The sequence below is a fragment of the Poeciliopsis prolifica genome, unplaced genomic scaffold, assembly GCF_027474105.1.
Source record: "Poeciliopsis prolifica strain line A6 unplaced genomic scaffold, Auburn_PproV2 SCAFFOLD096, whole genome shotgun sequence".
NCBI classification, from domain to species: Eukaryota; Metazoa; Chordata; class Actinopteri; order Cyprinodontiformes; family Poeciliidae; genus Poeciliopsis; species Poeciliopsis prolifica.
The window spans coordinates 950-129912 of NW_026562471.1; the positions used below are offsets into that span (position 1 = coordinate 950).

The 128963-nt window shown below is 39.0% G+C and overlaps 7 protein-coding genes across 20 annotated transcripts; 3 read left to right on the forward strand and 4 right to left on the reverse strand.

Moving 5' to 3' along the window:
* Positions 1-7389: 7389 nt before the first annotated feature.
* On the reverse strand, positions 7390-53717 carry adcy3a (adenylate cyclase 3a). 4 transcript variants are annotated; one of them, XM_055023127.1, is made up of 21 exons: positions 53424-53717; positions 51817-52892; positions 49401-49550; positions 45868-45998; positions 39463-39523; positions 36957-37084; positions 33580-33738; positions 32215-32380; positions 31860-31979; positions 30165-30307; positions 28454-28615; positions 28239-28326; positions 26726-26842; positions 26232-26512; positions 25573-25654; positions 22857-23015; positions 20215-20361; positions 18347-18460; positions 15409-15535; positions 13648-13772; positions 7390-11409 (listed from the first exon to the last, which is right to left on the reverse strand). In XM_055023127.1, the coding sequence occupies exons 2-21, from the start codon at positions 52489-52491 to the stop codon at positions 11230-11232; spliced, it is 3315 nt and encodes a 1104-aa protein (XP_054879102.1). In that variant the 5' UTR covers positions 52492-52892; positions 53424-53717; the 3' UTR covers positions 7390-11229. The 4 variants fall into 4 exon arrangements, with proteins under 4 accessions (XP_054879102.1, XP_054879101.1, XP_054879100.1 ...); XM_055023126.1 differs by having other exon boundaries at positions 31860-31976; positions 39463-39574; XM_055023125.1 differs by having other exon boundaries at positions 39463-39574.
* A 1250-nt stretch (positions 53718-54967) lies between these two features.
* On the reverse strand, positions 54968-76493 carry preb (prolactin regulatory element binding). 3 transcript variants are annotated; one of them, XM_055023187.1, is made up of 10 exons: positions 76334-76493; positions 74528-74694; positions 62677-62872; positions 58629-58879; positions 57999-58079; positions 57783-57910; positions 57534-57707; positions 56482-56554; positions 56247-56403; positions 54968-56159 (listed from the first exon to the last, which is right to left on the reverse strand). In XM_055023187.1, the coding sequence occupies exons 2-10, from the start codon at positions 74660-74662 to the stop codon at positions 56071-56073; spliced, it is 1284 nt and encodes a 427-aa protein (XP_054879162.1). In that variant the 5' UTR covers positions 74663-74694; positions 76334-76493; the 3' UTR covers positions 54968-56070. The 3 variants fall into 3 exon arrangements, with proteins under 3 accessions (XP_054879162.1, XP_054879161.1, XP_054879163.1); XM_055023186.1 differs by having other exon boundaries at positions 56247-56406; XM_055023188.1 differs by lacking the exon at positions 54968-56159 and having other exon boundaries at positions 56268-56363.
* A 1185-nt stretch (positions 76494-77678) lies between these two features.
* Positions 77679-81432, reverse strand: cnih4 (cornichon family AMPA receptor auxiliary protein 4). Of its 2 annotated transcripts, none has more exons than XM_055023191.1 (5): positions 81316-81432; positions 80147-80215; positions 79878-79990; positions 78735-78875; positions 77679-78623 (listed from the first exon to the last, which is right to left on the reverse strand). In XM_055023191.1, the coding sequence occupies exons 1-5, from the start codon at positions 81382-81384 to the stop codon at positions 78596-78598; spliced, it is 420 nt and encodes a 139-aa protein (XP_054879166.1). In that variant the 5' UTR covers positions 81385-81432; the 3' UTR covers positions 77679-78595. The 2 variants fall into 2 exon arrangements, with proteins under 2 accessions (XP_054879166.1, XP_054879164.1); XM_055023189.1 differs by having other exon boundaries at positions 77679-78652.
* Positions 81433-85177: 3745 nt separating this feature from the next.
* Positions 85178-104236, forward strand: zufsp (zinc finger containing ubiquitin peptidase 1). Of its 7 annotated transcripts, none has more exons than XM_055023192.1 (13): positions 85178-85361; positions 86519-86699; positions 86846-86992; positions 88347-88824; positions 88902-88997; positions 90314-90424; positions 93498-93607; positions 96026-96194; positions 98659-98847; positions 99907-100072; positions 100766-100926; positions 103722-103942; positions 104091-104236. In XM_055023192.1, exons 2-13 carry the CDS (start codon positions 86676-86678, stop codon positions 104136-104138), a joined length of 1920 nt encoding a protein of 639 aa, XP_054879167.1. In that variant the 5' UTR covers positions 85178-85361; positions 86519-86675; the 3' UTR covers positions 104139-104236. The 7 variants fall into 7 exon arrangements, with proteins under 7 accessions (XP_054879167.1, XP_054879169.1, XP_054879168.1 ...); XM_055023194.1 differs by having other exon boundaries at positions 86846-86968; XM_055023193.1 differs by having other exon boundaries at positions 85178-85327.
* Positions 104237-106861: 2625 nt separating this feature from the next.
* On the reverse strand, positions 106862-110144 carry rwdd1 (RWD domain containing 1). Its single transcript, XM_055023203.1, has 7 exons — positions 109946-110144; positions 109493-109558; positions 109200-109330; positions 108057-108200; positions 107766-107898; positions 107628-107690; positions 106862-107143 (listed from the first exon to the last, which is right to left on the reverse strand). Exons 1-7 carry the CDS (start codon positions 110016-110018, stop codon positions 107031-107033), a joined length of 723 nt encoding a protein of 240 aa, XP_054879178.1. The 5' UTR covers positions 110019-110144; the 3' UTR covers positions 106862-107030.
* Positions 110145-115270: 5126 nt separating this feature from the next.
* calhm6 (calcium homeostasis modulator family member 6) lies at positions 115271-119468 on the forward strand. Of its 2 annotated transcripts, XM_055023201.1 has the most exons (3): positions 115271-115978; positions 118517-118643; positions 119237-119468. In XM_055023201.1, exons 1-3 carry the CDS (start codon positions 115454-115456, stop codon positions 119449-119451), a joined length of 867 nt encoding a protein of 288 aa, XP_054879176.1. In that variant the 5' UTR covers positions 115271-115453; the 3' UTR covers positions 119452-119468. The 2 variants fall into 2 exon arrangements, with proteins under 2 accessions (XP_054879176.1, XP_054879174.1); XM_055023199.1 differs by having other exon boundaries at positions 118517-119343.
* Positions 119469-119554: 86 nt separating this feature from the next.
* calhm5.1 (calcium homeostasis modulator family member 5, tandem duplicate 1) lies at positions 119555-122988 on the forward strand. Its single transcript, XM_055023202.1, has 2 exons — positions 119555-121747; positions 122373-122988. Exons 1-2 carry the CDS (start codon positions 121205-121207, stop codon positions 122760-122762), a joined length of 933 nt encoding a protein of 310 aa, XP_054879177.1. The 5' UTR covers positions 119555-121204; the 3' UTR covers positions 122763-122988.
* The last annotated feature ends 5975 nt before the right edge of the window (positions 122989-128963 follow it).

The window sequence follows — 128963 nt, forward strand, 5'->3', positions numbered from 1 at the left end:
TCCAAACCCTAAAGTCCAAACCCTAAAGTCCAAACCCTAAAGTCCAAACCCTAAAGTCCAAACCCTAAAGTCCAAACCCTAAAGTCCAAACCCTAAAGTCCAAACCCTAAAGTCCAAACCCTAAAGTCCAAACCCTAAAGTCCAAAACCCTAAAGTCCAAACCCTAAAGTCCAAACCCTAAAGTCCAAACCCTAAAGTCCAAACCCTAAAGTCCAAACCCTAAAGTCCAAACCCTAAGTCCAAACCCTAAAGTCCAAACCCTAAAGTCCAAACCCTAAAGTCCAAACCCTAAAGTCCAAACCCTAAAGTCCAAACCCTAAAGTCCAAACCCTAAAGTCCAAACCCTAAAGTCCAAACCCTAAAGTCCAAACCCTAAAGTCCAAACCCTAAAGTCCAAACCCTAAAGTCCAAACCCTAAAGTCCAAACCCTAAAGTCCAAACCCTAAGTCCAAACCCTAAAGTCCAAACCCTAAAGTCCAAACCCTAAAGTCCAAACCCTAAAGTCCAAACCCTAAAGTCCAAACCCTAAAGTCCAAACCCTAAAGTCCAAACCCTAAAGTCCAAACCCTAAAGTCCAAACCCTAAAGTCCAAACCCTAAAGTCCAAACCCTAAAGTCCAAACCCTAAAGTCCAAACCCTAAAGTCCAAACCCTAAAGTCCAAACCCTAAAGTCCAAACCCTAAAGTCCAAACCCTAAAGTCCAAACCCTAAAGTCCAAACCCTAAAGTCCAAACCCTAAAGTCCAAACCCTAAAGTCCAAACCCTAAAGTCCAAACCCTAAAGTCCAAACCCTAAAGTCCAAACCCTAAAGTCCAAACCCTAAAGTCCAAACCCTAAAGTCCAAACCCTAAAGTCCAAACCCTAAAGTCCAAACCCTAAAGTCCAAACCCTAAAGTCCAAACCCTAAAGTCCAAACCCTAAAGTCCAAACCCTAAAGTCCAAACCCTAAAGTCCAAACCCTAAAGTCCAAACCCTAAAGTCCAAACCCTAAAGTCCAAACCCTAAAGTCCAAACCCTAAAGTCCAAACCCTAAAGTCCAAACCCTAAAGTCCAAACCCTAAAGTCCAAACCCTAAAGTCCAAACCCTAAAGTCCAAACCCTAAAGTCCAAACCCTAAAGTCCAAACCCTAAAGTCCAAACCCTAAAGTCCAAACCCTAAAGTCCAAACCCTAAAGTCCAAACCCTAAAGTCCAAACCCTAAAGTCCAAACCCTAAAGTCCAAACCCTAAAGTCCAAACCCTAAAGTCCAAACCCTAAAGTCCAAACCCTAAAGTCCAAACCCTAAAGTCCAAACCCTAAAGTCCAAACCCTAAAGTCCAAACCCTAAAGTCCAAACCCTAAAGTCCAAACCCTAAAGTCCAAACCCTAAAGTCCAAACCCTAAAGTCCAAACCCTAAAGTCCAAACCCTAAAGTCCAAACCCTAAAGTCCAAACCCTAAAGTCCAAACCCTAAAGTCCAAACCCTAAAGAAAGGTTTTCCCAGGCCCACCTATTCCTTAAAAATGATTAAGTTGAATGTATAAATTCATACATTCCACATTTTACATATACAAGCAATAATTTACATTTCTGTACAGTTGAATATTAACATATTATAAATCTCTATACTCACTTGTCTTAAAACCTTTAAATTTTTAGCCATTTAAATTAGAATTGCATAGAAATTGAACTTAACTTCATATGAACAGGGATCCACATTTGGTATGTACTCCACAATGCAAAATTCTACATGTAATTTTATTGTCCTGCAAGGTTACAGCTAAAATTGCTAGAGGCAATTTTAGCTAAGGTAAGAGAAGCACTTGATCCTAAATACTTTCTGGTGGGGGAAAAAACATTCAGTAAGTCATATTTTTTTCAGATTGGTGCATAAGTTACATATTTTTAAAGTTTAACCATTTATTTACAATGCTCCTTAAAATAATTTACCAATTTGTGGAAATAAAGACTAAGATTTACAGTTAACACTGGGAATTCTTTTTGTAATAAATGTTACAATATTATAAATTGCTGCTGTTGTAAATGGGTACTTTCTGTCACTGACCTTTCAAACTGACCTCAATTTAAAATTGAGGTTAATTGACCTCTCAATTTAAAACTGAACTTTAATTAAATATTGGGACTAATATATAGTAAATGGAAATTTTTATTTAAAAATCTACAAATATTTTTACTAGGTTTTTCCTCTTTAAAGAGATGGATTTACTGGGGTTAAATAGTGACCAAAAAATGAACATTGAAGGTGCCAGTTAGAGATTTAGTATTATCCAATAGTTGGCAAAATGTTCCACAAAGATCTCTGTGGCACATGAAGAGCATCATGCTCTTTTTACATGGAAGCAGCTAAAAATGGGTTGGCTGAGCTTGATAACTGACTTTTCAGAGTGAAAATTGGACCCTGACATTTTACTCCAACAGAAAAAGTGTTCATTGAAGGCCAGATGCCAATATGTAAAAGGTGGAAAACTTCAACAATCCAATGCACAGTTAAAGGGCATCCCCAAAAATTAGGGTGCAGATTAACTGGCAGATTAAAATTGTTACAAGGCTGTTTGCACATAAATATAAGCATGATCCCATAAGTGGAAAGTTATGGTAAACCAAGCCATCCAAAACATTTTAGATGGTTTGGATGGAAATGATATATGGACGATATATAAACCTATCGTCCATGAACAGAGCCATACAACTACGGCCCACCTCCTGAAGCAGAGATCCAGCATGCCCAGGACTTTAGGTTTGGAGTGAATAAAATTAAATGTCATAATATATTCAGGTTGTTGTTTAGAACAGCAACAATGAAATTGGCTTAGAGAAATGTTACCCTTTAGGGAGATAGATCTTAGCCTACCTGTTAGCAGTACTTTGAATAGGCCACATTGCTGAAAGAGTTACAGCTATACTGTGTATCATTTTGTTTTGGAGCTCAGAAATAGTCCTAATTTGAACAGAAACTAAAGAGTTTTGGATTTCATTAATGAATTGTGAATCTGTTTTCTGACATTTAAAATGAATCTCCTGATATATAAATGTTTCTCACCCACTACATCATGTCTAAAGAATTTTATTTGGGCTGATTGGGACCTAACTCTGCAATAATATTACATGCAATGTTAGAGCTCAGATCATAGGAAGTTAACACTATTGACTTTAAGCTGAAGATGTTCTGAAATTAAAATTCTTTCCTTCTGCATTTCTAAGCTGTAGGACTGAATAGAGAATACCAGCTGGAGTGCATGTTGCTGTGTGTGTGAGGCTATTCCTCTAGAAGACTGGACTGCATTTAAGACTCCCGAGTCCTGGAGTCACCTTTCCCACGTGCTGTTCCTATAGGCGGAACCTGGGAAGGCTGATACGTACCGCACCCCTGGTTTCAAAAACACACTGTCCGTTAACACCGCAAGGTGGAACCAGCATGCCCAGGAAGCAGAAGAGTTCTCCGTTGATTCTCTACTGGTCTGGTCTGTGTTGAATCCTGGCAGCCTGCAAGTTCTTTGACCCACCTTAACTTCTCAGTGTAGAGTGAATTGCTCACCAGTAGATCTCCAACAGGTTGTTACAGAGACCAAGAAGGATGAGCAAAAGCAGCAATAGCAAGCTGTTGCCACCCAAGGAAGAAGAACCTGGACCAGAAACAGCAAGCTGCTGCCTTCCAGATTTCCAGACACCTGCTGGGATTCAAACCGTCAGCCCTGCAATGAAAGTAAAGAGCAATTCTAGTGCCATCATACACCGCAAGACCTCTAGAATGCTCTATATATGTAGTCCAAGATGAATACTTGACCACATTTAGCAAGAGAAGGAGACTTACCTAAACCTGCCAGCAGGGGAGTCTATTGTGACCAAGCTTGCGGCAGGCAACACTTCAGCGATGCACACCCCATTATGAGTCATGGTCCCAATTTCATTATAAGCCATTTAGTTTGAGATAAAAGCTCATTATGATCATAATTTATAGGGTTTGTTAGATAGTGCAGTAAAAACAGAGAAAATAGAAGCTAAAATATGAAGCACCACCAAACAATGCATTCTGGGAAATCCAGACAGACATTTTCAAGTAAATTTATGATGTTCAGAACGTTATTAAAACACATTTCTGGCACATAGCAGAAGCTCAGAGGTGACATTTGAATCTGAGCTGTGATCTATGTTTCAAAAACACAGTTTGAAGAGAAATTAAATAAAATAAAACATGATTAAGAGTAGATGCTTAAAACCAAAGTTCATCTTCAGAGCAGCGACTCCTTCATCCAACAAAGGCTCAGAGATGGCATTTTAAAAGTGTGATTTATTAACAAAACAAAGCTCAAAATAAATCAAATCTGGTGAAGTTAAAGTAAAAGGAAGTTAAAGTAAAAGGCCACTGTGGTTTGGGCCACATCACAGTTTGATAGGACGTTCCCAGCTATACTGACAGGTAGAAAAATGAATAGGAGTCTTTGGAGTAGGCTCGGACCACCAAACGTGGTAGGCACCCGCAGAGGGTTGGAGGGAGCAGACAAGCCAAGTTTTGTAAAAACGACTTATAATATTGGAGTTGTTCATTCTTGAAATAAATGGAGGTCAATGGCAGCTATGTCAAGGGAATGAGCAAAACTTGGAGGGTATGTGAGGGACTTTCTACATATTCTCCTTACCAAGATTGTCTCTCTACCCTCTTTTAGTTTATTTTATTTGCTGAAATGTGAAAGTGGCTTTCGTCCTATGTCCCCAACCCTCCACTAGATGGCAGTATAGGACTGTCATTTTAAATTGGGCTCTCCAAACAAGCCAAGTTTCAACCCAGATCAAAATCTAATCAAATGAAACAGACCAACAAATATTTAGAATAAAAAAAAACATTTATTTTATAATAAATTACAAATTTTATTATATTAGAACACTATGCATGACATTCAGTAAAAAAGATATCAGTGTCCAATCATGTTGAACAATATGCAAGGGGAGTACAATAAGGATCTATTTTTTAGACATTTCCCTTTAAATAATAAATTTAAAAGGAATGAGCTAAAACAATTTGTTTTCAGTCAAACTTTATATCAATCTGTAAAGATTTGAGTTTTTCTGTGTTTATTTCGGATTCTGTCAGTTGAGTTTTTGTGTTTCCTTGATTGATCCCGACTTTCCAGTTCCCTTCATTTCCTCCTGTGTATTTATACCCAACCTGTGTTTCTAGTTCTCTGTTCAGTCTAAACTCTCTCATTTTCTTGTGTCGCTATCAGCCGATTACTGTTCACCACTTGCTACCAGAAATGAGCTCATAGCTTTTTCTCCTCTGTGCTGCCTGGATTTTTATCCTCTTTTCATCGTTAATCCTTCATCACCACTGAACCACCTCTTTATCATCACCATCTTCGCCCCGCTTCCTGACACAAACTGTGTTTTTCTAAATTAGCAGGCCCTAATTTCCATTAGTGACATTGTTCTGATAGCACTGCTAGAGTAAGAACCAAAACCAGGTGAACATAAATATGAAATTATGTTCAGTGGTGTCAAAAACATTACAAAAGTCCAGAAAAAGGATAAAAATGTCATCAGAGCATAAATCTGAATAATCAATTAAATCAAATACAGTTTGATTGTGAGGATTTAAGTTCTGTTGTCTTGTGTAGTAGGGCCCCCCACCGAGGCGAGGCATTGAATCCCCCTGCCCTCTCCGGGAGAGAGGGGAGAGTTGGGTACCGGGGCCGCACCGCCGCTCCACGCCTGAGTCGGAGGTTCTAATATTTCAACATGCGCTACAGTTAAATATCATTAAAACTATCATAATTAATATTTCCAACACCTGACAAAACTATATACTGTTGAAATCTGCATGAGTTCCTCTTTCAAACTAGATGGGTTAGAACGAGCTTTGAAATGAGAACGGCAAAGACCCTGAATGAAAAATCAGACTTGGATCATATGGCCGCTGGACTTGTCCAGAGTGCATTACGGTTCCTTCTTTACTGCATATTACAGCTGCATGCTGCCATTTTGATCACAGAGAACGCATGAAGTCACAGCTAATGGTGGTGGTAAGTCTTCTCTGGGGTGAGATCAGAAATGGATCTTCTTTTGGAATCATTAAAAACCAAAATAGTAAAGAATAGAAGACTAAAGCTGGACTTAACTCAGTTTAAAACCAGATTCTGCTGTTCTTTTACAAATAAAGGTTTAATGAACTTTATATAAATTTAATTTCAATTCCTTATTCATCTTTTGAGAATAAAAGGTTGATCCTCAATAATTCTGTTTGAGACTTCACACATGATCCTGCACAAATAAACACACTGAAGTATGAATTTCACTCTGATTTTTATCCCAGACACAGCAACACCTTCCTGTGTGTGAAGGAAGCCAGAAGTGACAAAATGGCCAAAACTCCCCGAGACCCCAAGGTGCACTACTGATGATGTGTCCTTGAGCCCTATAGTGATAGTCATAGAGCTGACAAACCCTAAAGGTGTAGGACAATCTGTTGGTCTTTCTCTTCTTATTGCTAGGTCAGACCTGAAAGCACTTTTTTTAATGACAACCACAGCTACAACGTGGGGTTGTAGCTGTGGTCATGTTGAGGCCGGACCGGCTGAGGAGGACGATAATGCATCAGCATCAGGTCATCTTGTTACCACCTCCGGGGGCCTTGCCACGGAGAAGCTCTTTAATGAGATCGGAAACCTCATGTGCAGAAATTGGAGAACCTGAAGGGAGTTGGTTGGGTGAACAAAATCCTGCCTCATCAGTAGCTGTTAGCGATCAGTAGCACACTGCTGGCAGATTCTTAGTGCACTGTGGAGCAGAAAGCTAACGTCGCTGTTTCTCCCTACGTCCAGCCGGTGACAAAGGTTGCTACAACCGATAGCCACACAGGCACACCCCCTAACAAAGGCGCCCAGAAAAAACTATATTCTATTGGTTGAGAGGTTGCCAGGCAACTGTGCCAAAACGCACTTCTACATTTTGTAAACAAGCAGAGACCAAATGTGAGCGTGAGGAAAAGTTTTGAGTAAGCATTACAAGTTTTGAGAAATATGACATGAAGTTCTGCTTTAAAAATAGAAATGTAAGCAAAAGTATTAAAAGTTTTGAGAATAAAAGCCATGAAATCCTGTTTTCAGAACGAAAACAGGATTTCATTCAAGAGTGCTCTTGGATTACAGCAGGAAAATTCCACCAAGTGACCGGAGAGTTTTGCAGAGACTAAGTGTGAGTACAATCAAGTTTTGAGAATAAATATATGAAGTCCTCCTTTCAAAATAAAAATATAAGCAAAAGTATTACAAATTTTGACAACAAAAGATATAAAATCCTGCTTTCAGACTGACAATATGTGTTCTTGGATCATGGCAGAACATTTCCCCCATAAATAACCCGTAGGAAAATGTTTGCAAAAAACAGAAGCATGACTGGCAAAACATGAGTAGTTTATTGGATAAATAATAAAATTGTTAAAAATGACCACTAGCAAAAATAGACTTAATTTAGAACAGTAAGATATTGTAACTTTGCTGTCGCTGGGAAAAGGAATGAAACAAACCCAAAATAAACAATCTTCAGAAAAGTAGTTCATTACCAGGACTCCTATAGGGAAAGCTAAGGGCGAATAAAATATCACCAAACAAAATGAAACACCAAGGTGTTTCAATAGCAAATATCAAAAGAAGAAAAATCAGAATATCTGAACAACAGGAATCTTAAAATAGCTAATTAAACCCCACATACAACACATAGTAAAATACCTTTTTAGAGAACAATTTGTTTGCTCTAGACGTGTTCCCAGGTAAACATTGGTAGTCAAGTATTGACTCATCAAACAGTAGCAGGTCAACCTTTACACTGAAACACAGACCCTGGATATAAGGAGGATCTTCCTACAGATTGGTGAAGAGCTGTTAAGGGTTGCAGTTCAATTCAAATCAACATTTGTACACAGCCTCCTTCTCGACAATAGGCAACTAAAACAGGGTTACAGGGCAGCAGTCACCGCTCTTCACTGAGCCTTACCAATGTTTTCCATGAGGAAAGACAATTATCTGCAGGAGGCAAAGAGTTTGCCCCTTTCATGATTTCTCATTTCTTACATGTTTGTCAAACTTCAGTGTTTCAGAACAAACACATTTTAAATATTAGTCAGACAACATAAGTAAACACAAAGTGCAATTTTTAAATGAAGATGTTTTTCATTAAAGTTTTATGTAAAATCAATGACTCCTCCAATCAGCTCTTTCACACTAATAAGCAGCAATTAGCAAGTAACTGTTGAAACGGTGCATCTGCTGAGCTCATAAGAGTCAGTGTCAGATTTTAAAGAGTTAATAAAGGAATGCTGTTGAGACAGCTTCCTGAATCCAGAGTTTCAGAAAGAGCGCAAGTTTTTAAGGTGACAGACACCCAATTTCAAGGCATTTATTACAAAGTCAAATTTCTTTTAAGTCATTTTTGAGATAGCATTTTTAAGGTAACACAGTTATTTGATTGTGCTCTAAAGTGGTACTAGTGGTAGCCACATTGGAAGGTTTTCCAGCAGAAACTGCCTTTTGAAGTTCATGCCATGTTCTCCTATGGAGATTCCTGACCCGAATCTCCATAGCATTCGGGTTAGGACTGTGGGATTATGGACTGTCCATGTCAGCTGTGACTTTACAATAATGTCACATGAACATCTCTCCAACTGAACGCTCTACTAAATGACATTGGATCATTTCACCACACAACACCTCCGATAATCTCTTCTAGTTAAGATAACCCTTTCATTACAAGAATATTTTTGGAAGGCATTTTTGGTTTCATTCCTTAAGAAGTTCAATAATCCTAATCATTTCTACACTGTGCCTCACTCAGTATGTTGTCATATACACCTTAAATCTGAACAACTTTGATTGTTTTGAAGGTTTGTAGTTTTTTTTTTCAGAACATTTACAATGTCTTAAACGTGGATTTACATAATCCACATTTTTATTGGAAAGGTTCCAGCTCAGAGTGAAGGAAATGAAATTACCCAAATATGTAATATTTAATCCAATAGTGAAGAAGTGCCAAATACAAAGACACAGATAAACAGGTGTTAACTTTCATCACATGGAAAAAACACACTTTGTTTTTCATTCATCTAGAAATTCGGCATTAGAAGGTCTTGATCTCTGTCATTTTCTCAGAGCATAAAAACAAATTCTGCAATTCCAGATATTTTGGAACAAACTCTTATTTAAGAAAACTAGTTTTCTGAAGGGGTAAATACAATATTTGATGGACTTTTAAAACAACATAAAGAAATACAAAAACAGTCCCAGCCTGCTGTGATAAATTCTTCTTCTTGGCTACAGCAGGTTTCAGACTCCTTTGACTTTGAATTTATTTTTTTTTTTGTCTTGCAAGGTTTTAATGAATTTGTTAATTCTAATCCAGTCTTGTTAAAAAATTGTTTTTAATTAGAAGATTGAAAAAGAAGTAATAAATGTTCATACAGTAGTTAAGCTCGAGGAAACACAGCACAGGTTTGGATTCCTACACCATAAAGATGTAGTTAAAGGTGCACTAGATGTTGTGGATTTGATGAGAAAATACAATATTTATTGCAGAGCTTGGAGACATGAGACTGTACTAAAGGATCTAAGCTTTCTCTAGTACACTTCACTCTTATATACAGATTCTGTCCAGTATGTTGTCTTGGTGTACAACAACGTATTTATTCTTTTTATCCACTCCAAAGATGAAAATAGTATTTTAGGGACTCATATTTTTCTGAAAGTCTAAAATCAACTGCAGTTTTTTTCACATTTGTGATGTGTTGTTTTTGCACTTTGTACGAAGCAGTCCACCAGCTAGCTAGCTCTCTCTCTCTCTCTCTCTCTCTCTAGTTGCCCATTTCTGATACATCCAAAAACGGAATATTTCCACAGACAGCGTCTGAGGTGACATCACTGTCCTCTGTGGTTTCTTTGGGATTCAAATCGGGAGTTTGTGATGGGGGTTAGGGTTAGATAACCCATACAGCAAATACCACAGACTCCATCTGTGTTAATATTTCTCTAATCCTAACTGACCTAAAAAATCTAAAGCTTAGTCCATTTAAACTCCGACAAGAGTAACAAATGTGTCGTTTTAAACAATCTGTCTAAATATGCTACGCATGGCACTACTAAATGGCATTTCTAAGTAATACTGTTATGAATTATTTATTTTGATTTAAAAGTAGCATAATAATTCAATATATCACACTACAGTGAGGAAAAAAGTATTTAGTCAGGCACCAATTGTGCAAGTTCTCCCACCTAACAAGATGAGAGGCCTGTAATTGACATCATATAGACAGACAGACCTCCATTATACAGAGAACACTTCTAGAAAATCACATTGTTTGACTTTGTAAAGAATTTTTTAGAAAATTATGATGGAAAATAAGAATTTTGTCAATAACAAAAGTTCATCTCAATACTTTATTGTATATTTTTTGTTGGCAATGAAAGAAGTCAAACATTTTCTGTAAGTCTTCACAAAGTTGGCAGACACTGTTGCTGGTATGTTGGAACATTCCTCCATGCAGATCTCCTCTGGAGCCGGGATGTTCTGGGGCTGTCGCTGGGCAACATGAACTTTCACCTCCCTCCAAAGGTTTTCTATGGGCTTGAGGTCTGGAAACTGGCGGGAAGCATTTCAGGACCTTGAAATGCTTATTGTGAGCCACTCCTGGAAGTGTGCTTGGAATCACTGTCATGCTGAAAGAAACATCCACTTCCATCTTGCTGATGGAATTAGGTTTGCACTGAAAATCTCATGAAACATGCCCCCGCCCCCTCCCACCCATTCATTCTTCTTACAGAAGTTACAGGGCAGAAATCTTGCTTGTTTGTTTTTTGACCAAATACTTATTTTCCACCATAATTTGCAAATAAATTCTTCAAAAAAAATCAGAGAATGTGATTTTCTAGATGTTTTCTCATTTTGTCTCACATTGGTGAGATCTACCTGTGATGTCAATTACTGGCCTCTCTCATCTTTAAATTGGGAAAACTTGCACAATTGGTGGCTGACTAAATACTTTTCCACTCACTGTATCTGCTCATCTATCTTTTCATCTTTCAAAAGTGTTGCAGACTGATACACATTTCTGAAATTGTGATACATAATCGTACTTTTAAACCTTTAAAATACATTTTGGCTGTCAAATAGTTTCTCCTTTGCCTGTTCAAAAACAGTGCAGAAGTGATTGATGGAAAAAGGAAGTGTTTGACTAAAGATCTGACAACTTTAACTATCTACTACTTGATGAGGTAAAGTGACAGATGAACCATTAATAAATGAGCCCTGTTTGTCTCTTCCTTTAAGAAAATAAGTGAGCAGTTCTCCTTTTCCCTTTACGAAAATGGGTCCTCTTCTCACAAAGCGGAAGCCATACTCCTTCAAAATATTGTAGCAGTCCTCCACTACCTGGGGAAAAAAACATACTGTCAGACAGATCATGAATGACAAAAAAATGTATTGAAAACAAAATCATTTCATGGATATCCAACATCTTTGCTAAGTGATGCTGGACATCAGAGACATTTTAAACTACAAGATTGTAAACAACAATTTACAAACCTTATTACAAATATGGCTACGGTTATTTTGAGGACATTCCTCAAAACCCAAAAAGTAATTCACAACTGATTAGTTTAACTTTCATTTAAAGACAGACAATATGACCCAGGGCTGGCCCAAGGCATAAGCAAACAAAGCAGTTGCTTGGGGCCACCAGGGGCCTCTTAAGTGGAGTAGGGTTAAATGATTAAAACAAACATTATTTTTACATCAACTTTTAAGTTAATATAAAGCCATTGAAGACTCAGAATCAACCAAGTACCAGTCCACGTTCTGATATGACAAAGGCTCACTTGGTACAAATAAAAAAATTAGCTCTTCTAATTACACTTAAGAGAAATTCATTTGATAAGAGTTTGTTGTGAATATGTGTGTATTTAGTCCATCTTGATCAGAGGTGTGCCGATTGCAGTTCTCTGGCTGATCCCAGTTATCGATCTTTAGAAAGATCTTAAACCAATCTTGCCGATTCTGATTTTGGCCAAAAACATTTTTTTTTTTTGTCTGAAATGTTTGTAAATATAGCAAGTCACTGACTTGGCAATGATGGGATGAATATTGTTAACTGCAAATATGCAGAGATGACCTGCTTGGTCTGTGAGTTAGTAAAACTTCTCACTGTAGATCAGAAGAGGATAGAGGCTGATTTCCAAACCTTTGCTGACCAAGATAAAATCAGGGGGTAAGACGGGCTTCACATGTAACTATCTGCCGTTCACTGATCTCCCAAATTCAGGAAACCATCGCAGATAAATCGGCTGGATAAATGTATCCTATGTGATACATACAAATAGGATGTAGCTAAAACAGCACTGCCAGAGATGAAATAAGTTTCTAATTGTGTGAATGACCTAATTATCTGAAAGTTGATTACAGGAATCCACAATTTCAGGAAAACTCAAGGGCCCCGAAACCAAATTTCACTTCGGGCCCCGTGGAGGTTTGGGTCGGCTCTCAAATGACCCAGAAATATTGTTGTTTTTGAATGTAAATTTGATGAAATTAGAAATATAAATATGTCATCACTAGGGTCTAAAATATTTCAGGTCTTATTTTTCCCATAACTTGAATGTCAAATTCCTGTAAAAAATAACTTAGGATATAAAGTAATCTTAGTATAATTAATGTTTATGTTTTGGGATGGCAATTTCCACCTTTTTGCAAAAAGGATGACAAAGCCTTCTCTTGGAAACTTCATTTTATGATTTTTTTTCTTTTATCAGACTGTTTGTGGATTTGTGTGTTATATATTGCTTCAGATTGATTGATTGATTGATTGATTGATTTATTACACAGACTGAATAAAAAGAGCATTAAAAAATGGCAACTAACCCATCAGGAGGCAATCATACCAATGTCTCCAGAGTGCAGATGAATATTTTACGGCACTATATTTAAAACTTTTCTACTGACTGCTGCTGAACACGTCACCGTCAAGCTCCAAGCAGGAACGAACCATTTCATGCAAATTCAGGGAGGTTAGGGTAAATACGTGCTTTTTGGTCTCTAAGGGATAACATTTCATTTTTACTGGAAAAAGCAATTTTACAAAACACAACAAGATTAATTTTGTAATTTTCTTATTTCTATGAACAAAAAAATACAGAAGGTTAAGAGTCATAGTTTATGACCCAAAGACACAGAATCTTGGGAACTGGCTCAAGGCCACAGCTGCATAGAGATAGGAGAACTGCAATGTTTAAATTCGACTTGTGATTGACTGTATGCTGGCAGCTGGGTTTTCTGTTTGCCCCTCCTAGACAGCAGCTGTCAATCCTGTAAAATTAGGGACCGCCTTAAATGAAATAAAAGATACTGCAAAAGAACCGGCTTTAGAGTGTGGATTCAACGACTAGGACGGAGACGTCTATGGCCTCACTCTCCGCTCTTCTGAGAGTAAAAATCTAATCTCAATTGTCTTTGTCTTGAGAGAATGTTTAGGTGAACGAACCTGACAATGAAGTAATTACTTACCTCAGTCATCCACTTTGCACAAACATATTATGGGTATGATTTGTACCAAGTGCCTTTCCAACACTTAAGAAAGTTAGTAATGAGTTGTTTTTGAAGCGCTGGGAGTTGTACCTGGATGTTTCCCATCACTCCTGTGGACTCCATGCGACTGGCCACATTCACAGTGTTTCCCCAGATGTCATAGTGGGGTTTCCGGGCACCAATCACTCCAGCTAGCACTCCTCCTTTGTTCAGGCCTGTATGAGAGGGTGTTTGTGTTCAATGAAACATCATAGAATATGTCAGATTTAACACCAATTGATTTCTCAGGAGTGGTGTGAAAGTAAATTGAATGTTTAGCTGTATTAGAAACAAATTAATTGGTCATATTTGTCTTGCAATGAAAGGAAGGCTACACTTCCTTTAACTTTATACTGGATAAAAATGACGAATCTTCAATGTTGTCTGATGAAAAGATGTAATAACATATTTACAAAACTGTGAGGGGTATTCACAAAATTTTACTTTACCTACATTTTTTTACATTTTTATGAGCAGAATGAAGTTCCACTTGTGAATTTCACAAAGAAAAACAGAAAATATTGATCTGAGAATTTTCAATTAAAGGAGTACCCCGACAAATTGAACATTTATTTCCTTGGGCCTGAAAAAAACCTTTTTATTTCAGCAGAGGTCTGTTTCTGTTGTGTCACAGTGTTAGTCAGTGAATGGATCTGCTGACTGCTCCTGGTGCAGTGTGAATAATTATAAAACAATACAATTGGAACTACTTACTATGTATTTTGTTCAAATTTAATTGTGTTATTTATTCTTAGCATTCTTTTTTGCATTAGTTTCTGTCTGAGAGCTTATGTGTTCTGTATGATTAATGTTAAATGCTTTCCTACTACAATGTGTGGATTTGTTCTTTCAAACATTTTATTAGTATTTTAAATTGTTTTCACTTGCATTCCATGTTACTTCATTTTCTCTGCTCCTAACCAGTGAACCAGAATGTCTAACTGCTGATTTATATTGACTGCTTTTGTTTTATTGAATTTAATTTTTTGTTACATTTGATTTACTTGCTTCAACTTTTGATTCTGTCAAACTTTAACGTTCTGTTGTGTTAATCTCATTAAAAAAAGTAGAAAATTACATATGAAATCTTTTACTTTGACATTTCAAGTTTAAGGTGTGAAAACTTTGTGCTTTGAGAGCCATGGACTCATGTAGAAATTAATGTTATTCTGATTGTCAGGATTTGAGTTTTTCTCTGTTATTTAGAGTTTCTGTGTTTTCTGCGTTATCCATGTTGTCCTGTCTCCCCTTGATTGCTCCCAGGTGTGTCTTGTTCCCCGATTATCTCCTGTGTATTTAATGTGCGTCTGTGACTCTGCATGTCTGTCGGGTCCTTGTCATTTCTTAACGCCTATTCTGTCTAGCTGTCCATCATTTCTCCAGTTGCTACCATCGTTGAGCCCTGGCTTCCATTCAGTCGTGCTGCCTGGCTGCTGGACTGTTGTTGGATTATACTTTGGACTGTGTTTCTGATTTTTTCATCATTAAAATCTCTTCTCATTTCAACCTGGTTCTACCATGTTTGCCTCACCACTTCCACACCCGCACTTCATGACAGAGATCCCTATCTTGAAAAATGTTAAGGATTTACAGGACACACAAAACACAAGAGCCTATTAAATAATGCGTCCCACCAGTTCTTTGAGACCTTATACACACTAATGTTAAGTATTTATTTATTTTCAACATCCCCGTTCTGTGTTTATACTATATTTGTTATGTTTATAATAATTACTTTTACTTCTGCAAACCTTTAGCTTATACTCTACAACACATGTTCCAATGATGCCAAGGTAAAGGAAAAGGTCGTACCAATGCGTAGCATGAAGTTGTTGAATGACTGGTAGTTGATGTTCATTAGTGTCACCTTCATGGCCAGAGCAAAGTCTGCCAAGTCTGCCAGGTGCTGCCACCGCTCTCTGTCTGACTGCTCTTCCTTCTGTAAGATAGAAATACAATCCTGTAGCATAAAAATGATTAACATTTGCGAAAAGGAGATAACCATAAATTATGATTGTCTTGGCTCTCTGAGGGGATTTTTAATGTCCCTGTGAAGCCCAAGTCCTGGGTTCTCTGGATTTCTCCCCTCATGACACCGTGGATTGTTACCCACTGGTTGCTCAAGTGTCTCATAACAGTTTATGGTTAATCAGCAGATTAACCATAAACCGTTCATAGATTCTCAGCTAGCAGTTGTTTCTCCACACCTGAACTGTCCTCCACCGCAGCCTCTGCATCACCAACAAAGAACTCACTCTGTCAAGACCTCACACTGGAACCCGGATCACTTCAAGGACACTCACAAAGAGACCATACCTTGGAAACCACTGTATTACGCCCCTGGCAGAAGTTCCTCTTCATCTCAGGTAAGATCAGTTTAGTTCTTCCTGAAGTTTTATATATATAGTTTGCATATATATATAAAAAAATTCCCTTCTCACCCACCGCAGGTGGTTCTTATCCTCTGAGCTCGGGTCCTCTACCAGAGGCCTGGGAGCTTGAGGGTTCTGCAGTATCTTGGCTGTGCCAAGGACTGCACATTTCTGGACTGAGATGTCTGATGTTGTTCCTGGGATCTGGGATCTTAGCTGACTGGATAGCTCAATACATAAGGCATCAGTATATCACCCGAGAGGGCAGGGTTCGAATCCAGTCTGGGTCCTTAGGCAAGACCCTTCAAGCTACTGCCTACCTCATACCATGAGAGATACTAAGTTGCATAACATGCCGGCTCAGACGTCGCCCGGCCAAACAAGGTCTGCGTCAGGTGTTGGGGAACCAGAGCACCTTGATGACAAATGGGCTACTGGAACAAGACGGAAATGGGCGAGAGATGAAAATGTGGATCTGTTGGAATGCTACTACTCAAGTAACCCTAGTCAGAGGGGTTACATGCAAAGACTGGGGAAGGAATGGTTACTTCGACATCCCCAGTCAACACTAAGCGCTAAACAACTAGTAGCTCAGTGTTCCAACATCCGCAAACGGCAACTGCTATCACAACTTGAGATTGACGAGATACAACACAAATGCTACGGCAAAAGGGAGGAACCCGGATGTCAGAACTGTGGGGACTTAACTACAAGTCCCCACCCAATGAGCGAAACAGAGCTGAACGAGACAGCTGCTGACATGAGAGAGAGAATCATGACCCGAATGACAACCAGGCCTCCTCGGCGCCAATTACAACGGCTGAGTGAAGTACCATCAGAAAGTCTCATTGAGAATGTGAATGCAGCATTGAGAACGATCCCTACCAACACCATAACAGAAACCAATGAGCTGATCTACAACTCAGCATCAGTGATCCTTGAGATACTTGGCTATAAGAGCAACCATGAGACCCAATACCCACCATGGAAAAGACGGTTAGAGGCTAAAATCAAGGTAACAAGGAGGGAAGTGAGCCAACTGTCAGAGCTCCACAAGGGTACAATGAAAAGACCAGTACCCAGAAAGTACAGGCAGATGCCCATACCTGAAGCACTCGAGACTGCCAAACAGAGGCTCCAAGCCTTGGCCAGCCGCCTAAAGAGATACACAAGGGAGAATGAATCCAGAAGGATTAACCGGCTCTTCTCCACTCAACCAGCTAAGGTGTACTCTCAATGGCAGGGTAATAACAACAGAGCAGACCCACCAAGGCTGGAGACTGAACAATACTGGAAAGGCATATGGGAAAGGGAGGCATCCCACAACAGCAATGCACAGTGGCTGATCTCTCTACGAGAGGACCACAGCAACCTCCCTGAGCAAGCCCCGGTAACCATCACTGTGACAGATGTTCAAGAAAGAGTCTCAGGTATGAAAAACTGGACAGCACCAGGGCCTGACATGATCCATGCCTACTGGCTAAAGAAACTCACTGCTCTCCACGAGCGACTGGCAGCCCAAATGAACCAGCTGCTACAAAGTGGGACTCACCCTGAATGGTTAACTGAAGGGCGGACAATCCTAATCCAGAAGGATCCATCAAAGGGTCCAGTCCCACCCAACTACCGACCAATAACCTGCCTCTCCACAACCTGGAAGCTCATGTCAGGCATCATAGCGGCCAAGATAAGCAAACACATGGATAAACACATGAGCACGGCACAGAAGGGTATCGGTGTAAATACCAGAGGAGCCAAACACCAACTCCTCATAGACCGCACAGTTGCCCGAGACTGCAAAACCCGACACACCAACCTGTGCATGGCTTGGATCGATTACAAGAAAGCCTATGACTCAATGCCGCATACTTGGATCATTGAATGCCTAGAGATGTATAACATCAACAGGATTCTGAGAGCCTTCATTGCAAACTCGATGAGGCTGTGGAAAACCACCCTTGAAGCCAACTGCAAACCACTTGGACAAGTGTCCATCAAATGTGGCATATACCAAGGAGATGCTCTGTCCCCGCTACTGTTCTGCATATATATATATAAAACTTCAGGAAGACTAGACTGATTATATATATATATATATATATATATATATATATATATATATATATATATATATATATATATATATATGTATGAGAGGTGTTGCAAACACTGTGTTGCAAATTGTGATGCTGACTTCTAGGGACAGTGATTGGCTCCTCTTATCTGACTTCTCTCTAATGACATTTGGCAAACAACCAAATGAAGCATTACTGCTAAAAAACAAATTTAAGCTACAAGGCTTAGATGCTAACAAAGTCACCATGGCCACTCACCAGTGACCCAAACATTACTCAAGTGAAATTAGGTAATCTGCTTACCTTCATGTACTTGTAACCATCATTGACATCAGAGGTGACACCTGATGCTGCCATGTATGTGCTCCCAATGGTCTTGATCTTTGTGATGTAGCGAAATTTGGGCTCATCCAGTAGCTGACATTGATGCATATAAAGAAAGGTAAGAACTTTATTAATTCCACAGGCTAACAAGAACATTTTCAGGACCTGGGTTGTCTTGATTTGTTTTGGGATTTGAGTCTAGCTTTATTATTCTGTGTTCCTTAGTCGGTTTCTTTGATTAGATCACCTTTCTCTGTTTTACCTTTGTTCAGTCCTTTAGTTTTATTATGTTCCTTATATGAAGCCCAGTGTAAATTCAATCAGGAAGACTCTTTATCGCACCTGCTCAGCAAATCACCTTATCAGGCTCCTCCTACCCAGCCATCTCCTCCAATCATTAGGCTTCGCTTCCTTCATAAAGTAATGCGTCCTCTACACCTGCTCCTCAGTCGAGTGTCAAGCAAGCTGCTGCAGAACGTCCATACGCCCTTATGATCTGCCGGGTCTCACTGCTTTTTATGGAGATCACTATTTTTTTCTTTGTTCTTTTTTATCTGTGCTCAAAAGCTACACTCACGCTGTTGGCACGGCTCCACTTCAATCCCAATCTCCCACTGTTCCCTCTTCAGTCCATTTTTGCTGCTCTCCTTCCGAATGACAATGTGTGCTTCCAATCCACATTCTGATGTTAAATTATTGTGTTGTTGGGAATGTAGTTAATTAGCACTTTAAAGGCTGAAAAAATACATTTTTTATTACCGAATATTAGCTGGGCTGCACAGTGGCACACTTAGTAGCACTGTCCTGGGTTCAATTTCTGGCCTGGGGTCTTTCTGTGTGGAGTTTGCATGTTCTCCCTATGCGTGGTGAGTTCTCTCTGGGTACTACAGCTTCCTCCCAAAGACATGACTGTCAGGTTGATGTGAGTGTGTGTGCATTGTTGTTTGTCCTGTGTCTCTGTGTTGCCCTGCGGTGGGCTGGCGACCTGTCCAGGTCGGTGCCTTTCTTCTAGCTGGAGAAAGGCATCGTCACCCCTCCCTAACCCTCGAGAGATAAGTGTGTTAGAAAATGTGTGGATAGATGGATGGACATATAATTTATTTTTATTGATATGAAACTGTGATTACTTGATTAATATTGTTGTACAACATGGAAAAACTTGAGAGATTACTAAACATCCCTTTAAATTGGAGCTCTAAACTAATGGATATTAATGTACTGGATTTTAAGCGGCTTTATTCTGGACTTTTCCTGGTCAGTTTTTTTGTTGTAGTGAACTATTTGGCCTGCAATCTTGCAGAGAAAACAGCATCACTATTCCAGACCTGGATGGTAAGCCACAGCTCACAGGTCCAAAGAAACTGATAGATAGTGACCAGACTGGTCACTAAAAATGAAACTTTGAATGAACATTGGCAGATACATTGAGAAGGAATAAATGAAACATTGAACTAACATTTGACACATTGAAAAGACTATGAAGATTTGTTTTTTGTTTTGTTTTCAAAAGGGCTTGATTTTATTTGTTTGAAAACTTGGGAGCAAATATTTCAATGAGTTAGTTCTCTTCTCTCACAAACTGTGTGTGTTTTCCTCTGCTGTTGCTCAGACCTAGGTTCCCACAAGTTCAGACATTTTCTGATCAGGCCGAACATCCCCTACGATTCTGTAGTGCAGGTATTAGTCGTTGAAGTAACTTACCTTGTTTAATAACTATCAAGGATATTAGAAATGACCTTCCCTAGGGGTTATGCACAATACATAGCCCTTTAAATTGCCTTTTTAAAATTGTGGATAAATGTTCCTTACAAACTAATTATGCTACATCTTAGGGGCACAATACTTACACTATCAAAGTCTGAGATGATCTCGTTGAGGAACCGTAGACATTCAATGCCACCATTATTGATGCTCTCCTCTGTGTAAAAGTCAGAGAAGTTGGGAATTGAGGCAAACATGACACCAATCTCATCGTATGACTGGCTGTACAACTCCTGAAAAAAAGAAATGCAAAAATCAATTCGATATATATATAATTGGATATATTGTGAAATTTCAATCTGTTATTTCTTGAATATTTTAAGGTTTAATTGTAAAATCAATAGTTCCATTTTCTCTAACTTTTGCAAATGGCAATCCTCTTTATATTAGCCCTTTCTGGTGTTTAATATGAACTTTAAACTATAAAGGGCATGAGAAATAAAATGTATAATTATTATTATAAAAGCATGTTAATCTACACAAAAAAACTCTCATTACTTGTTATCCTGGTCCCTCTTGCAAATAAGATCTGGATCTCAATTATGTTTGACCTTGTTAAGCAAATGAAATAAAAACAAGTTGAATTACAATGTGAGTGATAATTTTTCTTATTGTGGATATTTTAGTTTTTTAGTTTAGAACAGTTTGAGTTGAAATTTTCTGTAGAATAAAGTTTGAGATTTGAATTATTTCTTAGAAAAAAATTATTTGAGTAAATGACTTAAATTTGTCATGTTAAACACACTAGGACTCAGTTTTTTCAAAAACTCAGTAATTTGAGTTGTACAAATGTAATTCATTGAGATGGATGATTGTTGTAATATATTCGGCTTCTTGTCTCATGCTTTACATCAGGGGTGTCAACATCCAGTCCTGGAGGGCCGGTGTCCTGCAACTTTTAGATGTGCCTCTGCTGCACCTGAATAGAATAATTAGGTCTTTAGCAAGACTCTGGAGAACTGATCTACACCAGGAGGAGGGAATTCAGCCATTTCATTCCTGTGTTTTGTACCTGTGGCACATGGAAAAACTGCATGACAGCGGCCCTCCAGGACTGGAGTTTGACACCCTTGCCTTACATGAAGGAGCAATCCTGTTGGGGAGCTGGGGTTTTGGGTTCTTTGCGTTTTTTCTTTGATTTCCTCTACTCATCCACCACATGGAGACAGGAGGCCGCATTGGCCGGAGGATGGTCTCTGTTGTTCATTCCACACACCTGATACCAAACTGCATCATCAGCCAGTGTATAAGAGAAGCCAGTCGCTAGTGAGCGCAAGCCATTCACAGTATTCTGTGCCCCTCAGTGTTTGCACTTCCTGCGTCTCTGTGAGTGTTTTACTAAACTCTCCTTTGTGATCTCCTAGCAGATTGTTCAGTGGAGCTCTTGGTCCTTCCCTTTCGACAGCAAGAAACTCCATAAAGAAACCTCAAGTTCATTATTCCAGGACTAGCGATAATCCTCTTCCTGTGCTGCTACCCGTCTGCCCTCCTACGAAAACAGCCACCTAGCAATCATCACCGCTCTGTCTCTCTGGATTCCCTAGAAACAGTTTCACCCCCACCTGGACCAAACACCTCCTCAAGAAACCAAGCCCCAGCACCAGCTTTACTTCCTCCCTGGAGGATTTAACTCTACTTCACAAGCAAGATCATCCTCTGATCTCTCATTCACCTTTTGTCAAGCTCAGATCACTTCTCATATACTCTGTCTTCAGTGGTCCAGATCCCCCCTGCTGTTCTGGTCCCAGGACAAAGAAAGCTCATGAATGTCTTTGTGTACAATAAACTTTATTTTACTGATTCGTCTGTCTCCTGAGTGTGTCCTGTATGTGGGTCAAATGATTAGCAACAAACATGATAAATCCAGACACCGATCTGGCGCTTCAGTTAGTTTTATTGGTAACCAAGACAACAGAACGTAATGTTGCAACCTTCCATGTGAGCATCTAAGTTATTGGGGTTATTACAATAAACCCAATAACTAGAACCAGCATCAACACAAAATAAATATCAGTATACTACATTTTTAATTTTGAACTCCTGCTACTTTTTAGTTCTTTTAATTAGAAAAGTATAACCCAAAGAGCAACCAGAATATAACTTTGCATAACAATGTTAAACATCTATTGCTTTGCTATATACTTTTAACTGCCTTGTTGCTGAAATGTAGTATATAAATATACCTGAAAAGGACCACAGTTTAGTATGTTTTGGAGTGACTCCTCTTTACAAAATGTCTTCTCATAAAGCCTTTATCTTTTCTGATCATCACTCTCAAATTTATTTCCCATTTTTTCGAAGTTTCTTTTGTCATAGAGGGTTACCCTAAAGTCTTCACTTAACCCAATTGAGCTGTAAATGGCTCCGAGCTCACTTGGGTGCCATGAGTCACTTAAGGAATTGTGATTAATTCACAACTAAAGAACAAGTCCAACATTTTAATGAAAAGGTAAAAAAGGTTTTACTATTTCGGTATATATGCTATATTGTAAAGCATATAAACAAATGTTTTATATGCTGTACAAGATTTAAAAAACAAAATTGTTTTCAACAAATTAGGTCAATCAATGTCAAATGTAACAAATTTGCTTAAAATAATTTTCTGCACATCAAGTTTTGCTTTACCTTTAGACCATTTAGAAGTTTTCACAAATGGAAATGATGACCTGGATTTAGAGAGGGTTAGGGTTAGAGCGGTAAAAACTAATTGTAACAACAAAGATCTTACCTCATCCCTTTTCTTGGAGCCCAGGAAGTGTCGAGCCACATGTTCAGGTAACATGTTTGTTACAAGAGCTTCATTCCAGCGCCTCATTTCATATACTTTCTCCTTCTGCTCATGGACTTCTATCTTCCATAAGAAAAGCGTGCGAGCAAGCTTCTCCACCTTCAACCAAGACAGTTTATATCAGGATTATTAACTAATAATATTATTATTATTAGCATCAGACATGCATAGCATTAAAGGCTCATAAGAGCTTGTTTTAACACACTTTATGCATTTCACATTTTAATTCATCCATTGACATATGCATTCATATCATGCTGATGGTGCTACTGGATTGTAGCCACATCTGCCCTGGGAAAGTCTGACAGAAACAAGGCCGCCATTCACCGGCACCACCAGGCCCTCTATCGTCGTGTCCTTCACCAAGACACTTGAGAGGCTGATGGAGCAGGAACTGAACTGTCAACACACCGATTGCTGGATGAACTCTTACTAACCTATTATGTTTACTTATCTTGGAGATATACACACTATATTCTCAAAATATTTGCTCACCCATTCAAATGATCAAAATCAGGTGCTCCAATCACTTCCATGGCAACAGGTGTATAAAATGAATCAACTAGTCATGCAAACAGCTTTTACAAACATTTGTGAAAGAACGGATCGTTCTCAGGAGCTCAGTGAATTTCAGAGTGGAACTGTGATAGCATGCCACCTGTGCAACAAATCCAGTCGTGAAGTTTCCTTGCTCCTAAATATTTCAGTCAATTGTCAGCTGCATGACAATTGGAAGTGTCAGGCATGTTCAATTGACACAATTGAACCTATGTCACTGAAATGTCAATAAATTATGTGGGTCTGTCACAATTTGTCCCAAAGTAAACACCTCATACGTAGAGGACAAAGTTGTCGAACGAGTCTACCATGCGATACAGTATGGCTACTGGTTTTCTATTTGCCTGCTATTAAATGTGATTTGGTGGAAAGTAATCAGAAAAATGATTAAAAGTCATCAGTGGAACATGAACAAGACACGTTTTACCCAGAGTATTTAGAGGATGGAACAGAATTTATTCCATTTTCAAAACTGAAGTCTGGAAAAATGTAAAAGTGGGACAAGTGCCTGGAGCAGACCTAACAGCTGAATACAGTGATTGACGGTATTAAACATGCCTGCATGAAGGTTTTGACATTATTACATCATCTGTTTAATGGTACAAATCGATGCATCGAGCTTGGTCCAAAAAATAAATAAATATGTGCTGTTTCTACAGTCTCTTTGTAAAGCAGTAACTTCTCAGGCATGTGGTACAAATATTCACACACAGCTTGACATAAGTGATCAAAACATAGTTCAGATACACACTGTTAAGTAATTGCTCACTTGCTTGTAGCAAGTGCAAAACATGCACAATACAACTACGCCAAAGGTGCATAAATATGACAAAAATAACGACTGGTCAAATATTTGGAAGATATAAAAATACATAATTAAATAGATGAAAAATATCCCCCAGCAATCCCAGTTTTGAGTATCAGGACAATAACTCCAGCGCACCATCACGTTACATCCGGATGCTCTGGGTCTATAGACAAAAGGCTCAGATTATATTTGCTGCATATTCCACAAACTGTGTCGGCAAAAACTTGTCAGCGGGACTGCTGACAATATTTTTGCAATAAAAACAAGATTAAAAAGCACCATGATTAAACATTAATGTATTTTTTTATCTAGCAAACAAAAACAAATTTCAACAGCCAACACAAGTGAAAACCATAAGTAGCCATCAATATTGAAAATAAAATAAGTAAAAAGAAACAATTTTTACAAAAAATCTGTTTCTCTGTGGTTTCTGAAAATTCATGAGCCTGATGTATGAGCCATTCAAAATATTTAACTTATTTTGCTTTCTTTACATGGCTGACTTTTGGACAAGCAAAGAGGAAAGAAAACTATTGGGGAAATTATTTTTCGACCTGACAACAAAAAAATAGTCTGCTCTGGGCAAAGTGTGGGTGAGCATCTGGTCCGGATCCATATACGGACATGGGCTTGATGTCATTTTTTATCCCAACGGATGGAAAGAAAAACATTGCCACAGTTCTATAAATACTGCATTTGAGCCAGATGTGGAGCAAATACACATCTGGCTAACATTAAACAAAAAGGACACAAAGAAAAATCAACTGTTAAAAAAAATAATAACATTTTGTCTTGTTTGTGTTTTCAGTATCTTGAGAATACTTTATTATTAATTCATTATTTCATTAAATAATGAGTCATTTCAATCTTAGGCAGATTTGGTCCAAACACGGACTGGATCAGAGCCAAAGCTTTTGTGAGGTGTCAGAACGGTTCATGATCCCAACCTGACCTGGACCTGGTGCATACAGAAACCCAGGTGACTGTTATGTGAGCTGGAGTCTTAATAGATTTGACCAGATCTTCATACTGTAGGTTTGTCTGTATATAAATACAGAGATGTCAGTCACAATTGTCAGAGTTGGATCCGTCTTACGTAAATGTCTGGTGAGACCAGCAGACGGGCACGGCCGTCACACGGGGGGCAAAATTGTTTTCATTTCTATTTTCTAAAAGAAGGGTTATATTTCTTTTAGTTAAAATGTAAACGCATTTCTAACAAAAGCCCTGGGTGGTAACATGTGGTTTGATTCTTGCACAACAGTGCCGCTTGCATGCATGTAAACTTACATGTCTGGAGAAGTAATAGAAGCTGACCATCATAATGAAGATCATAACTGTCATGGTGAACTTGGAGGGAGCCATCTCTGAGCTGGAAAAAGAAAAGTGTCATTCTAAAATATCAAGGTGAAAAACAATGTTAAAGGAAGAATTGGTATTCATATTTCCTATTTCCTGCAAAGCGGGGCTTTTGTATAATGCGCCTATTTTGGTTTGCTAACATAGAACTGGGGAACGTAAGATTTGTGTAACCCAGAAATTTTTCTTTCATCATGCACATCACGTGAAAGTCTGTGTTGAAGCTCCTACATGTGCAACAGCCGAGTTCACAGTGCCATAAAATGTTCATGCTTTCTTAAGGTCTGCACTCCTCAGGTTCAGAGAAGTTTCTTCTCTTTCCCAGTGATGGAAGAACAAAATAATGTAATTCAGTTTTGCAGCCTGTCTGGGAGCTCTGCAGGTTATTTCTGGTCAACTATCCACACAAAACGCATTTTTCTTATGTGGAGTCTGATAACTTTATGTACACATGAGACCTATGACTATTTCCTAAGAACTCGACACTTTGCAGACACTTTGTGCTTATTTCTACTACTTCAAATAAAAAATAGTTGACTACTCTTGCCATTGACTCTCACAGAACGTTTTCTGTTTTCAGAAAGTTTTACCTGTATTCTTGGAAGCGAACCATGTCGTAGTGGTCAAAGATGTCTTTCCAACTGTAGATGTTAACGATGCCAGTTGTTGCTGTTATAAGTAGCATCAGCGTAAGCTTGACCATGTGGCTGACCTGAACTAGCATGGTAGTGGCTATTAGTGCAAGCACTGCTATAAAGCTGTAATATTTAGGATTATTCAGGCATTCTCCAAAGCTGGACTGTGAAGATGAGGAAGAAAACGGAGCCGCTGTGGTGCTACCTGAATCTGGGACTCCAGGTGTACAACTGAGCTGAATATTAAAGAGACATAAAGGGAAATCAATTGTTATTTCTAAATATTTTCTCTTTCAGAAATGATCCATTCAGATTAGGATTTTATCATGGTTTTCTAATAAACGGCTGCAATAGATACACAGGAGTTTTCTCTGTAAACATGAATTTACAAAAATTACAAAACCCTCACAAAACTCTTGTTTCTGTAGAAATAAGTCAAAGCCACTTACCATATCTAAAAGATCTGCCATGATTAAGATGAAAATAGCTGCAATGGCCCACGTATTTCGAGCCCAACGGGTGTGGTCAATCCAGATTGAGAAAGACACCAACTTTTTGGGAAAGATCTTAAATGAAAGAATATATTTAGAAAAGTAAGCCAATCATTTGCAACTTATCTTTCTCTTACCACAACAAACGGTACTCAACCGGATTCTTTTATTAGCTTTACACAATCTAGCTTTAATGATTAGTTTTGCTTCCCAAAGCCTAGAGAGACAAGAAGTTGAGGAGCAAAATATTGCATTACAGATTTATTTTTTGTTTAGTTCTTTTTATTTAGATCTGAAAATTAGAGATTGTATTTAGTTTGTCGTCTTCACACACCCATTTACCTTACAGCCAAATGGTTATGCTGCAGATGTCCAGCAGCATTGGGCTGACCAAAGAGATTGGTCAGCTCAATCTCTTTCATGTTAGAAAGTCAACAGATTGTGACTCTTCCATGTAAGACTATGTGGAATCACCACAGCGTTTGTGATTTGTACTTTACACAAATCAAACAATTCTGCTTTTTTGGAATGAGACTATCTGCCACTTCTGTAATTCCTGTAAAAAAATAAATGAGAAATTTTGCAGACACTATTGTGAATTTTTTTCCTTCTGTAGATTAGCACTGTAGTTTTGGGACCAGAGTTTACAATCAGACAATTACCTTGGAGCTAAAACTGACAAGATGCCAAGGCAAGATCACTGCAAATGCTCTGGGTGAAGCATGTCGAGTTCATGTTCCCCACTGACAATGTTTAACCATTTTTTGGGATTACTTTTCATTAAATTTATGACTGGTGCGCATTCTTAATAATAAGCCTGATGAAAGCCCACATTTTATCAGAAGTTAATTTCCTCCAGGTAAAGGTCATGTGACCCGGGATAAATTGTGTCCACTGATTGGTCAGTTGCCGACAAACCCACTGCACTTTTTGACAGGTGGCATGACATCAATTTTTGATATTTTTTTTTGTTTTATATATATCTTTGAGTAGAATTTCTTTTAATATTTTAAAATTAGAATTTTAAAATACTTAAAATATTTTAGAAAATTTGTAGAGGTTTGTAAAAAATCCTTTAGCTAAAGTAAACTAAGGGTAGACTGACATTCACAATCAGTTACTAGTACCTCTTAACTCTTGTGGCACTGCAGGCATGTAAAATTACATTATTTAATGCAGTATCGACAGTACTAAAAAGCCTCAAGCACTATTTAAACTAAGTCTATATTTTCTGTTCCCATGCGATTGACTGGCTTACTTTGTGGAAGCATCTGTCAATATCTCCATATTGACCTGCCTGGTAAATGTCAGGAAATAACATTACATGACTGGACACAATCAAAAGTATTACATAAAACCCAAACACCCCAACAGTTACGTGGTATCCAAAGATACTCTTTTATAGATAGATAACAATAGTTTAATAAGTTATGTTAGTGTATGATGGTGTAGAAATAGCTTTGTAACTCACTCCTGGAAAGATGGCCGCAAGAGAGCAGATTGTCAGGATGAACAGCAAAATCTCTCCCACTACAAAGGTGATGTAGTTTATAATGAGCCTGTTCAAAAACAAACATACCAAGATAACATTTGGCACCAAGAGTAGCTTGTCAAAAACATTTATGAAACTTTTTCACAATTATTTTGTATCTGTGTTATGGGAAATGACTTTGGTATAAAACTGACCTGGGATCTATAAGTGCCTCCATTACTGTAGTAAAGAGAAGAACAACACAGGAGCAACAGAAGGCAGCACCACTCTGCTTCTCCTTCTCAATAGAATAACGAACCTCTAAGTCTGGATCCACAAACCTCAAAGAAAGCTTGTTGGTGTGTTTTCCCTTCAGCCTGTCAAGACATTAAAGTTGAACCGTTTTAATAAGAACCTTTACATTTTTGGGATTCTCCGATATTTTTGAACTATTCTAAAGAATTGCACATATGTTCTCTAATATGCTTCCATGCTTTTTTATTAGTGTCTATTGTCTCAATCCCAAAACTGAATCAGGTTTATGTCTTGCGTGTTAGTCAGGGAGTTGTCCATATATGTTTCATGAATTAGATCTGTTTTGGTGTAGAATGTTGAGATTACATTTGTTCTGAATTGGCACTAAGCAAAAATGACCTATTTTAAATTAAGCATAATTCAACTAAATGTAATTTGGCTGCATTCTGAGTAGGTTTATCTCAGAAAACATAATATGACTGGCATGCCTTTTTACAAACCAATCAATTACCTGGCAAGCATAAATGCCTATAAATGAATACCAAGAAATATTTGGACTGTGCCAGAATTATTTCTAAATCTAGATTTTTTTTCTTACGGGGCAAATAACTGACTAATTAACTTGTTTGTCATGGATTGCATTCACTGAAAAAAGAAAATATTTCAACCAACTTCATTGAATTGCTTCAGTTAGTAACAAGTAACTCAATTATGTTTATCCAACTTAATTCATGAAGTTAAATGAACAAATTTAATTCAGTCTTACTTAAATCATGTAGATTACTTCAAATAAAAAGTAAACTAATAAAAGACCTTTTGGCTCAGGCTGTCTTTATTTGAGAGTAGTTAGACAGGAAAGTGGGTAATGAAAGAGGGGGAAGACATGTGGCAAAGGTCACAGGCCGGGAATTGAACCTGTGACGGCCGCATTGAGGACTAAGGTCTCCTTGTGTGAGTTGTGCTCTGCCTCCACAGCTCAATGGTTGATACAGGATCTGTTCCTGGTCAAGCTTGTGTCATGATGTCAGAACGTGGCTTTGCATTTAACTGTTTCAAGTAAAGTGAAAGCAAAAAGTTCCTTTAAGTAAAAGAAAATGTAACTTTTAAGCTGATTCAACTCAAAAAAGTAAGTTGACATCACTAAACTGTAGCCCAAACACACTTTTTAGAGTGTATGCTTATATATAATGTTGACTTTTTTCAATCTTTTGTAATGTTCCCGAAGATTAATTGTGTTGTGCAGTGGCTTTATGTTGATATTAAAAATTAAAGTTCTCAATCATGGCTAAGTTGCTTAAGTTTTAACTGGTTGTTGTATTTAAAAGGTTCTTATCTTCCTTCTTTTAGCACCACATGAAGAGAGAAACATTGGACACTTTGTGTTGTATAAGATAAAAAGCACATTATGGTTTAGCTCATCTCTCAACTTCTCACCAGTCTTCCAAACACATACAGGACTCAAGTACAAATTAGGAATTACACTTTTACAAAGTGTAATAACTTATATTGTTTCAGAAAAACCACTATTGTCTCGGTACAACAGAGGAAGAATAAAGAAGATGCGCTTAATTTGCAGTCAAGAAATAATTTTGGGGAATCAGTTTTCTGACCGCAAGAAAATTGAAATATCACTGGTCATTTCCGATGTAAAGGGAAAAAATTGCCACTTACGCTTGAACTGTTTCTCTCTCCAACAGAGCCTCATTAAGCAACTTGTTGAGCTCTTGCTCATTCTCTTGGGCATCAATCACCCGTTCAGCCAGGTCCCGTAGTCGGAGCCTCCTCCGTGGATTTGGAAAAGATGGGTTCACTACCTGCAGTGCCAGAAAAATAAAAACAATATTGTGTGCTATTGTTATTATTGTTTCTTTGCTGGTCTATTTATTACATACGTATGCAATAATGCTCACTTGTGCATTTAGAAGCGAGAAGCCTATTAAAGGAACTCTAAAGTGATGAAAACTTCTGCATGAGACATTGTCAAAAATATTGTTACTTTTACTACAGTAACTATGACTAGACTACTCTGGAATAAAAGAGATTGAATAATTATCATGGCACTTTGTCAACATAATGACAATGAATGGAGGCCACAATCATATAGAAATTAATAAACTGCTTTATAAAGTAATTACTGTGACAAATGTTGCATCCAATAAAAATACAAAATAAGAACTTTCCAAACTTATTTCACTATGTAATGCATTTGACTGTAGAAATCAATGTTAAAAAAGGAAAAAAAAATATCTGGATAACTTGTGTATACAGAATATAGGAACATGTATTGATACATTTTACAATAATTTAGCATTTATACTTGGCAAAATTCATTTAATTTAGGTTCAAATTGTGTGTGGTGACATTAATAAAACCAGGGCTGTGGTATAATGATAATATTCAAGAAACATGGAAAATGTCAATAGTTTAATTAAAAAACATGCACTAAGCAGAAGTCATTACAATTTTTTGGTAGAAATGGTACAATTATAGATGATTCAAAAATAATTGAAAATCAGATTTATGTAAATATTGGACATGATTTATCAAATACTATAATGGTGTCTATTATAGGGATAAAGATAGTTCAGCTGGAGGTAACATTAACACAAACATCAACTCATGTTTTATCAGAGGAGTTAATGAAAAAGAAATATGATAAATCTTAAAAATAAAAAGTCTACCAATTTGGCTGGAATGGACATCTGTAATACGTCCTTTCAAAAAGAGGCACTCCAAGTAAAATGAAAACTGCAAAAGTCATAACCTTATTTGAAAGTGGTGATAAACATCAATTCTCATATTATAGACGTACTTCTCTTCTCTCTCAACTTTCCAAAATTTCAGAAAAAATGTTCCCGTAACATTTGCATAATTTCATGAAAAAATCTTTATTATTATCTGAATGTCAATATGGATTTAGATCCAAAAGATCAACTTCAACGGCTGTAATGCAGCCAATAGAAGATATAGAAAATGAAGTGATTAAATAGAATATACTGTGGGAGTGTTATATAGACTTAAAAACTATTTGACACTACAGACAATGAAATACTTTAACATAAATTAGAGAAATATGGAGTATGAGGCATTGTAGTCTTGGTTAAAGACTTCCCTGTGTCAAAGGTATCAATATGTACAAATAAGTATCATACATTCTGATTTACTAGAAGTTACCTGTGGAGTTGGTAGTGGGTCCTAAACTTTTTTTACTTTTCATTAATGATATATGAAATGAATCTAAGTCGTTAACATTTACTTTATTCGCAGATGATACCACATCTGGTAGTAGTTCATAGCAGGTTCTTACATACATAATCGGAAAAAAACTCACCAAATTTACCAAAATATACATTTTTTTAAATTTACCCTCGTGTCCAACTCTTCTGGTTCTTCAGGTGTGTTGCAGGCTGCCTCCACGCTGCCGTTACACTCTGTTGTGTTGATTAATAGTGGGGAATTTCCATTAGAAGAGGTTACTGACAGCTTCTGAGAAAGAAAGCAAAAAGTGGGTCTTCTGTGATAATGAGTGAAAACTTACCCACTAAATATATGAGTATATATAGTTCCAAAACCTCATTTCATGTCTTTTCAAAGAAAAATGTTTAAACATTTTCAAAATTACATCTCTCTTCCTTCCTGTCTTGTACATACTTTTTATGAGAACAGTGAAAATGTTTGGACATTAACATACTAGCTGTGAGTGTCTGGATGTTCAACTAACCACAGGACTGATTCCGTCTCTTCCCAGGGGATCTTTAGGAACCGTCACCAGGTAGGTCTCGATACCTCTCTCCCTCAGGTAGTCACAGCGATCGCCTCCATTTCCTGGCTCCACATCAAATTCTCCATGAAGACACTCCATGGTACTTTGTGAGATGTGAACACGTCTAATCCAATAGCACAAAAGAATAAAACATCAGACTTTTGCTTTTGTTACAGTTATTGTTTATGTTTGGTTTGTTTTACCAGCCCGAAAACCATTTTTGGAGAGAAAATTGCCCTTTTGGTGTCTGGTATGATAAAAAAAAACTGCCCATGTGTGTGTTTTACCCTTTTAACATTATGTTCTCTGTTCTCTTATGTTCTCAGAAAGCCATCCGACCCGGCTTTCTGTTAAGCTGTGACATGTTGAGGATGGTGTCACAGCTGTTGTGTCCTTCTACAGATGACATTGAGCTTTTCCTGTACGTGTTGCCTTTAAACCGTCTCAGAGCTCGTCTGTTAAGATGTGTTTCTCTCACAAAGGAGACATCACTCCTAAACGTGACACCACTAAAGGAGTTCTTACTGATGATACATTATGACTTCTCGATAACATAGAAAGGATTCCAGGATCAGTGCTTCTGTTTTTTTCTGCTCTGTCTTTTCCAATCCCCATTCAACAGCTCATACTGAGTCAGGTTCTGGTTCTGCTGGAGGTTTCTTCTTTGGAAAGTCAACAAGACATTGCACAGGACTGTCCACAGGATTGTTGAAGCATTCACTTCAAGAGGAGTGATCTTTTACTGTGGCCAGCCTAAGGGACACTTCTGCAATAATCATGCTGTCTACTCAGCATCTTGAGCTGGGATGGATTATCCTCTGCAAAGGAGAAGGTCTCCTTTGCAGAGATAGGAGAACTTCCTATCTATTTGTGACAAATCTGTCACAAATTTAAACAGGTTTGTGAACAATATAGAAAATGTTCCAAAGTAGTATCTTTGAGGTCATCCAATTAAAAAAAGGCAACAAAACAAAAATGTTGTTTATTTTTTTCTTCCCTGTAGATGTTTGTGAAATTTGTGCCATTTGCTACAAAATGCTCAGGAGTAAAATGTTACGGTCAGACGGCAGGGAAACAGGGGGTTGCCCTGTCAGATCGTCACGTTCCAAAACCACACACACAAACAAAAACCTCACAGAAGCCCACTTGGGATCAGAGCAACCCTGGCACAGAGTAAAAAGCTTGTGGGGTCTCAATTAGCATTAGGGTTAGAGTTAATGGTTAGTTTTATCAATGCATTCTACCACAACCAGCTCTTTGTGGACATTAATACTCTTAATATGACCTGAAATGAAAATACATTTGAACAGAACTTGCTCTTACCCTGGAATGCCTCCTGCTTCCATTTTGTTGGCTACTGTGACATCTGTAGACCAAACATCATACTGCCAGCGTTTCTGTCCCAGCACTCCTCCAAGTACTGTTCCGCTGTGCACTCCAACCCTCATATCAACATTGGTTTGGGTTTTTTCACGGACATACCTAGAGTAGTTTCACAAAAAAGTATGCTAAACACAAGGTCACCTTAAAAGAGAAAGTTCCTGAACAAAACAAAAGCTTTTTTTCTTATATCCAAAGCCTGAAAATAGCTAGAAAACATTTTGAACCAACAGTGGATGAAAGGTGATTATTTGTCAAAACACAGAGAGGACAATACACATTAGACAAAATGCAAGAATTAGCCATGAAGGCTGGTTTTCATCTGTAATCCTTCAGTGTAAAAATAATAAATATAAAAGCAGTACAGATAAGTTAAGAATTTTAAACAAATAATAATTAAAAAAAAAAATAATAATATATATATATATATATATATATATATATATATATATATATATATATATATATATATATATATACACTGCTAAAAAAATAAAGGAAACACTCAAACAACACAATATAACTCCAAGTAAATCAAACTTGTGTGAAATCAAACTGTCCACTTAGAAAGCAACACTGATTGACAATCAATATCACCTGCTGTTGTGCAAATGGAATAGACAACAGGTGGAAATTATTGTCATATTTATTTCATTCATTCAGATCTAGGATGTGTTATTGGAGTTGTTCCCTTTATTTTTTGGAGCAGTGTATATATATTCCACCAGTATTTTATTCCATAGAGATTTTGAAGGTGTATTGTAAAGACACATACACTTTCATAATCACCTTTATAAGTTAAATAGAGACCAAACTTCTCTCATTTTAGGACAATTAGAATTACCTAAATTATTTCTATTTGCTAAATAAATAAAATTGGTTTCCATGGAGCATGTACAGATGCAGTGGCAAATGGCTAGGATCCTCAACAGTTAAGATCTTTTCCGCATTGGATTACGGCATGAAGAGTGTATAATTGAGGACTTTATACAGATGCACAACAGCCAGCAGGTGTGGTAAGGGTTCCAGCATGTCACTAACACCACCAAAATTTCTGGGGATGCTTCACTGGCAGAGGACCTCATTCATTTCTGTGCCCAATTTGAGGCTGAATTAGTGACCATTAATGAACAAGAGGTCTGGAGAACCCTGAGGGAAGTGAAGCCTCAGAAAGCTGATGGACCTGATGGCACTATTAGAGGAAAATCTTTAATCTAGTTCTCTGGTGGGTTTTGATATGTTTTCGGTTTCTAACACCTCTTATCACTTAACAAAAATGATTTACACTACCTATCATCTATTACGGATCTATATTAAAAATATTAGGCAAATGGAGATGCCATCCTGTGTCACTGAATGCATGTTAGCCTGACAAAAGTGTTGCATCCTAATCAATTTCTTCAAAGATCTCTTTCAGCTTGGAAAGAGTCAATAACGTTCCATCAGAGTGATCAATATAACACTGAGGGCAAAGTCACCAACAAAGTCCATTATAGATGGACATTTGACTGACATGAAACAGCACCAGGTCATTCCTGTACAGAATTTGGCATGATTGTGAAACACCCTAATATGGATTATGGATATGGAAAGAAGAAAAAAAAAAGAACTATGTTTATCTCTATATATAAAGGAATAAAGGAATGTCACACCATTGACACCCTGCACTGTTCCTCTACCAGAAGGCATTGAAGCTGAAAGGAAAAGCATGTTATTATAATTTTTAGTCACTCAGATGTGAAGGTAAAACAACATAACACAGAACAAATATGAACAGGTTTGAATATATATATAAGACCAGAAAACTACTAACAATTCATGGAGGGTTCCATCCCAAATCCAGCACCCTGAGACTGTACACGAGCCGCAAGGAAGGAGGCAGAGGACTAGTGAGTGTGAGAACCACTGTCCAGGACGAAACACCTAAGATCCATAGATACATCAGGGACAAAGCCTCAACAGACAATGTGCTCAGTGAATGTCTCAGACAACAGGGAACGGAGGTTGAGGTGCCAGAGATACCATCATGGGAGGACAAGCCCCTACATGGGATGTACCACCAGCAAATAACCCAAGTGGCTGATATCAGTAAATCCTACCAATGGCTGGAAAGAGCTGGACTCAAGGACAGCACAGAGGCCCTCATCCTGGCCGCCCAGGAACAGGCCCTAAACACCAGAGCAATAGAGGCCCAGATCTACCAAACCAGACAAGACCCAAGGTGTAGGTTGTGCAAGGAGGCCCCTGAGACAGTCCAGCACATCACAGCAGGGTGCAAGATACTGGCAGGGAAAGCGTACATGGAACGATATAACCAAGTGGCAGGCATAGTGTACAGAAACATCTGTGCAGAATATGGACTGGAAACCCCGAGATCAAAGTGGGAAACACCCCCAAAGGTGGTGGAGAACGCCAGAGCTAAGATCCTGTGGGACTTCCAAATCCAGACAGATAAAATGGTAATGGCGAACCAACCAGACATTGTCGTAGTGGATAAAAATCAGAGGAAAGCCGTTGTGGTAGATGTAGCAATACCAAGTGATTGCAACATCAGGAAAAAGGAGAAACTGGAGAAATACCAGGGCCTCAGGGAGGAACTGGAGAGGGCCTGGAAGGTGAAGACCACAGTGGTGCCTGTGGTCATCGGGGCCCTCGGGGCAGTAACCCCCAAACTGGAGCAGTGGCTACAACAGATTCCAGGAACAACATCAGACATCTCAGTCCAGAAATGTGCAGCAGTCCTTGGCACAGCCAAGATACTGCAGGACCCTCAAGCTCCCAGGCCTCTGGTAGAGGACCCGAGCTCAGAGGATAAGAACCAGGGTTCTTATCCTCTGATGAGAAGGGAATTTTATATATATATGCCTGGTCACTATGCTTTCACAGAAAGCTCAGTAGGAAGACAAACCAGAGTTACATGATTTGGAGCCCAGAGGCATTATAGAATTACACTGAACAAAAACAACCATTTCTGGTGTTTAAATTAGAATCAATTCATTCGCTCCCAATCTAAGAATTTCCTAATTTTGCTAACCCTAACCAGTAAGTTTGGTATAATGTGAAAATGACATTTGTTATTACTAGATAATGAGATAATTTTACTTATAAAGGAATAATTATACTGTGTCACGTGACTAGCTATCAATGCTAGAGATCAACATCTTGACAACAAAACATAAAACAAGAAGTGCAAGAGACATATCAAAACATTTAAATTAATAAAATTTAATGCAAATTGTGTTGTAGAAAAATCATGCAGAATAAGCCAGAAAAAGTATTCCAAAAGATGGAAATTAGAATAAATCATTTTTGGCACTTACGAGATAGCATCCACCATAGCCAGGCCCATCCTGATGGAACAAGCAGCATGGTCTCCCCTGTATTCTGGAAGTCCACAGATACAGTAATAGCAGTCTCCCAGGATCTTGATCCTCAATTGATGATATTTCTGCCAGAAATGTACACTGAGCTTAATTAAACACAGAAAGAGAATACGTACACACATACCTCTATCTGTCTGTCTCAGTGTTTGGAGAAAGACTCAGATTAAAACATACACAGGCTTTTTGACATCTTTGGAGTTTTCTCTCTACTTTCACTATTGCTATAGCTGAAGTGACATAAAAGTCTCCTTGTTTTGTGGAAAGTGTTTTCTCTATTTTCTTTTAAATGAAGGGGATGTCTTTTTATCTTCCCCAAGATTTAAATGTCTGCTGATCTGCTTTAGACATGTCTTTTCTTCTGTAAAATAAAGTCTTTTAGTTGTTCTATTAGCTTGAGTTACATTTAAGCCCAAAACATTAACATACCTGGCTGGCTTAGAGTTAAAGAAGTCTTTTAATTATAATATTTGTTTCAACAAATTTGCGAATATCCACCATACAGACTAGGCTGGAATGAGATAGATAATCTCTGATTAAGGTGGTGGTGAGGAGGCCCCTGCCTTTCCAGCGGAGGCATTCAGAGGTCTCTTTGCTGGTTCCAACGCCTGCATGAACACCTAAGAGTTGCAGGAGACTGGTCCTCAAGGACCAGGATTGTCCACCCTTGGCATAGACAAATCACTGGTCTTAAATGAGCTGCCAAGTAAAAGATATGTAGATTGGGAAGAGCCAGTCCACCTTTCTCTTTCTTTAACTGCAGGGTTCTGTACCTCACTCTAACCTTTTTTCCCTGCCAAATATACTGGGATATTAATCTAACTCTATAAAACACCAGAGATCCTGACGTTCTCTCTCCTAGATTTGCTCTCCAGGTCCACCAGCTTATCCTCCAGACTCATGTGTAACTTTAGCATCTGTGCTACCACTTCCTCCATGTTTTGGGTTTGCTCTTCTCCAGCTGCTCCTCTACTAATCCTTGTGTTCGCTTTTCATTAATAAATAAATACATAAATAAATCTACATTGATTGAAACCATGCAACCCTATTGAAATTTTAGACTGTCTGTAAAGATTACTTTTGTGTGGAATGATTGGTTATGCCAAAACAAAATTTTTCAAAAGCTACAAAAGTGATTGCTTTCTTATTGAACTCAAAGATTTATATGTGTCCTAAAAATTGCTCATATAATTTGAGTTCACATACTGTTATTAAGCACTTCACATAAAATTACTTGAGAGAGTATATTTATTGGCCCTGTATTTCTGTTAGTTGTTTTTTTCAAAATTTTCTGACTTTTCTTAGCTTTTTTGTATAATAAGAACAGTTATTTCTTTGAGTGCCTATTTGTTTTTTAATTATGTATTTCATTTCCTCCATTTTGTAAAACAAAAATGTCTGCACCTTGTAACAAAGTGTCAACACCATGTAACCTACCAACCTACATCACTTTTGGCTTTCAAGCAGATGATAATTTTATCCAAATTTTGATTATTTCCTCATTTTCATTTTGCACATTTTTATATTGACTTTCTCTTCAATTTCATTGTTTTAAAAACAATTAACTTTTATATTCTGCAATTAGATCAGGGCATGCTATATATAAAGTGTGAGAGTGACTAAAAGTTGCCTTGCTACTATAATGAAGACTGAATATGGAAGAATTAAGACAAATTAATATAAACAATATTGCATAGTGACATTCATTTTGGTAAGCCAAGCTGTTAAAATAAAGTGCATCTGTTGGGGAAATTGTATATATTTATCAGACATTTGTTCAAATATTATTTATTCTGAATTGCTTTAACTGTGTTTCTGAGTGTTTTAAGAAGGCCTCACTGAAGGGAGCAGTCGAAATGAATGTTTTCAGAAAGATTGCGGCTGCAATCAGTGTCAGAAGATGAGCGCTCGACTAGAAGTTCCCGTGCCCTTGAAACAAAGATTGTGTGAACCTGTGTAACTTGTTTTTGTTTTTCCTTACATGGACATGTATTCCAGAAGATATGCTGTGTAATTCTGAATTATGTTGCAGTTGCGACTTATTTTCCTTTCTTTGAGCTGCAACATATATGTAACCAGGGAACGCCCGAAACAAACAAAAAGAGAGGGTACAGCAGGATGTTTTTCAGAGCAGTAGGAGATTGTAACTGAAACACATCTCTGTTATTATGCGTCCTCTGCCCCTGTAATTAGAAGTTTTGCAAACCAATCAAAGAGGAGTAGGAAATATTTGATTAATTTGTGATATTATTCTGTAAGCAGAAATATAGTATGGGGGAAAATAACCACAGCAAATAAAAAAAAATCAGGCTGGCTTTTTTTTTTTTTTTTTGAGGTGCACAAAAGTGTAGTACTTTATCTCACTGTAAAAAAATTATAGTCTTAAACCGTTTTCATAAATTAAACGAAATGAATCTCCAAGCTTGTATGAGAGCAGGAAACTCACAGCAGCCAGCTTGTCAAAGCGAGCAAAGAGCTCATTGAGCAGCTTCACCAGCTCCTGGGCACTGCAAGATGACGACAGCTGGGTGAAACCCACAATGTCTGCAAACAAAATACTACATGACAACAAGACACACAAGACAGCATGTTACTACAACATGCTGCTCCAGAACACAGATCTCTAAGTACTTTTACACTTTTTTAGAATTAAAAACACGAAAACACAATGTTTAATTCTAACTTTATAAATCAAATAATGTTTATAAGTGATCCATCTTACTCATTATCACAGATATAAACAGTAAAAAAAAATCCAGTGGCTTATGGAAATCCATAAGCCACTGGAGTGATGCGTTATTGAAACTAAGAAGTACTCAGACATATGGAGCTAAAACAGTCTCAATATTCACAATATTTTTTTACACATGCAAAGAATCGGATTTATGAATGCACAAAAACAACTCAAATGCACAGAATTATTCATATGTGCACAAACAATATTTACAAATACACAGAAAGATTCATGCTTAAATTTTTGATGAAAACACAAATACATCTTGATTTACACACTAATTCTGGTCTGTGGGCTTTGCTGCATTTGTGTGTGGATTTTGAGATTCTTCTAAGTGGCTCAATTCACAAATGTCTTTTTTTTTACAGGAATGGTCAGCAAAAAGTCAGATATAGAGCTTTTGGAATGGTTAATTTGATTGGCTAATACAAGTTTCCCAAAGTGGGAAACAAGTTCATGAATCATCCTGTGTGTGGATCGTTCCGCATATTTGTGACTTGTTCTGTGCATTTGTGAATATGGAGACTGTTTTAGAGCCATATTTTGGTATCTGTTGAGAGATATTTATAGACAATATCTCTCAACAAAAGAATGTCTCATACCTCTAAATAATTTTACTCATGAAATAGCAACTGAAACTAATTACTACTCTTGGTTTGTTTCATGAATGTGGAAATAACAGCAAGGTTTAGTAAGAAATTGCAATTTGTATACCATGTATACCTCTCCATGGGCTCCAGCCTTATCATGGTGGAGGGGTTTGAGGGCCCCAATGATCCTAGGAGCTATGCTGTCTATGGCTTAATGCCCCTGGTAGGGTCACCCAAGGCAGAGAGGTCCTAGGTGAGGAACCAGACAAAGCGCAGCCCGAAGACCCCTATGATGAAGAAAAACTTTGGATCTAGTGTTCCCTCGCCTGGACGCCGGTACCGGGGCCCCACTCTGGAGCCAGGCCTGGAGGTGGGGCAAGTTGGCGAGCGCCTGGTGGCCAGACTTTAACCCATGGAGCCCGGTCGGGCTCTGCCCGAAGAGGACACATGGGTCCCCCATCCAATGGGCTCACCACCTGTAGGAGGGGCCACAGGGTTAAGGTGCAATGTGAGAAGGGTGGCAGCTGAGGGAGAGGGCATTGGCAATCCGATCCACAGTTGCAGAAGCTGGCTCTTGGGACATAGAATGTCACCTTTCTGTTGGGAAAGAGCCGGAGCTGGTGTGTGAGGTTGAGAGGTTCTGCCTAGAAATAGTCGGTCTCACCTCGATGCCTGGCTCTGGTTCTGGAACCAGCCTTCTTGAGAGGGGCTGGACGTACTTTCACTCTGGAGTTGCCCGCGGTGAGAAGCGTCGGGCAGGAGTAGGCATACTTGTTGTCCCCCATCTTAGCCTGTATGTTGGGGTTTACCCCGGTGAACGAGAGGGTAGCCTCCCTCCGCCTCGGGTGGGGGGCCGGGTTCTGACCGTTGCTTGTGCTTACGGGCCGAACAACGGTTCAGATTACCCACCCTTCTTGGAGTCCTTACTGGAGAGTGCCCCACCTGGGGACTCCCTCATTCTGCTGGGGGACTTCAACACTCACGTGGGCAATGACAGTGAAACCTGGAGCGGTGTGGTTGGGAGGAACGGCCCCCCCAATCTGAACGCGAGTGGTGTTCAGTTCTTGGACTTCTGTGCTCATCACGGATTATCCATAACGAACACCATGTTCAGGCATAAGGGTGTCCATATGTGGACTTGGCACCAGGACACCCTAGGCCGCAGTTCGATGATTGACTTTGTCATCATTTCATCGGCTCTGAGGCCGTATGTCTTGGACACTCGGATGAAGAGAGGTGTGGAGCTGTCCACTGACCACTACCTGGTGGTGAGTTGGCTCCGGTGGTGGGGAGGATGCCGGTCAGACCTGGCAGGCCCAAACGTGTTGTCAGGGCTTGCTAGGAATGTCTGGCTAAATCCTATGTGAGGCGGAGTTTTAACTCCCATCTCTGGCAGAACTTTGAACACATTAAAGGGATGTGGGAGACATTGAGTCTGAGTGGACCATGTTCCATTCCTTCATTGTCGAGGCGACTCCTTGGAACTGCGGCTGCAAGGTTGTCGACGCCTGTTGTGGCAGCAATCCTCAAACCTGTTGGTAGACACCTTCGGTGAGGGATGCTATCAGGCTGAAGAGGGAATCCTATCAGGCATTTTTGACCTGTGGGACTCTGGAAGCAGCTGATGGGTACCGGCGGACAAGGTGGCATGTGGCACGGGTGGTTGCTGAGGCAAAAACTCGGGTGTGGGAGGAGTTTGGAGAGGCCAATGAGAAAGACTTTCGCACGGCTTTGAGGTAATTCTGGTCCATCATCTGGCGTCTCAGGAGGGGAAAACAGTGCAGCACAAACACTGTTTATAGCGGGGATGGTGTGTTGCTGACCTCACTCTGGACTTTGTGGGCCGGTGAGCAGAACACTTCAAAGACCTCTTCAATCCCACCAACATGCCTTCCACTGAGGAAGCTGAGCCTGGGGACTCTGGGTTCCTCGGTGGCAGAGCCAATGAGATTCAGCCAGAGTTCCTTAAGGCTCTGGATGTTGTAGGGTTGTGTTGGCTGATGCAACTGCAAAATTGCATGGACATTGGGGTCAGTTCCCCGGGATTGGCAGACTGGGGTGGTGGACCCCCTGTTCAAAAAGGGGGTCCAGAGGGTGTGCTCCAATTACAGAGGGGTCACACTCTTAAGCCTCCCTGGCAAGGTATTCGGGGGCCCTGGAGAGGATGGTCCGTCAGATAGTCGAACCTCAGATTCAGGAAGAGTAGTGTGGTTTTCGTCCTGGTCGTGGAACACTGGATCGGCTCTATACCCTCAGCAGGGTCCTGGAGGGTGGATGGGAGTTCGCCCAACCAGTATACATGTGCTTTGTTGACTTGGAGAAGGCGTTCGACCGTGTCCCTCGGGGAGCCTTGTGGGGGGTTTTCCGGGAGCATGGGGTTACCGGGCCCTTTGATATGGGCTGTCAGGTCCCTGTATGACCAGTGTCAGAGTCTGGTCCGCACTGCTGGCAATAAGTCGGGCTCATTTCCGGTAAGAGTTGGACTCCGTTGCCAGGGCTGCCCTTTGTCACCGATTCTGTTCATTACTTTCATGAGCAGAATTTCTAGGCGCACCCAAGGTGTTGAGGGGATCTGTTTTGGTGACCTTAGGATTGCATCTCTGCTTTTTACAAATAATGTGGTCCTATTGGCTTCATCAGGACGTGATCTGCAGCTCTTGCTGGAATGGTTCACAACTGAGTGTGAAGCGGCCGGGATGGGGATCAGTGCCTCCAAATCCGCGGCTATGGTCTTGAGCCGGAAAAGGGTAGAGTGCCTTCTCCAGGTCGGGGAGGATGTCCTGCCTCAAGTGGAGGAGTTCAAGTATCTTGGGATCTTGTTCACGAATGAGGGAAGAAGGGAGCGGGAGGTCAACAGGCGGATTGGAGCAGTGTCTGCCGTGAACCGGGTGCTGCACCGGTCTGTCACGTTTAAGAGAGAACTGAGTCAAAAAGCGAAGCTCTCAATTTACCGGTCGATCTATGTTCCTATCCTCATCTATGGTCGTGACTGAAAGAACGAGATCACAGATACATGCGGCCGAAAGGGGTTTTCTCCGTAGGGTGTCTGGGCTCTTCTTTAGAGATAGGGTGAGAAGCTCTGTCATCCGGGAGGGACTCAGAGTAGAGCCGCTGTTCCTCCACATTGAGAGGAACCATTTGAGGTGTCCTGGGCATGTCCCACCAGGAGGAGGCCCGGGGAAGACCCAGGACACGCTGGAGTGACTACGTCTCTCGGCTGGCCTGGGAACGCCTTGGGGTTCCTCCGGAGGAGCTGGAAGAAGTGGCTGGGGAGAGGGAAGTATGGGCCGCCCTTCTTAAGCTGCTAACTCCGTGACCCGACCCGGGATAAGTGGAATACGATGGATGGATACCTAAATTAAAGGTTCAATCATTGAACTGACACAAGTCAGTATGTACAGTACGTCTATTCCATCAAGGGAACTGCAGTAGTTGTTAAAAATATTAACATAATAGCTATACATGAGATATTCTGTAATGCAGGACATATGGTTGGTACTGAATACATGCTGAGAAAGATTGACAAAATTTTGACTTTACTTTGTCAGCTGCCCTTGGTTTTATAAACAGAAAACACCAATAGTGTCTAGCAAGATGCTGGAAGTACTGCCAGTCAGAAGAACATGATTAGCAGATTCCATTTATTGTTTTCACTACTGCAAATAGCTTTTTACCAATTTATGTTTCTGTTGTTTTTTTTCTCTCTAGACAGAAAATGAATGCTTCATTTTTAAAAATAAACAGAATAAATTATGTGCAAACTCAAGCTTCAACTTCACCTTTTCACCTCCCCAAAATGCAATGAGTTTCACATTTTACTCTATACATCAAGTGAGACAGGCTCCTTTGCCAACTGGGATGATGGCAGAAGAGTCACCCCCAGTGTGGCCAGATGAACCTCAGTGCTACAGGCATTCAAGATGTCAAGCTACCATGGCTACATAGAAAAACTGTAAAGAAGAGGGGCAAGACCACATCTGTGATTAAATAAGGACTGATAAAATAATTGATGAGAAAAAAATATAGCCACCTTTTTTCTTTGGGCTTCAATTTATAGATATTGAGTAACTGAATTTTATTAATTTATCTGTACTAACTGGCTCCACCATTCTATGACTAGGGTTAGGGTTAGGGTTCTATCCAGATAAAATGAGTAGTAGTCACTCATTTCATTGTTTTAAGTTTCCAAACAATTTGCGAGTTCAGTTTAACTAAGTCAGTAACATTTCGTCAAGACTGCTCAGTCTATGAGATTCTCAAAAGAAAAAAGTGCAAATGATTCTGTTATGATTTGAGTTTTTCTATGTGTTTATTTTGGTTATCTGTCTTTTGAGTCTCCGTGTTGTCCTGTCTACCCCTTGATTGTTCCCAGGTTTGTCTCTTTCTGTGATTACCTTCTGTGTATTTAATACCACCTGTGTCTCTGTGTCTTTATCGTCCCAGTCTGTCTTGCTGTCCATCTCCACTGCGTCCTGCCTCACCACCTCACACCACAACTTTATGACAGATTCCCATAGAGGTACATCTTTAGTCTAATAGAAAAACTTTGTAAAAATAATTTTTAACTTCTTCACCTTGTAGTTTTGAAAAGATTTTTTGTGGAAAATCTATCACTATATTAATTATATTCCACTATGTCAGAGGAGATGAAATGTGCAGAACATTTTACATTCACAGTAAATAGGCTTCATTTTTCTGAGAGCTACAGATACTTGCTTATGAAGATGTAGCCACACTAAGAGATTTTTTTGCTTGTTTGTTTGAAATATGACACCAACGTTGTAATAAAATACAGCTGTAATTTTATGAGATTTCTACACCACATTTATGATAAAATGGGAAATACTGAGGGTCTTGCGAGGTTATAGTTGGATTGGTTTTACATATAAGGACATTCCTAATCTTTTCACACAACAGAATAAAATTGTCAGCCACAAGACTTTGAAACGATTGTTTAAACTTTTTATTTCAAAGAAACACACTTGCTCAGCTGGTCACATTGGATCTTGATAACTATCAAAGCTTTTTTCTTATTAAAATTGAATTTTTTGTCATCTTTTGACTTTGGTGACTTTGTAGTATATTATCTATTCTCGTAACATGACTTTGTTCTCGTAATATAATGACTTTATTCTTGTAGTTAAAGTATTATTAGTCTGGCCCTAAAACTCCACCATACTTGCTTTACTAACCTCTGCCATGGTTTTTCTTTACAATGTCACAAACTTCTCCATCTTTTCTCCATGGCAGTGGATGTTTCAAAACATCTGCACCAGTATTTCAGCGTCTTCTACGGGCTTGAACAGGCAGCCTGTTGACTGATTTGAACACTGCTTCCACCTTGTGACTGGAAGCTTGTTTATCAGTCAAGCATGAGAAAATAGGACAACTATAAAGTCCGGCTTCTGGCACCCATAGTCATGATGCTCACTGCTCATCCCCCTCAGCCCGCTGCCCCAGGGGGCGCACCCCACTATTTGAGAAGTACTGCTTTAGACAGACTTACCGCAACATACAGCCAAGTTACCTGACATTTTCATGCCTGTACATGTACATGGTGTTGAACTGTTGCATCTCTTTTTGACTAGGCTCCTTCTTCATATCCTGAAGCATCTCATCAGCTATATGCTTGGGAAGAATGGAGAGCAGGAGACGTTCCTGTAATGGTTAAATACACAGAGCACATGACAATAAATCACAGACATGAACTAGACTTGTGACTGAATGCATACTTTGATTTATTTCGACTTTCCATTCTTTCTTTTTATTCTCTACACACTCTATAAACTGTAAAAAGCACAATAAACTTGAAAAAAAACTATGTTCCAGGATCCAGGCTCGATTACCAATTTTCAAGTTTCTTTAGAATTTGCTTTTTACATCACTGTTTATTTTAGTCCTCAGCCTAGATTTCTGCCTTTAAACATAGTTTTTGTTCTGTGTGTGTAGTTTCATCTTAGTATTTAGTTTGTATTTTTACTGCAGTTATATTTCCTGGTTAATATTTTCTCCTCCTGTGTCAGTAACCCCTCCCTCACTCTACCTGTCTGGTCTCCACCCTCAGCTGCAGCCTGTTCCCAGTAAGCCACCACAATTCCGTCCAGTAATCATGCTCCCAGTTTATAAGCTCTTCACTTTCTGTTTTCCAACTTCTGAAGAAATGTCTTTTTATGGACCTGACTTTTTCAAATTCATGGATGGAATGAATCAACAAGTTATCAAAGCTACTTCTTTTCTTAGTGCTCACAAAGCAGACTTTACTTCTTCAAAACCACCTGGCTCTGATCACCCAGAGCTCTCACCACTCTGCGTATCAAAGGTCTGAGATTTCAGACAGTAGCTTTACACCTGTTGTTTTCCAGAATAGGCCATTTTAACTCTTGAATATTTGAGAATTGAGGCAAAAACCCATTCCCCAACTCTGATGCTAACTTTGTACAACAGCTCAACAAATGTGTAAAATGTCTTCATTGACTTTAATGAGCTTTTTTTAATCTTATATATGCATTGATAGTGACCATTTAACAATTGTGGGAGATTTCAACGTCCATGTTGACAAGACTAACCCTTAGCAAAAAAGCTGTGTGATATACTTGAAAATGTTGGTCTAATTGAGCTTGTTAAATAAACACAATTGAGGTCTCTGAAGTAGATTTTTCTTTAAAGAGAAAATCTATCATTTGCATCATACAGTAACATAGTCAATATGTTTTCTCGTGCAGCTGCAGAGGGTGTACTAACTAATTGAACAAGATGTGTCTGTTGAAGTTTCCCAGACGGGTTATCTGGGAACTTGCTGTTTTTCCGAGGTCTTCCCTGCATGGAGATGGAGTGTTTAGTTTTCGAATCCCGTAGACATGATAGTGAATGAGTGTGTAAGGTTGAACTGTTCCGTCTGTTTTCCTTTGTTTCTAAACCTAGGACCATTCTTTTTCAATACCTTATGCTCCCGCTGGCTCGGGTTGTAACAGGAAATAGGATTCATTACCATAAATACACAGATGACACACAGCTCTACATTCCAATGTCACAAAGAGACTCTGAACTCAGCCAGATACTTAGAATAGATAAATGTGTGGATGTTCTATAACATTCTCCTGCTGAATAGAAACAAAACTGGTTATTATTAGAGGTTATTATCTTTGGACCTAAAGAGAAAAGATGTAGAGTCAACACACAATTTCAGAAACCAGAGATCAGGCCTGAAACCTGGGAGTCATGATGGACTCGGACTTGAACCTTCAGAGCCACATAAAGACAGTTACAAAGTCGGCCTTCTATCACCTGAAGAACATCTCCAGGATTAGAGGACTAATGTCTCAGCCAGATCTAGAGAAACTCATCCATGCGTTTATCTTTAGTCGCATTGATTATTGTAACAGCGTCTTCACAGGCCTGTCCAACAAATCAATCCTCCAGCTGATCCAGAAGCTGCTGCTCCTGTTCTCACTAAAACCAGGAAGATAGAGACATAACAGCAGTTTTAAAGTCCCTCCACTGGCTCCCTGTAGCTCAAAGAATAGATTTTAAAATACTGTTGTTAGTTTATAAATCACTGAACGGTTTAGCACCACAATACATCAAAGATCTGCTGTTGTTGTATCAACCTTCCAGACTCTCAGGTTCTGGTTTCTGATCTGCATGTAATGTTTCAGTTGTTGACTGTGTGTTTCTATGACTTTGTATTTTTATGACATAAAGCACTTTAAATGCTTTATTGCTGAAATGTGCTATACAAATACAACTGAATCTCTTTTTGATTTGAATGTCCCACTTATTACAGCAAAGTATTTACGATAGACCCCTGGCAGAGTGACGTCATGTGGACAAGATCCCGCCCCAACGCCCTCTTACAGGGCAAAAAGCTCCTTGCTAAAGATGACTAGCATTGTTTTAGCTGTTAAGTTTTCAGTATAACTCACTAAATCGTAAGTGTAAGCAGTGCTTTGCTACTAATTGTCAACACTATGATAACAAGATAACTAGGTTAGAGAAAAGTTTTAATTAAGAAAAAATAGCAAGGAGAGGAAAGTAATGGGAAACCAAAACATGTAGATCTGTTGTGGAATTGTGTGTGTTTCGTTTCAGTTACAAAACAAAAAAAGGCGACCCACACACAAACTCTGACAGATTTTGTCAGTTTTGTCAAACATCTGCTCTACGGATCTACTCATCAGTAGAGCAGATGTTTAAATGAGCTTTTTTGCCCCTTTATTTAACCAGCGAAAGCCCGTTGAGATCCGGATCTTATTTTCAAGAGGGCCATCGGCAGAGTTAATCATTTAGTTAGATTAGTTAATAGTAGCTAACTAGATAATAGATAATATACCTGAAATATTACTTATTAATGATCGCAAAATAAACATCAAGCCTAAAAACATAATACTGAATGTTCAGCTCCTTGTGTAGGAAATGTCTGTTTTTTGGTGTTGAATCCTGGTACATTGTCAGTCAGTTGCTATGGTAACAAGTATGTGTGTAGTGTAGCCAACAGAGAACAGCAAGAATACGAGTGGTTTTGAATTATTCTCCAAAAGTTTTTCTGAGTTATTTTTCCCATTGCAGAGTAGTCATCTTGCAATCAGAAGGTTGTAGGTTCGATACCAGCTTCTTCCTGCAACATGTCGATGTGCCTCTGGGCCAGGCACTTAACCCCAAATTGCCTACTGGTCTGTGTATGGGTGTATAAATGTGTGTGCGTTTGTGAGTGCAAATGGTGAATGTCACTCATTCACCCATGGGTCACACGGGTGAATGTGACCCATTTGTCTCATGGGTCACATTCCATGGGTCCATGGGTCATTCAAAGTGCTTTGAGTGTAAAGCACTTTCAGTGGTCAAAATGACTGGAACTGTGCTATATAAGTTGAGTCCATTGCCATGGTGCTGCACTGAATTAATACCTACATGTTCAGCTTCATTTTGGTAATGGAATTATTGAACCGCAGCAGCGTGGCTATGGATGGCATGTAAAACAGTCTTTTTTTCCTCCAGTGTTGTGCCCATATGCAAATTTCCAGATGTAAACTAGAGCATGCGAGGAGTCTATAGTCTTCTGACCTGTTGCTGGCTTTGCTCTTCTAGGTTAAGCTTAACCTCCAGTGACTGTCTTGCTTCCAGAAAAGCCTTTCGATGCTTCCGGTCAGCCATGTAGTACGATGTGACACCCACGGTGATGGCACAAATATAGATCACAATGTTGGCCAGTAGCTTGAAAAGAAACATGAAGAGAGATTTGAAATTAGAACTCAGGATGAGATGAAGATACATGCATTTATGAAGTATTTGACAACAAGAAACCCTATACATAGTTCCCACATGCCTGAATAGAAGTGATCCACACTGTCTTAGCGTACTAAGAACGTTTGTTTGTACAATGCCTAGCAGCCCCATGGCTTCAAGACCAACTAAAAAGGAAATATCTGGACACTCAACCAATGTGCATCAACAAAATTGTTGCAGTAAGGATGGACCCATATCAGACAGAGAAGGAATGTATGTCAGACAATGTGGTGAAGTTAACTGGCTGCTTTTGCTAGTAACGCTATAATCTCTGTTAAATCTGTTTACAACATTTTCAATCCTGGGCAGATTACATAAAATAAATAAATACATTTTCAAAAACTGATAAGGACCCACATGCAATCACTGAGACCAAGAATATCAAGGATTTTATTTATTCATAAATTTCCATAGTGGAGTATTTCAAATTAAAAAACAAGAAATGAATGGGTGCTTATTTTTGGGATTTTTTTCTAAATAATTGGAGATAGTTCTATACATACATACTAGCCTACAAATAAATAAGGAAAGATTGTGCCCACATTTTTGAAGCTATCAGCAAGTTTTTGCCAAAGATTTCTTGGCACAAACCAGAGCTGACCGGGAGCGACAACAACAACAACAACAACAACAACAACAACAATGGTGACTCCTGAAGCAGCAGCAAAAACTGTGAAGGTCAGCAGTTCATAGACTGGAAGTAGCCAAGACAAGTGTTGTTTCTTCTTTAAACAGTGTTTAATTACAATACTTTCAATGGTCAAACTGTAATGGTCTAAAGTTCAGAAATAAGCTTAATATTTAGCTATGTTTAATTATGGTGTGGACAACTGAGTGGAAAATTCACAGATCACATTTTACTCTTGAAAATGTCTAAGTGAAATGTCAGAAAACAAATACTGTTTCTGTCTAATCTTAGTGACCAAATGGTGATTTAAATGAAAACAAACCATTTGATATCTAAGAAATACCTTGGGCTGCCTGTGGATCAATTCCCAACTTTACCAACTTGTTTTCAGGTTTTCTATCTGGTTTTTTCCATTCCTAGAACACACATTTATAAGTTTTTGTTCCAGTTTATTTCAAATTATTAATTTCTCTATTATGCGATCACATTTTCAGCAAGAAGATGAATATATGTGGGTTTGTGCTTGTTAACCAAGTTTTGTTTGTCTTGGTTCACAGTGTAAGTTGCAGTAGTAACTGTATTCATCTGGATTTCTGAAACTGAAAACCCAGGGTATGAACATCCCTACTCTTGAACTTACTCTGAGTTGAAGACAGTGTTTGTTCGGTCCTCACCTCTGGTTATGACTAATTGGTTTATTTGATCAGTCCTTTACAAAAAACACAGACACAAAATAAAGCATATCACAGCTCTGGGAACTCCACCAGGTCAGAGTTAAATAACTCTGGTCCCCAAGAAGTTGTGGCAAGCGTTTCTTATTTTTATTTCGGAAAGATGACAACCCTACGCACTTATTTTCCACTGTTACTCTTATCATGTGTACCTGTGTCTGATTATTGCCTGCTGTCTCTCCCCCATTTCTCCACCTAAATATGTTCCTTCCAGCCAGACATTTTCTGCTAGACTGTACAACGCCTAAGAGCCTGTCCAGGGTTTCTTCTTGCCTTACCTTGACCTATGTTTATCACTGTGGTCCGTTTCTGACCTCAACTAAGGACTATATCTTGGATAGCTGCCACTTCTGAATCTGGTTACTCAAACTGGACAGAGCTTCTGGAGACAGGCACCAGTATCCCCACAACCCTGCATGAAAAAGCTGGTGTAGGCCATGTTTGTCTGTCACAAAAACCCACATAACTAAATCTCATCATCACAAATTATAAGCTCCACATTTTAAGTACAACATTAAACTCAAGTCACTCACAGAAATTACAGAACACTGTCATTATTTCTGCATAAAAGTTCATACCTGTCGATTACTGAAAAACATTCATTAACCCAGGTTAGTTTACGATAGTATTTCACAATTCCCGTCCTCAGGGACAATTGCCTTGCATGTTTTAGCTGTTTCCTCTGCATGCATTTGATTGCATGCAGAGGAGGTCATGCAATCATTTAAGTCAATTGTTCTGCAACAGAGACACATCTCTGTGCCATAAGAGCCACAATTGAGAAACACTAGTGTGAGACAATCTCACTGACCCATCTTCCCCTCTCAGGTATTACCTGTCTGGCGAGCGCTGAGCCCTGGATGTTCTCCTGCTGCTGTTGAGCAATGGTGACTCCAAGAACCAGGGTGTGAACCCCACAGGATACAGTAGTGATGAGCACAATGGGTGTTAATCTCAAAGGCAGAGTAAGGAAAAAAGAAAAGCTGAAGAAGGCCTGCCAACCCACTGTGTCACTAGCGTGGTGGAAACGAGCATAGTTTAGACCCAAGTGGCAAAATATCTGTAATGCGATAAGGATCCAGAGGGAATAGGGCACAAAACGCCTTGAGATCCGGTCTGGTAACAACCCAAAGCGGCACAGCAGGTAGAGAAGAATATCTCCCGCCAATCCCACAGTTGCCACAGAAACGGATGCAAGTTTTTCAGAGGTATAAACCACTGCACACATGATGAGGATGTAACTATCAAAAAGAGCAGCAAACACAACCAGCACCAAAAGTGTTTCATGTCTCTGCCTTCTGAAGTAGGTCTGGTAGAGATTCTCCAACGACTCCGGTGCAAATGTCAAGCGCATAAACCGTGGCAGGCAAAGGCAGGATCCAGAATTTCGAACTGTAACCTCGTGTGTTCGCCCAACAGCCTGCCCCGGATCAGAGGGCAATGTCACCGAGCAGTCTGCCGAATACTCCATAGAGTACTCTGGTTCAGAAAAAGCTTGATTGCGAGGCATGGTGAAAACTCTGAGCCAAAATTTTTCGTCTCTTTTACTCAAAGAATATAAGGCATGTTGTCCTGCAGCAGTGGATTAATATAAAAATAATGTTCAAATGTTCAAAACTTTTCACTTTGCAGAGTAAACTTGATTCTTCTGAGAACACACAATCGAGTGTTCTCACAATTTTCAACAGCACTGGTGTCCCCTTAGTCCAATGCAGTCAATCAATGTTCCATCACCAGCACAGGGTAGTTCTATTGTTTATCAGAAAGATGAATCAATACTGATTAGATGCTTCAATGTTCATCAACAAAAGGTGACCTTCTGCTATATCCCATATTTGTCTATTTTTGAAGAATTTGTTTCTCCATCATTTCTCTGAATTGAATAGTGTTTCCTTCTTCATCTTCCCATGCCTGAATACAGATAGACAGAAAGTTTAGCAAACAGATCTTTATACCATCCAACAATAGCTGTAGCATAGATTATGTCTATAGATAGATAGATAGATAGATAGATAGATAGATAGATAGATAGATAGATAGATAGATAGATAGATAGATAGATAGATAGATAGATAGATAGATAGATAGATAGATAGATAGATAGATCTCTCTTGCAAGTGATTTTGTATGGCTATATAGACAACATGCTTGCTCCCTCACACAGATATGTTGTGGAAGACGTCAAAAATCTAACATCCTAGTCTTACATACTTAGAGGCTATACTTTACTTTTTTCACTGCTTATCGACAGGCAACCCCATCTTCGGTTGCAATAGCCTCTCAATAAAAACATGTACATGTTACAGACACTCCTCTGACTAGGATTTCTCCTTCATCCCCTTGTTTCCATTAACCAACAATGCAGGACACATTTCATTTCTATAAGCTGTTCTGGATATTTGGGAAATGATGTACATCATATGTCCTCCTACTTCCACTTACCTTCTGAAATGCCAGATTACGTCTCATTGTTTGTGCTAAACATAATTAGCATTAGAATAACGAGGCTTCTCGCAGTCCTCTTGAAATGCTGCAGCTTACAGTAACACAGCCACACGGAGAGAATATTTTTCATCAAAATAAATAACTCAGTGAGACAAAATAAACGTAAGAGAGTCACCCTGACTTCGCACCGCATCTGTGTTCTCAGCAGAAAACTGAAAACCAGAAGCATTCAAAGATGTACACGGTGATGTCGCCTTGACTACTGCTGTTAATACGAACGATGCGGCAATACCGTCGCCATCTTGGTACGGGTTAGAGAGCTCCTCCCTCCCCGTTCTAGTCTCTCGGAAATTAAGTGAAAACATATTTAATGCATGTAAATATGTTCTGATGAGGCTAATTTGTCAGATTAAAATGCTTTCACTGTGAGTGAAAAATAATCAAAAGGAATAAAGTCGTTCAAAGGCCAGTGAATAGGTCATTTATAATGTGATTGACTTAGTGAATTTATTTATTGAACGAACTTTTTAAATTCTAAATTACTTAATGCATCGGCATATATGCATCCATATTCAATCAACTTATCTTACTGACTAATGTATTCATGCAGGTCATTCATTTCACTGTTTATATTCAATAGAGACACAGTGATGATGTCAAGCCTTTATTTTTAAAAAGGATTATTTTCTACATAAACTTTTCTGCTAAAGATGTGACATTTAAAATTACATTACACCAAAACAATAAACTTCTGCACTATGGTGCATTAGAAAAGTATTCACAACACATATGGCTTAGTTACAGATATGAATTTCAAACTGTAATAAATGCCTCCATTTATTTCCATATCTTCTAAGCATAGAAGACTCTTTGGTATCTGAGCCTTGACATCTTTCATCTTGACAACTAGTTCCAGGGCATCAAGAACATGACAGACTACAACATCACAATGCCCAAGCGTTGTGCATCACTGTCAGATGCACTCAATGAGCTCTACGCCTTCTTTAAGGATCCTAACACCACCCTCAGCTCCAGACTTCTACCACCACCTTTTGCTGTCTGTGTGACCACAGCAGATGTGAGGAAGTTCCTCCAGGGAGTCAACCCCCATAAGGCTTCAACACCATACTTGGTGCAAAAGCTCTAGATTCGGTTTCACAAAAGAGGTAGCACATATCTTACCACGGTAATTTATTCTATGAAGCCAGCCTCCTCCAGACCACGCCAACAACCAGGCTTAGTTAAACCTGGAGCCTTATCTGTTCAGTCTGTGCTCACACTGATTAGAAACTTATGTTTTGTCTGTGATCTTGTTTTGTTATCAGTTTTAGTCTTTTTTGTCACCAAAAAAGTCCTAGTATTCAGTCAAGTACTTTTTTACTATTGTGATGGTAGACACTGCCATTGTCCATTTCAGAATGACCCACATTGGCTCTGTAATTGTTCAATTGCATTTTGGAGGACCGCCGTTTGACAGAAAGGCTTTTAATAGACTATTGCAGAGTTGAGGGTATTTGAAAAATTGGTCATAAACAAAGATATTGTAATCAAACCACTGAAGTATAATTAAAGTATACTTTACATACTTTAGTTATATAAGAAAACTAAAATTAATTTATAAAAGTTATTTTAAGTTAAAATTCACAATTAAACAAATGCAGTTTAATTCACACAATACTGAAAACAAGTGCTTACATGATAAACTTTCCTTTTGTCTTTATCAAGTGGGCTGCTAATAAGATTCATTTTAGGAGGATATCTTCTTTATATCCAGTCCTCTTTTGATATTGCTGTTTTATCCATTGCCTTTGCGCTGACAGTTAATACATTTTGCTTCAAACCAAATGCATCAGAATTCAAACGGGAAGTTAGGATACAAACGGCTGTTGCTGTTCTTCAGCTTTTGCTGTGTTTTGGTTCAATAGAAACTGAACAGAAAATGTTTAGTGAAGAAATCTTAGATTTCGTTACAATTGCAGAAGCTTTTTCAACACAACACTGTTCTCATGTGAATAAACTGACATTTAGGTCATATTCTTACCGGAAAAACATGTTTGTACCAAAGACATGCCCAATTTACAGAGAGGTTTGGTGCCACAGATCTCCCACTCTCAATTAAACTCTAAACATTGTGATTCAGCCATCTTAACTGGGCTCAACAGCCTGATAAAGAAGGCTGGGTCTGTTCTTTCGATTCAGTGCAATACAGAGCGCTGCATCTTTCCTTATAAAACAGCCATGACCATCTTCAATAACTTGTTGTAGAATCTAAATCAGGGGTGCTCAAGTCCAGTCCTGGAGAGCTGCTGTCCTCTAATTGATATTTCCCATCTAATTGATATTTCTCCTTTCAAAATCAAATCTCTACAATAATGGAAAACATTCAAAGTGGTTATTGTGTGTGTGTTTCTACACATGTGGGAAAAAAATCCCTTTACATTTTGTACAAATTATACAACTTCATGAACACATTCATAAAGCCTCTTTCTCAAAAAGTAAAGTGAATCTGAACCATATTCACAGAACAAAAAATGTACTCAGTATACAGTTGTTTGGGTTTGATCCTTTTGAAAACTGTTAAAGCAGTAGCTGCTGATGCTGACAATTTGTCAGAGGTCTTTTAATCACAGATAATATGCATCATTTAGAGCAACACTGGAAAAAGGTTCTGCAAAATTAAGAGCACTCCCACGATGATGAGGCCACAGAAGAAAAGCCAGGGAGGGATAGGCCCTAAGATAAAAGGAAAAAAATTACAGTAAAAAATGAGAAGCTCTGCTATATGCATTTTAAATAAAACAATGTAAATGCCAGACTCACTTTCTTTGGAGACAGTGTGTACTTGACATCGACTATCCACAGCTACACTCAGCAATGCTGCTTTGTTGTTTCCTTTGATATTTTGGCCTTTCATCAAGTTGGGCAGAAAGACTACATCTGTCACAACAATGCCATGTGACTCATGAACATAGTACAGCTTCTGCAAAAATTAACATGCAAATAAACTTTTATGCATACACTTTATATGTTAAGGTTACTATGATGTTTATGTTACCTGTAGAGAAAAAGCAACATGAACTGCTACTGATCCAGTTACTGTTCCAAGGCCAAGAAACCTCCCAGAGTCACTGTTACAGAAAAGTCAAAGATTACATTTTTCATCTGCCATCCTCAAATGCTTCATTCATCTACTTTCTGTATGTACACACAAACACATATACATACACACAGACATATATGTGTGTGTATGTATTTGTGTGAGTCATGCGGTGTGTCATCATGGAAGAATATTGTGAGCATAAGATAATTCATATTGTTATTTCCATATTGTGTTTTGTACTGTGAAGTATTTATTTTTCATTTATCTACACCATTTCAGATTATTTTTTCTTCAAAATCAACAAATTTTTGCATTTTCCCTTTCAAATGCTCAGAAGCACAGCAGTGAGCTGAGCCTCACCTTGGACTGATCAACCTGTTAACTGCGCTCGCTGCCCCTCGGTGAGAGCATGTTCCTCCTGTCTGTACGTCGCCAATAAAATAGTTTAAGAAGTTTTCAGATATAAACTGATTTTCCATCATTTATCTTATGTAAATAATGTACAGTGTGCGTTGTCTCCAACTGTGTGTGTAACGTGATTCATGTGCTGAAGGGCGATCAGAAACGGCAGAGAACAGATTCGAGGTGAGGCAAGCAGTTTTCTTGCCTCACGGCAGGGGGCGCTCATGATACCACACGCGGTGACTCCACAACTGCAGAGTAAGAGACAAAGACAGCGAACTGTCCATACGGTACATAGGGGAAGCTAAACGCAACGAGTCTTCGTGTAGCTTGGCTGTTACAGAGGGAGAGAAAAAGGTGGTTTTTCTCAACGGGTTTTCCCTTTACTGTGCAGTATAGCACTAAATTAATAATATCTATCTTTCCAAATTTCATTGAGTTGACGGAATTACTCTGCCGTACATGTGAAAGTATAGTCTTTCTGTCCTTCAATGTTGTCGGCATGCGCAAAATGTCCGTATGTGAACAATATCATACTTATGATATTGATGAAAAACTTTTTTTCCCAACTTTTAATCTTCATCTTCTGGTTCTGGTTCAATTACCTCACAGCCAGACAGGAGATGACTTCAGTACCACATGGAGATGTTAACATTGGAAGTAAGATCTTGCCATCCCACTTGGTGATATAGCACGGAGGAGGTTTTTTGTCTCTTTTATGAGGGATTTGAACTGTGTAAAGCCTTATGGAATCTTTCTCATCTTCACCATTTCCAAACCTAAAAAGACACCAAAATAACTTAGATGGGCCTTTGAAGAGAAGAAACCCTTCTCCCATTTCCTTATCATCCTACCTGCAGGCCATATATCGATAAGTCTTTTCAGCAATTTGAGGCATGGTTTCAAGCCAGTTCAGACTTGTAACCAGTTGGTTGTTTCTCCACACATTGCATACAAAGTCTCGCCCCACAGTCACAAGTTGCTGCAAGAGGGAAACATAAAACATAAAATGAATGAACATTTATTTTGAACATTCATTACATTTATATTGAGAGCAATTGATAGTTCACCTTGCTTATTGTACTCATATCCAAATCTTCAATCTCCTTTTCATGTGCTTTAAAGTCAAACTTTTTCTCTAGGGATGGAAACTTAAAAAACATCCAAAGTGACAAGGTCAAAACAAAACCACACCACTCAGGGATCTACAAGGTTTATACAGAAACTTGCTTAACATATTTAATGTTTATTATTATTTACATTATTGATACCATTGTCAGTAAATGCATAACTATTAAACATTTTTGTTGTGTCAGCAAAAGAAACTTGAAGAATACTTTTTAGTTTTATTCTTTATCTGAATAGTTTGAATTTGTTGCTATTGGTAGATTGGACAATAAATGAATAAAGATAAGCTGTTGTCTGATTTTCAAATGTTTCATATGATTCCATGAACTAAAAGGCAAGTTTTGAAAATGTTTTGGGCTAAATTAAGAAAAAAACTGGAAGATGGGGGGAAAAACCCCAAAACATGCTGAATATTAGTGTAGTAGTAGGAAGGACCAGTGAAATATCATTCTTTGAAAAACTAAAATATTTTTTTATTTGTTTCTGATAACCTTAAGCAGATTCCAAAACATAAAAATGTCAGCTGGCTAATGTGGGAATATTTTTATATTTAAAAACTGATCAAAGTTTACCTCCCAAACTCTGATGTATCCATCGGTGCCTCCAGTCAACAGAAGGTTCATGTCAGGACTGAACCTAACAACTTTCTGAAGGGGGTCATGTGGGTTCAGGTCTGAGAGCACTTCAGCTATATTGGTCACTGTGATCTGAACCGTCTCATTCCTAGTATCCGACACGTCTCCAGCAGTAGAACGCTTCTTGAGATTACCTTTGCCAGCTTTCCCACATCTCTGTCTGGCATTGCTTAGTTCAAGGGTGTTACCTATAGCAGAAATCACAGTCTTAACATAAGACAAATAACACAATATGATGTTTTGAAGATTTTGCAATGCCTGGAATCAAGGTGAGGTAATATATACTATACAGCTGCAGCAGATTACATACCTATATGAACATATACACACATTCATTGGGCACTTTATTAGGTACACCTGTCCAACTGCTTATTGACGCAAATGTTAAATCAATCATGACAGCAACTCAATACATTTAGGCATGTAGACATGGCCAAAATGATCTGCTGCAGTTCAAACTGAGCATCAGAACGAGGAAGAAAGGTGACTTCAGTGACTTTGATCGTGGCGTGGTTGTTGGTGCGAGATGGGCTGATCTGAGTATTTCAGAAACTACTGATCTACTGGGATTTTCACACAAAACCATCTCTAGTGTTTACAGAGAATGGTTAGAAAAAGAGAAAATATCCAGTGAGTAGCAATTCTGTGGGCGCAAATGCCTTGTTGATGCCAGAAGTCAGCACATTGACCCTTGAGGCGGATGGGCTACAGCAGCAGAAGACCACACCGGGTGTCACTGTCAGCTGAACACAGGAAACTGAGGCTACAATTGACACAGGCTCACCAAAATTGGACGATAGAGGATTGGAAAAATGTTGCCTGTTCTGATGAGTCTTGATTTCTGCTGTGACCTTCAGATGGCGGGGTCAGAATTTGGCATCAACAACATGAAAGCATGGACCCATCCTGCTTTGTATCAATGGTTCAGGGTTCTGGTGGTTCAGTGGTGTGGGGATATTTTCCTGGTACACTTTGGGTCCATTAGTACCAATTGAGCATCATGTCAACACCACAGACTACCTGAGTATTGTTGCTAACCATGTCCATCTCTTTATGACCACAGTGTAACCATCTTCTGATGGGTACTTCCAGCAGGATAACACACCATGTTATAAATCATCTCAGACTGGTTTCTTGGGACACAACGAGTTCACTAAACTCGAATGGCCTCCACAGTCATCAGATCTCAATCCAATAGAGAACCTTTGGGATGTGATGGAACTTGAGATTGCATAAAGGATGTTCAGCCGACAAATTTGCAGCAACTGCCTGATGCTATCATGTCATTATGGACCAGGAATGTTTCCAGCAACTTGTTGGATCTCTGCCATGAAGGATTCTTAAGGCAAAAGGGGGTCCAACCCAGTACTAGGAAGGTGTACTTAATAAAGTGGGTGGTGAGTGTGTATTTATTTATTAGAAATTGCTTTGGGTTTATTTCAACTGCAATGGACACAGAGTTGGAAAAGAGCAGGGAAAAGAGAGAAAGAAAAGAGTAGGTAGGAGTTGTGAAGGGAAATCAGAAAAGAGAGCATACAAGGTAACCTGGAACCTTGGCCAACGGCCCCGCAACTAAACAAATGAAGCCACATTGGTGCCACTGCAACGCTAGTCCAGAGACACCAGGTCCAGTTCCTTTGGTGTTTTTATTATAAAATTATTATTTAGTTTAACAGGTTTGGATTTACTTCAGCATACATTCATTGATCATTGTCTATTCGTATATAGCTGTGCATTTTCTTTGCATCAATCAATATTCTTAGCAAAAACAGGGGTCCTGAAAATGTGCTAATTAATACAGAGACCGTAAGAGGGCATGGAAAAAAGAAAACCCAAGAAACTACTTTCTCTAACCGTCTCTAACCCTAACCCTACCTTGGGTGAAAAGGGTTTTTTAAGATACCTATTAAGGTTATAGTGTAAGACTGTGACTTCAAATTACAGCTCAGAATCGCCTCCCACAGACAGACAGCACAGGTATATTACACGTTTTCTGAATCTTTAAAGTCAGTTGAATATATTAGCTGTCAACTTTTCTGTCCTTGATGCCCCTGAATTATCTAGTTTAGTCAAAAAGTGTGGAAAAATGTTTATTATTTTTGGTTTAACAAATTCTAGTGACCTCTGTGTTGGTCAGAGACTCAAAATCTGACTTAAATGAAACCAAAGAGTCCCCTTTAAGATGATACTAAACACTATATTATAGAATTTTAACAAATGCCCATAACATGAGCTTAAACTAGGCATACACTAGTCTCAAAAAACAGAATTTGTCCAAAGGGGTTGTTAACTTCATGAGTTGATATGACTCAGCTACCATTTTGGGGAGGCTATCATTCCAAAATATTAACTAGAAAGTAGAGGTGTGCCGATCGATCAGCCATCGATTATAATCGGCTGATTTCCTTGGAAAAGTGTATGGTTGGTGATCGCTGATCACTGTCTCTTGTTGTTGATCACCAAAACCGATCACATTTACCTCACTTCGCAGTCTGCATGTGCAGCTTATTTCCTCTTTCCTTTAGATGGCGCAACCCTGCGGCAACAAATCCTGTTGTGTGGAACTATAATGCTCTGAGTGAATAGGCAGGTTCAATGCATCAACACAATGAATCTACCATAACATGGCATTTAAAAAACAAACACTTGATGGAGTTTTCCTATATCGAGGCTCAGCTCACTGCTGGAAAAAAGGACATCCAGAGCGGCCAGAGAGCAGGTAAAGCAACACACAGCTACCAACACTCACCCGGATTAGTACGATGGTAAGAAAGCTAAACAAATAACCCAAAAAACAACTCAAGTTTAAGGACTGGTGGTGTAAAACGCTGTTTCTGCTCTTGCTCTTGGACCACCGCTACGCACTACTGGTAGTAATAGTTTACAGACGGAGTGCTGCTCAACCTCCACCAGCCTGTAAACTCTCACACAGAACATCTGTTTAAAGCTGCCGCATGTAACTTAAAAGATTTTCGATATGTCTAAAATATATCTATGTTTAAATTAGGTGAATTTATTGCCAGATATGTTATACATTTTGCCACATAACATAGTGTCATTTATACCTAAATCTAAAAATTAACAGCCATCCCAGGCGATTGGCAAAGATTGGTGATTGGCAGATATCGCTTCATGGGTTATCGTATCGGCAGCAAAAACCCTGATTGGAGCAACCCTACAAGAGATATGCATCTTTTCAAAAAATATGGATAGACTTTGCCATCCAGAGATGGACCAAAAAATTGTCTTGCATGTGGAAAAAGAAGGGGTGGCAGTTTGATCATCTACGTAACCCTAGCCATGTCACAGTCAAGGCACAGTTGTTAGCTGTCAGCCTACGTCCCTACCATCTTCCTCGAGAGTTCAGTCACGTGATCTCCATTTGTGTTTACATTCTTCTGAGGGCGGAGCCAGCTGCTATCTGTCAAAGGATACAACGTGTCACAACACCCTGAGGCCCTAATAATAATATCTAGAGATTTTAATCATGTTACCCTGGATTTCACTCTGGCTATTTTTCACCTGGTTGTCAACTGTCCCACCAGGAAAAACAAGATCATTGATTTACTATACACCAATGTAAAGGATGCATGTAAGGCTGTTGCCTTTGCTCCACTGAGTCTTTTAAAATAAATAGATCCATTTATGAGAGGAATACAGGCATGTAGATATGGCACGGTTTGTTTAACTTCAATAATAATGTTTCTAAAGTCTTAGCTTTTAGTGAACCAAATTTGAGTTAAGGTTAAAATTATTTAAAATGTCACACTAAAGACTCTGGCTAACTTTGAATCAGATTACAAACCATCATATATGGTGGCTTATAATTTTTGAGCCCTGACAGCAGATGTGTGGTGTTTTAAAAACTGATCAAGGAAAAACAACACACACAAAAGAAAAAAACAAAAGCAATCCTTTAGTTCAAAGTATGTTTTAACTGTCTTTTTAAAAGAGCAAGTAATCTTCAGAAAGTTGTAAACCATACCATCTCTATGCGTAGCATTTTCTTCTTTCTGCAGGCAGAGTTTAAACTTCATGATGCTGCACTTGCCATCCTGTCCAGCAGCAATCACACCATCCCCAATAGCCATGTTTATAGTGGCACGTGTGTCCGTATCATGAGAGTGAAGAAGACTGGAGCTGTACTGATTTTTTCCAACCATCTGCACATCCAGGAAATGCTGAAAGACAAGTTTTCTACTGATGAAATCAGATTTGCATTCTGTCATTAGGGGTCTGTGCAAAGTTATATTAAAATGAATGAGAATTTACTAGAAATAAACCTAGAGATACGTACAATTAAAATGTACAAATAAAACAGACTGAACTTATAGTGCAGTTCAGACATTTTTTTTAAGTGTCTTGAGATGATCTGTTGTGAAGTGGTACTAAATAAATTCACTGATTTAAGCTGATCTTGCTAGGCATTCAAAGAACTTTCCACACAATCATCCTATTCACACACAAATTAATGTTAATATAATACTACTTAGTACAAAACCTTTTTTGGTGGCGTACATGCAGTATCAAGGAATGGTGCAGATGCTTGAGACATGATATAGAATAACTAGCAGAGTGTAGTAAAACTGTAAAAATAGTATGGACTACTTTTTGACAGTCCTTTCCACAAATTACCTCCCTTTATTGGTAAATACTGTTAACATGATCCTCTCCTTGGGCTGCCACCTTCTTGTGGTGGAGGGGTTTGAGTGCCCCAATGATCCCAGAAGCAATACTGTCTGGGGCTTCAATGGAGCCAGGCCTGGAGGTGGGGCATGATGGAAAGCACCTGGTGGCCGGCCTTTTACTCATGGAGCCCGACTGGGCTTAGCCCAAAGAGGAGAGATGGGTTCCCATGAGCCCACCACCAAAGGGGTCGGGTGAAGAGTGGGATGGTTGGTGGCCGAGGGAGAGGGCCCTGGTGGTCCGATCCTCGGTTGCAGAAGCTGGCTCTTGGGACATGGAATGTCACCCCTCTGGTGGGAACGGAGCTAGTGTGTGAGGTTGAGAGGTTCCAGCTAGAAATAGTTGGTCTCAACTTGACGCATGGCTCTGGTTCTGAAACCACTCCCCTTGAGAGGGGCTGGACATACTTTCACTCTGAAGTTGCCCATCATATTTTAATTGTAGGTGATTTTAATATACATGTATGCTTTCCAGATAAACCTCTGGTGAAGGACTTTTTGGACTTGATTGATTCATTCCATTTGACACAATCTGTGGTTGGGCCAACACACTTAAAGGGACATACTTTGGATTTGGTCTTATCACATGGACTTTGTTTGGACATTACTGAAATTTTTCAGACCTTCATTTCTGATCATTTGCCCATTTTATTTTCTGTTAATATTTCATCTTCTGTGGATACAAACAATACTAAAGTCCTACTTTCTAATACTATAAATTCTGAAACTGCTCTTCAGCTAAATGCAGTCATTGTTAATACTGCGTTCCCTACTGATAGCGATCTGGATGTTGAAGCTCTTATTTTAAATTTTACCAACACATGCTTAAATGCTCTAAATACGGTAGCTCCCTTGAAAACTATAAAAACTACAAATAAGAAACGTTTGGAGCCGTGGCTCAATGAAAGCACTCGTGCACTCAGACGGGAATGTAGGCGTGCTGAGAGGAGATGGAAAAAAGATAAATTGCAGGTTTCGTTTGAAATTTTAAAAGACTGTTTATTTAATTATCAGAATAATGTTAAATTAGCAAAATCTAAATATTTCATTAATCTTGTAGCTTTGAATAAGCATAGGCCTCAAGTCCTTTTTAGTGTTCTGGATAGGATTGTTAATCCTTTGACTACATCTGGCCCTTTAGCCTCTGTTGAACTTTGTGAGGCTTTCTCTAAGTTCTTCACTGAAAAAATTGTAGCTCTTAGAGGCTCAAATACCCGAGTAGCTTTAGATTCCCATGAAATGCCGCAATGCACAGCTATTCTGGAGCATTTTCAACCAGTTTCTTTAGAAGAACTGACTTCAGTTATTAAACATCTGCAGCCATCAAATTATCCTTTGGATTGTCTTCCTACTCGTTTGATAAAAGACGTTTTTCTTACTTCTAGCCTATATATCCTAATGGTGATAAATGCCTCATTGCAGTCAGGTTGTGTCCCATCAATACTTAAACATGCTGTGGTTAAACCCCTTCTTAAAAACCCCAATCTGGACTCAAGTGTGCTAGCAAATTTTAGGCCCATTTCTAAACTCCCTTTTTTATCTAAGGTCCTTGAAAAATTGGTTTATATTCAGCTTGAATTCTATCTAAAAATCAATAATATAACTGAGAAATTCCAGTCTGGGTTTAAAGTTGCTCATAGCACTGAAACAGCTTTGCTTCGAGTTTATAATGACCTTCTTTTAACAGTTGATTCAGGCAATGTTGCGGTTTTATTACTTTTAGATCTGAGCGCTGCATTTGACACTGTTGATCATCAGATTCTTTTAAACAGATTAAAACATTGTGTTGGCCTGAGAGGCCCAGTATTTGAATGGTTCAAATCTTATTTAGAAAACAGAACTTTCACAGTTAATCTTGACCACTGCTATTCTGGGGCCAAACCTTTAAAGTATGGCATCCCCCAAGGCTCAATTTTAGGTCCCATTTTGTACATTTTATATTTATTGCCTCTAGGTCAGATATTTCATAAATTTAACGTTTCCTTTCATTGCTTTGCAGATGACGTCCAGATTTATATGCCCTTTAAACTAAAAAATGGAAATAATGAATCTCTTCAGCTATTGACAGATTGTTTGACTGAAGTTAAATCTTGGATGGGACAAAACTTTCTTCACCTAAATCAAAGAAAAACTCAAGTTATATTATTTGGCCAAAGTCTTTACCCTACAAAACCAGATCAGATTCTGGGTTCTTTATCTCAATTTTGTGAGACCTCAGTTAGGAATCTTGGCTTTACTTTTGATAGCTGTTTAAAGCTCGATAAACAAGTTAGTTTCTGTCGTTAAATCGAGTTTTTATCACCTATGGATTTTAGCAAAAATCAAATCTTATTTTTGTTTTAAGGACTTTGAAGGACTGATCCATGCCTTCATTACCACTCGTCTGGATTATTGTAATTCTTTATATAGTGGCATGGTTAAATCACAGATTCATCAACTTCAAATGATCCAGAATGCAGCAGCACGGCTTCTTACAGGAACCAGGAAGCATGACCATATAAGGCCTACGCTGGTCAATTACACTGGCTGCCTGTTATGTATAGAATAGATTTTAAGATTCTTTTATTAACTTATAAAGTTTTAAATGGGTTAGCTCCCCCTTATCTCCAGGACCTTTTAAAATTTCAGTCTGTGTCCAGAACGCTCAGATCAAACAATCAGCTTTTACTTCCAGTCCCTCAGACCGACTAAGGAAAGGAGATCGGGCTTTTTGTTGTTGCTCCTAATTTATGGAACAATTTGCCTTTTCAGATTAGATATGCTTGCAGCCTGGATCATTTTAAATCGCTTCTCAAAACTCATTTTTATTCGTTGGCTTTTAACTGAAGCAATTTTTTGATATTCTGTTTTATCTATTTGTGTTACTGTCGTTCCTGTGCAGCACTTTGGTGCAGTTTTATACCTGTTTTAAAGTGCTATATACATAAATTTGACATTGACAAGGTGATAGGCGCAGGGCAGGAGTGGGCATACTTGTTGTCCCCCATCTCGGTGCCTGTACGTTGGGGTTTACCCTGGTGAACGACAGATTATCCTCCCTCAGCGTATTGGTGGCGGGACGGGTTCTGACTGTTTGTGCTTACAGGCCGGACAAAAGTTCAGATTACCCACCCTTCTTGGAGTACTTGGAGGGAGTACTGGACTGTGCCCCTCCTGTTCTCTCGCTGGGATGCGGACTCTCTTGTTCTGTTGGGGGACTTCAACGCCCATGTGGGCAATGACAGTGAAATCTGCGACCAAATGTCTTGGACACTCAGGTGAGGAGAGGTGCGGAGCTGTCCACTGACAATTACCTGGTGGCGAGTTGGCTCTGGTGATGGGGGAGGATGCTGGTCAGACCTCGCAGGCCCAAACATTTTGTGAGGGTCTGCTGGGAATGTCTGTCAGGGTCTCCTGTGAGTTGGGGCTTTAACTCCCTTCTCCAGCAGAACTTTGAACACATTCCTGGGGAGGTGAGGAACATTGAGTCTGAGTTCGACCATGTTCTGTGCCTCCATTGTCAAAGCGGCTTATCGGAGCTGTGACCGCAAGGTTGTTGGTGCCTGCCAAATGAACCAGCTGCTACAAAGTGGGACTCACCCTGAATGGTTAACTGAAGGGCGGACAATCCTAATCCAGAAGGATCCATCAAAGGGTCCAGTCCCACCCAACTACCGACCAATAACCTGCCTCTCCACAACCTGGAAGCTCATGTCAGGCATCATAGCGGCCAAGATAAGCAAACACATGGATAAACACATGAGCACGGCACAGAAGGGTATCGGTGTAAATACCAGAGGAGCCAAACACCAACTCCTCGTAGACCGCACAGTTTGCCCGAGACTGCAAAACCCGACACACCAACCTGTGCATGGCTTGGATCGATTACAAGAAAGCCTATGACTCAATGCCGCATACTTGGATCATTGAATGCCTAGAGATGTATAACATCAACAGGATTCTGAGAGCCTTCATTGCAAACTCGATGAGGCTGTGGAAAACCACCCTTGAAGCCAACTGCAAACCACTTGCATAAGTGTCCATCAAATGTGGCATATATCAAGGAGATGCTCTGTCCCTGCTACTGTTCTGCATAGGCCTGAACCCCCTCAGCCAAATTATCAACAAGACTGGCTACGGATACCGACTCAAAAATGGGGCCAACATCAGTCACTTTCTATACATGGATGACATCAAGCTGTATGCCAAGAGTGAGCGAGACATCGACTCACTGATCCACACCACCAGGATCTACAGCAAGGACATTGGGATGTCATTCGGACTAGAGAAATGTGGTCGGCTGATCACAAAGAGGGGGAAGGTGATCTGCACAGAAGGAGTCTCACTCCCACAAGGAACAATAGCAGACATAGAGGACAGTTATAAGTACCTAGGTATACCACAAGCAAATGGCAACCTCGATGAGGCCACAAGGAATGGAGCCACAGCTAAATACCTCCAACGAATAAGGCAAGTCCTGAGAAGCCAGCTTAATGGCAAGAACAAAATCCGTGCGATAAACAGCTATGCCTTGCCAGTAATCAGATACCCTGCTGGAATAATTAGCTGGCCAAAGGAGGAGATAAAAGTCACAGATATTAAGACTAGAAAGCTACTAACCATGCATGGAGGGTTCTATCCCAAATCCAGGCAGAGGACTAGTGAGTGTGAGAACCACTGTCCAGGACGAAACAACTAAGATCCATAAATACATCAGGGACAAAGCCTCAACAGACAATGTGCTCAGTGAATGTCTCAGACAGCAGGGAACGGAGGTTGAGGTGCCAGAGATACCATCATGGGAGGACAAGCCCCTACATGGGATGTACCACCAGCAAATAACCAAAGTGGCTGATATCAGTAAATCCTACCAATGGCTAGAAAAAGCTGGACTCAAGGACAGCACAGAGGCCCTCATCCTGGCCGCCCAGGAACAGGCCCTAAACACCAGAGCAATAGAGGCCCAGATCTACCACACCAGACAAGACCCAAGGTGTAGGTTGTGCAAGGAGGCCCAGACAGTCCAGCACATAACAGCAGGGTGCAAGATACTGGCAGGGAAAGCATACATGGAACGACATAACCAAGTGGCAGGTATAGTGTACAGAAACATCTGTGCAGAATATGGACTGGAAACCCCGAGATCAAAGTGGGAAACACCCCCAAAGGTGGTGGAGAACGCCAGAGCTAAGATCCTGTGGGACTTCCAAATCCAGACAGATAAAATGGTAATGGCGAACCAACCAGACATTGTCGTAGTGGATAAACATCAGAGGAAAGCCGTTGTGGTAGATGTAGCAATACCAAGTGATTGCAACATCAGGAAAAAGGAGAAACTGGAGAAATACCAGGCCTCAGGGAGGAACTGGAGAGGGCCTGGAAGGTGAAGACCACAGTGGTGCCTGTGGTCATCGGGCCCTCGGCAGTAACCCCCAAACTGGAGCAGTGGCTACAACAGATCCCAGGAACAACATCAGACATCTCAGTCCAGAAATGTGCAGTCCTTGGCACAGCCAAGATACTGCAGGACCCTCAAGCTCCCAGGCCTCTGGTAGAGGACCCGAGCTCAGAGGATAAGAACCACCCGCGGTGGGTGAGAAGGGATTTTTATTTATTTATATATATATATGAATATGTATTTTTTCTTTAATTTGAAAAATAAGGCGAAAACCTGCTGTCGTGTAAACATACCAAAGACCAATTGCATAGAGCCTCTGATGTGTCCAAATGAATTCTCCTGCATTAATTTCCCAACACTTGACACAATCACACTGATAAAATTAAACAAGATACAATATATTTTTTAATAAGGCCTACCTTATTTAAAGAGAAACTCACTCCAACAACTTTTCTGGGGCGCAAGAAGGCTAATTAATCCACTGTGTTTATGCTAATATTGCTCGTCATCGCTCCTTCTCAGTCTATGCCAAACCACGCCCACACACACCAGAGCTCAAGGCAAGTCCATCCTGATGAATCCTGTGGACGCTTGCTGGCCCTGGGCTGACCAAAGTGAGCCCCAATGAGCCGCAAACCAAGGGGGCATGGCTACATGCCTGATAGTCGTAATTCTGAATGAGGCTGTCAGAAGTCAACTCTTCGGAAAGACCCCGGGATTTTCCCCAGGCGATTTGACACCAGGTTTCTTAGAAAATTTATCAAAATGTGATACATTTTGGAATCGCTGCCAGCGGCTATTGGTAACTTGACACACTCCTTCTGGTTATGTGTTCAGCTTCACTCATTTTGGAAGAACATTTTTCATTTTTTTTCCCAACAGCTTTTGGAAAGAAATGGGACCCAGAACCACTTATTGCAATGATTGGGGTCTCCAGCCACTAAGCAGGAGAAAACGGTGATTGCCAAAAGGTTGATTTTGGAAAAAGGACTCTGTGCCCACATTTGATCTCTGGTTGGGGGAACTAACAAACACTCTGCATCTGGAAAGACTGAGATATCACAATGAAGATAAAAAGTCAGTCTGTTTGAGAAAATATGGAATCCTGTATTAAAATCCCTTCAATGAAAAATTGTTAATGACAGACCTGCCACGGTTGAGATCTTGTATTCACTTTATGATGTACTTACGTTGTTTTGACTTTGTAAGTGCTTTATGATGTGCCGATTTGGGATGGTGAGGGATGGGTGGGAATTTGATCTGTTATGTTAATCTATGTATGTCAGTATGAAAAATTTAATTTAAAAAAAAGTGATACATTATTTATAAAATGTATTTATTTTTAGGTTGTTTTTTTAAAGTTGTTTAACAAATTTATTGTAAATATCAGATCTTACTAGCTACTTATACCAGCTGACCCTGATTTAAACACCAGTGACGTGTGGTGAAGTTCATAGCGGAGGCATTGACTTAATCATAATCTCTGATAGTATTGGGTACTGGGCTCTTTTATATGGGCTGCTAGGTCCCTGTATGACCGGTGTCAAAGTCTGGTCTGCATTGCCGGCAGTAAGTCAGGCTTTTTTACGGTGAAAGTTGAACTCCGCCACGATTGCCCTGTGTCACCGATTTTGTTCATTACTTTCATGGACAGAATTTCTAGGGGCAGCCATGGTGTTGAAGGGATCCGTTTTGGTGGCTTTAGAGGATCAAATCCAAGACTATGGTCTTGAGCTGTAAAAGGGTAGAGTGCCTTCTCTGGGCTCTCCATTAAGTTTTAGGTGATAGATGGGAGCTGAATCATTTAGGGTTAAAATACGTTTCCCTGGTAGCAGCTTTCCTCAGCAGGTCTGTGGACTTCTATCAGCTGTGTTATTTCACATCGGTGCACTTTGCGTCGCAACCAAGCTCAGAGGAGTGTGGCGCAGAGTGAAGCAGAATGAGCCTCTGCTGCTGTGCACATAAGATACAAGTGAATATTATGACAAAGTTTGTGCTGTTGGTTCTGGAAAACAAACGGGTCCTCAGTGGAGGTTTCTGGGATTGGCACCAGAAAGGTGGTTTGCCCAGGGAGCCAAACAGGCCAAGACCGCTTCTGCCGGTCCTGATCACATGAACATAATCAATGCTTTGTGCACTGGTGTGACACACAAAGTAGCTGGTTAATGGATTTGAGATGTGGAGCAATGTTTTTCAAACACAAAAACAAAGTAAGAAAAACGTAAAAAATCTGAATAAAACAGAGACTCCTCTGAGAGTATAAATTAATAACAATATTTATTATTATGTGTCAGACCTGCTGTGTTGAACTTTTCTTAAATATCCAGTATATAGTGAACAGAACCTTAATGAGAATTAAACCAAATTACTGGAGGAGGTAGAATTTAATTAAATTTTTCGGTGGGATTAATAAAGTATTACTGAATTTGAAACCTGAAAATAAAACTGAAAATTAGTAGCTACTTTGACCTGATATTTCAATTTAGACATTATAAATATTCATCAAATGAATCTCTCTTTGGTGTAGCACACAGACTGTTATTTCAAACCTCTTCCTGTTTCAGACTAATAAACTAGAAGTTATGAATCTTCTGCAGGAGCATTGTTAAAATTATTTGAAGGCATAGAATCAGCCCAGTACAGGTTCACTTTCTCAGGTTAGACAGACTCGCCTGGTATAAAGCTAATTTTTTAGTACTAGAATTACACTTATTAATTTAATCAAAGCATGTCATGAATATGTGTGCATGTACTCCATCTTAAGTCCAGAGCATAATAGATTTTTTGTTGCTTTTGCCACCTCAAGATGATATGCATATAAGATATGACAAACGGCACTATTCAGAGATGCAATGAGATTGTATCATCTTTGTAATTCTGACATTTTACCGTCACTGTAGTTCTAAAGAGCAGCTCAGAGGGAGAGACAAAATTCTATTTTGACACTGATTTGTGTCAGTTAGACTTTTGTTTTGACTTGAATTTGGCTCGTTTTTTTGTTAATTATGTTGCCACAGTTACTCGAAATGCCAACAAAAGTAATAGCTCCCCTCACGGGACCGAGCCGCATGTTTTGATATAAATATTGTGAGGAGGCACGCAGCAGTACAGGCCGCATTAACGGTAGTAGGAAGCAGCAGTTATTTTGAGGTGAAGAACAATAGATGCCTGCCATACATTTTTATGGCAGGCATCTATTAAGACTCACAACAATTAACACCAATACATTGTTCTAGCTCAGTAGTATTGAGACTTCAGTCTAAAGCAGTGTTTCTCAAACTTTTTTTAGTCTGAGGGTTATTTACCCCATTTAAAAACACTGAAGGACCACCTAACTTGTAATTGCCCCCCGCAATAATACAACATCTTAATATATACAACCTGAAATGAAAATAGTCTCTTAATTCACTGTCTTTGTTCCTCTGAATCTGAAGGGTGGCTTTGTTTTGTAAATGTGACTAGCCACAATAAAACCATGAACAAGTCTACTTGGACGTTTTGAGTTACAGATTCTGAAAGTATGAATTCGAAGCTTTCCAGTCTCAGAAAACACATGGAAATCAAAAAATTTTCTTTACTAGTGTTCTGCGCACTAATAATATTTAAGGCACGTGTCCAACTCACGGCCCGGGGGCCACATTCGGCCCGCCGTGTAAACATATCCGGCCCGCGAAACCATTTTACATTATTGTTATTAATGGCCCGTCGATATGAACAACGCCGTCGAGGGTATACCTTTTTCGCCGCGCTGATAACACAATACTGCACAGAACTACACATCCCACAATGCAATGCTTTGGCTGCCTTGCGGCGCATCTCCTGTGTCCATTCAGGCCCTGAGAGGCACTCAGAGTTTTTGGTTGCTCTTATGGACTGCGTAAACTGAGCACCATTCCATTCGAAGTTCTACAAGTACCCCAAGGACCATCGGAACAGTCAGTCTTCCATGTTAAACTTTAAACGATAGCGTGCAGATAGCTGGAAGCCGAAGATCCCCTCACAATGGCGAAGAGAAAAGTTGATTCTGAAAACAGAGCCTTTAATAACCGATGGGAGGCTGACTATATGTTTACTGACATTGCAGGTAAACCCCGGTCTCTTATTTGTGGCGCTAATGTGGCTGTAATGAAAGAATTCAATCTAAGACGGCACTTTGAGACAAAACATAAGGATGGAAGTGCGAGTTAGCGTTCCTGGCTGACGTAATAGCTCATCTTAACGCCTTAAATCTGCAGCTCCAGGGACGTGACTGCAGGATCACTGACATGTATGACATGGTGAAGGCGTTTCAAGTGAAGCTGCTTTTATGGGAGACACAAATGCAACAGTGCAACTTGCCTCACTTTCCCTGTTGCCAAGTAATGTTGAACCAAGTCAGCACAACTGTGTTCCCCAAAACGCACTTTGCCGACAAACTGAGCACTACGCGCTGAGTTCGCACGGCGGTTTAGTGACTTTGAAGCACACAAAAAAAGTTTTGAGTTGCTTTGCCACCCATTTGCCATTGATGTTGAAACTGCACCTGTGCAGATTCAGATGGAACTGATTGAGCTGCAGTGAAATGGGACACTGAAGGCAAAGTATGACACTGCAGGGCCCGCACAGTTCATTCACTCTATCCCTGCAGCAATGCCCCAGCTCCGTCTTCATGCGGCTCGAACCTTGTGCATGTTTGGGAGCCCATGTCTGTGTGAGAAGCTCTTCTCAGTGATGAAGATTAACAAAACAGCACACAGAAGTCGTCTCACTGATGACCACCTGCAGTCCATCCTGAGAATCTCCACAACACAGGACTTCACACCAAACATAAAGCAACTTGTTGCCAAAAAAAGATGCCAGGTGTCTGGCTGTGATCAGAGCAAATGATCAGACCAGAGTCATAAGAGCAAAGAAAACGGAATGATTAGAATTGTTATTTCTAAAAAGTACATATTTTATGTATATTTCCAGGTTTTGTAGCATGTTCATATTTCTACTTTTGACAGGAAATATTTTAAGGAGAGCAAAATATTTTGGGATATTTAAGTTTATTTTTTTAACATATACATTGACATAGGAGCAAAGGAATTTGAATGTTATTTTAATAAGTTGTTTAAGTTCTAAGTTGTATAATTTAACGGGATATTTTTTAAATACTGTATAAGTGATTTAAGGTTTAAATGTAATATTCCTGTCTGTTTTTATTCATATTTATGTCCCAAAAACATTAAATTTAAGTGTGTTTAATAAATGTTTATCCTGGGTGGCACGTGACTTTAAGTGTGTTTTGAATTTTGGCCCCTTCTGCAAATGAGTTTGACATCCCTGATTGAAGGAATATTTCTAATTTAGAAGCATAATGAAGAAAAAACAAACTTGAGTTGCATTGGCAAAAACAAACATTTTCTTTCAGCCATTTTATGTAGCCCAATATAAATAACTTTATATTTTAGGTGTTAAGATTACAGTTGGTGAGCATGGGTGTGCCTCTGTGCACCACCTCTTCCCCATCATTCCGCATTCCCTGGACCTACAACTACATGCATGTGGCATGCTGTTTATCATAGTCTTCAAAAACAAAAGTTCTGGACCTCACCCTGAGAAACTTTCCACTGGTATCTTTTGGGTTTCTTTTTAGTGACCTGGTCTTAAACCATTTGTCCTTTATTATTTTTAAGCACAATCCTTTGGTAAGCTGACTTTAGCATCGCATGGGAAATTAACAGTTGTTTACATGGAGTACACCGCGGCCCACACTTTGAGAAAGACTGATCTAAATGATCATCTGTACTTACGACACCATTTTTTATTCCTGTCTTTGAGGGACCCCCTCCTCCAGCTGTTATCACAAGCCCTGTAGTGGCATCCACTTTGACGGTGTACAGTGGAAATGGGGCTCTATACAGATCCAGCACCTTCTTCTTCCCCATAGTTTATCATGGACGTCCTTATTCAACCACACCTGTTGAAAACACAGCATTAAGCTTTTCTGGTTATGCATACAGTGACACAAATAAACACAACACTAAAATTTCAAGATTGAAATTTGGTAATAGTGGAAGATTTCTTTGAAAGAACAGAATGTTTGCTAGCTAATTGCAAAAATAATATTAATTAATATTATGATGAAAGCTCCTTTATTTGTGCAAAACCAACAAGTAGGGGACATGTTAGCCATTGTATATGAATACATAATTAAAGAGTTATTTTTTACTATTTGGCCAAACAGTAAACAGGGTAATATTTAAACACTGAGCAGACATGTTAATATTGTTTTGCAAACATTTTTTATTTAATTAAAACTGCTTCATTTTAACCCTCTCAGACTCAAATTACTTGCAAAGAATAGCTAAGTAGCACTGAGTTGTTGCAAATCTGCAACATCTGCCTGGAGAGGATTAAGGACCAAAATTTTAAAACTCCTAAAAGGTTTGATCTAGTGCTTCTATTTGCCTGTCAATTTACTGTTAATCGACTAAAATAAATTCTGTTTCAACATATTTTTTTACAGCATAAAGAACACTTTGTTCTGAATCCATGCAAATGGTCTCAGCAGCAATTCTGTAAAATTCTTGTTTTCTTTTGTAAGTTTGCTTAATATTTTCTTTTAACTATAGTAGTTTGTGTGGATGCATGCAAAGTGTGAAAACATCAAGCCTTAGTTCAGCAATGTTTTTTGGGGCCACACCAGCTAATATTACAAACGTCTGAATCAGCCAAACCAACCACATCAATGTTTCAGGTTTACATTTATCCATTGACACACCTGAAAATAACACCCAACTTAAAAATCCCTCCATGCAGCCCAATGAAATCTGTCAACAAAATAAAAAGCATGAAGAAACAAAACTGAAGCCAGTGTGACTGCATTTTGCCTTCAGGCTGATTACACCTTTTGCACAAATACTATTGTAAAGCAGAATTAAAACAGGTTTCAGAGTATTAAACAAATATTATACAACTGATTAAAATGATACACTTTGAAAAACGTATAAATCCACTGAACATATTTTGATTAAAAAAAAAACTTAAATGCGAAATATTACAACTTGAGACTTGAGGTCAGGGACGACGAAGAATACAGAGAAAATGTGACAGAGTTAAAGGAGAGGGCTAAACAATTAACAAGCAAGTGTGTTTACAGGCAGGTACTTTAACTTTATACGTGGCGAAACATACTAACTGTAATTATAACAATATATCTGCTGTATATAAAAACGATGTACGGGGGTCTTTGAGTTTACACTTTAATGCTCATTTTGTATGGAAAAGATGGCGGTCAATCTGATCCAATGAGCACTTCCATTTCGCATCTAAAACGACATTTCGCACTCATATATTTAAACCCTGGTGTGAGAATTGATTTTTCGTTGGCAATAAGAATGCGTAAACCTTAGGTAGAAGTTAATTCATTAATGTAATTGCACATGCTCCGAAAACTTTTTATTACATTCCTCCTAATTGTAATGGCTCGACTTCCCGACCAGAACAACATGACGCCTCGCCTTCATAAACCTACAGGATCGGAGTCTGTCACAAAAACTCGTCCGTCTGTCACTGCAGTGATGTATCAGAATTACAACTTTCTGCACGGTACTTACTCATCTTGTCACGGAATCTTAAGTTCCCTACCTTTGCAGTTTTTACTGTTTATCTCGAATAGCGTTTTGTTAAAATCCTTTGCAATAAACCGAACGAATTCATTTTTGAATAATTAATAATAAAAGAGAACACTTTGATACATGCTAAAGCTACTTTCCAACCTACACGTCAACAAGAAGTTCTTCTTCTTCTTCCTCCTTTTTCTTCTTCTGTTTATTGCAAGCCAGCTTAAGGGCCTTTTACCGCCATCTACTGAGGTTATGTGTGAGCCGGAAGACAGAGCAACCACCCAAACGACAGCAAATGATCGATGCTCTTTTGGCCAGTCTAGTTTCATTCTTCCATCGGGTCTTGTTTAAACCACAAAGTCTCCGCTCAACATTCAGCACAGCTTGACTGGTGACTTTCAGCGTTTTTATTTCTTTTTTTCACATCGAGATATTAACATTTATGGAAAAACCTCACATAACCTTTTATTAAAGCAGACAGTACGGCGGCCACTGTAAGAACGGCTCACAGCATTCAATTATGCCGCATAAACTGATCATTACAGTTTTGCGAGGGGACGCAAAATAAAATCATTTTCCTATGACCCCCTAGAGTCACCAATGATATTAAGAAGGAATTTGATATTACCTCAATGGTTCCTGTATACACACATGTGTATGCACACACATACTTTGTAAATTTGATTAAATCACCTATTTTAAAAAATAACCTAATTAATTGATTTATAATAGATTTTGACTAATTTACTAAAATATTTATCATAGAAAATCCTTTTCCTGTTTAATATTGACTTCAAATTCTGACATTCCTCTGAATATTTATTACATTATAATAAGACATGTTCCACTGTTTCCATCTAATTACAATAATTACAAGTCCCCGTTTCATGTTTCCCTATTCAAGAAAGAGAACTAGTAAGTCATGTATGACCAATTCTAAGACGTGATATGATTGATTCTTCTTTACGACTTCCATCAATAATCAGCCGTCTTTCGACAGACTAACAAACATTTTGACAGAAGTATTACTGTAAAGGGGGTGAAGGTAACAAGCCCATTACTGGTTTACCATAGAAATGGTCAGTAAACATAGGAGTACATCACAATGATAGCATCCACACATACTCCTTTTCAGTCTCCTGTTTTTGAGTTTCAGTATGATATTCTGCATTGCTTACCAATCTCACAACAAATTGAACAGTGGTGGAACAGTGTAAATATATTTTTCATCAGATAGATTTTGTTGTTTTTCATTTTACATCATGGGTTAACAGAAGATAATTAATATTTTATCCATAAAATTACATGTTAACATTTCATCATAGTCTGACACGTCTTGACAGATACCTAGTTTTTATTTCTTTATTTACAGTATTCAAGCAAACTTGAGCCATTAACAAAGCACATTTTTTTGAAGCGAATTGAGTTGCACGGGGAAAATGGTGACAACTAGAGTCCCAAAAAGCAATTAGTCAGGTGCAGCCAGAAACATAAAAACATGGATTCCAAAAGGCAAATGAAAATCAAACTAAATGACATTTTTTGCTGAGCTGTTGACCATAAATGTTTAATTTTCAAGTTAATAATTTTGTATCTTATAGCAATAACAATATAAGCATTTGGTTTTGTCTTTGCAAAACAATGATGAGAATCATTAAAAACCTTAACCCTATCATACAAATTCCTGGTCCTGCCCAATGAACAGGCTCCAAAGGACTTTTTTCATGCATATTTCCACAGCAGCAGAAGACCAAATCTCATATTAAATTGGGCCTATTGTAAAAAAAAAGTGAGTTATTCCAGTTTTTACTTGCAACTGTGATCAAGTATGGATGTTTCTGTCAGGCTGATGTTTCATATGTTGAGCATGCTATGTAAATGAAACTACATAAAGTAGGCTAAGTGGATCAGTTGTATGCATTACTTATTAGTAATATTTTGTAATTGACTATGTCTTACATTTTTTTGTTTCAGCTAATTGAAGCACAGACAAAAAAATTCACACCAACATACAATGAAAAGCAAATGTGATTGCCCTGTCAAAAAAGTATTTAAAAAAATAATATGAGGTTCTTTACCATACAAAAAGACATTTTTGGCTATTTTGAAAAGTGTTAAGCACTGAATGGTTAAATATTAACCACATAACTGTATCAAACTGCAAACCCTGGATCTTGACAACACAAATCAACAGTGTTCTGAGACATTTCATCCAGACAGTACAGATGTGAGGGGGTCACTCTGTTGAGGGTCTCAGTCGTTGATCAGAGCCAGGATCATGCTGCAAATACATGGAGGAAAAAAATAGCACTGTGCAATTTACTAACATAATATTGAATGACATTATCTAAAGAATTAGAAGTTTATAAACAAAATGTGATGGTTTTGTTACCTGTACAAATAAATGAAGAAGCAGAGCAGGTGGTATCCTAATTTAATCATGGCCTCCTTCATGTATGATTTAAGCAAACCCCTGTTGTGGATCTCAGTTGGGTCAAACACACCCATGTTTCCCATAGGAATCTTCACATACCTATGGGAACAGAAGAAGAGTCTAATGCAACATGTACTGAAATAAGGTATCCATGTCTCCATCTCAGATCAGATGTGTGACATATGGTCTCTATGGTTGAGCAAATTTAATCCTGCTTACCTAACAACAGCTGCATCTCAATAAATTCTGACATCAAATGTGTCCTCTCTCACTTGTTTTCTTCTTCGCAATCACTGAGTGATTGAGGATGACCTGATTTGATTCTTGGCAGATTTACACATGGGCCATATTCCTTTTATTTGTTGTTAATAAGCTAAACTGAATTCCAGGGGAGTTCAGTTTAGTTTAGTTAGAGATTGATTAATCTTGGAGTGTCCTTCAAGGTTTGCAGCCAAGACGTTGCAGATCTTCTCTGTTGTTGAGTGTGTCATCTCTTCTGCCCTCATCTGTTGGGGCAGCAGCATCGAAACCCGGGAACTAAAAAGGCTCAACAGCCTGATAAAGAATGCTGGTTCTCCTGTGGGGACAACTTTGGAACCTCTGGAGACGATGAGGCAAAGAAGGATTCTTCAGGAGGTCAAGAAAGTTATGGGCAACCATGACCATCATCTTCTCAAGACATTGTCTTGGAAAACAGTGTCTTCAGTCAGAAGCTTCTTCAAATTAAGTAAAGTTGTACGAGAATAAAGGTGTAATTTTAAGCTAATTTTTTCATTTTATTTGCTAAAATGAGGAATGCTGTAGGTCCTGTAAAGTTATAGCTGGTATTGGTTTTACAAATAAGAAAATACTTAATCTTTTAACACAAAAGAACCAAATTATCATCCCCAAGACTTGGAAACGATTGTTTAAACAACTTTTTATTCCGCTGTTGTTTGTGTTCAATAAAAAAAACACCAGACCAACTATATAAATTTACAGTTCCTATAATAATATTACCCTGGAGTGAATATCTTTGCTTTTATATCGCGATATATCAACTACAAGTGTTTAGACACTCAAACAGTTAGCCATTCACTAGCTTAAAAAAACATGGCTTACCTGTAGATGTTCCAGGCTGCTACAGGCATGTTGAGCAGGAAAATGAACCAGTGCATGGAGACCAGCATGAGCATCGTAGAGAGACACTGACCAACCATCTCTGGAATTACCCACTGGAAACATTAAAATCGTTATTGTCTGTTTTTATTGTACAAAAACAGACACATTTCAGGACATATAATGAACTATAAACATTTAACATGGAATATAAACACAGGGAAAAATAATGTCTTTATATTGGAAATCAAGAACAGAGAGATGGTACTTACTTTGTTCAGCTTGGAGCAGCATGCTCGGGCATTAATGTAGTCACATTCTAGATCAGACAGAGTGATAATCTTGAAATGAATGTCAAGGTGTTATATATTACAAAGGTTTTTTATTTAAAGAAAAGTATTTTCCGTATTGTTTTGTCATCTGACACATTTGTTATTTCTTGATTATTATTGCAGTACAATCTGTCAATTATAACAGATTGTGCTAAAATCTGTTATAATTATATCATACTGCAGAATTATTGTCATGTATAATTCTCATGTATTAACAACTCATTATACATGAGTGTTACTATCTTTGAATCTAAGACTGGACTATTGATAATGATCTGGGAAGCACTGTCCCTTCAGTTTTATTTCTACTATAGCTTGATATTTGAGGATTGACATTATAAACTTACACAGCATTTAATTCAATGTCCAGTTTTCCATTCTTGTGAAAATCATACTCAGGACACACAAGTGAAGTTTAGACCAACAGAAAGTAAACCATTGTTTCGCTTTTATATTAAATCTGAAATTCAGTATTTAACTTGACCAGGGTTCATTCGAGTGAGAATATTTCGTTTTCTTTTTAAAACAGTAAAAGTGTTTTATTCTGCAGTACTGAACAGGACACTAATGATAAAGGAACTATTGCAGATCAGTTAACTGTCATTTATTCGAACACCTAAAAAGTCAACATTAATCAAAAATCATTTGAAAACGATATCAAAAAGATTTCTTGAAATTTATTAATTGATTATTATGGTGCAGTAATTTTTCTAGGTCCCAATGCTAAATAAGAGAAAATAATTCCTCCACAATCCCAGTTGCAACAAATAAAAGTGGACTAAAGGAAGAAGGAACCGCTTTATTCGGTTATGAAATTCTGCCCAAAGTTAATAGAATATTCACAATTTCCGGTATAAACCATTTTTAGTCGTTTTCACGAGTCTATTACTGTTGTCTAGCAGCAGCAACCCGCGACACGCCATTTGCTTCCGTGTCTTTTGGCTGTATGAAGTGCTTCATTATCCAGGGCTAACAAAGTGGCTAAAGGTGTAGACTACACAGATTGTGTAGAAAAAAAATACAGGAGTTCCGATTAGCTTTTAGCTGAAAAGGCTACTTCAATCAATTATTTTCAACATTCACGAGAAACATATACAATGAAAGGATACAAAGTAAACCGAAAGAAAAATCAGTGCACAACAATCTACAAGCGATAGGATGAACACAGTCGCCTCCATTGTAGCGCAATCTGTAGAGTTTTCTTCCTGTTTCCGGCTTAGGGCGGAATCGACGTAAACCTTCTTCCTTCTTAGTCTTCTTCAGCTTCTATAGCTTTTTCTGGTACTGTACATACTTTGTGTATTACCGCCATCAACTGGATGGAGATCTAATTCAGAAATAATTTTTTTCTACATATCTTCAATCTTTAAAATAACTATATTATATATATACTTATACACTCACACACATATACATACTAAATTCTCTCAGTTAATGTTGTATCTTTAAAATATTTAATAAGTGCTTGAATTATGTCATGTGACTCATGCTTTTGATTTACTAATCCATACCTCAACCTCTGAAACTTCTTTTTGTTCATTTATCGTAAACCTTCTTTTTCTTCTTCTTCTTTCTATTTTTACTGGCGGGTGACATCTACCGTTAAGATGTATTATTGCCATCTACTATGCTGGAGCGTGGACCAGAGTTTTTCCCTTTTTCAACCTAATCTTAATTCTTATATATAGACCTGTTTCCTTTATATATATATATATATATATATATATATATATATATATATATATATATATATAGATATATATATATATATATATATATATATATATATATAATATATATATATATATATATATATATATATATATATATATATATATATTATATATATATATATATATATATATATATATATATATATATATATATATACAACGACATAACTAAGTGGCAGGCATAGTGTACAGAAACATCTGTGCACAATATAGACTGGAGACCCTGAGATCAAAGTCGGAAACACCCCCAAAGGTGGTTTGGGGCAGTAACCCCCAAACTGGATCAATGGCTACAACATCCCAGGAATAACATCAGGCATCTCAGCCCAGAAATGTGCAGTCCTTGGCACAGCCAAGATACTGCAGGACCCTCAAGCTCCCAGGCCTCTGGTAGAGGACCCGAGCTCAGAGGATAAGAACCACCCGCGGTGGGTGAGAAGGGAATTTTTTTTTTAATATATATATAGTACTTCCTAATTTCTTGTTTTAGCTTTTCTCTACTTACTCCATATTTTTCACAATGAATTATTACATGTTCTACTGTCTCCAGATCCATATCCATATCATGTTTAACTATCAAATGAAAAGTTTTATTTAATCATGTATGAGCACACAGTGATCTTGTCATTCCTACTGGTTCCTATTTGATTTCCTCCAATTTCTTCCCATATTTCCTACTTTTCCTCTTTTATGAAATAAATGACAACCTTTAGTTCTCCCCTCCCACAATTGTTGCCATTCAGATTTAGTTTTGCTCTTAATAATTGATTTTATTTCAGATTTGCTATTTCCATAATTCTACTTTGTTTTAAAGACAATGGTCTGTCATTGTATGGCAAGTTATTATTTGAGCTTGTTATTCTTAGTATAATTTCATAAGTTTCACATATCAGCTTCATAGGACTTTCCATTTTTTCTATTTAAAATGGACATTAATGATGGTAATGAATCTGAACTATGAGAACTCTTTCAGTTTTATTTTGCTCTACCCACTGTAAGACCATCAGTATTACTAACATTTCCACCACATACAGAGTTAACTGGTCAGTTCTTCTTTGCTTCATAAATACCTCTAATTCAGGAATAGCATAATAAGCAATTCCTGTTTTACCTGAAACAAAATCTTTTGAACCATCTGTATATGTAATTGTAAAGGATTTATACATATTCTTAATTCTATCATTTATAAAATCTACCCAGTTATTACCTTTATTAGTCTATATTTCTTTATGAACCTCTAGGTCTACATTCACATATGGAAGCAACCAAACAGGTGCTATTGAATAAGGGACAGCAGCACAGTATCTCTTTCACTGTACAGTATCCCCATTTATCTGCTGCCCATGCAGAACAGTCTATTTCAATAAGTTTATAGCAGGTGTGCGAATGATCTAATGATCAGACTGCTGATTGCTGGCAGTCTACATTGTTAGCAGAACTAAAGGGCCACAAAGCCACATTTCACTTAGGGCCCTCTGGAGGCTTGGGCCAGGCCAGGATGGCACATTATGGAAAAGGGAAAAAATGTAGAACGTCTTATTTTAAAACTTCAGGCATAGATATGTGGGGAAGAGGGGGATAGAGTGGGGTTTTAAACTTTCAATTAAGAAGACTGATTTTGATGATTTTTACAAAAACAAAAATTGGAGTTTATAAAAAGTAGTATTTATATGGGAAAAAGTTAGAAAGGTTTGACTGTTTTCGTTTTTTGGGGTGTAGTTTTTGAAAAGAAACTAACTTGGGAAAGTCACATAGAACATATTATGGAGATAAGTAAAAATGTTCTTAACATTATGAGGTGTTTAGCAGGGTTGCATGGGGTGCAAGTTTTGAATCACTTAAAAATGTTTACGTGTCACTAATTCGGTCAAGAATAGATTATGGTTTAGCCGCTAAAACTAAGTTAAAAAAATGTATGTTATTCAAGTTTGAGCATTGAAAATTTATTTAGGGGCATTTAAATCAACTCCTGTATGTGATTTACAAGTAAAATCATGAGAAATGTCATTATGCATTAGAAGACAACAGATCATGATTAATTATTGGATAAATTTAAAAGGACATAAAGAAGATCATCCAGTTAAGAAAGTATTACGAAATTGTTGGGAAAAAGGAAAGGAAAAAAAAATAGTTTTGGGAGGGATGGCCATGACAGAGCAAAAACATTTAATATACATGACTAAGAATTTTGTCCAGCAGTATTGAGGCCTTTGAGACCTATATGGACATGGACATAAATTTTCATAGACATATCACTATCAAATATTAAGAAAGGAAATATAACAGATATTTGCCAAGATTTCTATGATCAAATACAGAATCAATGTAATGATTATTTGCAAATGTATGCTGTTGGTTTGAAAGACCCAAAAAATGAAACAACTAGTCTAGCAGTAGTGATTCCTGAGTTAAAGATTAATATTTCAAAAAGAACATCTAATTATCTGAGTATATATTTGCAGTAGAATTATGTGCTATAATATTTGCTTTAGAATGGGTGGAGGATACTAATATAAATAAAATAATAGTTTGTAGTAATTCACTATCTGCATTGTTGAGTATTGAAAAGGGATGTACAAAAAATCATCAAAATATATTATATGAGGTTATGGCTGTTCATCAGAGAATATGTGAAAAAAATTAAAATGTAATATTATTTTGGACTCCTGCTCATGTAGGTATTTTGAGTAGTGAAATAGGTAGGCTAAGGAGGCTATTATAAAAAGAAGATATTGATAAGCCAGTAAAGTTATCTAAATCTGAAGGTAAAAGTTAGGTGGGATAATGAAATAAATGGAAGGCATTTATATAGGATTCAAAATACAGTTGATGTAGTAAGGATTAGAGGAATAAACAGGAGGGAGGAGATAATTATAAATAGAATAAGAACCAATCACAGTTTTTTAAATGGAACACTTTTTAAGTAGTTAGTGTGATTCTGTAGAAACAATGGAACATGTTTTTATTGGTTGTAAAAAATAGGTAAATCAAAGAAGATTATTAAAAACCGAATTAGATTTCAATAGAAAAATGACATTTGAGAATGTGGTTGATTGGTTAAATAGTATTGAGGGGAAAAATAAGATTTTTCGTTTTTTTAAAAAGACTGGGATCAATATAAATTTGAGATATAGATTTTAGGATCCTATAGATGGCAGCAGTGTAACAATAATGAATGCAAACTGCCGTTAAAATCAAAAGAAGAAGAAGAAGAAAAAAAAAAGAAGAAGAAGAAGAAGAAGAAGCACACTCCATACCAGTTAGTGGCGGTAATGCTACTAAAAGTTTGTTGCCAACCGCCAATAAATCGAAGAAGAAGAAGCAAAAACTGCAACTCCGCTGGATAGTATTGTATCGGCAGATTCGTTTTAAAGCATCTGTTGATCAGGTACTGTCAATACCTCGCCTGGATCAGTTCACACGTGAGTCTACTTCAGGTGAATTCAGCGTTGTACTAAGAAAAGCAGCAGAAAAAGTTCCCCATTGTTACCGATTAACAGGTTTGGACATCCGATAGCGTCGGCTACTGGTAGCTACCGTCATGGCTGCCGTAGATTTAAACGCTTCACCTTAAATTGAAAAAGGCCTTCCCAAATCTTATCTGTTTTGGTATTTTTAAAAATCACCCTGCATTAAAATACTACTAATTCATTTTGGTATGGAGTCAAGTATTGTTTTTTTTTTTTTTTTTGTTTGTTTTTTTTTTTAAACAAAAATAACGTTAGAAAACACAATTCTCATTTTTAAAATAACCCATAGAGACTTGCTCGGCAAGTCCACAACCTGGACTGGTCTTTGTGAAACGGAAAAAGCCTGGATGAACTGATGGGGCTGATCTCTGATCCCAGATCTTATAATTTGACTTTTGTGAGTCAGCCCTCAGGTATCACTAATGGGTGTTTACTTTTAACAAAACTTGTTCCATTGGTTCCTAACTGGTTCTGCATAACTTGAGCAAAAATGTCACAGCAGTGTCGGTGTATAATGATGAAGCCACATTTTAGCTCGTCTATTTTCTGTGTTCTTTCGTATCTCACCATCAAGGGCAGTTAGCCCATCCAGCTGAACAACTATAGTTTTATCATGGGACATGTGACTACACCATGTTCCAAATTATTATGCAAGTGATATTTTCTCACATTTTCTTAAATGGTCAATGCAAATGATGGTCAGTGTAATTTTAAGTCGTAAACTATTACAGTATAAATCAAATTTTACTGTACAAAGCTCCCCATGAGAATAGTATTTTTTTCAAAAATAAAAAACTCAAAATGCACTGTTCCAAATTTTTATGCACAGCAGATTTTCTTAACATTTAATGGATTATAAAGAACTTCAAACGGTCATTCTTTGAATGTGCAGCATTAAGTGGCCACATGTACTAAAATCAAAAGTTATTTCAATCAAAAACATCTTAGCAGACCAAGTTACATATTAACACAGGATCCCTTCTTTGATATCACCTGCACAATTCTTGCATCCATTGAATTTGTGGAAAGTTTCTGCTTGAATTTCTTTGGAGGATGTCAGAAAATCTTCCCAGAGCTGCTGTTTGATATGAACTGCTTTCCACCCTCAGATCTTCTGCTTGAGGTAACTCCAAAGGTTCTTAATAGGGGTGAGGTCAGAGGTCAGAGGAGGATGGTGACCACACCATGAGTTTCTCCCCTTTTATGCCGGTGTCAGCCAATGACACAGTGGTATTCCTCATAGCATGAGATGGTGCATTGTCATGCATGAAGATGATTTTGCTACTGAAGGTACGGCTCTTCGTTTTGAACCATGAAAGAAAGTGATCAGTCAGAAAGTAGATATACTTTGCCAGGTGGTCATTTTCACACCTTTGGGGACTCTGAAGGGGCTGACCAGCTCTCTCTCTCTCTCTCCCCATGATTTCGGCCCAAAGCATGACTCCACCTCCTCCTTGATGACATCACAGCCATGTTGGGATGTGGTGGCCGTCCACCACCAGTCCACTACTGCGTCTATCTGGACCATCCAGGGTTGCACAGCAGTCATCAGTGAACAAGTCTGTTTGAAAATGAATCTTCATGTACGGCTGGGCCCACTGCGAGCGTTTCTGTTTGTGAGCTGGTTAGGGGCCCAATAGTAGGTTGACGCACCACAAGCCTCTGGAGGATCCTCCACCTTGAGGCTCTAGAGGCAGCAGCAGCTTCAAATAACTGTTTGCTGCTTTTTAAGGGCATTTCAACAGCTGCTCTCTTAATCCCATGAATTTGTCTAACAGAAACCTTCCTCATTATGCCTTTCTTTGTTCTGAATCAGCCACAAATCTCTTCACAGTACCGTAACGCTTCAGTTTTCATTAAACATCTAATATTTTCATACCTTGTCATACGGCACTACACTATCTGATGATTTTCATCAGCAGAGTTTCTTTCTCTTTCCCACATTGCTTGAAATCTGTGGCCTGCTTAATAATGTGGAACATCCTTCTTCAGTAGATTTGCTTTAATTGAGCTCACCAGACAAACTAATCAAGCAACTCTCTGAAATTAACTATAGTGATTCAAAGAGCCTGACGCAAAATACCATTTAATAGCACAACAAAGAATGTAATCTTTATGACACTTACATCCAATTTGCATAATAATTTGGAACATGGTGTACATGACACCCAGTGTATGATATCCAGGTAGTTTTTGGCTGTTGCAGGATGTGAAGTGCACAATTCAGAGACTGAGGTCCAGACAAAAGTCATGGAGCAAAAACAATCTTAAATACATCTGCAGACGGAGAGTAAAAATCCACTGCATTAGGCGAAAATCATTCTGCTCTAACGAACTCAGAGTTGCATAGTTGCTTTATTCACCTCTCTCTGCTAACAGAGGCGGAGACTCAATCTTCTAAGACCAAACAAAAGAAACAAAGGAAAACAGACGGAACAGTTCAACCTTACACACTCATTCACTATCATGTCTACGGGATTCGAAAACTAAACACTCCATCTCCATGCAGGGAAGACCTCGGGAAAAACAGCAAGTTCCCAGATAACCCGTCTGGGAAACTTCAACAGACACATCTTGTTCAATTAGTTAGTACACCCTCTGCAGCTGCACGAGAAAACATATTGACTATGTTACTGTATGATGCAAATGATAGATTTTCTCTTTAAAGAAAAATCTACTTCACAAGTATCGTAGACATTGCTTTTGCTATGGGTATTGAAAATCATCATATTGTGCAGCATTACTGCAAATTCTATTTATTTTCTACTTTCTTGTAGTAGTTAATTATCTTACTGATTATCTTTGTGACATATTTTAGAATGAGCTTTGTTGTTGACTGCATTTTATCTTGATGTGGCAGTAAATCTAAACACACTAAGCATAAGTGGTTCATCTTTCCAAAGGTTTGGACTAGATATTGTGCTTCTGTGTTTGCAGACTTCAGCTATGCTGACATGTGAAATCTGTGGTGAGGAGATATTGTTGGAGGAAGACATGAAGTCACATCTCTTTCTTTGCCACATAGAAGATGATCTGCACTTTCCCCTCCGTACTCTGTCAGGAGTTGATGATGCTGAAGTCTGTTACCACATTACATCTGCACATCCTAGAGAGCAGCAAAGAATCCAAGACCCCACTCACCACCCATGTGGTTCAGCTTTACCTGACAGGACAGAAACAATTAGAAGTGAAGGCCAGGAGTCCCAAACCTGTCAGTCCATAGGAGCTGTTGATCAAGCAGGACAGCTTACATCTAACTTTGCCTCTGCTGTTAACACAGAGCATCAGTGTTCATCACCTGGAGACTATGCAAACTCCACTGCAGCCTCAAAAACACAGGTTGATAAAATCTCAGACCAAAATAATGCAAATGTCCTGAAAGATGAACTTCACCAAACCCAACCTTTATTAGCAGGTAACTTTTATTTTCATGACCTTTTTTCTTTTTATTCGGCTTTTGTATAAAATTGAGCTTCTTTATTTTTATTCTAGAGAAGCTGTTCTCCTGCCCCATGTGTCCACTGGTCTACAGTTGCGACTTCCTCCTGCAGGAACATGTTGAGCTGCATCTTTTGGAACAGCACTCAGGTAATTGTTCTACATCCCACCGGGATTTCCATGGACTATGGTCAGACGCTGAAAGAAGCGCCGGTGTTGGAAACGTTAACAACGCTAATAGAATTCTGGAGGCCAGGCTGAGTGGAAAAACTCATAGATCTCCCATCCCACTCTACTCCTCACAAACAATAGATTCATCATCAATGGGCTTGAATGAAGAGCAGATGCTTCTGTCAACATTTACATCCGTGACTTTTGTGTAGAAGTCGTGTCATGCAAGAATAGGACTGAACCATCTCCTCTCTTTCCTGGAGTGGAAAGAGTACCGTCCATCAAGACAGGAGAGTGTTGCTCGGGGTCATTGGGGCAGAAGAACAGGTTGTCAAATGCATGGTCCAGACATGGTCTCTCCATGTCTCTCCAGAGTCCAGAGCAGCCTTGAAGAAGCCCAGCAGCTGTTCCCCCTTCTGCCTCTAGAAGCTTTGTAAAAAAGAGTCTGAAAAACATTTATTTGATTTTATTTCCCAGATCATACTTCTGTCTAGTCTTATGATTGGATTGTATATAAATGCCCAAGCAGAGTTGTACTATTAGTTTTGTTGCACTGCTTTACTGTGCAATGACAATAAATCTAATCTAATTTCTAAATGCAGACAGTCTACAAAGCAGTTATATGTATTTAGCAATATATTAGTATTTGAATAATATTTGTCTTCATTTTGTTTTAATCTACATAAGTGTATATATGTATTTACAGTCACAGTTTTTGAGTATTTTTTTCTGGATTCTCTTGAAGCATTGTTGTAAATTCACTGTTGTCTCTTTGTGCAACAACAATAAAGTAAGTTTGATTAAATGCATTTAGTTACCCCCCTCCGCTTAGCATATTTTGGGCAGTACATGGGTCAGCGTACACAGTCACAACCCAACACAAACAAACATATCTCTACTGACTGGCATATTTTATTACAGAAATGACTTAGGTGGTGCATTACTCTGCTAATCCTACATAATTGAATGAAATCATATTTTCAAATGTATTTATCTCATCAGTGCTCTTCTAAAACCAGCATTTGGGGAAACACTACAGCTGTTCGTTTAGGTTTTGGTGCATAGATCATCAATTATTTTTTATCAACGTGAATCAGACTGGACAATGGATGGATAACTCCTTCCATTTAAACTATTGAAAATAATACTTGCACCCAGTCAACCGTGTATAGAGGTAGAAACTTTATTGTATGATGATTGGCTTTTATTTTTCCTCACTTTTCTCATCAATTGAGCTAAAACTATAAAACTATTGTATTAACTGTGACATGTTTTATTTCTGCCTGTTTTTTTAGGAGAGAGGTCATTCCAGTGCCCAATATGCTTAGCTGTCTACAGCAACAGCTTCTGTCTGCAGGAACATGTAGAACTGCACTTTGACCATGAACTGTTCATGGACCAATCAGGTGAGGAGTGTGTATACTCATTCAGTTCAATTCAAAAATACTTTATTGATCCCAAAAGGAAGTTAAATGTTGTTGTAACTCAAATCAATTCAGATTCTTCAAAGAGTTATTGAAGATTATGATGACAGGAAATGTGAGCTGAGTCTCTAAATGGCAGAAATTGGCAAAAACTATCCTTTCTTAGTTGAATTAAATATCAATTTGTCAGTTATACTGTTAACTGGTTTATCTGGGAACCCTGGGATGGGGCCTAAAACATAATGCCTGGCTTGGAGGTACCTGAAAATGAGACGTGGGGAGATTGAATTGAGAAGACAGCTGTGCAAAAGAGGCAAATTTATCTTCAATGAAAAGATCTTAGATCTCATGCCTTTTTTGAACCAAATATTAAAAGTGGCATCGATGAGGGGAAAAAAACATCGGATGGTATTGTATTGGAAAGTCTCATATTTCAAAGACCAAAGTATTTCTAAATTGTAAGTAAATTCTGAACTGGAATAGTGATCGTCCAGTTTATGGAAAAAGGTGCAGATGCTCCGAATACTGAAGATAGAAATTGAGTCACAACCCAAATAGGATTATAATAATATGTCCAGAATGACAAACATCACAAATTAGTTGCCCGGTAATAGTGTCTATAATTTGGAAGGGCCACTCCACCATCTTGTTTTGATTTCTGAAGATGATCTTTTCACAAGTGTGGCTTCTTTCCATTCCAAATGTATGTTAATATAATAGAATCAAGTTTTTTTTTTTAAATAGGCTTTTGAAAGAAACATGGGGAGGAAATGGAACAAGTGTGTAACTTTGGGTCGCTGTATGTGTGAAATATGATTTGTAAACAGTAAAAAAAAATTAAATAAAAAAAAGTGCGTAACTCAGGTCACTTGGAAATGTGTGGTCAAATGCACAGAAAATGTGCATTCCTAATACACTTTTAAATATTAAGAAAGTCTGAACACAAAATAAAAGTACACAGACACAATTACAATTTCTACAAACATAATATTTCTACACACACACAGATTTAGATTTTTTTTAACCAAATATGATAATTACATATCATATTTGGTTAGGGTTAAGGGTAACCAAATATGATGCCACCTGCACCTACAAATGTTAAATAACTATGCACAAGTAAGCTGATACACACAGACAAAACTGGATTTTTGAGACTCATTTTATGATTCCAAAGAGCCTCGTATTCGTCCGTAAGTGGTGCATTTAAATGTTGGTGGAAAGCTGGATCATCTGATTTTTGTTCGGAGTCTATTATCCTCTGAATGTACTTGTGCCAAAGTGGGAAAGATCTTTTGTTGATATATGGAATACCTCAGCACTTCTTCTCAAAACTCCAAAATGGTTTATAGACATACAGATTTTTCTATATAGAAAAATTCCATTTCTAAGTTCAATTGTTTGGCCACACTGTTATTTTTCTTTTTAGCAACCTTATGCATCTCCCATACAGTTTAAAAGAAACTTCAGAGGTCACATTGACATCCAGGAGCAGATAGATTTGGTATGACAAAAATTTTAGAAAGTTTTCATCAGATAGTAAAAGAATTAAACCTCCAGTGCCTCCTGGGAGCTTTTGCTTCAAGTATATTAGGTTTAAGCACCAGTCAAATATTACTATGGTACCATATTCACATGATTGGACATCTGTAATAAGTTTGTCTATAAAAAAATAATCAATTCTGTTTGGTGAGTAAAAGAAAAAAAAGGAATATTGTCTTTCGTTTGGGTGTAAAAACGGCCTGAATGCCATATCCTGCAAGAAAAGACTGTAAATAGGAAGCTGATTTGGAAGTGCTATAACCTAGTCTCACTGATGATCGATCCAGTCCAGGGTCAGATCGAAATCCCCACCCATAATGAGCTGATGCGACTTTTTACAAGGAAGCAGTTTAATAAAGTGAGAAAAGAATTGGAGGTAATCAAAATTTAGAGCAATTACATTTGCCAGTGTGACATTGTTGTTATATAGTTTACTTTTTACTATTAAAAAAAAAAGCCCCGTGGGATCTAATAGTGAAGAAGACGGTGTAAAGGCCTCACTCAACCACATTTGAAGCAGATATTCTGGATTTTTAAGATGAGTTTTCTAGAGAAAACGCTGTAACTGTACATCCAAACTTTTAAGAAGGGGGAAAGCTCCTGTTCTGATTTTTAACATTCCAAGTAACAAAACCAAAATTTTTTGTCATATTCACTTCATCAACACAACTGGGGACCAATACAGTAAACTATTAAACATAAGACAAAATACAAAACCCTGCAGAACTACAGCCTCTGAACATGGTGCTTTACCAACTGAGCAGCACCAGCAACCCATATTGTAGTGATGACATGCTTATGGTGGAATGTTGGAAAGAGCAGGAGCTGTGTAAAGTCAAACTTCTTTTAAGTTAGGTTTTATATACAGCATTTTTGTAACAAAGGACGGTAACGTAGTTACTTGCATGCACTATAAAATAGCAATATGATCCACCTTTTAAGACAAAGTACATGATCACTACTAACACTCCTTTCTAGAAACTGAAAATGAGTTAGTGCTGTACATTCTGGGATTCAGAGTTTTTAAAGCACTTTCTCTGTCATTCTGTCCTTCATAGCTTTAGTCATCAATAACAAATGATGACAAAAGGGATTCAGTTCTGCTGTCAGTGCTGGACTATACCTTTGGATGTGCAGGACGTTGCCATCAGAGGAGCCATGTTTTTGTGGGTTTGCTCATTTCAGCACAGAGGCCTCAAGAATGTGCTCACATAGATTTACTCCTCACTCAGCTGACAGGTGACTTTACTGTCTAATCAGCAACACAGTCTTAAGTTGTGCACATGATTTATTTAGATCCAGTTCATACTGGTGTCTTGGTACCAGGTACTTCACAGAAAAAGCTTAGAAAAGGACGGACTTCTTAACATGAGAGGTACACAGGAAACATCCTGAAACAACACTGGCATATAAGGCTGCTAAAATGATAGTAGAAACCATCTGCATTTACTGTATTAGTAATCCAGCAAATTTTTAAGATGTGTAAAAACAAAAGTTAAATGTGTTTCTACAGGAAGTCTTAACTGTGACCTAATGCTGGCAAAAGAGCTTCAACATGAAGAGGAGCTAAAGAGAAAGCGAGAGGAGGCCCAACTGGAGAGAGAGGAGTTCAAGAAGCTGCAGGTTGGATTCCCCAGGCATGTTCTATCTTCACTGATAGGTTTGAATATATTACAAACATGATCCAACTCAATTACACACCCTTTGGATTATGAGTCCTATGCCTATTTCTAAAAACTGCTCAGTGTTTTCTGTTATATTCTTGTACACTATACTATTTTTGCTATTATTCTTCACCTTTTTTTGTGTATATATTTTTTAACTCTTAAGAACTTTTTTGTGAATTTAGAAGGTAATGTTCTGTAGTTAGACAGACGTTGATGTTTTCTAAATTACAGCATGTATAAATTGTCTTAGCTTTAGACAAATGTAAGAAACAGCTGATGAGTACCGGCAGGCGAATCGGCAAGCAGCTCTGGTGGTTGGAGAGGCGAAAACTCGACCGTGGGAGGCCATGGAGAAAGACTTCTGCACGGCTTTGAGGCGATTCTGGTCCCAGGAGGGGAAAACAGTGCAGCACCAAAACTATTTTTAGTGAGGATGGTGTGCTGCAGACCTCGACTCGGGATGTTGTGGGCAGAATACTTCGAAGTATGAGTATGTGCTATATGAGAAGACCTTCTCAATCCCACCAACATGACTTCCATTGAGAAAGCTGAGCCTGTGGTGTCTGGGTCGGGCTCTCCAATCTCTGGGCACGAGGTCGCCGAGGTGTTTAAAAACTCCTTGGTGGCCGGGTCCCGGGGGTGGATGAGATTCGGCCGGAGTTCCTTAAGGTTCTGGATGTTGTAGGGTTGGTTTGGTTGACGCAACAGATGGATTGGTGCAGCATCTGCAGGGAAGTGGGGGCTGTACCGGTTTGTCGCAGTGAAGAGAGAGCTGAGCCAAAAAGCGAAGCTCTCGATTTACCGGTCGATCTACAGTCCTACCCTCATCTGTGGTCATGAGCTTTGGGTCATGACCAAAAGAACGAGATCACGGATACAAGTGGCCGAAATGGGTTTTCTCTGTAGGGTAGCTGGGCTACGGACCCCAGGCACCGTAGTCATCCGGGAGGGACTCAGAGTAGAGCCGCTGCTCCTCCACATCGAGACGAGCCAGTTGAGATGGCTCAGGCATCTGGTCAGGGCATCTTTGTAACTGTCAGAACAACAGGAAGAAGAGCGTCCAGGAGGATAAGCCTTGTACTGTATGAACCAGAAAAACAGTATGTGTTGGGATAACCCAGCACATACTGTTGGTTCCTTGATGCCTCCCTCCCACTCTGATACATAATGAAGCCACTTCTTTACAGTTTTGCTGAAGTGTTTGTCAGTCTGTGTTGGGACAAACTGCTGCTGAGCAGCAGCTGAAAACACAAAAATAAGAGTGAGGAAGGTGCCGGTGAGAAAGATTTGAAACTCATTGAAATATTAAATATTGTACTGGTTATAGGTATGAGAACATACACACAAACCGTACGCCCCATTTGTACACTCAGTTAAATTTATAAGGACATGCCAAGGAATATTCATGAATATCTAACTTAATGTTAGTTGACATATAATCACATTTACCTGTGAAGCTGCAGCATAGGCACAAAACAATGCAATTATTTTCAATAAACACAGTTGAGACAAAAGTAATATCACAAAATATTCTATCAAAGTTCTCAGAGTAGAATTCAATTCAGAATCAGGTTGCAGACAAGCCAGCAGCAAAGGGGCTGTGTGGTTGGGTCAAACCACTGGGGTAAAAAGGGGAGGTGGGCCGCGCCACTGCTTGGAGTGACTTGTTGATGTTTTTGTGTCAACACATTATGCAGTCAGTCAGTAATAATATTTACAGATAGGTAAGAAAATGTACAGAAAGGAATCACAACCCTCTGTCCTCAACATATAGTGCTTAATTTAAGATGTGATAAACCCTGGTTTTAATCAAAACTTCCCACCCAGAGCTCAATGAGGAATATGGCAAACAGCAGACTTAATATTGATTAGCAGTTTTTCCTGACTCTGGTTCTCAAGTTCCACTGACCTGCCTGTTTCAGATGTTCCTCTGCTTCAACACACCCCATTATTTGCCTGAGCATATAACAATCAGGTTTGGCTTGATTGCAATTCAGCCACTACTGGTGGCTGGTAGAAGTCATGGGTGCTGAAGCACTTGCAGGGCAGTGCCTTGAAGACCAGGGTTGAAAAACACTGGACTTGTTGTCGTCTTTTCAATCATTAGAATTCGCCCATAAGACATTGATTCTATGACATCTTTACAACATTAGTTAATTGGCTAGAATTGGATGATGGTTTGACGGTTGATCCACCGTTAATCGTCGACCTTCTCCATAATTTCAACCTTTTTGACCATAATTCAACGTTGAATCAACATCTCTTGCTATCTGGGACGTTAGTTTTTTTTTATTACTTTAAAAGAATAACGGAGCAAAGAACTTAAAAAAAAATAAACATTTCTGATTTTAAGCACCGTTTTCTTGATGTTCAGAGGCAGTTTGGCTTGGATGGCAGAGGAGGTTACCGACGGCAGATGGAGAGGAGCTTGGAGAGAGCTGTGGTTAGTGGCCATCTGCCACCAGTCGATTTTCACCTGAAGAAAGCTGATATGATGGAGTCTCTGGCCTCAGGGGTTGATGATGGCTCAAGCAGAACCCAGGGTATGCTTCTTTTAGATATTGTGACCTAAAATCTAAGTTTCAACAGAAACAGAAGCTGACAACAAAAGGATCTGCGTCCAATTTCACGTTCTGAAATTCTCGAACGTGAATTTACTGCAGTCATTCTCAGTCTGAGAGTGAAGTGCTCTGTTCAGAATAATCAGACCAATCAGATCTCTGACTGATGATGGAGCTGATTATTTGTGTATCCCAGTTATTTTAACAGGGAACTTATAGATGTTTTACTAGTAAAAAGTAGTAGAGCTTGCTATTGTTCACATGATGGTTTTTAGATAGATTTTATTACAGACTCAAAGTCCAAATTACACTAAAAAAAACAAACAAATGCAATAAAATACTAAAAAGTACAATAAAAATGGCTCCTAGGAATTCAGGAGGCAATCATACCAATGTCTCCAAAGTACAGATGAATATTTTACTGCACTATATTTAACATTCGTCAACAACAGAATAATTCTATTATTAGACTCGTTTACACGACAAATAAATTTACACATAAACTTTCTTAAAACAGCCATTAAAGTCCTGACACGAGCCGATATAAACAGTTCACTGGCACTGGTCCATCTGGGCTTATTTAACAAAAGTCTTAAAGCATCATTATAAGACACCTTCAATCTTTGAAGACTGGCTTTTTTTAAATTGCTCCACAAATGTGAAGTATACAGTGATGTACAATATGATCTGAACAAGTTCAGTTTTACTTCATCAGAACAAAATCCTAACTTACAGACAAGGATATTTGCGTGAGCATATAACATTGGAACCCGTCAGTAAATGTCCGCATCATCAGACAAACGGTCTGTCAGCACATGACTGAGATATTTTACTTCATTTGAGACATTCAATAAAGTCCCAGATAGCTTGAAGTTAAGAAATACCTGATATTTGTCCTCCTTTGTGCAACAGATCAATTGAATTTTGAATTTGATGAATTTAACATCATGTACTTCACCATATGCTGAACAAACATTAAGCAGCTTCTGAAGACCAGCTGAACTTGGACTAAAAATCACTATGTCATCAGCATACATTAAATGATTAATAATAGTATTGCCAATCATGCAGCCAGTTCTACACAGGTTTAGCTATAAAGATTAAATAACATAGGAGATAAAATACTTTCTTGTCAACAACAGAATAATTGCTGACTCCAACCTAGTCTATTTTTAATCTTTATATTACTTTTATTATAAGGCAGGCTTGCTCCCAGTAGCGCTTCAATTATGTCAGAATATAATCCAGTTGTTTCACCTGGCTTCATTTAGGAAATCCCAGAGATGGTGTAGTTTCTCCGGTGCACAACGCTGAAATTCACAATTCTGGGAATGTTGTCCCCGCATTCGTTTAGCACTTGGAGGCAGGTCTTCACATTGTTGATATCCTTTTGTCCCCCTTTATGTTACGCTAAGAAGAAGTGCAGAGCTCATACAGCGTCTTCTTTGATGTTTCTGTCCAGTCTCAGTCAAAAGTGTATTTTATCCTCAACAGTTTTATATATGCATGGTTTTAAGCAAGCTCTAGAAAATGCTGGCGGTCCGGAAGAGTGCGGTAAAACCACGGCACCCATGTGAACAATAACAAGCTCCATCACTTTTTCCCTAAAAGACAACATCAATAAGTTCACAATATTTCCCTGTAGAAGTACATAATCAGCTCCATCATCAGACAAAACTTCCTCACAGCACAAATGAACAGACCAGAGTTTTTTCTTGTTACTATGGATAAAATCATCTTAAAATAACATGGATGGATGGATGGATGGATGGATGGATGGATGGGTGGATGGATGGATGGATGGATGGGTGGATGGATGGATGGATGGATGGATGGATGGATGGATGGATGGGTGGATGGATGGGTGGATGGATGGATGGATGGATGGGTGGATGGGTGGATGGGTGGATGGATGGATGGATGGATGGATGGATGGGTGGATGGATGGATGGATGGATGGATGGGTGGATGGATGGGATGGATGGGTGGATGGATGGATGGGTGGATGGATGCATGGATGGATGTTCAACAATATTTATGCTGTGGTTTTAGACTGCACACTAAGAGCTGTTTTCTGCTTCTTCATTCCTATCCTAAGTTGTTGGGTTCCTCATTATAGCACTGCTATCATAGTGTTGATTTTTTTTACTTTTAAAGAACAAAATGTGTTATTTTGTTCTTACCCAGAAAGTAAACATGTGCATTTAATATTCTCTGAAACAGATTTACATATTGAAATGTTTGCTTTTTACCTGTTGAAGCCTGTGGTGCAAGGACTTATGACCAGTGTACTGAATGTTGGAAAAATAAAATAGGAGTGCTTATTAATTTTGCTGAATTAATCATGCTGTTTATAACTACAGCAAATAGCGTCTTTAGGTTTGCTGCTGCCTTTTATATTGTTCCCAACACCTGAACCATTGACCCTCTCATCACTTTTTCCCAGGGGTCATCAGGGCATTGGAAGATTACTACCAGACTGAATGCAGAGACAGTGTTCATGTGTGGCTGGCTGTTGACACTGACCACTACAGCTCATCTGCAGGCGATAAGGGCTGGGGTTGTGGATACAGAAATTTCCAGATGCTCCTTTCATCCCTGTACAGAATAGACACATATTCTTCAGTTCTACAAGGTACACAACAAGTTACCTTATGTTTGTCTCTAAAAGTATCAGGAGTATCCATGCCTCTCTAATTTTAGAGGAATAGCAGTGGCACATGGGTAAAGCAGAAACTTTAGAAAAAATAGCCCTAAATCTTTGATGTTGCTGTAGAAAATTCAATGACCTTTGACATGTGTCTTTCCCGTTCTCACAACCTACTGTTCTTTTTGATAACTGACAAATAAAGGCCACAAAAATAGTAATTTTGACATTTTGTCCAATTTCAACCTGAAGATCCAATAATTTTCTGGTAAATATAATGTGAGAGATGAACACAATGTAGTGGGAAACTTACAAAAATCCTAAAAGTCTTCTCATTGACTTAGCCCCTTTACTGTGATATTGCTAAATAAAATCTCGGTCAGAGTTTCTGTATTTTGATGGGTTGTGAAGGAGACTGTCATGACACCGTCATAGACATGAGTAAGTCTTCATGAATATTTATCACTATTGTCATAAAGAGTCATTCGTGACACTTTAATGCAAAGTTGACATTACTCAAAATGTCTTTGACAACTTGACCAAGAAATCATAATCTGACATAAGTTTGTTATAAAAGTATTACTGATTCAACTTTAGCTTTATTAATATAAAGCTAAAGTTGAATCAGTAATACTTCTACAACAAATTTATGTCAGATCATGATTTCTCGGTCAAGTTGTCCAAAATCCTAGCTCTTCATGGTGTCTTAAAACACTTGCTTGACAGATTGTTGTGCTTGTTGGAATTCCATGCATATCTTGATACCAATTGCTAACATTGTTTGAGAATGAATAAGATATTTATACTTGCTAATTTAAACAGATTTGGATTTGTTAATGCTCAGTTTTGTACAGGTAGTTGTGAGCTGAGAGGATGATTTTTCACTAATGACCTGTCTGTTATCAAGACTGTATAGCTGTTAAAACAGAAAACCTCTCTCTGCTGTTTTATACCCTAAAAGGAATTTAATGAATTATAATATAATAGTTTTACTGGCAGTGATATAGATTCCAGTTTTGTTCACCTTGCATTGTCCTTCTCCATCAGAAAAGACAATACCTTGTATTCCCCGGGTGCAGAGAATGATTGAAGAAGCCTGGAAGGAAGGGCTTGATCCCCAAGGAGCCTCACACTTCAGTAACGGGTTGCAGAGAACACAGGCTTGGATTGGAGCCACAGAGATATACGTCCTCCTCACCTCACTTGGAATCAGGTTGGAAAGTTTCTCTGCGTTGTTGTTACTGTTCTGAATCTCTTGCTGCATGGTGTGACATTGCTTTAGGAGGATTTTTATGAACCTTTGCAGTGATCCAGATTCAAAGACTTGGCATTTCATTAAGGTTCATTTAGTTTGATACAAAACTTAAAATGTTAAAATGTAGGTTGTGCTTTCAGGGCTGTGTGAAAAGCAATGAGGCATGGTTTTAATTGTCTGTAGCTCCAGATCGAAAATATTTCTGGGCGATGGATGTGCGCTTCAAGGATCTCCTTAATACTGTTCCTATGTCCTCTGCTTCCCAGCAGCCGGGCTCTAGGACTAAATCACCACAAGTCATACTGGAATTGTGGAGTTGCCATGGTGACATGCTGTATTCATGTCACCATGATACAAATGTCCCTCCAGGGCATTGGTTAATGTCAATGTCCCTCCATCATTGAATAAATGGAAGATGATGGATGACAACTGGACACAAGTTGTCTAGTGTCTAGATGATGGGTCCATGGATGATGGATGGATGGGTGGATGGATGATCCATCATCCACCCATCCATCCATCATCCATCTTGATGGATGATGGATGTCTATTTTTTAAAGCTGAAAATGAACTCCTATGTGTTTAATCGCCAGCTGTAGCCTTATGTAGTACAAAAACAAAGTCTAGTAACATTCTCTGATTTTTCTGCAGTGCTTGCATCATAGATTTCCACCAGCCAACTGGCAGCAAGAACACTCATCCCCATTTGTTTGACTGGGTCAAGCAGTACTTTTGTCAGTCCAGTAAGAGCAGCATTCTGTCCCCCGGACTCATCCTGACCAACCTACCCCCACTTTACCTACAACATCAAGGTACACCATATATTTCTGATTGATGAGCTGATTGAGCTCGTTTAAGATTAATATTTTTCTGACAGTTGTCTCAGAATCCAAGTGCAGTACTTACTTGGTATCCTCATACCGATTGTTACAGATCATAACCTAATATGGCTTTGAAACAATTCAACCTTCCAGATGGAGGACCCTCACATGAACATTTTTTAAAATAATATGAGGTTACTTAGAGGCTCGGCATAATCGAGCTGAAGTGCCATAATTGGTTCTGACTGTTGTGGTTGTGTGACGAAAATCACATCCGTCCTCGACACAAATCCCTTCTCAAACTTTAAGTTTCTTTTTTTATCCAAAACTATTGTTTGAAGTATCATCAGTTTGTGGGTGTTTGTTTAGAAGGAACTCAACTTCACCTTCCAGCTGCTGTGTTTTTTTGTCAGACAGCAAGATGGATAGTTTTGAGGAGTTCAGTACTTACTTGGTTCCAGTCTGACCTGAAGAACAGGGACTTCTTTGAGTCAAAAGGTAACTTGTCATCAGAGAAGACAGAAGTCACATATGGGGTGCCTCAAGGTTCAATCTGATTTAATATCTATATGTTCTCTCTAGCGCAGATTATAACAAATAATAAGACTAGTCACCATCACTATGCAGAACACACACAGCTCTGCATTACAATTGCCGCTTTTCCACCGGCTGCCTGGCCCGGCTCGGCTCGGCTCGGCTCGGCCCGGCTCGGCTCTATTTCAGAGTGACCGCTTTTCCATCTGTAGCAGGGTGCCACCTCCTGGCGGTGCGGGGTACCGCCTCCAAGCGCCATGTGCGGTGCTTCGTTACTATGCAACCTAATACGAGTTGTTTTTCTGATACAAAAGAGGAAGAGAGAGCCAAGCTACCGTTTTATAGCCTGATTGTGATTTTTCAAGAAACTGCGCAGCAGCTGATCTCCACCTTGCAGCGGGAGGAAAGCAGGTGGCACAGACGGTGCAGGTGAGCTACTTTAAAACTTTGTAATAGTGGTGAATATAATTGCGCTAATGTTAGTCAGGGTGTTGCAAATAACTTAATAGTGTCAGAATTCATTCATAATATATTTCAATGTGTTTTCAGATGTTGGTAAACTGCAGACCATCGTGGTTCTTCCTGCAGCCTCTGAGTTGTAGGATGTCTCATCCGTGTCCGTCCTCCTGACTGCCAGTCGGTGTTTTACCTTCAGGACGTCCAGAGACCTTCACCTTTCTGGAGCAGCAATCACAGGACCCCAATGTGCTATTGAAACATTTCCAATTAAAAAAAATGTGGCTGATGTTCTGACAGAGTTGAAGTGTTTAACAATCTGTTGTTTTTAACTTCAATTTGATCAAGTTATACTGACAACAAATAAAGCTGTATTCCTTCTAATCTGACTTGTTCTAATTTTAATCAAACCTTCCATGTTTTTACATTATGGGTTAGGGTTAACCCTAACTCTACACTAACTTGTTCCACTAGTGAACTAAGGATATCTTTGCACCTAAAGAGAAGTGATGTAGAGTCAATGCACAGCTTCAGTTATTAGCTGGAAACCAGAAATCAGATCCGAAATCTGGGTGTAGTGATGAACTCTGACCTCAACATTCAGAACCACATAAAGATAGTTGCAATGTCGGCATTCTATCACCTGAAGAACATCTGTAGGATGAGAGGACTAATGTCTCAGTGAGATCTAGAGAAACTCATCCATGCGTTTGTCTTTAAACTTATTGATTTCCGCAACACCGTCTTCTCAGGTCTCCCCAAAAAATCAATCCTCCAGCTCCATCTGACCCAGAACGCTGCTGGAAGTGTTTTACTAAAACCAGGAAGAAGGAGCACATCACCCAGTTCTAAGGTCACTGGCTCCCTGTAGATCAGAGAATAAACTTTAAAACACTTAGTTTGCAAATTACTGAACAGCTCAGCAGACCTGTTGTACCTTGCAGGCCACTAAGGTCTTCTGGTTCTAGTCTTCCCTTCATTCTCAGAAGAGAACCAAACATGGCGAAGCAATATTCGGCTTCTAAGGTCCTCTAATCTGGAACAAACTTCAAGAAAATTGCAAAACAGCTCAAACACAGAGTTCCTTTAGATCACAGGATTCAAACTCCAGTCCTGGAGGGCCGCTGTCCTGCAGTTTTTCCATGTGCCACAGGTACAGAATACTGGAATGAAATGGCTTCATTACCTCCTCCTTGTGTGGATCAGATCTCCAGAGCCTTAATGACCTAATTATTCTATTCAGGTGGTGCAGCAGAGGCACATTGGAAAGTTGCAGGACACCGGCCCTCCAGGACTGGAGTCTGACACCCCTGCTTTAGATCACTGCCACTTGTTCAGTTACCTTCGATTAATATATGGAGAACAGATTAATTCTTGTCTGGACTACAGATTTTCATTACTTTATCCTGGCACTGTAAAGTAATGTCTTTTTTATAAATGGTGTGTTTTGTAAAGCACTTTGAATTGCCTTGTTGTTGGAAAGTGCTGTATTACTAGATTTGACTTATTACCCAGGACACATGTAGAGTTTATACCTAAATATCTTAGTAGATTGCATCATCATTTTCATGTCCGTTTCTCCCTGGAAACTAGAGCTTATATTCACTGTGTACAGTGTAGTCATCAAATGTTCCCAGAGGTCATTCAGTTTTTTTTTCATGGCTTTTAATCTTGTATGATGTGATGTGCACGTCTCTTGAATATGTGCTATACTGCATACTCTCTGTTCATATTGCAGTTTAGAAATCTCAGTTTCCCAGCATGTGGCACATTTGAATCCGTGTCCTCTCCTTTAGGTCACAGCCGAACAGTCGTGGGTTTGGAACAGAGGAAGAATGGCAGCCTGTGCCTCCTGCTTTTGGATCCTGGCTCTTCATCATCTGACACTAGAAAGCTGCTGAACAGGGACACGCGCCCGACTGCTGTTCAGTTTGTCAGGAAGTTCCCCAGAAATCTAAAGCACAAACAGTACCAGCTCGTAGCAGCACAAGGCGTGTTGTCTCCTGAAGAGAAACAGGTGAGATTTCAAACACAAAGCACAGAATTGGAGCCATGGAATCTAAATTTGAACCAATTTGAATTCAAAGTACTTAGGAAGTGATCCGGGTAAGAAGGACTTGTTCTCTCTAAATCAGCCTTCTTTTCTGCTTGCTTTCTTTTCACAGATAAGAATCTTCAACTCCAGAACATTATCTGCTGAAAGGATTCCATGAATGCAAATCATTTTTTTATATACTATAATTGATATACTACAAAATTGATGTCCAACTTTAAACTTTCTAATTAAACAGTTTTATCTTTTGCAGTCTTACTTTCATGATGTCATGATTTTCGTCTATGGTAGTTGTCTTTTAACGATACAAAATATTGAATCCTTTTGGAATCAGGTTATTTGCACATATTTTAAAGGAATCCAAGATTCGTTGAAAATGTTGACCTAAACATGTTGCAGTTTTTCTATTGCTGTTTGTGATGTGTAATGATTCTTCATTACTTCAAAAATGTAATATTTTTCACCCATGGAGGTCACCATTTTTTCACCTGTGCAATGCATGCCGGGTTGATGACCCAGTTGTAAAGGCTAACTTTACCCAAGTTGTTGTTTATCATATTACATTTGACTGGTGCAATTTTAGATAATGCCACACTGTGTCACTGTCGGATGTACACTACCGTTCAAAAGTTTGGGGTCACATTGAAATGTCACTAAAAGCACTGTACTTTTCAATGAAGATAACTTTAAACCAGTCCTAACTTTAAAGAAATACACTCTATACATTGCTAATGTGGTAAATGACTATTCTAGCTAAAAATGTCTGGTTTTTGGTGCAATATCTACATAGGTGTATAGAGGCCCATTTCCAGCAACTATCACTCCACTGTTCTAATGGTACAATGTGATTGATCATTGGCTCAGAAGGCTAATTGATGATTAGAAAACCCTTGTGCAATCATGTTCACACATCTGAAAACAGTTTAGCTCCTTACAGAAGCTACAAAACTGACCTTCCTTTGAGCAGATTGAGTTTCTGGAGCATCACATTTGTGGGGTCAATTAAATGCTCAAAATGGCCAGAAAAAGTGAACTTTCATCTGAAACTCGACAGTCTATTCTTGTTCTTAGAAATGAAGGCTATACCATGCGAGACATTGCTAAGAAATTGAAGATGTCCTACAATGGTGTGTACTATTCCCTTCAGAGGACAGCACAAACAGGCTCTAACCAGAGTAGAAAAAGAAGTGGAGGCCGCGTTGCACAACTAAGCAAGAAGATAAGCACATTAGAGTCTCTAGTTTGAGAAACAGACGCCTCACAGGTCCCCAACTGGCATCTTCATTAAATAGTACCTGCAAAACATCAGTGTCAACATCTACAGTGAAGAGGCGGCTGCGGGATTCTGGGCTCCAGGGCAGAGTGGCAAAAAAAGCCATATCTGAGACTGGCCAATAAAAGAAAAAGATTAAGATGGGCAAAAGAACACAGACATTGGACAGAGGAAGACTGGAAAAAAGTGTTGTGGATGGATGAATCCAAGTTTGAGGTGTTTGGATCACAAAGAACGTTTGTGAGACGCAGAACAAATGAAAAGATGCTGGAAGAATGCCTGACACCATCTGTTAAGCATGGTGGAGGTAATGTGATGGTCTGGGGTAGCTTTGGTGCTGGTAAGGTGGGAGATTTGTACAGGGTAAAAGGGATTCTGAAAAAGGAAGGCTATCACTCCAGTTTGCAACGCCATGCCATACCCAGTGGACAGCGCTTGATTGGAGCCAATTTCATCCTACAACAGGACAATGACCCTAAACACACCTCCAAATTGTGCAAGAACTACTTAGAGCAGAAGCAGGCAGCTGGTATTCTATCGGTAATGGAGTGGCCAGCACAGTCACCAGATCTGAACCCCATTAAGCTGTTGTGGGAGCAGCTTGACCGTATGGTACGCAAGAAGTGCCCATCCAACCAATCCATCTTGTGGGAGCTGCTTCTAGAAGCGTGGGGTGCAATTTCTCCTGATTACCTCAACAAATTAACAGCTAGAATACCAAAGGTCTGCAATGCTGTAATTGCTGCAAATGGAGGATTCTTTGACGAAAGCAAAGTTTGATGTAAAAAAAAATCTTATTTCAAATACAAATCATTATTTCTAACCTTGTCAATGTGTTGACTCTATTTTCTATTCATTTCACAACGTATGGTGGTGAATAAGTGTGACTTTTCATGGAAAACACAAAATTGTTTGGGTGACCCCAAACTTTTTGAACGGTAGTGTAATTAAAAAAAACTTTAAATATAAAACAAATATTTCACAAATAAAATCTATTGTTACAACTAATCAAGGATTCCCTTAAGTGTTTCTAGTAAATTACAGAAGATGCTAAAACCTTTTTCCAACGTTTCTCACAGCTGTAATGAAAGGGTTAGCAAAGAAGCCAATCAAAAAATGACCACAGATTCATGAGGGAAATGAAAAATACGACCAACAATAATTACACCAAATTTGAAATAACCATCAAAAGTGGAGATGGAAATTTAAGATGATCCATAGTTGATGTATTTATTCAGAATGTAATGTTGGAATTGATCTCCAATTCCACTGGATTCCATCTATAGTTTTCTACAAACTCAGCAGTTCAGTGTTGCTCAATAAGTGTGAACAGTTCTGTTCAGAGGTGGTTTCCGACTGAAACCACCAGGTGAGAACTTGGTGGTTTTCTCTGTGATATCAGATCTTGTAGTATGTGTCCATCTCCAAATTTTTCTAAATCAGGACAAAAAAAAATCTTCCTTTTTTCTAGGAGTTATGGATATGAAATCATTAAATTGTTTGTATCAGGTTGTAGCTCTTCTTCTCTTGACTCATGTAAGTTGGAGTTTAGAAACTGAAATATTATTCACCATAGTTTTTTGAAGGTCAATATTTAATAAAGAGAAAGATTTATTTTGGAAATTTCAATTAGTTTATTTTTTTTAACATCTTCTGTTGTAGTAAACTGAGATTTTTTTTCTATTTTCTCCAAGAGTCTTCAGAAATGCCACAATTGGGTGGAACTATGAGTGAAGCGGTGGTCTGCTGGGGGTTTTAACTGTGTTGTTTTGTCCAGCTTTAGTCATCATCACTGTCCATGTCTAACGGGTCAAAGTTTGGATCCTCTTCATCCAAATCCAAGTCCTCAATGTCCTGGAACAGGGACTCGTCCACTTCTACATTGTTTCCAGCTGAGAAGACCAAAAAAGAACAAATCGCTTTAGAAGAAGGGTAGTGAACAAATCACCATTCAAGATGCATTCCACCCAAGGCTCTGTGATTAAAACAGTTTCACTTTACCTGTGAAATATTGTGGAATACAGCAAAAAACAAGGTCATGACTGTAATGCTTGGCCAGCATTGTTTAAAGAGAAGCAGAAGCGCCGTGCTCTGTTAAGAGTTGGTTCTTGCATCATAGAGACATTACATAGAAGAATCTATACAAACTCCCAATTCCCTGTAGTTGTTTCCAATGAGTGGTTCCCAACTGAAGGTAGTAAAAACAAGTCTTACTCTGGCAAGTCAGCTTCAAACACAAGACACATTTAAGTTTATCTAGCTGGAGTTATTGCTCAAAACGGATTAAAATTATGAGAAAAATCCCGCCAGTTTGAGAAAAATTGTTTTCCAAATATATTTAACAGCAGGATCTGTTTAATGTAGAGCATTACTTACCATCTTCTAGGAACTGAATGTCTGATGTGTCGAGGTTATGATCTCTCTCAAACAGCTGTTTACCTAAAGAGGAAAAAAATAATACTTTATTTTGCAAGCAGCTTCCAAGGTTTTTTCAGAAAAGTGAAACTGATTTACCAGTGAGTCGGGGTTTTCCAGCCTGCTCTTCCTCTTTCTGTTTTTTTCGTCTGAACTCAGCCATCTCCAGCTCAAACTTTGCTTTCCATGCCAGGAAGTTTTCAATTGTTACCACTGTACCCTGGAACTTCACCTGCCAAACACAAGCATCCTTTTCATACATACTGCCTTCATCTCCTTAGCAAATCTCAGGGAGCCTGAACATATCACCTACGCCTCTATAGAAATGAGGACCTAGATGAGGCAAACCAATTAAAAGTCAAACTAGTATTCAAACAGACTTCCAATTACCTTTTCTGCTTCCTCTGCCTCTTTTTCTTTCCGGAGTTTTTCCTCTTCTTGTCTGTTTTTCATTGCATCCACAATTTCATTAAGTTTCTCCTGAACAGCTGTCACCAGGGTGAAAATCATCACCATACCCAGGTTTTCTTCAGCCTGCACGATTATTACATACACATGTTGGTAATAGAAAATCAACAGCATAAAACAAGCAGCTTCAGTTTAGTGTTACATTTGGCTCTTGAACAAGAGCCACTGCTAATTTAGACCCAGGTTGTGCACAGAACGAAAATCTTTTCTGTTCCCTCCTTTCAGTGCAAATAAAAATCAGAAAAATGTAATTAATATTTTTTCAGTTACTGTGGGACTACTTTAAGAACAAAAAGGCTTTAATATTATGAAATAATGTTGTGACCTGCAGTTTTGTCATGTTCAACATGACTGTAAATATGGCCATTTGCTGCATGCCTCAACAGCTCCTAAAACAATCGATCTTTGAGTGATGGGCTTCCACAAACCTGTGCCAAGACTGAATATGGCTCTTGGGTCAGTTTGTATTGAGTGTATGGAAATATCCTAAAGCAGGGTTGTCAAACTCCAGTCCTCAAGTGCTACTATCCTACAGGTTTTAGATGTGCCACAGGTACAAAACACTGGAATAAAATGGCTTTATGACCTGGTCCTTGTGTAAATCAGATCTCCAGAGCCTTAATGACCTAATTATTCTATTCAGGTGGTGCAGCAGAGGCACATTGGCCCTCCAGGTCTGGAGTTTGACACCTGTGACCTAAAGTCTGCTGAGAACACTTTCCCCCCCAAAAAAGTTCAAAAATAATGAACATCCATCCATCTATTTTCTAGCACCCTTGTCCCTCATGGGGTCAAGAGGTGCAGGTCCTTCTCCAGCTAACATCCTGGGCAAGAGGCGGAGTCACCTGGACAGGTCACAGTCAACACAGAAACAAACAGGACAAACAAGCATGTGCGCACACGCGCGCACACACACACACACACACACACAGATACCTAGAGAGAATTCAGAGACCAATTAACCTGACAGTCATGTTTGTGGACTGAGGGAGGAAGCCGGAGTAAAAATAATGAACAAAGCGGAAGAAATTAAACACAGTATTTATTCTAGATAAATGAGCACACCTGCTGCTTCAACAGGGTGAGAATGTTCTCCAGGTCGCCATCTTCCAGGTTTTCTTGAGAGTAGATCTCCCACAGTGGGGGCTCATCCGGGTATTCTGATACATATGTAAACTTTAAAGTTGCCTCAACAGCTGGGATGAGAAAACAAAGTGAGAAAAATTTATTCCCACTGAATCTTTATTCGGTAACTTCAAACCGTACATTAACTCTGGTAAATCATCGTCATTATAAAGAAGGTGTCAATATTAAGGGAATGTCAGAATATACCACATTTCTAAATGTAATATACTCACTTTCCCCGTTTTCTCCTGCGTCTGACGTCACTGTGATCGTGAAGCTGGTGGGTTCTTCTGACAGCACTGCAATGATAACAGATCATTTCTGCAAACTTGCATTAGAGCACCATGATCACCTGCTTTATTGTGCAGACAGCTTCCATGGCTGTCGCTGTAGCAGTTCACTTCAACTATTCCTGCTTTTCATCGTAAGACCAAAACCCTACAAGTCTCTACAAGTTTATCCCGGATTTAAACGAGTCTATTTTAGCTAGAAAACCGAATCGTTGCTTCTCGTTGCTGGATGTGAACGTGAAAAGCCTGCAAGACGAAAACTTACTGTCTCATTAGCAAACGTTGACTAAAGTCATCAAATCTATTAAGCAAAACAAAGCAGTTCCAAGCAGTCAGATGAAGAAGGCTTGCTGCAATGCTAGCTGGAAGCTAGCTACTATTTTCATCAACTCCCACCTGTAAAGGAGTCGGGATAGATTGATTCTATGGCTTCAAGTTCATTCCTTTGCTCCTCGACGTAATCTGTCATTTTTAATCTCAGGGGATTATATCGAGTTTGATCAAATCATTCCAGCACTGAAACTTTTGGCTCGGCGGGTTCTGTCGGTCCCATCTGCTCATTAGGCGATCGATGATGTCGGAGATTGACATTTCTGCCTGACTACGTCATCCGCTCTGCAGACACTAAATCGATCTCAGATTTAGTGATGCAAATACGGAAACCGACAGCGGACACCCCTGTTATATTTAGAAAACTTTATTGACAAAAATGTTCAGCACAAGTCAGATCCCAGATCAATTAAAATACAAATTAAGTTTTTGTACTTACGGAGAAGTTAGAATAACATTTGTATTAAAATGAACAAACCTCATGAAAGAGCACGTAACTAAAGCTTGTTTAAATAGAATTTTAAGTTAGCACAATACTGCACAGGATAGTTTTGACACATATGAAATATAACATAGAAAGTTAAAGTACACTCTATGTTCATATAAATTTAGATTAAACTAAAAACAACGGCTCAATCTCTGAAACGCAGATAAATTCTTAAAAGGAGGATCAGACAGAAAAAAAACAGAAAACACAGGCCTAGACTCCTTGGATCTCTTTAGATAGGGAGCCTGTCTGCCAGGCAATTAACAAATTCCTGAGCATGGTTCAAAAGTTCACTAGGATCTTAAAACTTTTTATAAATAATTTTATCTATATTAGAATTAACTATATTTCTTTAAGCATGTTTTTAATTAGTTACTTATTAGATCCAAACTTATAGTCATTATTTAGCATTACATTTTGTGCAAGCTTGGTTAAAAACACCAACTAGTTTCTTGTTAAAACATTTTGAGGCAGAGATAACACTGCAGCTGCAATCATATATCAAACTGGACAGCGGCTGGTACGAGAAAATCTAGGCCGTATATCTGCTTTTGGGGCTCTTTAGCAGGAGGTAATAAAATGAACATTAAGACAGCCCACACAAAGGAAAAGAACACACCTCCTAATGCATATATTTAAATGAGGAGATTACACATTCTATAAATGATTTGTTTTACAGCAGAAGTTCGAATCGCTTGGTGCTGAGTGAGTGGTTCCCAAAAATGCATTTTTGAATCAGGTAATATTCTGTTTTGTCATTGGGTGTTGGCTTCATGATAATCTGGGTGTAAATGGTGGTCTGTTATTCTGTATGTATTTGTATTCACTTTTGGATAAAGTTATGTATATCTGAAATCTGACGTTGTATGATTGCTCTTTTCTCTCTGCACACTTACACAGACACAAGAATTCGGGACAAAGAATTAATTAACGAGCTAAATCAAGTTATTCCTACTTTTTAATTCTTAACAAGCTTTAGTTAGAAGTTAGGCTTTAAAGAAACAAAGCATTTCCATTGACACACATTGTGCATCTGAAGAGCTGTGAGCCTAAATAATCATCAGACCAAAATAAGAAAAATGTTTGGTTCAGAAATTTATAATTTAATTTATCTACAAAATAGAGATTAATTCAATGTTTAATTGTAATCACAAAGGTTCATTTGTAGTTAATGTTGATGACTGATAGTGGATAAACCATCAAACAATCATCCAGTTCCAGCCAATTAACTAATGTTGAATCAATGTTGTTTCACTCATATTGCGCTATCTGGATCGATTTTAATATTGGTGAGATGTGAATGTAAAACCGAAATTTACTTTTCAGAGTGCATCTTAAAAGCAGCTTTAACTTGTTTCTATTTCAGGGCACAGCAGCCAGCGTCAAACTAAATCACTTAGGAAAAAACATTGCTAAGTGAAGATATTATTTTAAAGTGTCTCTTCAGTGACAGAGCAAAAGAAAAGTTATAGTCATTTTCCTCAAAAGTCTTCAACACTGGGTGCAATAAAGTCTGCAAATAACTGGTCATCATTGGTCAACATTAGATAAATAAAACTATTCTCTGCAGAGGTGACAGAAATTCTTATTTTAAAGGGACTGTGTTGTAGGCACACAGGACAGGAGCCCTCAGTCTTGGAAAATAGTTTGATGAATTTTTAGCTGCCCTGCCCTCTTTAAAAAAATGTGTAGGAGGAGCAACAGCAGCTTTGCTGCAGAAGACCTTTGATCCCTCAGAGCTGCTTGAAGTGAGCAGCTTCAGCAGTGAGCACAAAAAAAACTTTTTGCTTTAGGTAAGTAAATACATGAACCAAAATACATTTCACTCCCACTTTTCAATAGGATGAAACACATTAACAGTATAAATCAGGCCAGTTTATTTCATTATCTTGGTTGAATCTTGATAAACTACCTTGGAAATCAAAACCAGCAAAACTACCCAAAACACTTTGATAGACTTAAACTTTTCTATCAGAGGTAGAAAATATTTCAATCTTATTTAGATTTCTTGTTAATGACAAGAATTTGAAGCAGGAGGGTCGGGCGAAGCATTGCGAGTGGCTCACAGCTCTCTGTGTTGGAGCTGAGAGCAGAGCAGCTGATGGTAGAGAGAAAAACAGAAGGACATGCCTTCATTTCTTATCATTTTCAGTGTACACCTTGAAAACATCAAATAAAATCTGAATATTTTTCTAGAAAAATCCTCATGTTTAAATATTTGTTAATTGTTCCTACTTGTTGGTTCTCAGACATCTGGGTCATGATAAAAACAAAGAGGGTTCAAAGTAAAGCAACTTAGCAATTTATAATTGAAATAAGTCATAGTTTGCATCAAGACACTGCAACAAATCAATGTTCATGAAGAATGTTTTATTAAAACTTGTTTATATTTGGTTTTACATTTTTGTTAAAAGTGTTGTGGCAGAGAATAGATGAGTAGCGCTGACCACAGGAATCTATGAATGCAAACCAAATTCAGAACTAAACATTTACATTTTTATTTGACTTCTGTAAATCTCAACAGTTTATAATGAGGAAAACAACACCCATGTTTGATGTCCAGACCACTAACTAGTCATTATTGGCCAAGCAGTTTGTACACATTAAGACCTTTCAAGAGATATGGAGCTGATAAGGGACATCATTTAATAGATAATAATACTAATGTGACCATTAAATATATTTTAGCCATACCATTTCAACCAGAATAATTACCAGTTATTCATAATATTCTATGCCAGGGGGGTGGGCACTCCTGGTCCTCGAGGGTCAGTGGCCTACAACTCTTGGACGTCTCCCTGGTCCAACACAGCTGAATTAAATAGCTGAATCACCTCCTAAATGCAGCCAAGTTCTGCAGAGTCCTGCTAATGACCTCATTATTTGACTGAGGTGTGTTGAAGTAGAGACACATCTAAAAGTTGCAGGAGACCGGCCCTCAAGGCCTGGAGTTGCCCAACCCTGTTCTATGCAGTGCCAATAAGTTTCTAACTGCACATTTTATGTAACACTTTCTTGCAATTTGCCAACCCTCCCATTTCAGAAATCTCCTTGTTTATTTTGCCTCCATTAATCAAATGTAAATTCCTCCCTTGGTTATTGCAGACAGGACAATTAATTTTTTTGTATAAATACAGCAGAACTTTACGGAGCCTTCCAGAGGGAAGAACTGAAGGGTAATGTGACTGAGAATCTTTCCTGATAGAGACCCAAGACTCAAGGGCACCCCACCCTTCAGAAAAAGCCAGATAGAGCCAAGGGGCCCAGGCCCTGCCAAGCAGCCATCAAGAGTGAGTCAACAGACACCCAGCCATAGCTGCACCCACACCCAGCTGCACCCACACCCAGCTGCACCCAGACCCAGATGCACCCACACCCAGCTGCACCCAGACCCAGCTGCACCCAGACCCAGATGCACCCAGACCCAGATGCACCGAGACTCAGCTGCACCCAGACCCAGATGCACCCAGACCCAGATGCACCGAGACTCAGCTGCACCCAGACCCAGATGCACCCAGACCCAGATGCACCCAGACCCAAATGCACCCAGACTCAGCTGCACCCAGACCCAGATGCACCCAGACCCAAATGCACCCAGACTCAGCTGCACCCAGACCCAGATGCACCCAGACCCAAATGCACCCAGACCCAGCTGCACCCAGACCCAGATGCACCCAGACCCAGATGCACCAACATGCACAGGTGGGGCCACCAGCCACTGGCAGGGAGTACGAGTCTAAGGGTACGTTCACAATGGAGCCTGAAATGACACAAATATGATATTTTGCCCTCATGCGACCTGTATTTGATCTTTTCATCACAGTTAGAACACAGATAAGATTTTTACAAATGTAACTGAGGTCACTTGGATATGTGGTCCTGAACCCAATCCGTATCTGATCTTTTCAAATGTGACCTGTGTCTATACGGTCAGGTCACGTTTATCTGACCTGTACGACGGGCTCATTGATACTTATTCTGTGTCCTGACGCATGCTAGCAGGAAGAAAAACAGCAAACATGGTTAAGTTGTTAATGAGCTAGTTGCTATTGGACAACAACTTTCGAATGGCAAGATACTCTCCAGCACTACCATCCATGTTTACTGATTGATACATGATTGATACTTGACATGACAGCATCCAGGTTGTTTACAGTTTACATAAGGAGATCATCCTTTAGGAGATCACATAAAAATTGCATAAATTTGGAAATATGGACAGCCACGCAATAAAATTCAGATCTGAACAAAACTCAGAATTGAGCATTAAAGCCTGAAGTGCAAATATAGCAAAAGTCTTGACCTGACAGAGGACTGGGCACACAGAGACCCAAATATCCCCACCTTTATACGTACACACACACACACACACACACACACCACACACACACACACACACACACACACACACCCACACCCACACACACACACACACACACACACACACACACACACCCGCACACACACCCGCACACAACACACACACACACACACACACACACACACACGCACACACAACACACACACGCAAACACACACGCACACACACACGCGCACACACACACACACACACACACACACACATGCACACCCACACCCACACATGCACACGCACACACACAAGACACACAAGATTGGACAGAGGCTGTCTCAATGCCAATATGATCCAACTAAAGAGTTCATTCTGACAGTATTTTCATTTTACTGGATAGCTTTCCGATGTAGAATAGTAGGGACCATGTGAGCTGTGACTGTTTGGGGTTCTTAGAATGTGCCACACTCCCCGACTGTGACACCTTATGAAAAGAAACACAGATGCCAGTGGTTTATTTATAACCAGCAGTGAAGAGTATGACATTTGATAGCTTTCGGTAACTGGAGACACACATGGAAAGACATCTCAATTTCAGGTACAAACTGAAATTTTGTTTGCTGGCTACAAAGCTCAGAAAGTAGAGTTAAACCTACGACTGACATTAAGAGTTCCAGGAAATTACGTTTGTGGTGGTGACATTTAGACATACGGGGTGGAAGTGAAACTGCAACGTTCATTTCAGCTGACTCTCTCTGTCATCCAGCAGCTACCAATGGATAGATTTAAGACCATTCTGAATATTGCCAGCAAGCAGACCAACCTTGGTTTTGGGTTGGTTGCTCTGTTGACAGCTGGAGGCGAGCAGATCTTCTCCTCGGTGGCTTTCAAATGTCCCTGCAACGAGCTGAACTTCCTGTATGGCTTGGTCTTCCTGTTGGTTCCAGCATTAGCTTTGTTGCTGCTCGGTTATATTCTCAGCAAAAAGATGTGGATATTGTTTACAGGTCTTTGGCACAACAAGGCAAAGTTGTGTTGTTGGAAAAACCTGGCAGCCACTTGCACAGCTTTCTTCCAAATCAGTTCCACAGCCCTGGTGGCACCGTCCAGCTGGTTTGCAGTTGCCCTGCTTAATGGTAACTATTATGAGTGTGCAATGACTGGAACCAATGTGAGTGTTTACAACAAGTATTTGTGCAAAGATATGAATTCTGAGTTGGACTGTGCAAAGAAGCTTCCCTTGCTTCCTTGTGATAAACGTAATGAGGAGGTTCTGCGTGCATTAAGATCTCAGTCTCAGGTAAGCAGTTTTCTGATGTGATCCACTCTATCATTTATTACACAAGTCATCACAGCATGAAAGACTTCAGCTTTCTTAATTCGTTGACTTGGTAGTGAGCAGTGCAGCAAATCTTTGTCTGGAAACACTGCAAATGTTTCTTTTACTATCAAATAGTTAATTATTTGTATCAAATCAGCATTTGAAGAAATCTGGAATTTAAATATTAAAATTGTTCTTCCTACAAGGAAACATGTGAACAACTATGTTTGTTTTTGTATAAATATAACCTTTCGCTGTGTTGATTTGACAACATGTTTACACTGCAGACTATTTAGTGTCTTTAACAGATGGATGAATAATCAGAGGAAAGTCGTATCTGGCTACATGTACATGAGAAACCTAAAAGAAAAAAGAAAAAACTCTAGAAGTAGTTTTAAATTATGTTTCCAGGAACATAGAACCATTTTATAGCATAATCAAAATGCTATAAAATGCTTTTTTTTATAGCATTCAGCATTTTTTGTCATAAAAATGCTGAATATATCAAATATGACTGAATATATCAAATTTTACTTCTGGAATTGATGTGATTCTGTACTCTTTAAAAACTCCTGCTCTTTCTGAGTCTTCAGGGAGTCATCACAACATGACTCCTCTATTCACCCTTTAACAACATTGTGACCAGCGTTGCACTGAGAACTAACTAACTGGTATGAGATCAGCAGCAGATGTGCAGTTCCACCAGATGTTTGGCTAGTCTGAAGGAGCAGAGCAGGCAGCCCTGAGGGAAGGCTGCTCTGTCAGGTAGAAGCTTAGAGAGTAGCTGCACCTTGAAGGAGATGGTATTTCCAGTCAGACATTATGCACAGCTGAATGGCTGCCATGTGAGATGAAATGATTTCTCAAACATACAAGAAAGAATCAAAGTATGTTTTTGAAGATAGATTCTTATGTGATGCATGAGCTCATGAAAAATGAGTTTCGTTTCTCTGGCCTTAACGTTCCAGTGAAGTCATTGTGTTGGCTCTTTATCTCTCCTGGCTCCTGGTGAAAGCAGACACATGTGCTTGTTGTCTATTCTGCAGTCAGTTCTATAACCAAGTAGATCATCATACTAGTATGTGAATGGAATGAACGTCTCCCTATAAAACTGTAGGTTGTGCCCTGTTTGAAGTCTCTGCTCACTGATGGCAGTCAGGAGAAAGAAGCTGGAGCAGAACACAGCTTACAGTGTTATAGGGAGAGGTTCTTTCCATTCACTGAGTTTGATAATCTTATAATAGACATGTGGAGCCAGGAGAGATAAAGAGCCAACACAATGACTTCACTGTAATGTTAAGGCCAGAGAAACTAAACTTCTTCACAAGTCATTTTTCATGAGCTCATGCATCACATAAGATTCTTAATTCTGCTATTCAATGATTCAGCTAATAATCATATGTAACCCTAAGCAACCTTAACATTTTCCTACTACACAACATATACATACACAGTCATGCATATAAAACAGTGAAACATAAAAACATTGAGTGGATAGAGTTCTGTTTGCTTTTGAACATATTACAACTTTAAATTGACAGGAAGTGAGTTCCAAACTGCAGCTCCTCTCAGAGACAGAGCACTTTGAGCAAAAGTGGTTTTATGAAATGGAACCTCATAATATCCATGGAAAGCTGCTCTGGTACATTTACTGCTGCCCTGCAATTTCTGTATACAATCACTTAATGGCTAAGGCACAAGTCTGTTTGAACATTTAAACATTCGTTTTAAAAGGTTACAACTTATAAAAGAAGAAAAGTCCAGAATGCCACTTTTAGCTACGTTGTTACAGTGATGGAATCTGATTGGTTTTTGATATCAAACCTTTCAGGCCTGATTATAGAGACCTTCTAACGGTTTGTCTGGTCTATGACCAGACAGCAGCTCCATTGGACAGATGTGAGAGAATCATGGACTTTCTATTTCTACTTGAGTGATATTATTTTGATCCCTCACGACTCTTATTTAAGCTGGATGCTCTAATTACGTCTCTGGATGAAGAACAAGATCATTTTAGTCCAAAATACATCAGACACACAAAAAAACACTTTCAAGTTGATATTAAAAGAGAAGCTTTTTGTTTTGAAGATAGTTTACATCTGCTTACCTTTTGGGAACAAACAGCTGATATTGTCAGTAGATGTACTTTGCAGTGTTCTAACATAAATACCAAGTATTGGTTTATGTTCTGAACATTTTTGCATTGTCATTACTGATTTTAACTCATTACCGTATTAGAAAAATTATCAAAATTTTCACAAAGCTTATTGAAATTTTTTCTTCCTATCACTTTGAACTGCTTTGTTGCTGAAATGTGCTTTATAAATAAACTTGATCTGTTGATTCATTCATTGATAATTTACATTGCCACCTGTATATGCTCCAGATTATGTTCAAATTAGACCATTCCTTCTTTAAAGTGTAATTTGGTGCTTTCTTGCTGTAGGCTGTAGTTTTAAATAGTCATTACTATGGTCATAGAAATAAATAATCTTTTTATGTTGATGGTCACAACAGATTCTAGGCTGGCTTGTCATCACCTTCATCATGTTGTCCAGTTTACTGATCATCTGCCTGGCTCGCTGCAACTCGCCCATCAGCTATCAGCAGCTCAAGTTCTGGAGGGCTTATGCTCAGGAGGAAAGTGAGCTCATGGATTTATACACCAATAAACACGCTAAAGATCTTGCTGAGAGGAACCTGAAGAGCTTTTTCAATCAGATGGAACCTGCAAACATCACCACTCCCTCCAACAAGGACTGGGAGAAAATTTCCTCATTATATAAGTTTAGCACCAAAGATCATTTCTACAGCACTTTACATCGATATGTGGAGACAAACCAGGAGGGTGATGGGATTAGGATGGTCTCAGTAAGATCAAATGAGTCGACTGACAACCCTGCTGTTCTCCATTTTGTGGATGGTGGAATGGTTTCAATGTGAAAAGAATTGAAATTGATAGAAGAATAATTTCAAACATTTGATATATTTCTAAACACGATATAAGTGAATTTTCTTAGGTTTAAAAGTATGTAAGTACTATATGTTTGTGATGGCTCGTGGCGGCTGTAAGGAGTCATGATTGGAAGAATTTTGGTTTATTTTTCAGTTTTGTTACATTTTGTCAGTTTTGTACTCTTGTGGACTTATGTTTGCAATTTCTACTTACTTTTGAATTTGATCATGTTTTGGCTATTGTTTCACATATCTTCATGTTTTTTCTGGTTATTCTGTTAGGAAACCAGTTGTTGGTTAGTTCCTCACCTCCAGCTCTCTCACTGCTGCTGAAGACCAGAAATGATTTTCCTGTCTTCCATCCAGTAATCACCGTCCCTGTACATATCCTCCCCTTATTGCCAGATCTTCTTGTTTGCTCCTGTAAATGTTTCCCTTGCTCTTGTGTCTTTGGATCACATTGCATGTGTCAATTATTCTCTGTAATTTTGGAGTAAAGACTCATTAATTTCCACTCTGTTTGCTTGCCTGTTTGTCTGGGTTTTTTGTATGCTTTGGGTGATCTGGCAGAGTAACGTTGTCAATGTTTAAATTAGATTATTATATTTATTGCTTGACAGTCATTGGAAACTAGATTCTGCTTCATCTGAGTTCATCCAACAGTCGCATTAGTCGCAGTGAGCTGCGACTATTGCAGGAGGCCTCCACTGTCCACAAAAGCTTAGCCTGGTCACTGTCTTTCTGTGCAACTACACTCCAAAGAAGTTTCACATTCTCCCCTTTTCTTGGATTATCCCTGGTAGATAACAGAACAGAATGAGAAGTTGTAAACGATGACACTGATTTTCTGTGCTGTGTTAGAATTCTTATTCTGCCTGTAGTTTCATGAATACAGGCAGAAAGAAGCATGGCCAGTCTGTGCTGGTCATGCTTCCAAATGTTGAATTAAGGTCAACAGCCATCTGGTTTGGATTGGCTCGTTTCTTTTTGCAGTGGAGGATGGTTGCTTATAGTGCAGGTAATTTATGGTAAGCTTCATATTTACCATTCTGGGACATTGCATACATTGAAGACAAACAATTTTTTTCAACTGGTTAAAATGTATTTGTGTCTCAATAGAGAGGACAAAGCAAATAGTGGCGGCGGTGAGGTTTTGAGTGAGGTTTTGGCGTTTGTGGATAAAAGCTGTGGGCACAGCATTTGTTTTTAGTTTGTTAAGGTGACCATCACCTGCTGGAGCTTTCGTCAGTTTTTCTCACATGAATGACTCAAAGTCTTCTGGCGAGAAACGCTCAAATAGGTCCTTCAGAAGTTGTGTTCAGCTCTCTTCCACTGAGCTCTTTCCATGTGGGAAGTGATCCAGATTCACTTTTTGGAAGAAAAAAAAATAGTCTAAAATTGACAAAGTGTAATGTTTGCTGTTCCCCAAGTAACTGGTTATCGTGTTATGCTTTCATCATCTAAAGCTGATGTAATCCCACCCTCCATCGTCCTCAGCCAGGACTTTCTCAATTATTTTAGGCTGCTTTTCATCACAGACAAAATATTTAGATTCCTTGTGTCTAGATATTTAGATTACTACAGTTTTCCTGTGGTACTCAGTGCTCAGTCTGTTGCTGCAGAGGATGACTTGGTTTGAAAAGAGGAAGTATCTGTGTGATGGACTGCAGTCTGAACCGTCAGTCCTCTGGGACTGGAAAAGTAAACCACATGGAGGATGTGAGCACTTCCCCCAATGCCTCTTGTTCTCTGAATGTGCTTCTGCTGCAATGGCATGTTCTACATGTTTCGTCATGTCTTTGCAACAGACTGAATCTCATATTAAATTTACATTGAGGGAATTTGTATCAAGAAATAACTAAAATTATTCAAGAACTGTTCTTCTTGTATTTTCATTCTCATTTCTTTGTGCTTGATGTTGGTTCTGTCAGAAGAACATGGAAGACATCACACAATAACAGTACTCACCCTGATATCACAGCTGAAAAGGAAAACCTATGAATAGGAATAATTAACTCCAACGATTGTGATTTCTGTTAGTACGAGCACAGCAGATTCTTCTGCTCAGGGCAGAAGAATTCAGGGTTGAAGTGAGCAAAGGAGGAGCGTGACAACAGACCACCAAAGGGAGGAGCACAAACTGGTTTGGCAGATGAATCTCTGACAAACAACAGAGCAGGAAGTAGCTGATCGAGGTTTGGTTGGACTTTTCTCTGGGATTGTTTTGGATAGCTCCTGGATTCTAATACCATGGATAACTTCCAGACAGTTCTGCGTTTCTTCATGAACCAAAAAGCCACCATTGGTTACAGTTTTATGGCACTCCTCACTATAGGTGGGGAACGAGTTTTTTCCATGGTTTCATTTCAGTGCCCATGTAACCATGAGCAGAATTTCACATATGGGCTGACTTTTCTGCTTGGTCCAGCTGCAGTGCTTTTTGTTTTTGGTCTGTTCTTCAGCAGCAGGCTCTGGAGGCTCTACACTGGCTGCTGTCTTAACCCCATGAAGCTTTGTCCTCGCGGAAACTGCCTTGGCTGTTTCAGGGTGTTGTTGAGCATTATTACTGGTGCTTGTGTGGCCCCTGTTATGTGGCTGTGCGTGGCCTTGCTCAATGGGACCTTTTATGAATGTGCCATCAGCGGTCTGGATGATAACCTGGTTGTGAATCTGTTTTGTAAAAACAAGACGTTGCAGTGTCGGGAGCAGCTGGCCCTGGTTCCCTGTAGTAACTCTAAACTTTCCAGTGATGAACGGATGAAGCTGCTGCTGATGTTCAGGGCTCAGTCACAAGTAAGACACACCAATTCCATCTTTGTGTACATTTAGAGGATTGCACTTAATTATTCCTAACCTCCTGTGCATCTTTATTAGGCTTTGAACATTTGTAAACCAAATGTTGTGCAGCAGTTTCAATGGCACTGTAGCTTTAAGGACAGGAATGTTTTCTAGACAGGGAAGTTATTTGAAATGTAACATCTGCTTTTATTGTGGGAAGTGTAAGATCCAGTAAAACAACTACAGAATGACTTCAAAAGCCTGTGAGTTCATGGAGATAGTTCTCAGAAATGTGACAAATAATAAATAAATACAAATTACTAATAATTTAATTCCAACTAAGCCGTCGAGTTTGTCAGATGAGCTGGACACGCCCTGTTGTTAACTGGAGACAGAGAAATATATATTACAAGATTTATTTATCACAAACCCATAACATTTATGGATGTGTACATGATAAAATTTGATGACGTCCCTTTTTTCAAGGCAGTAATAAAGCATAAAGTGAGTTAATAATGTCACATAGAATACTGGCACATAGTCCTAAAGTTTTGCTATCCTAGCATTCATCAGCTGATAATTATTGGAAAATATGCATGTCACTAATTGACAGAATGTTTTGTTTTCATTACATCTGCAGATTTTGGGATGGAGTGTCATAATGGTTGCTGCCATTGTAGGTCTTTTGGGCACTTGCTGCAAAAATTGCCGTTCCCAGGTCAGCTACCTGCAGCTTACGTTCTGGAAGCATTATATTGAGAAAGAGAAGGAGCGTTTTGATGCCTTCACTGTGAACTATGCAACAAAGTTGGCTGAGAGAAACTTGCAGAGCTTTTTTGAGAACAAAGAACCTGATCCCATGCCATTTCCAAACCACAAGGCATGGGAGGAGATCTCTGCCTACTACACTTTCTCCAGGAGTGAACAGTATTACAGTACGCTGCAGCGCTACGTAGAGCGGACAGACAGGGATTTCGCACCAGAAAATCGACCCGTTCTGGACATGGAGCATGGGATAGAGATGACCTGAACAACCACTGAAGAGAAAAACTAAAGTCTGCTAACAAAATGGATATTAAAGACACTCGTACAATTTACTGATGGTATTTAACTTTGGCTAATTTACTCGATCATTTTCCACAACCAGCTACAGTCAACAACAAATAAGGAGTAAATATCACTGACTGTGCCTTGCTTGAGAGTCTAAATGGTCATTTAACTATTTATGTATATATTTCTAAAAAAAAAAAAAAAAAAAAAAACCCTTCTCACCCACCGCGGGTGGTTCTTATCCTCTGAGCTCGGTCCTCTACCAGAGGCCTGGGAGCTTGAGGGTCCTGCAGTATCTTGGCTGTGCCAAGGACTGCTGCACATTTCTGGACTGAGATGTCTGATGTTGTTCCTGGGATCTGTTTGTAAGCCACTGCTCCAGTTTGGGGGTGACTGCCCCGAGGGCCCCGATGACCACAGGCACCACTGTGGTCTTCACCTCCAGGCCCTCTCCAGTTCTTCCCTGAGGCCCTGGTATTTCTCCAGTTTCTCCTTTTTCCTGATGTTGCACTCACTTGGTATTGCTACATCTACCACAACGGCTTTTCTTTGAGATACTTGGCTATATATATATATATATATATATATATATATATATATATATATATATATATATATATATATATATAGCTGACTGGATAGCTCAATACATAAGGCATCAGTATATCACCCGAGAGGGCAGGGTTCGAATCCAGTCTGGGTCCTTAGGCAAGACCCTTCAAGCTACTGCCTACCTCATACCATGAGAGATACTAAGTTGCGTAACATGCCGGCTCAGACGTCGCCCGGCCAAACAAGGTCTGCGTCAGGTGTTGGGGAACCAGAGCACCTTGATGACAAATGGGCTACTGGAACAAGACGGAAATGGGCGAGAGATGAAAATGTGGATCTGTTGGAATGCTACTACTCAAGTAACCCTAGTCAGAGGGGTTACATGCAAAGACTGGGAAGGAATGGTTACTTCGACATCCCCAGTCAACACTAAGCGCTAAACAACTAGTAGCTCAGTGTTTCCAACATCCGCAAACGGCAACTGCTATCACAACTTGAGATTGACGAGATACAACACAAATGCTACGGCAAAAGGGAGGAACCCGGATGTCAGGACTGTGGGGACTTAACTACAAGTTCCCACCCAGTGAGGGGATACACGGCCCCAATGAGCGAAACAGAGCTGAACGAGACAGCTGCTGACCTGAGAGAGAGAATCATGACCCAATTACAACGGCTGAGTGAAGTACCATCAGAAAGTCTCATTGAGAATGTGAATGCAGCATTGAGAACGATCCCTACCAACACCATAACAGAAACCAATGAGCTGATCTACAACTCAGCATCAGTGATCCTTGAGATACTTGGCTATAAGAGCAACCATGAGACCCAATACCCACCATGGAAAAGACGGTTAGAGGCTAAAATCAAGGTAACAAGGAGGGAAGTGAGCCAACTGTCAGAGCTCCACAAGGGTACAATGAAAAGACTAGTACCCAGAAAGTACAGGCAGATGCCCATACCTGAAGCACTTGAAACTGCCAAACAGAGGCTCCAAGCCTTGGCCAGCCGCCTAAAGAGATACACAAGGGAGAATGAATCCAGAAGGATTAACCGGTTCTTCTCCACTCAACCAGCTAAGGTTGAGTGGAGGGTAATAACAACAGAGCAGACCCACCAAGGCTGGAGACTGAACAATACTGGAAAGGCATATGGGAAAGGGAGGCATCCCACAACAGCAATGCACAGTGGCTGATCTCTCTACGAGAGACCACAGCAACCTCCCTGAGCAAGCCCCGGTAACCATCACTGCGACAGATGTTCAAGAAAGAGTCTCAGGTATGAAAAACTGGACAGCACCAGGGCCTGACATGATCCATGCCTACTGGCTAAAGAAACTCACTGCTCTCCATGAGCGACTGGCAGCCCAAATGAACCAGCTGCTACAAAGTGGGACTCACCCTGAAAGGGCGGACAATCCTAATCCAGAAGGATCCATCAAAGGGTCCAGTCCCACCCAACTACCGACCAATAACCTGTCTCTCCACAACCTGGAAGCTCATGTCAGGCATCATAGCGGCCAAGATAAGCAAACACATGGATAAACATGAGCACGGCACAGAAGGGTATCGGTGTAAATACCAGAGGAGCCAAACACCAACTCCTCATAGACCGCACAGTTTGCCCGAGACTGCAAAACCCGACACACCAACCTGTGCATGGCTTGGATCGATTACAAGAAAGCCTATGACTCAATGCCGCATACTTGGATCATTGAATGCCTACAGATGTATAACATCAACAGGATTCTGAGAGCCTTCATTGCAAACTCGATGAAGCTGTGGAAAACCACCCTTGAAGCCAACTGCAAACCACTTGCACAAGTGTCCATCAAATGTGGCATATATCAAGGAGATGCTCTGTCCCCGCTACTGTTCTGCATAGGCCTGAATCCCCTCAGCCAAATTATCAACAAGACTGAAAAATGAGGCCAACATCAGTCACCTCCTCTACATGGATGACATCAAGCTGTATGCCAAGAGTGAGCGAGACATCGACTCACTGATCCACACCACCAGGATCTACAGCACTGACATTGGGATGTCTCACTCCCACAAGGAACAATAGCAGACATAGAGGACAGCTACAAGTACCTAGGTATACCACAAGCAAATGGCAAACCTCGATGAGGCCACAAGGAAAGGAGCCACAGCTAAATACCTCCAACGAATAAGGCAAGTCCTGAGAAGCCAGCTCAATGGCAAGAACAAAATCAGTGCGATAAACAGCTATGCCCTGCCAGTAATCAGATACCCTGCTGGAATAATTAGCTGGCCAAAGGAGGAGATAAAAGCCACAGATATTAAGACTAGAAAGCTACTAACCATGCATGGAGGGTTCCATCCCAAATCCAGCACCCTGAGACTGTACACGAGCCGCAAGGACGGAGGCAGAGGACTATGAGTGTGAGAACCACTGTCCAGGACGAAACAACTAAGATCCATAAATACATCAGGGACAAAGCCTCAACAGACAATGTGCTCAGTGAATGTCTCAGACAACAGGGAACGGAGGTTGAGGTGCCAGAGATACCATCATGGGAGGACAAGCCCCTACATGGATGTACCACCAGCAAATAACCCAAGTGGCTGATATCAGTAAATCCTACCAATGGCTGGAAAAAGCTGGACTCAAGGACAGCACAGAGGCCCTCATCCTGGCCGCCCAGGAACAGGCCCTAAACACCAGAGCAATAGAGACCCAGATCTACCACACCAGACAAGACCCAAGGTGTAGGTTGTGCAAGGAGGCCCCTGAGACAGTCCAGCACATCACAGCAGGGTGCAAGATACTGGCAGGGAAAGCGTACATGGAGCGACATAACCAAGTGGCAGGCATAGTGTACAGAAACATCTGTGCAGAATATGGACTGGAAACCCCGAGATCAAAGTGGGAAACACCCCCAAAGGTGGTGGAGAACGCCAGAGCTAAGATCCTGTGGGACTTCCAGATCCAGACAGACAAAATGGTAATGGCGAACCAACCAGACATTGTCGTAGTGGATAAAATCAGAGGAAAGCCGTTGTGGTAGATGTAGCAATACCAAGTGATTGCAACATCAGGAAAAAGGAGAAACTGGAGAAATACCAGGGTCTCAGGGAGGAACTGGAGAGGGCCTGGAAGGTGAAGACCACAGTGGTGCCTGTGGTCATCGGGCCCTCGGGGCAGTCACCCCCAAACTGGAGCAGTGGCTTACAACAGATCCCAGGAACAACATCAGGCATCTCAGTCCAGAAATGTGCAGCAGTCCTTGGCACAGCCAAGATACTGCAGGACCCTCAAGCTCCCAGGCCTCTGGTAGAGGACCCGAGCTCAGAGGATAAGGACCACCCGCGGTGGGTGAGAAGGGAATTTTTATATATATATATATATATATATATATATATATATATATATATATATATATATAAATACATACCTACGTTATTTAAACAGTTTGGAGTTTTTTTTACATTTAATTTCCATTGTAATTCTATAAAACTTTCTAGATGGGAAAGTATAAAAAATGTGTGAAATTCAAATTAAATTTCAATGTTGACTTTGAATTTCACACATTGTTGTCCTTTACAAGACACTGACTTGGTGCAATTTGCTGCAGTTACTTAGAAAACTTTTAATCTCATTTGGATATTACATTGAACTTAATGCACTGATAACCAGGATTAACTGGAATGTTTGTGTGACTGAATTTAAGTGACTTGAGAAAAATGAATTTGAATTTCTCTCAGATCACAACCCAACTTCCTCCATTATCATTATTATTATTATTATTATTATTATTATTATTATTATTATTATTATTATTATTATTATTATTATTATTATTGTCACAGTTCTGATTGCAGACGCTCTCAGTGAGTGCCAGCTGGAGACATCCTCAAAGGAAACGAGTGGAAGTGGAAATCATTTGATATGGATATAATCTGTATCAGAGGAAGGTCTAAGACTCCCTCTGTTTGTGTAAATTCCATTTACGTAAATAAACTGAATCTAATGTTATTTCAGAGTCAATGTTTATATTTTCAGTCACAATAATATTTTCCAATTCCCATATTCTTTCAGGTTCATTTTAAGCTGTCATTGTTTTAGCTCTGTACAAGTTTATGCTGCATATAGTCATTTGTTTTCAACTCTCATTATTTATTTTTTTGAATAAAATTTGCTTTGAGTTTCTTACAGAGTGCGCTGGCCAGTACTTTCTGTAATCAGAAAGCCTATCCTAATTACTGATGGGGTGGATCAGTCCAGGACAGATGCTGTCTGTCCCTCACCTGATGATTTGGTCAGCATCAGGTCAGGATTGATGCAGACATGTAGAGAAAATGAATCTAACTGTACATTTCAATTTGATCCCAATAGGCAAAAGCAGGAGTGATGTGTCAACTGAAATTATATATCTATGTATCTGCTGAATGCAATTATATGATCTGTAATGTAAAAGAAAAGAAAATTTCATATCATTTTCCTTGAAAGAATTTTAGACTGATTTTAAGGAAAGTGGGTTTGTTGAGTTTGTTGTGTGTTTGCATTAATGTGATATTCTGTCTTTCAAATGATGTCCAAATGTTTGAATTAAAAATTCTACTCCTCTTTGATCCTCAAAGAGATCAAAGTGATCTCTTTGTGTCATGGTTTTGTTATACTTTTTACCCACATGCCAAACACTCAGGATACAGTCCTCAAAATGAAGGAAATTGGCACAGATAAATGTATTATACATGACACATGCATGTAGGATATAATGTAAGAAGCTCTGTCAGAGATGCAATAAGTTTAGGAGGTGTGTGAATGATCTAATCATCTGACTGTTGATTGCAGCAATCCACATCATGAGTGGAAATAGAGGGCCCCAAAATCAAATTTTGCTTGGGTAGTGATTTATAAAAGTCTAGGCATACATGCAAATAAACCTTTATCTTGGTTTTTTCTATTCTTCCTCTTTCTTTTCTCTCTCCCTCAAGGATAAGTCCTTTTTTGTGACATTATTTTGATAACTTATCTTCCACTGGTGCTTTAGAGATTTGGATGTTACCGTGAACTACCGTGGCCACCAGCAATTTATTTTTTATGTCCATATAGAAAATGATTTCTACATACAATATCAAATATATATTACTATTAAAACCACAACCTTATAATGAAATGTTGTGTTTTTGTTAATGTAATCACATAAATCATTACAAAAAATTAAAATTAAAATTCCATTTGGGTTGGCCTCCATTGGTCCCTGGGGCCTTAACCAGCCGCTTAGTTTGCTTCTGCTTTGGATGGCCCTGAATAGTAAAAATTGGCTTATTTCCTGAATCCCAAAATATAGCATGATACCTTTGCTGCTTCATAATTATAATTCACATTAGAGTAATTTTTTCTCTAGGTTGCTATTCTCACATTACACAGACATGAGGCCTTTTTTGTCTCTGAGACACCGCTGAGAGAAATGAAACCATAAAGTTACATCCCTAGCAGATTTTTTTTATTATTAAAATGATAGATTCAGGTTTGCCTGGACTTTTAATTATCCAGTATGTTTGCTATGCTTCACTTTTTCTATGAAGACCTCAGATAATGGGAGACACTATATTGCGTTTGCTATTAGTATAAATTGATTTTAGCTAAGTTCAAGAAAATA

Bases quoted from the DNA above. Each gene is read 5' to 3' on its own strand.
- rwdd1 (XM_055023203.1), bottom strand. From the start codon at position 110,018: ATGACAGATTACGTCGAGGAGCAAAGGAATGAACTTGAAGCCATAGAA. The intron at 107,691-107,765 runs GTAAATCAGTTT...TTTCCTCTTTAG, and splicing joins TGGAAAACCCCGACTCACTG to GTAAACAGCTGTTTGAGAGA. The intron at 107,144-107,627 runs GTAAGTAATGCT...TGGTCTTCTCAG, and splicing joins CATTCAGTTCCTAGAAGATG to CTGGAAACAATGTAGAAGTG.
- calhm5.1 (XM_055023202.1), top strand. From the start codon at position 121,205: ATGGATAACTTCCAGACAGTTCTGCGTTTCTTCATGAACCAAAAAGCC. The intron at 121,748-122,372 runs GTAAGACACACC...TTACATCTGCAG, and splicing joins TGTTCAGGGCTCAGTCACAA to ATTTTGGGATGGAGTGTCAT.
- adcy3a (XM_055023125.1), bottom strand. From the start codon at position 52,491: ATGCCTCGCAATCAAGCTTTTTCTGAACCAGAGTACTCTATGGAGTAT. The intron at 45,999-49,400 runs GTCAGAAGACTA...TAACCATTACAG, and splicing joins AAGAGCAAAGCCAGCAACAG to GAACGTCTCCTGCTCTCCAT. The intron at 28,616-30,164 runs GTAAGTGGCAAT...ATGTCTTGACAG, and splicing joins GAGAGAGAAACAGTTCAAGC to GCTGAAGGGAAAACACACCA.
- preb (XM_055023186.1), bottom strand. From the start codon at position 74,662: ATGGGGAAGAAGAAGGTGCTGGATCTGTATAGAGCCCCATTTCCACTG. The intron at 62,873-74,527 runs GTAAGTACAGAT...CTTGTCTTTCAG, and splicing joins CAGGAATAAAAAATGGTGTC to CATTTCCTGGATGTGCAGAT. The intron at 57,911-57,998 runs GTGAACTATCAA...TCCCTCTTGCAG, and splicing joins ATATGAGTACAATAAGCAAG to CAACTTGTGACTGTGGGGCG.
- calhm6 (XM_055023199.1), top strand. From the start codon at position 115,454: ATGGATAGATTTAAGACCATTCTGAATATTGCCAGCAAGCAGACCAAC. The intron at 115,979-118,516 runs GTAAGCAGTTTT...TGGTCACAACAG, and splicing joins CATTAAGATCTCAGTCTCAG to ATTCTAGGCTGGCTTGTCAT.
- cnih4 (XM_055023189.1), bottom strand. From the start codon at position 81,384: ATGGAGGCGACTGTGTTCATCCTATCGCTTGTAGATTGTTGTGCACTG. The intron at 80,216-81,315 runs GTATCCTTTCAT...ATTCATTTCAAG, and splicing joins TTTTTCTTTCGGTTTACTTT to ATTATCACTCTGTCTGATCT. The intron at 78,876-79,877 runs GTAAGCCATGTT...CTGTTCCCATAG, and splicing joins GCAGCCTGGAACATCTACAG to GTATGTGAAGATTCCTATGG.
- zufsp (XM_055023192.1), top strand. From the start codon at position 86,676: ATGAAGATGATTTTGCTACTGAAG. The intron at 86,700-86,845 runs GTACGGCTCTTC...TTCGGCCCAAAG, and splicing joins AGATGATTTTGCTACTGAAG to CATGACTCCACCTCCTCCTT. The intron at 100,073-100,765 runs GTTGGAAAGTTT...ATTTTTCTGCAG, and splicing joins CTCACCTCACTTGGAATCAG to TGCTTGCATCATAGATTTCC.